Source organism: Crinia signifera, chromosome 7 (assembly GCF_055691185.1).
Source record: "Crinia signifera chromosome 7, ASM5569118v1, whole genome shotgun sequence".
Classification (NCBI taxonomy): domain Eukaryota; kingdom Metazoa; phylum Chordata; class Amphibia; order Anura; family Myobatrachidae; genus Crinia; species Crinia signifera.
Window position 1 is genome coordinate 141,293,644 of NC_139223.1, and position 144,179 is coordinate 141,437,822.

The window sequence follows — 144,179 nt, forward strand, 5'->3', positions numbered from 1 at the left end:
GCATTGCCATACTCGGGAGAAATTGGGGCACAGATTTTGGGGTGCTTTGTCTCCTTCATTCCTTGTGAAAATGAAAAATTTTGAGCCAGAACTGCATTTTTGTGTAAAAAATGTAATTTTTCATTTGCACAGCCCAGTTGTATCAAAATTGGTGAAACCCCTGGGGGTTTGAAATGTACACTATACCCCTAGATGAATTCCCTGAGGGGTGTAGTTTGCAAAATGGGGTCACTTGTGGGGGGGTTCCACTGTATTGGTGCTTCGGGGGTCTTGCTAATGCAACATAGCACCCACCAACATTCCACTAGAATCTGAGCTGCAAAATCCCAAAATCACTCCTTCCCTTCTGAGTCCTGCCATGCACCCAAATGGTATTTTTTGGTCACATGTGAGGCATTGCCGTACTCGGGAGAAATTGGGGCACAGATTTTGGGGTGCTTTGTCTCCTTCATTCCTTGTGAAAATGAAAAATTTGGAGCCAGAACTGCATTTTTGTGTAAAAAAATTAATTTTTCATTTTCACTGCCCAGTTGTACCACAATTGGTGAAACCCCTGGGGGTTTGAAATGTACACTATACCCCTAGATGAATTCCCTGAGGGGTGTAGTTTGCAAAATGGGGTCACTTGTGGGGGGGTTCCTAACTTTTAGCATCTTATGGTGCCTAGAAACCTACATGGTGCCTAAAAAATAATCTCATAAAAAGGAGGCTCCAAAATCAAGTAGGTGCTCCCTCTATTATGAAGCCTGTGGTTTGGTCAACGTGCACACTAGGGCCACATATAGGATATTTATGAAAACAAAAGAATTGGGGGAATCAATTTTTAGTCACATTTCTCTAGTAAAATCTACTGTGTTCCTTAGAAAAATGTATTAAAATTGCAAATCTGCAAAAAAAATTAAATTTTGAAATTTCACCTACACATTGTTTTAATTCCTGTGAAACACCTAAAGGGTTAACAAACTTCCAAAATGCTGTTTTGAATACTGTGAGGGGTGCAGTTTTTGAAATGGCATCATTTATGGGGGTGTCTCACATACAAGTCCCTCAAAGTCACATCAGAACTGAACTGGTCCCTAAAAAAAAGAGTGTTTGAAATTTTCTTGAAAATTTGAGAATTTGCTATTCATATTGTAAGCCTCCTAGTGTCCAAAAAAATTAAAAGGAAGTTGAAATAATGATGGAAACATAAAGTAGACATATGGTCTATGTTAGTTATTAACTATTTTGAGTGGTATGATTATTTGTCTCACAAGCAGAAAATTTAACATTTTGCAAATTGCTAAATTTTCCATTTTTTTACGTCATTTTTGTATTTTTCACAAAAAACCACAGACTGTATCGACCCAAATTTACCACTAATTTGAAGTACAATGTGTCACGAGAAAACAATCTCAAAATCACTGGAATAAGTAAAAGCAAAAAAAAGTTATCCCCATTTAAGTGATACATGTCAGATTTGAAAAAAGGGCTCTGTCAGGAAGGCAAAAACATGCTGTGTCAGGAAGGGGTTAATATTTCCACCAGCCAGTAGTAGTAACCAGCCTGATATCTACATCATGAAGTCCATCAGGGACAGTAGTCCAGATCAAGCTACAGTACACCCACCAGGGTGCTATCCAGCTGCAGGACGTCACCTGGGCATGATCAAGGTTTTTTCTATGAGAAATAAAAAAAAAGAGTTGGGGCCAGATGCACTAAGCTTCAAAAGTGATAAAATGGAGAGTGATAAACAACCAACCAATCAGCTCCTGCCTGACATTTTTCAAACACAGCCTTTGACATGGCAGGTAGGAGCTGATTGGCTGGCTGTTTATCACCTTCTATTTTATCACTTTTGAAGCTTAGAGCATCTGGCCCAGAGTGATTATCTTTTGCATTGCATATCTTTCATCATACTACGTTTGATAGACATACTTGGACCTTTTTGGCCTATGTATTCTATATCTATGTGCATGTTCCTGTGGTAATGTTTATACGTGTTTTTCTCCTGAGGTCACTCCCATGAAGTATCTGATGGGTGGAGATAAAGTGCCAACCAATCAGCTCCTGTCATTTTCAAACCCAGCCTGTCACATGACAGAAGCTGATTAGCTCTTATACAGTACACTTTATCTTTCTCCAAGGCTTAGTACATATATCACATAATATTCTGATCGGTGCGGCCGGATCCGATTATGCGGCCAGGACCGTGCGTGCGAAACCCCGCCTTCCATACGGATCGCCAACTCCGTCCGAACGCGGTAAGAAGCTGGCCGAATGGACCGCACGTGTATTTTTCACGGAATACGCCTCCTCCATCTCAGGGAACCTCCCCCATCATTCATCGAATGCAGGACCGAGTGGTCCACTAGCTCCCGCAACCTCAGACCACACAGACTTATTTCCGTGCAGCTGACATCCGGCGATGTCATAAGTCCGCCCCCTTCACGTGTGTCACGACTGCATTACCATACATACGCCCAGCGTTTGCATGGGAACGCCCATGAAACGCGGGGCGTATGCATATGGTAATGAGCCCAAATAGCCCTTCACGCCCCTCTCCACCCCCTGTTCGGAGTGTTCACATTTCATGCGGGATTTGGCCGTACGCCCCGCTCGCACATGCGCAGAGACGCCTCTGCACATGCGCAGGCACAAAACATCGGCGGCACGAACGCACACGGATATTACCGCACTGATCAGAATAAGGGCCATTGTGATGTTACAAAGCTCCAGTATGATTTTATGTATTTTTGGATTTGATTTTAACCGAACTGCATAAATATACATCAATCAAACTATTCGCTAATCTCAAAATATCTCTTATTCTGTATTCTGTACAAGAAACGAGTCTCTCATCTACACACATTGGCCCTTATTTAGACCTGCTTGCTAGGCAGTGTACACTCACTGCCTAGTAAGCGAGTAAGAGCCGCCCTGTCAAATTCGATTCCTTCCAGTCAAACTTGAATTAGGGCCATTATCTGCTCCCATTAATGGTTACAGTACTTTTTTGGGGGCTGCATCCACTCTGTGCACTTCCTTTCCACACACTTTAAGAATCTCTTTTAGTCTCCACACCATCAAGCATAAATCTTATGTGCAGCCTGGAGCCGGGCAGGGGGACGCTGGGAGCCGGGCAGGGGGGATAAAGAGTGGCGGGTGGGGGACTCACAGAGGCGGTGAGTGGATGCAGGTGGGGAAAGCCAGACAGCAGTGTTCTTTGAGAGCCAGGCAGTGGAGCAGGGAGATGAGGTTCAAAACAAAAAAATATCCATACAAATGAATAGGAGGCCGCTGATTGGCCGATCTCAGCATATTAATTGGTATGGGTATTTTTTTTCTGCAGCTCATCTCCCGGCTCCCCTGCCTGGCTCTCTGAGAATACTGCCATCCGGCTCCCCCCCCCCACATCCACTGTGAGTCCCAGGCCAACCATTCTTCATCCCCTCTGAAGCTCCCAGTGTCCCCCGGCCAGGCTCCCCTCTGCTGTCCAGAGCCCCGGGAGTTGCATGTGATAAAGCGAATGAGATTTATCACATGCAAAACTTGGCACATCAAGTGCCAAATCGTATCAGTGTCATTCCAGGGAGCTGCCGGGGAAATAAGGGGACCTTAAGCCCATAACTCCCAACTGTCCCGCTAAACCCGGGAATGTCCCGGGTTTTGGGGATGTTCCTGCATCCCTCCCGCGGCCGGCAGTGTCCCGCTGCGGGGGGGGGGTGGGGAAGTTGGGAGACCCCCCCAATCTGACAGAAGAGACGCTGTGCGCAACGGGGCATGACCTAATTTGCATAAGCCGTGTCCTCATTTGAATATGCCACACCCCCTTTTTGGGCGCTCGTGTGCCTATCTTCAATTGAAAAAGTTGGGAGGTATGTAAGCCTAGTGATTACAGAAGCTTCCTATTGCAAGCACTATCTGCTAATCATATGCTGGACTGTGATCTGCAGATACAGCTTCCAATAGGCAGCCTTTCTGTCAGTTCAGCTCTGCTTCTGGGGCTGAAGACTATGCCGTCACTAGAAGCCGCAGGGAAGACCGGGGCGTTATTGCTCATGTGCAATTCCCTCTCTGACAGCTGTAATGGTCTTCAATAAGCTGCATAGGATGCAGCCTTTAGAAGCCAGTGAGCACGTGTGTCACCGATGTCAGGGTGGAGCAGCAGAAGCTAATGGCAACCCCCTGAAGAATACGGGTAGGAGTCACCACTGCTATTAATCATAAAATATGTGGACATATATAGAAGCGAATACTGTCCCACATCACATAACTGAACCAAAGGATGACATAAATCCAAGTTTAATAAATATATATACCATAATAGTGTCTAAACTAATGTTATGCTCCATAGTATTGCCATAGTTTACATTATGTCACATTGTAGGGTTGCCAGTACACATTATGCAACGCAGTAACCACAATTCACATTATGACATACAGTTCCTCTTCTTCATATCATGCCACATTACAGTGTCCCAGTTCATATAATGCTTTTCAATTTATTTTATACCAGACTAAACAAAGAAAAATAATCGGGTGCAAATATTAGCCAAATAGTTATAAATTGGTTTTAAATTAGAATTAATGATCAATTTATAATGATTGGATGAAAACTAATGGTAGCTGCTCCCAATGGCAAACTGGAAGTTGCTCAGTAAACACTACAAGGACAAATTAGATATAAATGCACAGAGATTTTACCTCTATGCATATACCTCAGAGAGCGCCACACAATTGGATGTATAATTAGTATAAAATGTATTAATTAACTTGTGTAAGCAATATACATTTCCTAAAGACAATGCACATACATTAAGATAAATTAAATTAAAATATAAACATACAAATTTATACAAATTGTGGTTATAAGCCTGCAGTGGGGTCCGGCCAGGGGCCCCCATGCAGCGGGGATCCGGGCAGCAGCGGCTGGGAGCTTGTAGCGCTATTTGTCGGGCGGCAGACGGGAAGCGCTGCTGAATTTGAAAAGACTGTCCGGACGCTGATTGGCTGAATTATCTCAATCAATCAGTGTGTACTACCCAGCTGAAAAGTGTATGAAACATGTAGTGAAGATGGGTCCCTCTCAGCTCTGGAGCAGTCCCTGCACCCATGGTATCTATGTCATTGCTGACAGGTATGCTGTAGCTGTATTTGATCAAGTGTCTGTTTTCCTAAGTGGAGTTACAGTCTAAAGTACATTAATTAGCCCACATTTAGGCAAATTTCATCAGTATAAGGCTAAACAGTATAGCACCACACAGTATATTAATATGTATTGGCACGCTGTAGACCTCTAATAATGCAAGATCTGAAAGTGACAGAAAGGTACACTCCCGTGTCTCCTCATTTCCAGCTTTCCCTTACAGGGTATATGGACAAATTTGAATCTGCCAACACTGTTAACATTAATTGGATGATCTCTCAGAACAGCATTACAATGATAGAATCTGCACTGCTAGCTTTACAGCCTCCAAATACTTTCATCATCGTCACTTTGAACCCAGGAGATTCAACTTTATTGATGTCCATGAAACCTATATGACTTCCTGGGACTGACCAGCTGCCTCTGCAGATGTGAATTGAGCGGGCTTTATAATGACCTCACAACATATGGTAGGAAAGTGGCAAAACAGCCTAAGCTGGTCCTATGCATACTGTACCAAGGGCTCAGACAATGTGTGGCTCTACAGCTGTTGTGGAACTACTAGATTCACATTACCCATCCCTACCGTATAACAACATACTAGTTAAGGACCAGAGGGGATTGTTTTTTAATAGTTAATACATAATTATATAGTTAATAAACATTTACTTATATCAATATACAATTTGTAAGATTATCAAGGCAACATTTACTCTAACATGGAACTTCTGTCCTGCCAGGGGTTTTATAAAATAAAAATATAAAACATTATATATATATATATATTTTTTTTTTTTTCCATGCTATATCGCACAACGCTTTCCAAATCAATATTGTCCACGCCCCGTCATTTTTGATAGATATGTTGCCATCCACAAAGAAATAGAATCATTTTAGGAAGAACCAGCACAAGACGGTAATCCAATTATAAATTATGTGTCCATATTAAAATGTCATCTTTCCATGAGCAATAGCATTAAATAGCATTAAACGTCATAGCAATGTATGGGACTAGCTGTGTCCCCACCCTAAGGCATAATAGTACAATATATGTTACTTAGAGGGGTTCCATTGGCACTGTGTCCCTGATGTCCCATTTCGGTGCCCTCTGCACCTTTCTCAAAGGGAAAAGAAAATGCCCCAAATATTTATATATCATATATATATATATATATATATATATATATATATATATATATATATATATATAAAGAAAAGGGAACAGAGTGCGCTTATAGGTGAAGGTACACAACTTATTCCTCACTTTTTAAAAAAATGTATTCAATAAAAGCCTTAACAATTCGGCTCATATAAAATACACAAATGCATATAGTCATTTTGAAGATAACCATTAACGTAATGTACAATTATTCCAATACAACAGCTGGCCCAACGCGTTTCGTCAACTACGTGACTTCATCAGGGGCATTGGATGACTTGGTTGACAAAGGTACAATTGCACTTTATGCAGTATCTCAAAATGAATGGGTACAGAAAACTGTTTTTTTGCAGGAATATATATTTCACCAATTAACAGCGCTCTTGTTATGGCTGGCCCATACAAATAAACAAAGTTTTTGTCCCAATTGTACTGAGTACACCCACTCAGTGGCAGATATCACCATCCAGGTCAAATAATGCTGTGTGACCAGGAAGTAACCTCTAGTGTATTCAATGGCAGTCACTGTGAAGGCATTGAATTCGCCTTTGGCAGGAGTGTCAGAGCGTACAGAATACGGCCAAAGGGATTGTCAGCGCCCAAACTCTTCCTCCACATAAATTCTTCAAGGTACGACTCCAAGTGTTGCCTGGAGGTTCCTCTGTGCGAATTGTTCGTCCATTTGCAGGCCCCCCACAGCTGCTCTATCTATGATTGACCCTTGCATGTTCATACCCTGCCTGCTGTAGTTGGTCTGTATTGTATGCCCTCCAGCAATCAGAGTATATGACAGATCCGGGAGCGACATGTGAGTTGATCGCAGCCATCAGCGTAGTGGCCTCTCTCCTTTCCACTGCAATCAGAAAGCAGGCGCCTGTCTCCCTGCATATCCCGCTGAAAACCCATTGCTGAGGCAGCAAACCCATGGCACATGCCTCTCTCATCAAACTGTTGTACTGCACAGTTGTTTTTATGGACATGTGCAGTTCCCTTTCGCAGTACAGTACACTGGTCATCTCCTCTGCCCACAGTTATATGAACCAGGCCAGGGTCACAAAGGGTCGAAGACTGACCTTTTTCCTGCATGACTTTATGTGGCAGCGCCACCTGCTTTCCTTCATGGAATGCCGCATTGGATGGGCGTTCACGCAGTTCTGCGTAACGGGCAGCAACTGGTGTCGCTGAAAAGACACCACAGCATCCTCCTCAGAATTAGGCAAGGTGAACATGGTCAGTTGTTGCCCTGCCACGCCTGTCACATTCTGAGCACTGACTGAAGCAGCCATCACTGTCAGCTAATCACCTCAGAATGATTCTGACAGTGACCGAGAACACTTACGCAAGTTCTGACTGACTACGCTATTTCCGTAGCTTAAGCTTACTCTGAAAGCACAGCTGCGGTAACTGACAAACGTCCATCCATACTCCATCCATATAAACTACTGAGATCGCATCGCATTACATGGATCGCACGGCACTAAAAGGGACATGCGATGCGATTTCCTTGCGCAAGCGTACGTATGTTAATTGGGCGTCCGGGTACTACATAAGTACCTATAAATTAACACTGAAAATAATTTATTGCTGCAAAAAAAATTATAGTTTATGAAGCCTCGTTGCTACAAACAATAATTAGACCTTTCAGTGGGTGATGTATCAAACTCTGGATTGAGATAAAGTACAGAGAGATAATGTACCGGCCAATCATCTCCTAACTGATATTACAGGCTGGGTTTGGAAAATGTCAGTAGCTGATTGTTGGTACTTTATCTCTCACTCCACTATATTTCATACTTGCCGACTTTAGGCTGCTCCCAGTAGGAGGTTGCCAAGTCGGCTCAACAGGGGCTGGGTATTTGGCATAGATGGGTTGTGCATGGGCGTAGAGGAGTGATTGCATCATTGGGGCCCCACTCCTGCACAATACAAAGATTACAAGCACAAAATACTAAATGCTATGCTAGTCACACACAGCATATAGGCATGTCACATATTTTAATCAGCATAAGCTGCTTGTGCGTGCCATTCACATCATTTTGCGAATAAGACACATTTGTAATGGAAATAAGAAAATTAACCCCAGTGTTACATGTGATCACATGTGTATGCTATTGCTATAAAATGTTAATAAATAAATGTAATGACAGGGACATACTACAAATGGCATAATGTACCATGCTGGGGATTCTAATCCATAAAAACCTGTTCTATATACAACTAGGAATAGGGAGCCAGACGGGTACAGGTGAAAACGAACACATTTAAAATGATTCAATTTTTTATAGAAAATACAACTTATTCTGATTCTTCTGCAAGTATTTTTTTTTTACTCACAATTTTTTTTCCCATGTGCGCTATATTTATTGCCTGAAAATCTGAATACCGCGAGTTTTTATTTAAAAATAATAATGTATTTTTATATAGTTTTTTTTTCTTTTAACTTTGTATTAGCCCCTTTCAGCATTAAAGCACAATGACAATAGGAGTTCAGTTTGTTTTGTTCCCGGTACAGAGCCCTTGTTCCTCTGCATTCTTAATGTTTGGTCAGAGGGAGGTGGGGAGACCGCTGCACCATATCAAATAGGATTGTAGAAAGGGGCCATTAAGTTGACTGCAAAGAGACCGAACATGATATAACTCTATCGGTTTTCTATAATAGCCCTCTGAAAGGAAGGCCTCACCAACTGCTCGAATATCCGGCTTTCAATGTGGCATGCTGTATACTAATGGATAAATATACTGGAAAATGTATACAACTACATACCTTGGATTGTCCAGGAAACTCATATATTTGTGTTCTGAATCATTGGCGTAGCAAGAACTCATACATGTCTCACATCTGTCCTCTTTGGGGGACGTTAATGAAAAAACTCAGCAAATAACATCCAACAGTATTAACAGTATTATATTTACAATTGCCTTTTTTCCATCAAAAAGTACTTTACAATATTTTCATTTTTACACTACACACAATCTCCAGTAATTGGTAACTCATTGTTAAAAGTATAACCTGCTCTTTTACTGTTACCCATAATTACCAAAGGAAAATATGTTCGCATTTATTTTTATGAAGAACATGCTTTCAATTGGGGCCTATTTTCAGTATTAACAATAACAGTGATTTTTACCCCAGCATTAACTAGCCTAAAGGTAAGGGTTAACTTTCCACATTACTGTTCCAGTCTTCGGGGAGCTGTTTAGTTAATATTGGTGGACCTAAAAGCTGAGACTTAAGCTGGTCATACGTCAGGATGACCTGCATACGACCAGGTCGAATGCAGGTCGTGAAGCGGTGTATGTGCTTAAAAAGAACATACGATCTGCTCATGGCCGCAATGAGGGCCGACAGTTAAGACATGCAGCAAGTCTGATCTGAGGGCCGACCTGATGACACGTGGGACCGTGCATCATGTGATCATGTGCATAAGATGGACGTTCGGGTCCAATGTCGTTCCGGTGTATGGGGGCCTTTAGAATGTCAGTTCCAATGAAAAGAAAAAAGCTATAGCATAGATTACGGACAGTACTCAATAGATATGCCTGCCTTGTAAAACTATAGCCCAGATCTGAAACTCATAGGTAATTGACTACACAGTATTTCATATAAGTAGTTATAAATTCTAAATTAAGGCAGGAAATTACTGTGAACGTTACTTGGTTGGTGACCTTTATTGTGTCTTTTGGGGGTGTGGTGGAATTAGACCTGGTTGCATCATGCTTATAATTACTATTAGGCTGCCTAGCCAAGGCTGCTCAGATTCAAAGAGTTATTACAATTTTTACATTGAAGTTGGAGTTTTTCAGGAGTTAAACAGGAGGGAAACATAAGGAGAACAATGGAGAACAATCTATCAGGCAACTCTATACTAAGGACTCCTTTGATCTAACTTTTTACTCTGGATCTCCTCCCAATGTTATCCTCCATCCATGGTACTGGGCCACCTTGCTCCCATACTCTGGGGAATATCATCTATTGCATGAAATCAAATTACATTACTTTTATGGTGAGCTCACCTCTATTTTACTACTGCCTTTTATTCCCAATGTGTGTTTTTGTTCTTATATTTTCGTCCTGTAAGCCCCCACTGTGATCTATACACCCTGCCAGCAGCAACCTACGTGGTGCACATGAGATGGCTGTTTCTCCAGTGGCGTAACAATAGCCCCGCAGACCCCGCAGTTGTGGGGAGGCACTGGATAAATGTGGGTGCCGGGGGGTCTGTAGGGGCTAATGCTGCTGCTGGGACCTGCCTTAACCCTCCGCTTGCCGCCGCTGGGACCTTCAGACCTACTTGTCTGCGCCAGCGCTCCTTCTGGCTCCTTCAGCAGTGCTGCTTACGAAAGATGACCTTCACAAAAGGTCCACCCCCTTACAGCAGACAGTTTTTGAGGATGCTAGAGGAGGCGACGGTCTCCTCTAGCATCCTTAAAAATGGTCTGCTGTTGGGGGCAGCCATTTCGTGAAGGTCATCTTTTGTTGGTCTGCAGTCCCGGCCACAGACTCAAAAGTGGTGGCGGCAAGCAAGGCAGAGTGGAGTGTTTTTGTACTTTACTGGGGGGGGGGGGTTGTTGTTACGCCACTGTGTTTCTCCATGCGCAAATTGCGCTACATGTTTACCTATTTATATAGAGCATGCTCTCCTGGCCTCAGTCCTCAGGGTGCAGGGGTTTTTGGTATCCAGGCTTCAGAGCAGATGGATAAATCAGAATAACCCAGGTACTAATTGAGTCATCTGTGCTCAGGCATGGATAGCATTGGGGCATGGGCTGTGTGCCCTGAGGACTGAGTTTGGGAATGCCTGATATAGAGTATATCATATTGCACACGTGTCAGTTTTCCTATACGTGACTTGGGTCCTTGTATGCCACAGTATAACCTTTGTAGTGCATTCACCATGGCTGCCTTACCTGGTGAATGGGATAAAAAATACATGGGCCTGACTTCTGTATTAGGACCCTACTACGAGCATTAAGACACTGCAACCATCACATTTTGTGTAATCTACTCTAGGTGCGACCTATTCCATCCAGGGTAATCCAACATAGTGCGCCCAAGACGGCTGCCTCACCTGGTAATGTTCATGGGTGGAATATACAACACGTGAAAGTTATTACCCAAAATGTCTGCAAGTAGTCCCGGGGGCCCCACGCACAGGGAGTCCCCCACAGGTAATCTCACACTACAATTGGGGGCAGCACGGATGGTGTAATGGTTAGCATTACTGCCTCACAGCGTTGAGGTCATGGGTTCAATTCCCACGATGGTTCTAACTGTGCGGCATTTGTATATTCTCCCCGTGCTTGCGTGGGTTTACTTCGGGTACCCTGGTTTCCTCCCACAATCCAAAAATATACTGGTAGGTTAATTAGCTTCCAACAAAAATTAACCCTAGAATGTCTGTGTGTGTGTGTGTGTACATGTGGTAGGGAATATAGATTGTAAGCTCCACTGGGGCAGGGACTGATGTGAATGTTTAAATATTCTCTGTACAGTGCTGCTGAATATGTGTGCGCTATATAAGAAACTGTTATTAATAATAATAAATAAATAAATAAATAATTGGGACAGTGCTTTTTTTTTGGTTGGGGGAGAAAAGTGCTTTGAGTCCTGCTGGAGTAAGAGCTATATAAAAAAAATCTATTATTATCATTATAAAACTATTATTATTTTATATTTTTGTGTATATATACATCACACACACATACACACACACACACACACAGAGACATATATATGCGCACAAACACAGACACGGTAAAAGAACAGAGTAAAAAAAGGATGGCTTTCTGACCACACTGTTGTGTATAATGTTTACACACTGCTTAAATAAAACTACATTTTATGGTTAGGATTTACAGTAAATAGATACAAATATGTTATTCCTTCTTCATTTGGAGTCTTTTTTTCTGCATCAATTTTCTCTTGTTTTAAAACTTTATGTTTAATCATTCTCTATCGCTACACAAAACATTTTAACAGTCAAATATTGGTCAACTACTTGGTCATATCACTTGTCCACTTGAAAGATCTATGGAGCTGTTCATTCATTTGACTTTGAAACACAAATTTGGATGACATTTGAAAGGTTCATTTTGTATTCTGGTGGAACACAAAACCTGAAACACAGTGGGGGGAAATTTACTAAGATGCGTATTCTACTTCACATGTGATGTTGCTATGGGCAACCAATCAGATCCTGTCTACTATCTTCTAGAGGACACTAAATAAATAAGAAGTAGATTCTGATTGGTTGCCCATAGCAAAATCACATGTGAAGTAGAATACACATCTTAGTAAATTTCCCCCAGTATGTTGTATGTGGTTACTGGTTAATATAGTTTTTCCATTTGAGTTGCAGTTATTTTGTACAAGATGGGAACAGCAAGAGACTACCGTCTGCTGCCTCGTAACAAAGTCAACACCTTTCATGTTATTGTTTTTTTGAAGCTCCAGTAGAGTTTGTGTTATTGGGGATGGGGGGAAAGAAAAACGGGCAGAGGAAAAGCACTTTTTAAGGGTAAGCTCTGATTTGACATGGTTTAAACAATCAACACACAGATGTGAATTGCTCCCCTCCACCCACCCATTGTAACCTGTGAACAAACTGAGACTAAATCAACGTTTGGGACAGCTCACAATGAAGTGCTGATTTGGTTGGGGAATTGGAGGGAAAATTTCCCAAAACAAAAGGTATTCTTCAGCTTTATCAGGTAATGTGGAACTATTTGTCAAAGAAAAATATTGAAGAAGAATCTTCAGACATCTAGAAGTATCATTTGAGTACATCATTATTGCATGCAGATCTGAAAAGTTTTATCTATTAGCAGCAACAAATGGTCAGTTATATTGCTGTGGCTCATTAATATCATAAGCCCCATACACACTAGACAATATATCGTTAATGATATGAACAATAATAATGTTGTTAGCTATATATAATTTATAGAGACCAGTGTGTACACAAAATATTAACGATGCGCGCTCTACTGTGGGTCATTAATAATATCTACTGTCGTCTGTACATGCAGGTCAATGTTGACTAAATTGTTAATAAAGGTATTTGCAAACGAGGGCCGGGTGACATCACTAAACGGTATGCATTAAATTGTTTGCCCGGGAGCTCTGCCGATATTGGTATTGCTCTACCACAGAGATTGGATTGATTTCCAATTATAATAATTTGTAAAATAAAATATTATTAAAGCAGCATATCTTAAGAAAAATCACAAGGCTATGGGGGTATTCGATCCCCGCCGCTATTTACGGGAAAATAGCAGTGGGCCGCCTAGTCATTGCTATCGTTCCCAACAGCATTAAAGAAGCAGCTCAACAGAACAGACCCTAATTTAAAAGCAGTCGGGCCTGATTTGCTGAAAACGACCATGGATTGTGGAGATCACAGCTGGATCTCGACAATCCACGGACGGTATCACAGACAAGCCCCATTTTTGCCGATCGGCAGGTGGACAGTGAATCCTGGGTGCCGATAAACAGGCGAACGGACCGAAAATGGGCCAGGGTCCTGACTGTCGGATCTGACAGTGAGGAACCGGGATTAAATACCCCCCTATGTCTCAGATTCTATTGCATGGCTAATTTGGGCATTCTGTATACTACATACTCTGTGTGCATAGGTTTATATTACCTCTGGGCATCATTACATGGAAATGACATAGTATCTATTCATATCACTGAACAACTGAAAGATTAAAGTTTGTGATGTACCGTCATTTTATTTACAACTTCAAAGTTTCGGAGAACTCTGAGAGGGTGAAAGATCGCCGTGCGGTCACAGCATGAGGCCTTTAACATACAGTAAATGTGCAGTGAATCATGTTTTTCCCAGTAATTTGTTTATGAGTAATTTATTGGTATCCCGAGAACCTCTAGCATCACCCTCTGAAGCCTGCATCCAGTGATAATCGGATGCCTTGTACACTACTCTCAGATTTTTCCATCTGCTGGTGGAATGTTAATGATTTTTTCATATGATGGTAGAATGGCATTAAAATCAGTGCTTTTTTCTGAGGAGCAGAGTTGAGTTACATAATAAGATACTACTGTTTGTTGAACAATTACAGTACGGTGGCAATAGTTCAAATATTTTACAGAAACACAGTAATTGCAGATTATTTCTGAGACTTATAAATAAACCTTAAGCCAATCTGCCACTAAAACCCGGGTTACCCGAGTGTCAGCAAATACACAAAATAAACTATGTAGAAAGAAATATGGTTTCCTGGGTTCAGATGCTCGCAAAATAACATGCTATGGGGTTTATTCAGAGCAGATCATTGTTGTGCAATTTCACAAGGCGATCAAAAATCGAATGACTGTGGATGCATATGGATCGTATGCGCAAGGCCAAACAACTACAAAAATCAGCGGATACTCTATTCGCAAGCCCCTCGCTGCTTGACTGACATGAAGCCGGCGTTTGGGGATGGTCAAGCGTTTCAAGGGAAGGCATCAGTAGTAGGGAAATTAATGGAAACACTATTAAAAGAAAGAATAGTGGAATATCTTAAATTAAACAATTTACAGGATCCAAAACAGCATGGTTTTACTGCAGGGAGATCATGCCAAACAAGTCTCATTGACTTTTTTGACTCCGTGACCAAAATACTAGATGAAGGGGGGGCTGTAGATGTGGCATATCTAGACTTTAGTAAGGCATTTGACACTGTCCCACATCGCAGACTGCTAAATAAACTTGAAAGTGTGGGATTGGATTATAAAACAATTAAATGGATAAGCACCTGGTTGCAGGATAGGAAACAGACAGTTGTAGTAAATGGAGTGCATTGTATGGAGGGACATGTTACCAGTGGAGTACCCCAGGGATCTGTACTTGGACCAGTGCTCTTTAATATCTTTGTTAGTGACATTGCAAATGGTATTGAAGGGAAAGTATGCCTTTTTGCAGATGACACAAAGATATGCAACAGAGTAGACTCACCAGGAGGGGTAAATCAAATGACTTATGATCTAGGTAAACTTGAGAATTGGTTAAAAGCATGACAACTTCAGTTTAATGCTAAAAAATGCAAAATTATGCACTTAGGACTCAAAAACCCAAAGGCTCAATATAGTATCAAGGGTACTATAATGGAAACTACTGAGGAGGAAAGAGATCTAGGAGTCACTATTCCAAGTGACTTAAAGGCAGGAAAGCAATGTGGCAAAGCAATGAGGAAGGCTAGTCAGATGCTTGGTTGCATAGGGAGAGGAATCAGTAGCAGAAAAAAAAGACGTAATAATGCCACCTTATAGGTCATTGGTACGACCTCATCTGGAATACTGTGTCCAGTTCTGGAGACCATATCTTCAGAAGGATATAAATACATTGGAGAGTGTACAAAGAAGGGCAACTAAAATGGTTCATGGCCTACATCACAAAACTTACCTGGATAGACTAAAAGATCTTAACATGTATAGTTTGGAGCAGAGAAGGGAAAGGGGGGACATGATAGAAATCTTCAAATATATCAAGAGTTTTAACATAGTACAGGAGGGAAATTTTCTTCAAAGGAAAAGAAGTAATAAAACACGAGGACATGCACTGAAACTGGAGGGAGGTAGGTTCAGGGGAAATGTTAGAAAGAATTACTTCACAGAAAGGGTAGTGGATAAGTGGAATAGCCTCCCATCTGAGGTGGTAGAGGCTAAGACAGTAGAACAATTTAAACATGCTTGGGATAGGAATATGAATATCCTTACAAAGAAATAAGGATTAAAAAGGGTTGAGCTTACACGAAGGATAAAAAAAGGGGCAGACTAGAGGGGCCAAATGGTTCTTATCTGCCATCAAATTCTATGTTTCTATGTAAGGAGTTGTGGATGGGTCAGGGTTAAGCATAGACTGCATTCCCTGTAAAATTCATTTGATGGTGAATGAGTTGCTTTTGGATTGGCAGCTGTACGACGATCGGAGATATTTTTGCAAGCTATTCTCAGACTTGCACAGGGCAGGATTTTACTCTGTCTGGGCGTTGACTAATTGCAGGACTGTGCAAAAATGCACAGCAGCAATCAATTCTGAATATCCCTCTATATCTTCTTATATGTGCAGAACACCACCTTTTATACAAACAATCACATGCTATTTTTACCAATGTTTCTGTTTTTGTTTTTTCTTCAGGTGATCCAATTACATTTCCTGGAAATCTGTGTATTCGGCTACTTTTGGGGATTTGGATTCACATGCTGTAGGCAGATGAAACAAAATCCCACTAATCCGGCACGAGCTCCAGTTTAATGGGACTAATTGGATAGCCTCCAGCGATGCAATGATTTTCCATCAATGATGACGGGTAGTTGTAAGTTGACAAAAAGAAAAGAACAATTTTCTTTTTCCTGGGGCACTCTTTTATGAAGATTCCAATTAGTAATCAGTTGATCATGGTATAGTGAGGTTTAGGTGTAATGAAAATCTGAGGTGGGGTACATTCAAACAAACTTGGTTGGAGCCTGTCCATTAGGGCCACTCCTGGGTTTGAATCTGAAATAGTGGTTGAATGCTAGTAGCACAAAGTTGTGGGGAAGAGTATTCCCTGAGTATATGAAAAGTTTAAAATATAACTTTTAATAATTAATTTAAACATAGGTACTAGACAGACGTTTTTAGACATTGACACACATACGGACAAACAATGATAACATATATACACTTATGCTGTAGGGTACACTATGTAGTCTGTGAGCAGTATCAAGATTTACTTGGTCCCCAATGGGACAAGGACAGGGATACAGCTTTGTTTCCAATACAGTTATCGCTCAGCTTGTGGGAAAAAGAAACTTTATATCTGAACAAAATAGTTGGTGTGCAATGTATCAGACTGCTCACTGCAGTCATAGGGTACACTATATCATCTCTTGACGTCAATTTAAAGTAAATACAGTTCAGCCTCAATAAGACAAAGGCAGAGATGATGCTTTGTTTCAGATTCAGTTATCACTTGGCTTGCGAAAGAGGAAGCTTAGTATCTATACAAGATAGTTATGCTGGACACACATCAAACTAACTTTCCTCCAACCATCCAACTAGTTGCTTGGATGGAATACAAATATGGTACTGGATGAGAGCAAAGGACAATCAGAAATGTGCTCACAAACTCAGTAAAATAGACAAAAACATTCATTCTAATTGTTTAAATCAAACAGGTTCAACTACAGTACCGTGTCTGAGCTACCGTTTTTGTCCTTTTCCAGATTTTGGGAGCAAATTTCTGAAGTAAATATTACATTGCTCCCATTCAGTACCATATTTTTATTCCACCCAAGCAACTAGTTGGATGGTTGGAGGAAAGTTGGTCTGATGTGTGGCCAGCATTAGTATACAATGTGTCAGACTGCTGACTGCAGTAAGTTTTGACACTCCTTAGGGTAATATAATCTTGTAAAAAAAAATTCAAAATAAGATACCGTATATACTCGAGTATAAGTCGACTCGATTATAAGCCGAGGCGCCTAATTTTACAACAAAAAACTGGGAAAACATATTGACTCAAGTGGGACCCTCACTCGAGTATAAGCCGAGGGGGGCTTTTTCAGCATAATAAATGTTCTGAAAAAGTAGGCTTATACTCGAGTATATATGGTATATGAAAAAATAGTAAGCAGTGCCCTGTATTTGCGAAGTAGCTTTCTACAAGCATGCAGCTCTCCTCAGACATCTACGTGATTGGCTACACAATAGCTCCATTTACACTAATACCCTAGTAGACCAAAGTTTTTTGGGTAACATCAGCCTGATTGGCTTTTTGCACCAACATGACCAGGAAATATCAGAAAGTATAAAAAATAACCCCCTCTTATGGTCAGCTAGAAAGATATGGCATATCGACATGGGTTTTTCACTGTTTTTTGAGCCGACATGTGCCGACAGGCAGTATTTCATGCCCTACCATCCACTAGGGCGTTGTTGGAGAATAAAATAGTGTGCCGAGCGCAGCGAGGCACCGTGCCCGAAGCGTTGCAAGTGTAGCGAGCGATGCGAGGGGCTGCGGGTCACCTGTGTCGACATTCGGGTAAAAAAACAGTAAAAAACTCATGTAGACCTAACAACTGTCGACCTAAACCCATGTCGACCTAAACCCATGTCGACCTTGACCCATGTCGACCTACAACCCCGTCGACCTTCCCCCCTGTCGACCCAACGTGGTCGACCTAATGACTGTCGACCTAAGTGTGGTCTGTTAGATGATCCACACCCCTTGTTCTTATATAAAGTTTCTTTTTCCCACAAGCTGAGCGATAACTGTATTGGAAACAAAGCTGTATCCCTGTCCTTGTCCCATTGGGGACCAAGGAAATCTTGATACTGCTCACAAACTACATAGTGTACCCTACAGCATAATTGTATATGTGTTATCATTGTTTGTCTGTATGTGTGTCAATGGGCGGTATTCAATGAGCCAGAATCGCCAAGTTTTATGGCGATTCTGTGTTTTTTTCGTGTCTGACGGTGATTTTTGGAGCTCCTAATGCGAATCACCCTATTCAATGACCTATAATCGCCGATAAGGACCGGTGAATGAAGCACCAATCGCCAAATGTTATTCTCTACAAATCGCCGTTTTTAGTCTATAGGATTTTGCATGGGGAATCAACGGTAGTCGAGGGGAATCGCCAAAAGTGTATTCAATGAGAAGTTGGCGATTCCTTTTTCTTGTTACATATCGCCGTTCCTCACCGAGTGTCCCTCGTCATCTTTTTCTGGTGAACTTTTATAGGAACATGTCAAATAATTGGTTTTAAGTGTTCTATTTAACTGTGCAAGTGTAATGTATTATTATTTGCTGCCCTTGTGTGATGTGATGGTCGTAGAAGTGCTATACAAATATATATTTAATTTTTTGAGGTATTTTTTTTTTCTCCCACAAAGCACTGTTCTTACCCATGGTGCACCTCACTTACCCATGATTCTCCTCCCCACCTCACTCCTTCGTTTGGCCTTTGTGCAGATTACCCAGATTTTGCCGTCTGCTGTATTGGAAGCGTTTATTCAGGGTAATTTGCATTTTTCTTGCATTTCACTGCAATTTTTTAAACACTGACGACATTAATGAAGCTGTTTAGGGAAACGCAGGGTTGGCTGAGAATCGCCGTTAGGGCCGGCGATTCTCAGCCACGTTGAATAGGGTGACTCGGCGACTCCCCACGAATCCCCATGCATGGCGATTGGCAGCAAAAAACCGGCGATTGGCTGGCGAATGAAAAAACTGAATCGCTGTGACCAACGATTCAGCTCATTGAATACCGCCCAATGTGTAAAAACGTCTGTCTAGTATGTTTAAATTAATTATTAAAAGTTATATTTTAAACTTTTCATATACTCAGGGAATACTCTTCCCCACAACTTTGTGCTACTAGCATTCAACCACTATTACAGATTCAAACTTAGGAGTGGCCCTAACGGAGAGGCTCCAACCAAGTTTGAAGGTACCCCACCTCAGATTTTCATTACACCTAAACCTCACTATACCATGATCAACTGATTACTAATTGTAATCTTCATAAAAGAGTGCACCAGGAAAAAGAGTCTTTATTTTCTTTTTGTCAACTATGCAGTTTACTCTCAAGGGTGCACCTCCACGTCAAAATTTAGAGAGACTATGGCCCTTATTCTGATCGTGCGGCCGGATCCGAATATGCGGCCAGGACGTGCGTGCAAAACCCCGCCTTCCATACGGATAGCCAACTCCGTCCGTACGCGGTAAGAAGCTGGCCGAACGGACCGCACGTGTATTTTTCACGGAATACGCCTCCTCCATCTCTGGGAACCTCCCCCATCATTCGATGGTCGCAGACCATCGAATGCAGGACCGAGTGGTCCACAAGCTCCCGCAACCTCAGACCACATGGACATTTTTCCGTGTAAAAGCAGGGATCTGGGCGGGCAGCTGACATCCGGCGATGTCATATGTCCGCCCCCTACACATGCGTCACGACTGCATTACCATACGTACGCCCAGCGTTTGCATGGGAACGCCCATGAAACGCGGGGCGTATGCATATGGTAATGAGCCCAAATAGCCCTTCACGCCCCTCTCCACCCCCTGTTCGGAGTGTTCACGTTTCATGCGGGATTTGGCCGTACGCCCCGCTCGCACATGCGCAGAGATGCCTCTGCACATGCGCAGACACAAAACATCGGCGGCACGAACGCACGCGGATATTACCTCACCAACCAGAATAAGGACCTATGTTTCCTCTCTTGTGATAGACCTATTGTGGATTTAATACTGTTCTTTATTTAAACCTGTGCACTGGTCTACGTCCCCCTTTCTCTCCAAATTAAGGGTAGTTGTAAGTGCCTGGACCTAGGAAACCATATTTCTTTTTTGCATCATTATACCAGATGCCCCTATAATGATATAGAATGGCGACATCCTGAGTCAGTATGCCCGCTGACATTTCTGGGGAAGGTAGCGTTTGAATGCAGTGATTTTTTTTCTTAATGGGTTATTCAATCTTATACTAATTTTTGTGATGGCTGATTTACATGAACAACGTGCTTCTGAGAATTTTTTTTTTCATTTTGGGGAAAAATGTGGCGGAAATGTTTGTTATGCTAAAAACAGCTTACAAGAAAGCTGCCGCGAGTAAAGTGCAAGTTTACGAATAGTTCTCCCGTTTCTAATGAGTGAAATGTCAATGTCATTACAGAAGTCCTTCAATCGCCCCAAATAGGGAAATCGAGATGCAGTTTTCTCAAGCCGTTCTGGAAGATCGCAGTTGGACCATTGATGAATTCATGCAGGGTCAACCAAAGTTTTTATTTGGACATTTTGAAAATGTTGCAACACGATTTGAGGAAAAAACGTCCTGATTTGTGGCAAACAGGTGAATGGTTCATCGATACAATGCTCCTGCCCATACAGTGGTCACTGTTAAGTATTCTGTAAAAAACAACATGACACCTTTGCCTCACCCACTGTATTCACATGAACTCACTTCGTGCAATTTTCTTTATTTCCTCAATTGAAAAGGGACCTTAGGAAAATGTTTTGCGAATATTAAAGAAGTGAAACAAAAACGTAAAAAGTACTAAAAGACATCAAAGATGATGAGTTAATAAAATGTTTTGAGAACCAATGTTTTTGGACAAATGTATCAATTCAAGTAGAGAGTACTTTAAAGGTAACTGGTTTTAAAAATGTACAAACAATTACACAATTTTTTTTTATAAATGAGTTCCTTTTCATTTTGGGTATCCTCTTGTACTTGTGCCTGGTTTAGTTTAGCAGAGAGCAACAGCAAACTGTATGTGCCTGGTGTAGTCCAGGAGAGTAGTACATGGATACATACAGATGAACAGTGGTCAATGATGACTCCTGGTCACAGATGTCACCAGGAGTCAAATGAGTATACGTACATTTCGTGCCCCACCCATTTTTGCAGCTTAACCCTAACTACTCCTCCACCCCTCATCCTGACTCTATGCCTCCCCAATAGTGCCTCAACTTAACCCACCACCACGCACGCGCCTGGCGACAGTCAGGATGGTGGCGTCGGGATACTGACCACCAGTATCCTGACCACCAGTATCCTGACCACCAGGATGCAGACTACATCCTGTAGTATATGCCTGGTTTAGTCCAGGACAGAACAATAGTATATATGCCTGGTTTAGTCCAGGAGAGAACAGTAGTATGAATCTGGCTTAGTTCAAGGGGTAAATTTACTTAGTGAAGATGTGATGTCGGCCATAGCTACCAATCAGATTTTATCTATAGCTTCTAGAACAGGGGTAGCCAACTGCAGTCCTCGAGAGCTACCAACAGTTAACATTTTCCTTATCTCCTCACAGAATCACAAGTGAAGTAATTAGCTCCACCTGTGGATCTTCAAAATGTGTCAGTCAGTAATGAGTGCACCTGTGTACCTGTGAGATGAGCTGGAAAACGTGAACTGTTGGTAGCTCTCGAGGACTGTAGTTGGCTACCCCAGGTCTAGTAGATGCTAAATAAATAATCAGAATTTGATAAGTTGCTATGGGAAACATCCCATCTTTAACAGAACTTCCATCTTAGTAAATTTACCCCCAGGAAAGAGCAGTAGTAAATGTGCCTGGTTTATTCCAGGAGAGAACAGTAGTCTATGTGCTTGGATTCGGCTCCAATTCAGCATGGATTGCTAGTAAGTGAAAACGCAAATAAAGCCAACTTCTGAGCAATATTGTTCATTATATTGCCCAGTGTGTATACTCTGCCTGATGATCAATGTACACACCCATGGGTCATTAACAACTCCCTCCATTGTCTGTGCATGTAGAAATTGGAGAGCGGATCGTTAACAAGGGTCATGCTGCAGAATGTACGCTGGCATTGGCAAATGCGTATGCACTTCCCAATGCCGGCACCCCGCCGGTCCCTGCAGCTGTCAATATCAACAGTGGCGGGAATTGGCAAGTGTGTATGGACCTTTAAGCCCCAGGTACACACTAACCGATTTTTTAAAGCAATATCGGTACTTGTTTCCTAGCACGGCGCCCACGATTTTCAATCGTATGGCATCTTATGCATTGTATCGCATAGCATGCCATATAGCCGCATGCGATGCGATTTTGGCCCCCCTATACGATTTTTAATTGTATAAGCACCCTAATGGGTGCTTACAATGTTAAATGCACCCCCACACCACCCCCACTATGAATGCCAACCCGTAGAGTGGCGAGCGCAGCGAGCCCGCGAGGGGCGGTGGTACGCGTTCTCCGACCTTTTCATACCCACACTATCCACATCGGCGTGGAGTTGATTTTAGATAGTGTGGCGAGCGCAGCGAGCCACCGAGCCCAAAGCGTGGCGAGGGGACACGTATTACCTTACATATTTTCTCTGTGGATCGATGCACTCGCCACACTATCTAAAATCAACTCCATGCCGACGTGGATAGTGGGGGTATGAAAAGGTCGGAGGACGCGTACCGCTGCGCTCGCCACGCTTCGGGTTGGCGTTAATACTGGGGGTGGCGTGGGGGTGCTTTTAACATTGTAAGCACCAATTACGGTGCTTATACAATTAATAATCTTATGGGGGGCCATTTAACATTGAAAACACCCATTAGGGTGCTTATACAATTTAAAATCGTATACCATTGTATATGGCGTACAATGGCATACAATGCGATGGTATACGATTTTAAATTGTATAACATCGGGTGCCATGGCATAACATCGCATACCATTGTAAGCAGTGTTCCCTCTAAGCTGTGCGCACGTGCGCGCGCACACAACTTGACGAGTGTGCGCACAGACATTACAACAGAGCGCACAAAGCAGCAGTGGTCCCTTTTTGCAGTTGTTGACTCAATTAATGTGTGTTTCACTCATTAACTACATTGTGTGCTGTGTTTTGAATGTTTAAATGTTTAATATTATTTTGAAGTAAAGTTAACACAAATGGTGAACGTCATTTTCCAGTTATATATGTGACGCACAAAATTTTTAATTTCCTTCCAAAGTTGCACAGCCAAAATCTTTTGGCGCACACAGTCTTCGAAAAATTTGAGGGAACATTGATTGTAAGGCTTATGGTATACGATGCAATGGGCACCGTGCTAGGAAACAAGTACCGCAATATCTTTTTTTTTAAATGGATAGTGTATTTTTTGCTCAATATCCTTAATGATGCTTGCTCCTGTGCATTGCTAATGACCCCCCTCCCCCTGTTGCATACCTCCCAACTTCTGTGTTGGGGAAATAGGGCGCGAGCGCCCGTAAAGGGGGCGGGGCGTATGCAAATGAGGCTGCGGCTTATGCTAATTAGCCGCAACCTCATTTTCATACGAGAATAGACGCTGTGCGCATGCGCACAGTGTCTATTCTATTAGATTGGGGGGTCTCCCAACTGCCACCCCCGCAGCAGGACAATGCCTGCCGCGGGTGGGACAGCGGGACAGGACCCGAAAATCGGGACTGTCCCGCTGTAATCGTGACAGTTGGGAGGTATGCTGTTGCCTGAACATACAGGTCAATTTTGGCTCTGTGGCCAATGACTCGCATATTCACCGACCACATAAGCAGGTGATGGCAATCGTCCATTATCGGGAAAGTCCAGAAACAGAGTATTTTCTCCCTGAAGGAGAGGGTCAGGAAGGCAACCATGTTGTAAGCTCCACTGGGGCAGGGACGGATGTTAATGTTAAAATAATTCTCTGTAAAGCGCTGTGGAATATGTGTGCGCTATATAAGAAACTGTTAATAAATAATAAATAAAGGCAGGAGTCCAAGCAGGAGGTGCAGGTGCAGTAAAGGGAAGATGGTCTACAGGATTATGGTCGACAGTCATTAGGTCAACATGGGAAAAGGTCGACATGGTAAAAGATGACCATTCGACCTAGAACCATGTTGACCTTTTCCCATGTCGACCTAATGGTGTCAACCTAATGACTGTCGACCATAATGCTGTAGACCAAATGATCCCAACCCGCAGTAAAGTTGGTAAGCAAAATATATAAGTAATTAATAAATACAGGAGGGCAGCCAGAGAGAGGGCCCTGCTCAGTCCCAGTACACAGGCTGCCACATTCTCTGCAGCTCTATGCCAAGCGGAACCTTATCTTCCCGGAACTGAAGTTCTCTGCCAAACCGCTCTGTACCATCGGCTTCAGTGTGTCACATCGAATACCTTCCCCCTGTCCAGTCTGCACGTTGCTGACGGAAGCCGGTTTTGAGGTTCGCTCGGGACGGTCTTATCCCATCTGTCTGCCTGCGCCATGACCAAGGAGGACAACACGGGGTAAGGAGGGTGTTCTGACCGGTGCGACAAGGGTTACACTCAAGCTGTCAAGCGGAACCACAAGTCCCAGTCAGCCCTAGCAGCTGGCAGGCTCTAATAGTTACACAAACTAATTCCCCTACCTGCCACCGTCACCCAGTCACATAGTACTTACTAATATCCCGTGCCAGGAGCTGAGTGCTAGACTGTGCCCCCCGGGGAGCAGCCTACTCCCCACAGTACAGATCGTATTACTGTATGTAGCATGTTACTGCATGTGTAATAGATGGTATGTACATACACTGAGAGATGAATCGAGATATCTACATTGGATGTTTTGTACTGTGCCTAGGAAGACTCCCTATGTCCTTGCTGAGTATTGCATCATGCTGGCCTGCTGCTGCTGCAGGGTCATACTGACTGTCACTGTACACTATGACAGGGGCGCCGATTTTCGTGTTTTTTTTCCGGTGGGTGCTTAAGGGGGCGTGCTCCCACAGACCCCCCCCCCCCCCGCAACGGAATCTGCTGCGCTACATAAGAAACTATAAATAAATACGGTACAAGCATACAGATGGTATGCACTAAGCTACGTGTATACAGGTTCTACACACACTATCAATTTTGTGTATACAGATGGTACGCATTATAAGTGACGTGTGTACAGACTCTAATGCTGTGTACACACGGGGGAGATATATTGCTCAGCCATATATGGCTGAGCAATATATTGCTCAGTTTCTACTTTACATCAGCGACCAGAGATGGTCGCTGATGAAAAAGAAACTGCCGGGGGAGCCCGGCAGTGGTAATCAGCTGGTCGCCGGAGCCTGTTGCTGCGACCAGCGATCACCACAGGGGCAAAAACGGGAGCGCGCACCCGGCGATATATCGCCGATGCACACTCCCATTGCGGGCAATATGGTCGCTCAGCGACCATATTTCCCGCGATTTTGCACAAAATCGCCCCTGTGTGTACGCACCTTAAGCTAGGGGTGGGCAATTATTTCAGCTGGGGGGCCACTTAATACTTCCAGCAGATATTCGAGGGCCACACTCCAGAAATAAGGGGTGTGGTCACTCAAAAAGGGAGTGTGTCTTTTAATGTATTGTAGCACACCATATACCCCTTTTACACATCATGCAACACAAATACTTGCCCCTTACATTAGTAATTCCACACACCAGCTCTCCCTTAGTAATTCCACACACCTGCCCCCATTATTAATGCCACACATGCCCCCTCACATTTCCACACACCAGCTCCCCGTTAGTTATTCTACACACCTGCCCCCATTAGTAATGCCACACACCTGCCCCTCTTTAGATATTCCAAACACCTGTGCGCAAGCCTTGAAAAATGGTGTAGATTGCAACCCCCATGCAGTCACAGTGACTCCCCTAACCTTGGCGTCTGCACTGCGGCTGTAGTGACATACAGGGGTCAGGCAGCTAGGCGCAGCTGTGTGTGCGGTGTAGTCCTGCGGCCTTTCGCGCATGCGCAAGGCCGAGCCTGGCACCTGCTGAGTGTCGAATACACAGGACTACACTGCGGCGGGCCAGTGAGGAACTTTTTACAGGCTGCCTGTTGTCCACCCCTGCACTAAGCATTATAAGGTGCAATTTATGTAGTGATAACTGCATGCGTATGCACAACAGCGTCACTTCATGATCCTCATTGCTGCACTTCTGAAACCAGGTTTTTTTACACAGCCTTTTGAAGTGGAGGACAAGTGGGTCTCATCCCTTCATAGTCTTGTGATGCATACACACGGTGCGATATGAACTACCGATATGGACCATATAGTCCATATTTGTAGAGAATATTGTACATATCTCACTGCGTGTATACAGCTTGTGATGCTCGCTGTCGCAGGGTAGGTATCGCAAGAAGAAATTAGATTATAATGTTATTTAACTGTTGTGTTTAAACATTTTAGTACTATCATGTGTTTATAGGGTAAATTTGGTGCACTTAATTATGATGGGAATAAACTGACAACTTTTCACTGGAAACCTAGTAACACAGAGGGGGGTATTCAATTAAGGACCCTGCAGGGTCGTAAAAAACGTGACTCACTGATCCATGTGTTTTTGTCAAAATTGCATCCATTTTAGACTTTAAATAAAAAGTGAAAATGCATCAGCGAAACATAAAATAAAAATCCATCCAAAATTGGCTAAATTTTATGGGGTTTTTTCCAGGTATCTAAAAAAACTGGACTTAATTGAATGCCCCCCGAGTGATATAATTATGACCAGCAGTTTGATTAATTGACACCATGTGTGAGAGATACAGAAACTGAGAGATTTGGTAAGAAATCTCCAGGTTTTTTAAAGCGGCAATCATTTACACTTGATTAATTTACACAGTGTAAATGATTGCCGCTTTTAAAACAAATTTAGATTTCTTACCAATTCTATCCTATTAAATTTCCCCCATACATGTTACTGAAGTTATCCCAAAGTAGCTGAGAAAATGGCAAACTACTGTATGTTTGTAAAGTTTTGGTTTGCAAAATAACTCCAGTAACAAGAAGTATTGTGACAGTAAAATCTGTGTACGTGGTGCAGACTTCTTGCAGTTGATTGATGTACACACATGCTGCCTTATTTGTCCCTGGTGCAGTATACTCACACTGAGCTATAGTGCTCCATTCAGATTATCATTTGAAATCCAGTTCATTAGTCATGTGTGATTGACAGACATCTGTGGGGGATGTTCTTGCATTGCTATAAGTGCCCTATGTGGATTTATGCTTTTAAAATGTAATCTACAGACAGCAACAGCCAGAATACCCAGGGGTGAGAATTGGGTGCTGTCAAATATAACAGGTGCCGCGCTTCTAGTAGTGCGTTACAGCTCAGAAGATTTATGTCTATGTATGCTGTTACACTGAGCTATAATTAGCAGGAAAGTTCCCAGGTTTTATGTCTGTGAAGACCACAGACATAAGGGACCAATCATCAAGGTTGCAATAAGATTATAAAAAGTGTCTGTTGTGATGCATTATGATTTGTACCAGTTTTCAACCTGATTTTTCTTTACTTAACAAAAACTTGCTTACTCAGGATTATTTTGAAATGTTTATTTTAACAGTCTGTCCCATATTTTTAATAAGAAAGAAAATACCCTCTTTGGAGTATTGTAAGATGCAGATTACGGTACTATTTTTCGTTTTAGAAGAATCAGGACAATCCTCTTCCTCTTTTCTGTTTTCATTCCTCTCCTCTTGAGTCAGCTCTGTATCAGTAGAGAGGTCATCATGGAAGATTAAGTTACAGCCACACTTTAAAATCTTTGATTGCTGTATATACGAGTGAGAGACTAATGTATACCTCACATTATAAAGACCTTTCTGTCCATATAGTAAAGCACCCATCACCTGCACAGTGCCTATAAATTCAGTAAGAATTTGTGGCATCGCTGAGGCCCTCTGTGAATTGTTGGACTGCATTCTTGGTAACTGTAAAGTAGATTGCTTCTGCTCTACCGAAGCAATGGTATTTTACAGTCCAAAATAATAAATATAGTTAATAATGATATTTAAAAAGCACTTTTCTCCCACTAGGACTCTAAAGTCTCATACACACTATACCAGGGCTGGGCAACACCGGCCCTCCAGATGTTAATGAACTACACATCCCAGGATGCTTTGCATTAGTTTTGCTATGTGGCCATGCTGAAACTGATGCAAGGCATGCTGGGATGTGTAGTTCATCAACATCTGGAGGGCCGGTGTTTCCCAGCCCTGCACTATACGATATGCGGCACCGTCGATATCGTTAAAATATCGGCAGTACCTCAAAAGTAATCATCCGCGGGTCAAACGCTGAACAATGTCGTTAAAGATATTGTTCAGGGCCCCGCTGAACATGCAGTCAATAACAATATCGTCAGATTGGACAGCATGTTCAGACAATCGTGGTTATTGTGAACAATCTGCGGGAGCTGATCTGAACGATATGGGTACACATGGAATGGGATGAGCGATGATATTGTTATTTATATCCTTATTGTGCATATCGTTCATAAAGATCAGAAAGTGTGTACCCAGCTTCAGTGCTTTACCTTTACAACACAGAATAAAATCAGTTTAACAGGGGACATTAGTGAATTGCTTCAGTAAACTGGTAGAGGTGGGTACACACTGGCCCAATATATCAATGCACCATCGGCCAGTGTGCATGAACAACATACAGCCGATGCCTGAAATATGTCTAAAGATATATCGGAGCATCATGCTGTGTATACAGATGAACCATCAACCGCCCATACAGCGTCAGTGATTGACAGTTCAGTGCCCATTTGGGCTGTCAGACCCAACGGATCGGGCAGCGTTTATGGAGAACACGCTGTCTGATCCATCTGTAGATATATCTGCATATATATATATATATATATATATATATATCTACTAGTGTGTACCCAGTGGCTATTACGGGTATGGATCATTGGGTCTCCACCACTTATTTATTTATTAGCAGTTTCTTATATAGCGCAGCATATTCCCTTGCACTTTACAAAAAGAGACAATGATACAACAAACAGGGTATTTACAGACAGTCAAAAGGTAGGAGGGCCCTGCTCTCAAGCTTACAATCTATAGGGAGTCAACAGGCATTGGGTAGACACCATTAGGTCGACATGGCATTAAGTTGACATGGGCAAGGTCGACAGTCAAAAGGTCAACATGTTTTTTTTTTTTTTATACCTGAATGTCAACACAGTCGACATGGACACTGAAACATAGCACTGCTATGCGCGGCACACTATTTTATTCTACCACCACGCCCTAGTGGATTATAGGGCATGAAATCCCACCTGATGTCGGCACATGTCAGCTCAGAGACCAGTGATAAAACCCATGTCGACTTTTTGACTGTTGACCTAGCCCATGTCGACCTAATGCTTGTGTCAACCTAATGTCATGTCAACCTAGACCCATGTCAACCTTTCTGCATGTCGACCTAATGGTGTCTACCCAATGCATGTCGACCTAATGACTGTATATCGCTGTTACACACTAGAAGATATATCTGCAAATATCTATGGACGGATCATGTGTATTGTGTATACACACTTCATGATCTGTTGTGACTACGCTGTTTATAGACATATCATTGGTACACATTGGACAATCACAAATGATGTGTCAGCCGATCAACTGATTGGCCAACATAGAGTAGAGTCATCTCGAACTGTGCAAGTTCCATAGTCAGAACTGCAAACCTAAAACCCTTCACCCCCATATGAATTTAGGGATGTTACAACTAGTATTCTGTCAGTTTACTAATCTGACCTATATTGTACACTACTGCATATGATATGAGCTAATAGGCCAGAGACCTAACCAGAAAGACTGATATATTGATAGTTTGACTGAACGGACGTTATATCAATGGAACATCTGCATTTGTGAGTCAGTAAAACATCTGTGAACAGCGTCGTTCACAGATATATAGCATCGGCTGTGCAACATAACCGATACCTGATATATTGTTGCATCTTGCTGTGTGTACATGTAGCTGTCGGTGGTTGACAGCTCAACTAGGCGGGCGCATGTAAGTGCTTCCACCCAGTTGTGACGTCACACAGGACGGATCGGGCACTGTGTATGGAGACCATGCTGCCCAATCCGGCAAGATATACATCTCCTACATACTTGCCTACCTGACCCTCTCCATGAGGGAGATAATGCTCTGTTCCTGGCCTTCCCTGGTAATGAATGATTGCCATCACCTGTGGTGAGCTAGGTAATTGATAAGAAAGGTGTTTCACCACAGGTGATGGCAATAATACATTACAAGGGAAGTCCAGGAACAGAGCATTTTCTCCCTCATGGAGAGGGTCAGGTAGGCAAGTATAATCTACTATTGTGTACCCAGCTTTAAATTGCCCTCACTATTCCAAGTGTGAGACAGCTGTGACAGTTCTGTTATCAGGATTGCAGATTGAGAAGCTGTGGTTAAGTGTAGGTTTGTGAGCCAGATGCTCACTATAGACCCCCTCCCATCGCCCCCTCTCTGTTGTCTTTTGTTGTGTATTCTCTGACGTCATGTCGCACACCTGTATCGCCTGCTCTCAGGGGGCTTCATGTGAGCCTGCACTGCTCTTCTGTTGTAATCAGTGCAATCACCCGACTGCATGCAGCTTCCTCCATCCCTTGTGCTCACTGTGGTTTACCCAGACTCTCACTTCTGAAGCCTTATCGCCAGCATTTACGTTTCATAGTTTTTTTTGTTTATTTATTGTTTAGTTTATGTGTTTGTGGAGTATTCAGCACAGAGATACTCGAATCCATGTATACATCACATTATACAAATCAATGTGCTTAGCAATTAAAGTGCACTGTTCATCCTCCAATAATGTCAGCTATGTTTTGGGCTGTAGCAGTATTCATTTGTATTGACTTTACTGAGGCATGACAGAGGTGTTTTATATATCAGTTTATTTAAACAAAACCAGACAGACCTGACAAGATGAGGAACATAAAACAATATAATGCATGTCGTAATAGGCATACACATGTATACTGGAATATTATTTATTTTATTAACAGTTTCTTATAGCGCGCACACATATTCCGCAGCGCTTAACAGAGAATATTTGCACATTCACATCAGTCCCTGCACCAGTGGAACTTACAATCTATATTCCCTACCACATGTACACGCGCACACAGACATTCTAGGGTTAATTTTTTTTGGGAGCCATTTAGCCTACCAGCATATTTTTGGATTGTGGGAGGAAACCGGAGTACCCGGAAGAAACCCACGCAAGCACGGGGAGAATATACAAACTCCGCACAGTTAGAACCATGATGGGAATCGAACCCATGTCCTCAGTGCTGTGAGGCAGTAATGCTAACCATTACACCATCCATACTGCCCTATACCATTGGAATGTTAAAGGTGCCCATATACTTCTACAATATGGCCCTTTTTCACACGATTTAGCCTTACAGAGCTGATAAATAGTGTGAAAACTGCCAATATTGTATACGTTTTACCTCCGGCCAACTCTATGGCTGCCGTAAGTAGTTGTCGGATCCTGTTGCAGTTAGTGTTGTCGCATACATCTTACGCAAAAGGTGCGCAAGCGCTGTACAGTTTGCAATCCTGCTACCCGGCGAGGTATCACATACTCATGCGATACATTGCAGTAGGTTATGGGGGCCTTCAACCTTAGAAAATGGCACAAGAAGACAGAGATTGGAGGACCGGCTTTTGTGATGTCGCCTCCAAGGTGACTCATATTCTTTAATACAGTTTAGTCTATTCTCATCATCCACCCTCCCCATGTCCTTTTCCCAGCTGATCTTCATTTATAGAGTATGATGAGGAACTTTGGTGGATTTCTAGATGGTAATTTTCAAATACTACTTAGCAGTTGCCAGTCACATCAGGTGGATATATATATATATATATATAATATATTTTTTTTTTTTGGGTGGGGGGTGCTAAAAATCTATGTGTCTGATGGTCCTCTTTTATTTTAACTGTCTAACTACATTCCAGATTTACATTACTAGTTAATATCCAGCCACAGTCATTGTTAGAAAATTTCATTTCTCAAAAAAATATAGTCTGAGACGTTTGTGAGCCCCTATAAATGAGAGCTCTTTGTAAAACAATGTATTAATCATCATGTGTCTCAGAGGCGGCTGTTATGATGTTAAAAGGGGCAGTGAAAATCCATGAAGACTACGGGCGCATTGTTTTAGTAGTCTTATTAACACAAAGTCATCTGTACATTTAATAGATTGTCTGTTAACACAAGGACATCTGTACATTTCATTCTTTGTGTGATGAGGCAGATATGACATTGACCCCGTCTACATTCCTGACTGCTCGTATTTAGGGACAATAGAGTTGGGCATATTGGGTTCTCGGTCGGCGGGGGCACAGTCTGAGTTTCCATCAGGAGGTTAAAGATCAAAATTGTCTGGTATATTAGCAAAATGGGATTAGTCGGAGCAAGTGTGGTCACTCTTAATAATATCTCCACTGCCGGACAACAGTGCGCGGCTGTGACCATCGCTCCTATTTGTGGTTACAGTTCTGTCATGTTCCAGCATGTTCTTAATGTTTACATGCGGTCCCTTGTCTACAGTTGCTGAATACATCCCTTTCAGCTCTGTATAGGGTTCAGAACAAGAGCCGCCAACACAATCTATGCGTCTTCTGAAAATGGTACCCTGCACCATCAGTCAGTCTGTTTTTGTTCTGTGATTCTGGATGTTCACAGACTATGTGGAGAATGACATTGTGTTCCAGGATGTGGTGGGTTTTCTGTTTACATGTAATGTTCTGAACTGTGAAAATCAGCTGAAGTGTGTCGCTGCGATGTCTCACCTGTAGCTCTGTTATACGGAATTTTCCGCATAGTTGAAACCATTTTACCTCCTTGCCCATTATATAAAGTATGTCAGCATCAACTGTTGTGCTACATATGAACCCTGCTAAAAATGATTAAAGTGATGCTATTGGGTAATACATCCTGGATGAACGATGATCCCTTTAATGAAAAAAAAAAAAATTAAACTGGAGGAAAATATATTTATGTGTCTGGCACAGTCTAAAGCAGTGGTTCCTAAACTAGTGTTCATTCTAGCACCCTGCCCCTTATAAAGCCCGTGCAGTTCCTTTTTCCTGCTTGGGGGTCACTGTCCGCTGTGGTGTTTCTAGCAGTCTGGTCTGTATCTCAATACAGACCAGACTTGAGTAGAATCACCACAGCAGACAGCGACACCCAATGTAGGAAAGAGGAACTGCATGGATTTTGAAAGGTGCAGGGTGCTAGCATGAACACTACCTAAACTCTGTGCCTAGGCGCCCTGGGGTGACAATATGTTCACAGAAGCTTGATGACCTCGTGTTGCCGATGCTGTCATTTCTTTCTTTGCGTCATGATACATAAAGAGGGGCCAATGGCAATAATACAGAAGGGGTAGAAGTGTTTTGCTACTGAACAGTGAGGTGAATGGGTTCTAGGCAGGACAATATGTGAACTCTGTCAGATGTGACAACTTTTCACTTCTAGAAGCAATAATCTGTGGTAGAATATTATGGAGTAGATGTGTAAAATTAGTAAGTGTGTGTGTGTGTTATGTGCTACAGTTACCGCATCCCTGCATGTAATCATGAATGGACGTGATCATGACAATGCGATAGTGGTTTGCACCAAGTTATGAACTGTTCTTCAAAAAAGCCGCGTGCGCCTGATTCACTGAAAGCGTTGGTCAACTTATTTTGCATTTCATATCCATATTATTATTTATATAGCTTGCGCACATGTTGTTTATTTATTATATATGGTTATTTTTGTTAGAAGCCAATTAGCCTACCAGTATATCTTTGGATTGTGGGAGGAAACCAGAGTGCCCGGAGGAAACCCACTCAAGCACAGGGAGAATATACAAACTCTGCACAGTTAGAGCCATGGTGGGAATCGAACCCATGACCTCAGCGCTGTGAGGCAGTAATGCTAACCACTACACTCCGTGCTGCCATATTTTATTTTATTGATGCTCCTTCATGTGACTACAGTTTCCCAACACTGTGTTATTTCAGGAAAATGACTGGCCAATTGCAGGTTTCCACGTTGTCATATTGAGTATATTGGGCAATGCAGCCTAAACACTGGGGCATAATCAGTATCCTTTTCAATTCAGCTCTAAAACTTTAATGGATTAACTATTTGGGACTGCAAAGCATGTACTAGTGAAAAAACAAATGTAGTTATTGATGCAAGGATATACAAATATAGCTATTGTAACAGAAAAAGAATAATACCATTTCCCACACTCAGGAGTACAGCTATAGTGTACTTACGGAACGTTGCGTACATTGGGCCTTATTCTGGTTCACTCTCAAATGGACAAAACCATGTGCACTGCAATCTAATTCTACCTTCACATGTTATATCTGCCCCACCTGCAGTGCACATGGTTTTGTCCATTTGAGAAGGAATTTGCCTCTGAGAGTGAACCAGAATAAGGCCCATTGTACTTGCCCTTTTTTTTTTTTTTTTACTTCTAAGCTCTCTTGAATTACTGACAATGTATATGGGAGAATGATCCATTAATACATTGTGCACTTGTGCCTAGTGGCTGCCATGGAAACCTGCCATATTCTTAAGTTTTTTTTTTCTATAAATATTAATCAATTTGCATATGTGAAAGGCTCTTTCTGGGTGCACAAGGCCTGTATCTCCCGTAGTACGGTGTGTAGACAGTTGGGTTTACCAGGCGCTTCGAGCATCGTGTACACTAATGGGCCCTACACACATAGCGATGTGTGTAGGGCGACCTAGCTATGCTAGGTCGGGCTGTGCTGCGCCGCTATCGCATAGCACACAGAGCTGACAGCCCACACACAGAGCGAGCTGTCAGCTCTGTGTGCTAAGTGAGCAGACAGCCCCAGTGTTCTCTGGTGGGAGAACCCTGCCGATGCCGAGATTGATGGACACTGTCCATCAATCTCGGCCAGCGATAAAGACGCGCGGGGACGCGCATTGCTGCCGATATAGTCCCCACACACACACCGAGGTGAGGGCATTTTCTAAGCGACTTTGCCAAACTAAGCAAAATCGCGTAGAAAATGCCTTAATATCGGCATGTGTGTAGGCCGTATAAGGCTTATTTCATTTGCTCAAATCTACCTGCTTTGAATGTTCCCCTTGTGGCAGAGCTTATCTGGTGTGTTTTGGTACTGCTCAAACTCTGCATTTCAATTACATGTACACCTATGGCTGAGTAGTAAGGGGGGGGGGGTGTCTCTAATTTAGGCAGAGTTTAGATGCTTGAGCTACTGCCCGCAGTGCAGCATTGGATGGAAGCATAAGTTCTGCTGTTTCCAAGTTGTGTGGTACAGGGGTCCGACAGTCGAGATCCTGACTGGCCGGACCCAGACAGCATGGTGAGCGCAACTAAGCCCCTTGCAGGCTCGCTGCACTCGCCACGCTGCGGGGATGGTGGCTTGCTATGTGAGCCACCTCTTTTATTCTCCCTCTATGGGGGTCGTGGACCCCCATGAGGGAAAATAGCCGACAGCCGTCAGGAGCCCGGCTGTCGGTGTTTTGACAGTCGGGATCCCGTCCGGCACCCGTTTCCAAGTGTATACCATGTACCAAATACAGGTTGGTTCAAGTGCATGCTAATGATGACTAATGCAAACCAAGTAAATAGTTAAGTTGTGAGTGTGATCTGTTTGGGAAGTTGGCGCCACACAGGAAGTAAAAGACTGGCACCGTGAGTCTGCTGTCTTCTGCACATGTATCATCAGAAAGATGGTGCCCCAGTGACCAGATATTTGGGCAGTTTATGTGCAAGTCTTAAAATACCCCCAAAACCGCATGGCCTGTTAGTTAGCCGCAAGTCCTTCAGAACTTCTTGCATAATAAAATTATTATTAGGCATACATCAGAACAAGGGTAAGCAACACGTGCCAATGGTGGCATTTATGGATGTTTTCAGTGACACCCAAGAGGTCCGTTCCGCTCTTACTCGGTTTGCTGCACTTATTCTCCTACCTTTCTGTCTCACTAGTCATTTCCAAATGGAAGTGCCCAGTTGGGGCCAGCATATCCCACAAAGCCTTGGCATCTGGAGATGAATCTGCAATATTATGCTGTGTATACACTGAGCGATATGTGCAGGATACCAATATCGTTAAATATCACACACACATTGTCTAGTGCAGGGGTCGCCGGACTTTTGTGACCTGGAAACTAGTTTTAGTTCATGTAATTAGCAGAGATCTACCATTGTCAATGGGCCTGTTTCAGCGGTGGCCCATATACTGATATTTACTCATTTGAGAAATGTTGTATTGCTATTCCACATGCATGAAAGTGCTGAAAATACTTATGGGGACAACACACGCCGCTATTTTAGCCATTTTTTAAGCAAGCTGACCAGATATATAAACATGCATGGGATAGGCATATGCATATCCTTACTAGAACTAAGGATCAATTAAGGTTAAGGGGACCTAAACAATAAAAAAATGTGGTAGCTTACATGGGCCAAGTGGTCTGCCATAAAATTCCATGTTTCACCTATACCCCTTTTACACCGCCGCAAAAACCCGGGTTTTTCCCTCGTGGTTAACCCATGTCCCTTTTACACTGGACTTCTACCCAGGTCCTGACCAGGGTAGAACAGAACCTGGGTAGAGGGCAGTGCAAACGGGTACACCGTGTCTAACAAGGTGATTCTCGATTTAACAGCGCTAATTTGACCGCTGCTGGGTCGCTAACCAGGAGCACCACTCCTATAGATACAGACAAAAAAACAAAATAGGGTAGCTTCCCAGCGCTGGTCTATTCTTCAAGATGATATCCTCCCATTAATTCAGGGTTATTTCTGGGGTGTGTTGCTAATAGGACCACACTGACCTTGGTGTTGGTCCCTATATGCAAAACAAGGTTTCTTTAAAATGCTCCTCATACCAAATCCTTCTATCTTAAATGGACACGGGGGAGAATGGTGAACCAATATGACTAACCTGATGACTGTTCCCTATGTGCACATCATGGTATCTTTTATGGCTCCAAACTTCTGTTATACACACTCAATATGTTTGGAAAATCGTACTGACCTGGCACCAGAGCCCTATGCGATGCGTCCCAGCTCTTGAAAAGATTTCCAACATCAAACGCCAAGATCTCCTGATTACCGGAGGGATCGCGGGATGATCAGGCTCCCTCTGACCCGGCTCCCGTTTACAGCTATGGGGGAAGCCCAACCTCCGCACCACAGCTGCCTACGGTTAACATGGAGGTTGGGCGGGGGTGTACACACAGCCTCCGCTGCTGTCTGCTGTACTCTGCAGACAGCAGCTGGGGCAGGGAGGATGTGAATAAATGCCAGTGTGCGGCATCCATTCACCTCACGGATGGGGGCAGCTTACCTTGGTGCAGGGCTTGCCCCCAGTGCGATGAATGGCGTCCCAGTGGGGCGATCGGCGGTCCCGGCACTCATCTCCAAGCACCACCCCAGTTTACCCTGCGGGTAGGAACCGCAGTGCAAATCCTGAATCCGCCCTGGCTTGGAACCGTGTTCCAAATATCGGGTCGGATCAGGGATTTGGTTGTAAAAGGGGTATTACATTGTTAGCACAGTGTATTACTTTTGTAAATGTCTGTATATATTGTGACTAGTTAAAAGCCCATTACAATAACTGTTTCTGCAGTGTACTTTCACTTTGAGCTGTGACCGTTTTTACTTTCACTTTGAGCTGTGGCAGTTTTTAGCACACAAACTCTCCCCCACACCCCCAGACTCTATCTGCTTCTACCTCCAATTTCTGTCTTCACAGCTCCCTCTCTCCAAATCATCCAGCAAGTTTGAAACAGGCCCTGCAAAAATTGCTTTCACTAGTAAAGGAGTAATTTGGTCTGTCAAGTAGCCTCTAGTGGTCAGTTGTGGTACTTTACCTCATAGAGGTGAGGAGTAATTTGCCATTTATATGTGTGCATGTGTGTATAGATAGATAGATGTGTGTATGTATTTATGTGGTGGTGGTGGTGGTGGTGGTGGTGGCATTCCAGAATCTTTTTCGGCTTGTAATGTTGAATCTCTGTTACCCAAAGAGAGAACATTGCCTATCCCTGCTTGAGAACATGGATGTAGTATTCATACGTTCTGTGGCTTTTGTGAGAATTGCTTGGTTTATTACAAGTAATTAACGATTAGAAAAGTCCACTATGAAATAAATGCAATTAGTTAATTGAACTTCTTATTCATTTTCAGGAGCTTTTCTGCCAATTTACTGTATATAATCGGTATGAATGACAAAGGCGGATTATTTTGCATATCGGCGTTGCAAGCATTAAAATACTTAATTGGTTGATTCTCCCTGAAACGCCATTTCAGATTGTGATGTTAATGGGATGTAAATCTGTTCAAACAAGGGAGGTAGACATTGTGCACAATGCATAGCCTTCCAGTGGCGGCTCCAGCTTTTGTTGCACAACACATCAATCATTCAGCTGTGCCATTGTGCAGCCGCTTCCATTTAGCCACACGCAGCTTGGAAGACACCCACTTACAGAAAATGCATTCATTTTATGGCACTTCCAATTAATATGCCCGTCAGTGGTACACACTCATGGCCACACCGTATTTTTTTGAGTTAAACAAAAACATATATTTTTTTTCTATCCATTAAGAGACCCACGTCCATATTGAGACTCACGTTCTCTAGTGAGTGGTTTCTGTGAGCTTTTGGCACGACCGTGGACTCTTACAGCATTTACTGCCATTAATTCAACACTGTGACAAACATTGCATAGTATTGCAAACCAACCAACTAAAGGACTGGTCTGAAGAAATACTAATCAGTGTATTGACCTGACTGATAATCGATCATGGCATCAAAACGGTCTTGCCTTGATTTCCAAACCAATCTGGTACACATTGTGCAGTGCATGGAGGCGCACCAGTTATTTGGCAGTCAGCATCTACCCTGCACCTATCGGTTTAACTGCACTGCCTAAAGTCTAACGCCCCATTCACACTGTGATCCTTACAGACACTGATATCTGTTGCAATGGGGACCCGGTGGGGTGCCAGCAATGGCAGGCACATACACACTTGGCGATGTTGGGGAGGGGCATGGTTCTTGTTAACGATGCACTCCCTCATCTGTACATGAACAGACGACAAGGCGGCTTCTTAAGAACCCACAGGAGTGTCATTAGAGGCGTACATACTGGGGGATATGAAGGACGATGACACTCAGAAGTGACAAAATATTGCTCAATATATCGCCTACTGTGTACGGGCTTTAGGTTACACACTTCTCAGGTTGAAGGCTCTGATTTAATCATTGACACAGTGGTTGGTTGTGTTAATTGCAGTAGCAGATACAAGAAAGACAATCCAATCCATAGACCAGTGGTTCCCAAACTGTGCGCCTAGGCTCCTTGGGGTGCCTTAGGTTGGTGGTCCAGAACCAATTCAAATTATTTATGGACAATGAAATAGGCTCAGTGCTTGTGGCTTCCAATTAAGAATATGTGGGTAAACAGAAGTGAATCATGTTCCTCACCACATAACTGGACCTAAGGAAAACATATAAATCACAACTTTTTTTCGTGAAATTAGTAACCAACTTTTGGCCTAGGGGAGCCGCAAAAAATATTCTGATACTTAAGGGCGCCGTGATTCAAAAAGTTTGGGAACCACTGCCATAGACCATATATTTTTGTATAAATGAAAAATAACTGTTGATCTAACAGCATATAGTCTTTATGGCATGAAGCTGCTGAGAGCCCTGTCTCGAAAGGAAATCAGACTACTTGCTATATTTTCCTCCTACCATCTCTTCAAAATGTACTTTATATGTTTGTTCTGTTGCCAGCAGTCAGAAAACCATAATACTCATACTTGTTTTCATTCATTTTCAATAGTAGGTTTTCTGGAGACAGATGCCCAGCTGAAAAAAGACGTTAATCTTTGATTAGTCTTTCCTTTTATAGTTGTTTATGCGCAATGCTGTTGTTAATGTCCCCCATGTATAAACCTAATCAGAGATTCACACATTAGCAGAAACGCCACCTCATCCTTCAGGCGCCCAGATCATTCTCCAAGGAATTAGTGCAATCAGAAGTGAAGTGCAGATGGGAATTTTCTCACTATGCAGATGGTGAACTGTTGACAGCTGAATATATGACTTCAATCAATTAAGTAATTTGCCCCAATATAGAGTCCAGGAATCCAAGGTAATCCAGAAGAAAGCACCAAGGCCGAGGTCCGGGGAGTAAAATATGGCTGCTGAGTGACGGGCGCATTCATGTTGAGTTCCGTACATTCCTCCTAGTCCATTCTCACCGCACGCCCACAGCTGAGCCCTGAGCTTTCTTTTGGGGAGGGGGAGTTTGTAGTGATTGGCTGTTAATTATGAATTTCAGTGTACAAGCACAGTCTGACTGGCAGCAGCCATTGTTTGATTGACTTTCTGAAGGTCAACGGGTCCAGTAGATTCTCTGACACTATAAAGGGGCAGCATGTGGAATGTGTAGCACAGAGACAGAACATCTCGCATTGTGTTTTCAGTGCATGTTCTCAGGGCCCTGAGGTTGTCATCTGAATTTAAAGGATAACCTCTCCAGTTAAATAAGTATGACATAAATACAGCATATTACATGAAACGGAGTCAATAAATAAAAACACTTGTAATTTTATTGCAGCATCAATAAACACAGCGGTAGTGGTGCTATTAATGTCTCTGAAGAGTGTTTGAGTTCCTTCGTGACTAATCTGTTTTGTTGTTTTGCCATCCAGATGTTATGTAAAAGGATGCTAGACTGGCATGACTAGCTGTGAGTCAGAGAATAGTGACCAGCATCAGGCAGGTGCAGTGCACAAGTCAGATCTGTTATTGTGCTGTTTTCCTGGCTGCTGGGATGGTGACTCCGCAGCTATTCTCAGGACTGCATCCTCTCTGAGGCGTCCGTGTTGTATACTCCTAGTGTGCCTTAAGTGTTTGCTCTGGGATTGTGCTCTTTCACCTCTGGCTTTAGTAACTGACAAACTTTGTTTATATAGTCACAGTGTGTTCTTTCTGTCTTGGTAAAATTGTTTTGGAAACAAAAACCAAATAATGGACTGTAATGGCAGAATTTGGTAAACTGTGCTCTAAGGGAAGGGTTTAACAGTGTAGAGCAGTAATTCCCAAACTTTGTGCGTTAGCACACAGGGGTGCCTTGGAACACTTGCCTTGGATTGGAGGTCCAGGACCAATTCAAATTATCACTGGTCGATGGAATAGGCAAAAACAATGCTGATGACTGGCAATTATATGAAATGTGGACAAACAGAAGCAAATCTTGACCCTTACCACATATTCAAACCTAATGTGACATATAAAAACAAATTACGTATTGTAATTGTTTATTTTTTTCACAATTTCTGCATAAGGAACTTTTGGCCTAGGGGTACTGTGAAAAGAATTCTCATACTCTAGGGCGCCGTGATTCAAATTAGTTTGGGAACCACTGGTGTAGACTCGAGGGATGTGGATTGAAAGATAGACCGTGTCTAGGTCAACAGGTCGACCACTATCAGTTGACGCATGAAAAAGGCTGACATTAAAATGGCCGACACAGGAAAAGGTTGGCACGAGGTTTCCACTTTTTTTTGTGTACCTCAAATTAGTGTAACACTTACCCTCACCATACTTCAGCACTTTGCCGTTCTCACTAGTAGTTGACCTGGCCTGTGAAGTATGAACAATTCGAGAAAAAAAAAAATCATGTCAAACTCACGTTGACCTTTTCATGTGTCAACCTAATAGTGGTCAACCTGTTGACTCTACAGTTGACCTAGAGGGATGTGGCCTGGCGGTTGACACTCAGTAGGTTGAACACTATTAGTCGACATACGGCAAAGCTCGACGTGGTCAAAAGTTTGACTCATGCAATAGGTCGACATGAAAAAGGTTGACTTGAGTTTTTCCACACTTTTTTGTTTTACCAAAAAAAGGTGTTTTTTCATATGTTATTATCCATGTGGACATAGAGGGAGAATCTAATGGTGTTCCTGAAGCATGGCGAGCGAGGCGGTACACTTACACGGGGTCCATGTCGAGGTAATTCCACATAGACAACTAGAAAATGTGATAAACTGTCAACCTTTAATTGTGTCGCTCTTTCGACCCTTTCAACTTAAGCCTGGTCAACCTTTTTACTGTGTCAACCTTCTTAATGTCAACCCTATAACCCATACCCGACCTATCAATCTGTTACATTGTCCCGCCTGTGCAGGATTATAGTTTTTTGCTAATACTTTTTATTTCACAATGAAAGATTCCAAAGCACCTGTATTATTACCTCCAGATCTCATCAATGGTGACAAACTAGGGTCACCGTGTCCCGCAGGTTCACATAACGCACCGCCATTGTCAGCATCCTAATTGGAAGAGGATACTTCTCCTTGTTATGTATGAAATACATGTTAAAAGAAATATCCCATGCTTGTTATTTCCAAACACTTGCTTCCCCAGAAATTTCCTGTTTTTATTTTGTGGAAGAGGGAAAAAAAATAATGTATTGAATGAAGAAAAGCCGAACAAGTCATTCTGCCAAACAAAGGGATTAAGTGAACCCCTGTGTCGCTATGAATGGGACCCGAGTTTCCCATTGACTAAAAACTTCCTCCAGGAAGTGGAATAAATAGCATATGGAAGAGGCAAGGTCACCTTTTAATATCATACTCTCCGCTGCGCGCTGGGCTCACTCTCTTTTTTTTTTCCGCTTTTGTGTTTTGTAGTTCGGCCGAGGACCAGGCTCAGTCCAAGAAAGCCCAGAAAAAACAACAGAAGGAAGCTGAGAAAGCAGCAAAGAAAGCAGAGAAGCAGGCCAAGTTGGTCAGTGTCGGAGTTTGCTTATGTCTTAACAGTGACACACACATTCATGTATAAGTTAATCTGCATGTTAGGTTTATTGCAATTTCAAATGCACAGTAGAGCAGACATGGCAGTGTAATCAAATAATGGCCAAATGTGAGCTCATTCTAGTGTTAAAATATATAATTTCCCCAGAATCCCTTGCAAAAAAGTATAATATAGTATCTGCTAGATTAAAGGACTATTAAAATGAAAGTATTTTAGTGTAAGGAATTTTAGAACTTGGGTAAGCTTTATGCTTCACCTCTCCTTGCTTCCTCTACACTAGCCAATGACACTGAGACAACTGCGTTCTGATAATAGATGATATTCAGTGCCCATCTAATTGGGAAGTTAGGCCCTTATTCTGTTCCACACGCAACACTGCAAATTTCGTAGCGTTGCATGTGGACTAAACACCGCCCATAGCAGGACACTATGGAAAGCTGTCCACTCCCTCGTTCATCTGCTGGTAATATAGAGTTCTATGTATTAATCCTTGGAGAGAGATAAAGTCGACAGAGATAAAGTACCAGTCCAATCAGCTCCCAACTGTCATGTTACAGGCTGTGTTTAAAAAATGACAGATAGGAGCTAGTTGGCTGGTACTTTATAGCGACACATTTTATCGCTAAGCCAAGTACATAGACCCAATAATATGTTCCCCACTCAATAAATCATTCTACTCATCTATATATATGTCTAGTGTCTGTGAGCCCCTGAAACACTGCCGTCTACTGGCAGAGAGTGAAACTACATCTCTTACTCACTCATGCACAAACACAGAAGGTAGCAGACTAGCTTTCAAAGCTTTTGCTTTGAGCGGGCTTACTAGTTGTGGAAATAAGTGACAATTGGCATTCCATGAAATCCACACACATCCTAAACTTAATTTTAGAAATGTTACATTTGCTCAATTTGCTTAAATATATTCTCTTTCCTTACTTTAGGTATCTGAACAGCAGGCAGAGGAGGGAGAGGTAAGTGTTTGTACGACAGAGAGTAGAGTTGTCAGTTTGTGGGTATTATTCATCTAGCCTTAGTATGCCACACAGCTGAAGATGAGTGGCGCGAGTGAGCTGACAGTATCTTATTTGCAACATGATGTGGATAGGACACATGAAGAGATTGTGCTGATTCATTTGATATGATCCACTTCTATATCTGTGTGGGTCACACACTTGTTATGGGAAAAAGCTGCAGCTGCCACATTGTAGCACTTCAAATGAAGATTTAAAGACTCACTCGCACACAACGGTCAAAATGGTTGCATATCAGGTTAATCAGCACAGTCTCCTTGTGCATTCTATTTGTGACTAATGGGGGTACACACGCTTCGATTCAGGGTAATTTTCAATTTGATTTTGCTCCCTCCTTCCTGTTCAATTCAGGCAACTCGCCAGCTCACGGCGGCCGTTGACATTTGAATCCGTGTCAAGTCACCTGTACGCCCATTAAGATGCATTTTTAGCAAAGAAAGGTGCCCAATGCTAGCAGAGTGTAACAGGACCTGGTGCCAAGTGTGGCAGTTTTTTTTGTTGTTATATTATTAAACTGTAAATGTTCTGAAGTAATTATGTTGACACCAGATTGTTGACATTCACAATGTGAATGTAGCATTGTAAATGTAGGCAGTCAGGTTATGGTTAGGGCTAAAATTAGTTTAAGACGACATGTCCAGATGTTGACTGTTGACATTTACAATGGACACATCCTGGCAATGTTGGCATTTAGATGTGTCGGCATTCTAAATAACATTTTTGCACCTCTCGCGCTGTAATTAGCTGGCAGTACTACCTGTGATGCTTAATTTTACACTGACTGCTCCTGTGTCCATGCAGCATAGTTACTCCAACTTCTTTGCATTTGTTGTCAGTCAGGGAAGGATGTCCAGAAATCTATGGTCTGTTTTAATTGAAATGTTCATTATAGAGAATTGAAATTCCTCTTTATATAATAGATCTCAGACATCTAAGTTTAAAGACATGTTCTGCACTTAGTAAATAATCTAGAGTTTCCCTAAAATATTTCCAGTTCATACTAAAACTGCTCTTTTTGAAGGGGAATTCCATCTTTGCTGACATCTGTTGTTCATACAGCTTATTTTCATGGTTACAACAACATATCTAATGTCTTTAAACAATAGTTTCCAGTGCATAGACCATAGGTTATCTGTTCAGGTTGATTTCTTCCTTCAATTAATCTTTGTAATTAACAGTTTATACGTAATTTAATTGGCTAATTTATCCCGTTATCCCTGATACCCAGCACTATGGAGGATTTTGTTTCACCTGCCGGGAAGCTGGAGAAACAAATGACCTCCATGCACTCTTCAACATATACCTGCAATGAGTTGTACATAATGGCAAAAAAATCTATTAGAGAGTGTATCTGTTCCATCCATCATAAAGGAGTTCCCCTAATGTAAATAGGCGACAGATACACTTTATTGCCAGGAATAAACAAATTGGGCAATAGTAATACTGTGCCAGGTACAGAATAAGGGCAATGCTGTTTGTTAACTTGGCCTTTTCAATGAAAGTGTCAGAGTAAGAACCTATTCTCTGTACTTTAGGGGCTAGGGTGACTGCAGTAATACTGATCTAGGTATAGATGACAGAAGACCTTCATGCTTTTATATTGCTGGTCCTGTACAGGGAACTACTACTAGGTCTACTTTTCAGGCCCAGTTGCGCTAAGCTTCAAAAAGTGATAAAATAGAGGGTGCTAAACTACCAGCCAATCAGATTCTGTCATTTTAAAAAAAAAAAGCCATAGCAGGTATGAGCCGATTGGCTGGTGCATTGTTGCCTTCCACTTGATCACTTTTTGAAGCTTAGTACATTTGGCTCAGTATGAGATCTGTTCCTCAGATTTATCTGCTGTGAGATAGTAATTCATTTTCTTTCTTTGCACAGTTGAATTAATGACTCTTTTCATGTAGGACTTTGCTAAGGACAAATATGGGGTACCCACCATGATACAGTCTCAAGAGAAAATAGGTTTGTATACAGCGAAAGCTATTAAACTCAGTTGACCCCTGTGATATTGTTATTATCTGAATTATTTTATGCTAATTATACAGTATATAGTGTGTTGTTCAATCCCGTCCGGACCTTCACCATTTCAGTATTCAATCATGGGCATTTTCGCCCATTTTTTTTTTTCTTTTACATTTTCGGCCATGGCGGCGAAATGGCATTGGTGAAAACGACTGCAAATTCGCCAAAACCATGTGAATTGGGGGCAATTTCGCAGATAAATGCAGTTTTCGGCAATACTGGATTTTTCATCCTGGTGAAAAATCAGCAGCAGGGTTGAATAGGCGAATCAAATTCGTTCCCTTAAAAAAAATGTGTTTGCTTTAATTGTCTAACTTGCATGTGATGTGTGATACTGAGTGTTTGAGTGCTTGCTATGTTTTAGTATTATACCTTATGCAGCTTCTGTAGTTGTATGCCTTTAACCTAATGAGTTTGAGCTGAGCAGAACATGGCTAACAGCGGTGGCAGCTATGTGCAGGTGCCCGCTATCTGGCTAAACTGATCAAATAACAGGCGCCTTATGGGAGGAGTCATATTACTGGAACAGGAAGCATAAGAGAAAACTTACATGGAAATACCCTTTATAATGTGTTTATTTATGGCAGCAATAATTGTTAGTCTCTCAGTTTCAGCTTTCAGCATGCCAGGTGCTGTTTATTTTTTATAAATGTTTATTTTCTCCAGCCTTTGTGCATAGTGATTAATATTATATGTCAGAGTAGCAAGTTGTATACAGAGGGGAAGGTAGATGCCGATTACATAAAGACAGGTTCAAATGTTCCCTACCTTCCATCAAAGTCTCCATGCGTACAGTGGATGGACCCATTGTAGCTGCACTATCTTATACCCCTTTTACACCAGCAAGCCGGGTCGCTTGTGAACCCTTTTACGGCATAATGCCAGGTGGCTGAAATCACCGGAGCATCTCCCAGCATCGGCTTTTCCGTTGCAGTGAACGGGTACCGGGTCGCTGCAAAACTAGCTGTATTGCTGGGTCTCACGACCTGGGTAATTTCAAATAGGTGCATTTACACCGCCTGCTAACCCTGTTAACCTTGGTTTTTGCACGCCCGGGTTATATAGGCTGGTGTAATAGAGAATGCAACTTATCCGTCACTAGGAAATAAAGTGCCTCATGATCAGCTAGAGAATAAGTGTGCTGCATTATTATAATTTATTTATATGGAGCCACAAGTGTTCTGCAGTGCCTAACAATGCATAAATGAGCAAAAACAAGAAAACTATGACTTACTGTACTGTACAAGGTAATTTCAGACAAGTACATAGTAAATAAAGACCGTTGCATCATGGGACAGGGCACTGAAGTAATTATTAGAGTGGCAAAGACCTAGGGTTAGGTGCCATTAAATGGATTAAGGAGCAAAAGATACATTTTTATAAATATGTATTCTAGTAAAAGCACTTGAGGAGAGAGGGTCCTGCTCGTAATAGCTTACGTTCTAAAGGGAAGGCATAATGAGTACATATCCGAAATGGCTTAACCCACTGTGTATATGCGATCAGTGCAGCTTTCTTGATCACTTTTAATGCCTTTAAACCATATGAGAGCCAGATAAAACTGGATACATCCTCGTGCTGGAATGATCTTTTGTAATTCTACATTGTGTGCTGGAATTGTATCATGTCAGTGATTCATAACTGTAACTGTAAATGGAGCATTTGGCCGTTGATGTCGGTGTAGAATGATTTTATATATATATTATTTGATCTGGCATTCATAATAGCCAGGAGCTAACAGGGAAATTCCACCAACCGTTTATCCTCTGTCTTGGGTTTTATTACTTTGCATGTTCTTACAGGAAGTATGTTAAAGATTCCTATCGTATGTCCAGGTGTGTGGATAGAATAGAATGAAATTGATGGAGAACTCAAGACACAAATATAATTACTATATTTGCTGTATTCTGATTACTCAGAAAATAAGTGATTTTGGACCTGTCATTTTCTGGGTCACTGCTGTTGTGGTCAGCTGAGTCTTCATATTACTCTCTTACCCATATGTCTCCCCATTGTCTCTTACACTTTCTCTCCCTCTTGTATCCCGTGTCTTTATTACCTTACATTACCACCTTCTCCATCTCTCCCACCACTTTCTCTCCTCCCCATGTCCTTACCAGTCTCTCTCTATCCTCTGTGTATTTGCTCCTTTTTTCCCTGCATTAATATCTGCTTACCCATCCTTTTATTTGTCTCCTACTCCACAATCTCTCACACCTTCCCAGGTAGCAGGATCACATGCATTCCTAGCCATGCCGGCTGAAATCAGAAGCAATCCAAGAGATTGCTTCTGCAGCAGGGGCGAGTCGGAGAGTTCGGTGTGATGCTCAAGGGACGGCTCATTGCATTGGACCCGCTGTCAGTCACCAGCAATGTGGGTTCTTTTCCTGTGATTTATTGCTGCTCTTATGATTGATGGCAAAAAATGTATCACTCTCTGGGGAAAAGTTACTTAATGTTTTTAAAACCGGTAAATGTTTTGACTCTTGAGTCTCAAATGGCAGACTTTCACACTGGCATCTAATATGGAAGGTCCATTTTGCAAGAATAATGTCCAATTTGTTGGATTACCCGAAAAGGCAAACTGTTCCAATCCAGAGGCAATTCTGAAGAACTAGCCAGTGGATATATTTGGTTGGATTGACTTTACTGCCCTGTTTGTGATAGAAATGGGATATTCCTCCTGGTGCTCCCCCTCACACTATCCTTGTTATAATCCTTCATATCAATAACAAAGATGCAATCACTCACCTGGTTTCACTGCGTGGCTCTTTAGAATATAATGGCAATTGGGTGGACATGTTCCCAGGCTTTGCTGTGGACGTCCAGATATGTAAGCCGCACTTAGTTAAGGTTAAACGTTGTCTCCGTGATTGTGGCCTCTTCTATGCCATGTTGTTTTCTGCCCGACTGCACGTGGTACTTTATCATAGAATGCATTTATTTTGATTTGATTCTATCCTTCCCATATTTTCCACCTGATATTTACCTGAGCAGATAAATGGCCTTATGGGACCTACACACAGCGATCTGTGCCAGCGATTTTAGCATGGGAGATTTCCTTGGCACTTTCTGAGCTATCTAGATTCAGGGAAGCTCAATCGATGTGCACCAGTGATTAAGCATGGGAGATTTAAGTTACACAAGGTAACGCTGATCACTATTGGCCACTACACATAACACGGGCGATGCGCAGTCTCTTGCTAAGCGATCTGACTAGATTTATGGTACATACTCATTCTTCATCTACCAACGATAGCGGTGTGTGGGGCCATGTATCGCTATGGGCTCTACACACACAGTGATATATGCTTACTTTCTAAGCCATCTAGAGAAATCACTTAAAATGGCTTATTATCACTATGTGAGTAGGCCCCATTAGATTAAGATGCAGACGTTATGTAAGCCATGAGTATTGGGTGGCGTGATAGTCCTGATTCCCTGCATCTATATTACATGGCCTCTCCGCTAGCCCGTCTGTGGCAGTGGGTTTTGAGTGAGGAGATCCAGGATCTTGAGTAGGCCTGGGTTTGTGTGATAATATAAAGTGTGTTTACTTTTACTGTTTGTTCTCTATTTTGGATAGTTTTTATAAACAAAAAAAAAGTGATGGAGTTGCCCATAGCAACCAATCCAATTCCAGTTATTTTCTAGAATTCAGTACTTAAGCAGTAGAGAACTGATACCTAGAAATTGGTTGCTGTGGGCAACACCACCTCTTCACTGTTTTAGAACCCTTAGGGCTAGATGTATGAAGCTTTGAAAAAAGTGATAAAGGATAGAGTGATAAACAACCAGCCAATCAGCTCCTACCTTTAATTTTTGAAACCCAGCCTGTAACTTGGCAGTTATTAGCTGATTGGCTGGTTGTTTATTACTCTCCATTTTATCATTTTTTGATGCTTGATACTAACTGAATTTATTAGACATGGTTTCACAAGTACAGTGATTCTCAGCCCCGATGTTGGCTGTAATGTAACCTGAGTGCAGGATTTATACACCATTCCATGAAGTAATATAGAGGTTTGCAGTACACCTCTGTGGCACTGAATGCTGCAAAGCACCTCCTGGCATAGTGCAGGAACAAATGTCCCCAGGCAAGATGTACTGCACGCAGAGACCACAGAATCTCAACTGCACACAACAGTGTGGGAGATCAAAGTAGGGAAACAGTGAAGACTTGAGTACCTCAAAGCATTCTGTGTATTCACTCTGCAAAACTTGCAATGACGATCTGTTACTGTAAACCTGACTGACTTATATTATTTTTGTAAATCAGTCTTGGTTTTCACAGCTACATTCTGAAACCAGCCCCGTTACCTATATATACAATATATTTTATTCTTATGTATTTCTTTAATATTACAAACACTCCTAAAAGACCTGCAGATGTACTCATTCTAAGTACCTAGTATACTATAAGCAAAGTAATATGTAATATATTGAGGAAAAAGTACACCATACAGGTTATACAGGGGAAAGACGAGTTACCCTCACTATGCGTCATCATGCTTTATCGCTAACTTTATATCAATCCTTCACCCCCCCCCCAAAAAAAAAAAAAGATTGGGAGTTGACTAAAAAGTTCCAAAATGAATAAAAAATGATGCAGTTTGGGAATTGTAACAGGGTCTTCTACCATATGGTGCTAAGAGATACGGTTATGATTTGTATACGTGCTATACATATTGTCTCCCAACGTTCTGTTTGATTTCCTCCATAGATGAGTTAATCTGCTCTACTGGCATCCAACATTATCTCTATATGGATAACGCTCAGATCTACCTCTCCTCACCTGACCTCTATCCTCTCTCGCATCTATTACTATACCTATTTTAATAAACTGTCTGACCATCTTTCCCATCCTCCTGAACAACCTCCCCTTCCACAATTTCATTATCTAGTAATAGCGTTCCTATCTATTTTAGCACACAAGTGCTCTGTCTGAGTTATCCATGACTCCTGTCTTTTCTTCAAACCATACATGTCCAGGATCAGACCCTTTCTCACGTCATCCATTCGCTGGTCATCTTCAGATTGGATAACTAACCTTTTTCCTATCTGTCATCCTGCCTCCCACCTCTCTCTACACCAGTCAGTCCTCAATGCTGCCTCTCTTAGAGGTAGATTTATGAAGCAGTGATAAGGGAGGAGAAGTGATACAGTGCCTGGTAATTTATCACCAGCCAATCCGCTCCTATTTAAACCCAGCCTGTTACTTACCAGTCAAAAGCTGATTGGCCGGTGATAAAGCACCAGGCACTTTATCACTTCTCTTCCCTTATCACTGCTTCATAAATCTACCCCTAAAGCCCCGTACACATGGGGGAGATATATTGCTCAGCCATATATTGCTAGCAATATATGGCTGAGCAATATGTTGCCCAGTGTCTCATTTGCATCAGCGACCAGAGATGGTCGCTGATGAAAAGGAACCTCTGCTGGCGGTGCCGCAGAGGTAATTAGCTGGTCGCAGGAGCAAGCTCCTGCGACCAGCGATTAGAAAGGGCCTGTAAACGGGAGCGCGCACCTGGCGATTTATCGCCGGGGCACACTCCCAATCACTGGCAATATGGTCGCCAGCGACCATATTCCCAGCGATTATAGCCCCTATCGCCCCCGTGTGTACACAGCATTAGTGTACTATTTACCCTCTCCTACTGGTTCTCTTCCCCTTTTTAGAAGCCATTTGAATCTCACAGATCCCTCACCCATTTTATTACATATCTAAACTTATCTCCCTTTACACTCCCCCATTCCTCTCCTGCCCACTTCTAACCACAAATGAATGCCACCTCTCCTCCCAACAAATTACTTTCTTCCACCCCTGTCTCCCAAGAATTTGTCTGTGGTGCTCTTTACCTATGGAACGTTCTCCGTCTCCCCATCAGATTATTTACCTGTAACCATATTTTAAATTGGAACTCCGGACTCACTAGACGTTCATCATCTGTGGATCCACTTTGTCAATATCTTCACTGGTTACCTGCATCCTACCGTATTTAATAAAAAAAAAAAACCTTTACTTACACACAAATCCATAAACCAAACTACACCAACTTACATCTCTTTGCTTATCTCAACATAGCGCCCAACATGACCTCTTTGCACCTGTCATTCACACGCAATATTCGCTCCCATCACACATGCAGGACTTTCGACTTTCTTCAGGCTGCGTCCCCACTCTGTGGAAGTTTCTAAACCTTTGCTATCCAATTACATCCCCACTGTACAGTCCCACCTTTGTAAACTGGTGGACCATTGTGCTATAGGTAACAAATATAATTGTGTATGAACTCCTATGTCCCTTGATTGTAAGCAGGGCATTGCTGTACCACTATGTCTGTTTGTTATTACTCAGTTGTGTATTATCACTGTTTCGAATTGTAAAGCTTGAAGAAATTGGCTGGGTTGCAGAAGAAGATATAAATAAATAATAGAACACCGAAGCATCTGATGTTCACTGATGTTTGCATGTATTTATGTTCTTGTTTTACATGTTACCCCTTTGAAATACTGCTATGTGAGCTTTTTGGCTGATATTTAAAGTACCCATTGCCTACACACAGCGGAGGCAGCCATAGTGCTGTGTGAAACCATATTCATGCAGTTATTTCTCTTTTATTCCCCCAGAGAGGGCACTTGTGAGAGTGAAAGACCTGACTCTGCAGAAGGCCGATGATGTTGTATGGGTCCGGGCTCGTGTCCATACCAGCCGAGCAAAGGGTAAGAAACGCCTTTCTTATGGCACAGTATGATCTGATCACTGGCATCTGTACTGTAGATTTCGGTATTAATTCCAGCAGTTTTCCTGGAATGAAAGTTTCCATCTCTTATCAAGGTCTTATTTATTCATTGTCCCCTTATAAATCGTTAGCAGAAATAGGGAACATGTAAGAAAGATCCAGTCCTACAAAAATGCCTCTGGGGATTAATAGATTTAAAATTTTCCTTGAATATGGAACGGATTTGAAGCCTTTGTTAACCTCTTCATGACTCGTGGACATTTTCGAGGTTCTTGACCAGACCACATTTTCTAGTTTTGCTATGCTTTGGTTAAACTGAGAGTAATCTTTAATCTACATTATGTTATTAGTAACTTTTTATTGTTAGCATAGTGAATTAAAGCATAATCTCCTACGTTTGGATCCTGGAGATGTGGTGGGGATGTTTGCTTCATTGTACACCCCCACCCCCTTCTGTGTTTGCACAGTGCTGAATTTTGGGTTTTATGCGGGAGGGTGGGAAGATGATCAGTTCAGTCCTAGACATTTTAAGTCTAAAAAAGCGCTGGATCATCCAAGACAGTGGAAGTGCAGGAGAGGTGGAGGCATTAGAGGAACAGCTGGGCATTTTCAAGCCTGACAGTGCAAATACAAGCATTAACGGTTACATTGAATGTTCTTGCTGATCACCAAAAAGGTGATGTTATTATGAAAGAATATCCAGATTATGCAGGCAGGAGTTGTATGGTGTGTGGATAAAGTGAACTCACTCAAAGTAGTCCTTTGTGGTCTACATGTGGTCAGCACTTACAGATTTAATTCACGAAGTCCTCATTGCAACACATACTTGCCTACTTATTAAATCTCCTCTCCAGTAGAAGTCTAGAGAAGAGACTCTCTGCACCATTTCCGGGGGCGGAATTTGGCATCATTAAACCATGCCTATATTACAGTAGATGCCTCGATTCGCGGAGCTTTGCAGAGGGGTCAGAGCTAAAATGATGCATGCAATTTGCCTTCCTGAACCCCTACATGAAGAGCTGCAAATGCTGCTGTTTGACCGGCAGAGGAGGGGGCTGTGGGGTTCCGGGTTTATACAGGACGCTTGCCCACTCTTCCAGGGGCCCAATTTTAAGGAGCCTCCCGGCCATTCTGAGAGTATAGGGAAATATGTTGCAACATCGCTAGACTGATTTAGGTTACTCTATAGAATAGCACAGCGTGCCCATTTTAAACAGTAATGATTATGGTCATGTCCGAACTACCTCAATGGAACCTGACACTGCAAACTCTATTGAAAATGCCATTTCTTTGGATATTTCCAACATAAGTGGTACGATTCCATGGATGACACAGTTTTATTACATGAAACACACCACAATATATCATGTTGTCATATGACACATTGTATAGCATGTATGGTGATGTAATACATAGTTACATGACATCGCTGTTCAGGTGCATACCCAGCTTTTAGCCAAGTAGAGGAATTCAAATTCACTTCTCATCTTCATTATTTTGAATATAATTATTCTTTTAAAACTTCTTTTCCACCTGGTAATATTCAGAGATCCACTATTTTAAAAGCAGGCAATAATTGTAACAGATTGCCTGAAAAAAATATGGCCAGCATTGTCATAGTGTATTGAATGGATTAATTGAATTAGTGTTGATTTAGACATCATGAGTAATGACAGCCAATGATAGAAGATGTGAAACAATGCCACACATCCTAGTCCGCAGTAGCAGCTGTACAGTAACGCTACCAGTGCTTGGCCCCACAGACTGTACCATGCAGGCGTGGTGCACTTTTCCCAAATGTCATGTTATTTTAGTCTTGCAAAATAAACATTCCTAGACTTTACCAGCCCAGAAATCCATTGTCATAGAAAAGGGTATATGCCATTAGTGATTGTCAGCCATGCTGAGTGACGGAAGACAAACACCGGCTACTGAAATAGCAGCGCCACCAGTCTGCTCCTGCACTAGAAAAGAGCACAGATATTCTAGGTTCCTATTTATCTGTTCTGCAGCTAAGGTGCAGGGATACTGAATATTGGTGAGACCGTTTACTTAGGGCAGTGGTGTCAAACTCATGGCCCTCCAGCTGTTATGGAAATACACATCCCAGCATGCCCGGCCACAGGTTTTATATAATGGATTGCTAAAATTGTGGCAGGGCATGCTGGGACATGTATTTCCACAACAGCTGGAGGGCCATGAGTTTAACACCACTGACTTAGGGGGACTAGATTTTTTAAAAAAATTTATTGTAGCATTTTGGTGTTTAGGTTTTAAATTACTATATAGTTCAGCCTGAACACTTTGGGTAGTATTCAATGCGGCCGATGAGGCGGTTAAACAGTGAGGATTGCAGAAAACCAGCGATCCTCGCTGTTTAACCCCCTCGCCAGCCGCTCGCCCTATTCAACGTTCTGGGGAAATCCTTGCCGTCACAGGACGGCGAGAATTCCGCAAAACAGCTAGACCCGCGGCTAATGCAGAAAACCCGCTGTATTTAGCCGCGAGTCTCGCTGCTGCTGGAGCCGCATACGCCAATTCCCCCTTGCTCAAAAAACGGAGCGAGGGGAAATTGGCGTATGAGGGGGGTGAGTTGAATACTGACAGGGTGAGTGGTGACAGCGAGCAGGAAGCCCTGCTCGCTGTCACCGACTGCCCACGGCATTGAATACACCCCTTTGTCTAAAATAGGGCTACCACCACCTTTCCTGAGAGCTTTTATGCCATATTAACCCTATGGGCAGTGTTAAATGTGGGGGGCGAGTGTGGATTGTATGGCGAGGATTGCTTTTTTTTTTGTGAGGAAAAGCCATCCTCGCCAGCCTCTTGCTGTATTCGATGTTTCGGGAAAAACAGCGAGGATTCCCGGAACAGCCGGGGGCCTGCGGCATATAGCGGGGAGCCTCGCCATTTTGACGGCCGCGCTCGCCGTTTCCACCTCACCTCCGGGAGCAGTCGAGGTGGAAACTGTGAGTGTGGGGGGAGCGTTAAATAAGGACAGCGGGCTATCGGTGCTGCTCACCGTCAACCGCTCACCCCCCACATTGAATATACCCCTTTGAGTGTCAATGCGTTGCTCACATATGTTATATAAATTAAAATTAAAGATGTGTAATAAAAAGATTATATTTCCTATATACAGTAAAGGTAAACATTTATAGGTTTGTAAGGTTTGCGTGGCAATTTTTACACTGCTTTTGCGTTATAATCAATAGTGTAGATCTGTTTAAGCACTGCAGTGCTTGGACTAGTCCATGTGCTCATAGTCTCGTTGGTGCACTTCCATGTTTCCCGGGTAATTTCTTCAGATAGAATCAAACGGTTCAGTGTTTGGAAAGTACTGTACTATTGAGTATTAACAATCGTCCTTGTGATTAGGGGTGTAACACATAAACATGGTGATTTGGCACTAACTGTAATATGTAAATCAGGCTATGTATAGAAACTGCCATGTTTTCCGCAAATCACTCAGAAGGAGATTAATCAGTTAATAGGCCGTTAGTTATCTACTCTCCTTGCTGAATCCCTGCCAGCCCGGCTGCATGCAGCCAAGGGAAGCCGTTTTTTTTTTGTTACACTAACCACTAATAGGTTTGTAGTCAATAAACAGTGAGCGGTAATCCTAAATCAGTATATGAGCTAAAAGTTTGTTTCCTATGAACTCCCGGTCAAACAACATCGTGTGTACACACTGTGCAATTTTCCAAGCAACCAACAATATAAAGTCAGTGGCCACATCCAGGAGTATTCTATCGTTAATGTAGCGTTCATTCTAGCTCCCTGCAGCTTTCAAAACCTGTGCTGTTCCTCTTCCTTGCCTGGGGTGTCCCCCTCTGCTGCGGTGCTTCTAGCACAATGTGGTCTGTATTTCAGCACTGATATGCAGACCACATAGATCAGCAGCATGTATGAGGACAAAGGATGTTATAGCCAACCCGTGGGAGTACACATATACTGCGTACACACTATATGCGATCTGAACAATTTTTATAATTTTTATAATTAATTTGTTCATAATATCGCATAGTGGGCTTAATTCAGACCTGATCCCAGGACAAATTTGGGTACTAGTGTATTATCTGGGCGCCCGATATATCGCATCGCATGCCACTACTTAACACATGCGATCCGATATCAGGGGTTTGAAAACCCGACTGTTCAATTTTTATATTGCATCGCATCGCATGCCATTATAATGGCATGTGATGCGACGCGATCATGCCCGATTTGGGCTTATTCCAATGTCAAATGCCCCCCCCGACCCGATTTTTGATTGTACACCCACCCTGATGGGTAATGACTATGTTAAATACTTGGTTTTTCAATATATATATATATATATATATACACACACAAATATGTATGTTATGTATGTAAATGCATAACATGAACTTTAAAGCACCTGTATCAATAATATACTGTAAAATTATATATATATATATATATATATATATATGTATATATATATGTATATGTAAGCCCGCTCAAAGCAAAAGCTTAGAAAGCTAGTTTGCTACCTTCTGTGTTTGTGCATGTGTGAGAAAGAGATGTAGCTTTACTCTCTGCCAGCAGATGGGAGTGTTGCAGAGGCTCACGGACACTAGACATATATATATTATTATTATTATTTATTTATGATTTTTACCACATTTTACAGTATTGGTACAGGTGCTCCAATGTTCATTTTGGTATGCATTTATGGTGGTGTTGGGGGTGGGGTGGGGGGTGCTTAATAAATTAACTTGTCCACATAACTATATTGTTTTTGGGTTTATCACATAGAAGAAGTTGGAAAATAAAATAGAACCGTATTCTGTTCGAGGCTCTATAGCTGAAGGTATAAAAGACACAGCAAGGTCCACAGGAATCTTCTTATAATAATTATACAGTTGCTGAAAGTTTGCATCTTTTGGAGGGGGATTTTCATCAACCCCTTCCCTTACCCCTGGTATGGGAGCTGCTGTTTGCGAGCTGTAGGAGCAAAGTAACCCAACCCGTAGTTTAATGTGACGGACAATCAGTAGCTTACTCAATTTTCCCATATTAGTATTGGATCTTGTGGACTTGCGCTAGAGGGAACCTTAATTATGTAACCACTGTTGGGAGGCAGGCTACACATCTTTAATATTTGTATAAATTGCATGTTTCTGAAACTGCTTTATATTCTGCAAAAGGTACAACTTTCTGACCATTCAAAGCAGTTATTAAAAAGAAATGTCTTCCAGTCATTTTTCACGCTTTTAGAGGTTGTGCCTGTTGTGTTACTGTACTTTATTTAACAAGTGCATGGTGCACCTGTATTTTGTTTCCTCTCCTCAGGAAAGCAGTGTTTTCTGGTCCTACGTCAGCAACAGTTCAACGTCCAGGCTCTGGTGGCTGTGGGAGACTGTGCGAGCAAGCAGATGGTTAAGTTCTCTGCCAAGTAAGTAAGCAATTATATCCTGTTGTCACCGTAAACAATGGTGGGAACCCAGTCTGTGAGGGTAGGGACCATTTTCACACATTCTCCTCAAAGCTCCATTTGTTTAAGAAGGATAAGAAAGGGGGGGGGCTGCACTTGTTTAAAATCGTCACTTCACTATTGCGCTGAATACATTATGCTCACAATGGATTCCAGACCTGAAATTCATTGGAACCCAATGAAGCGGCAGTCAATCCAGTAACTGGCCACATTACTTTAAGGCCCAATAACAAAAGCTCTGACTCTCTTCAAGGCTGGGGGGGGGCCACAGGGTTTTGTGCATATGTAGATTTGCTAAGTTTTTATAACTTCCCCGTAACTTCTTACACAGAGTTCAGGCTGGACAGGAAAGGAGTTCTAAATAATTGGGACTTTAAGTATATGCACCAAGGCATTTATTTTCATTAGCCTCTCTTTGTGTTGGGGACAGAGATTTATTTGTATATAAATATACATTATATTGTGAATTACAAGATAAAGGCAAAGAAAAGGGTGTACAAGTTGCATATACAGTAAATTCCACAGTTTGATTCGTATGCATGAGAGACAAATGACCACGTTCTGGTTCGTTATGTTTCGGAATGTTTGCTTTTGGCCCTCGCAAAGAAATAATACAAATTTTTAGCATTAGAAGCAAATGCTGCTTAACACAGGCATGGCTAAGGGTTGTACATTGTCTGTGTCATTATGCTAATGGAAAATTTCTTGAAAACTGGGAAGTGTATTAGCAGATTATTTAACCGTTGCAAATCTGGGGATTATTCTGGTTCCTTCGGAAAGGCACAATCACTCTCTAATGGACAACACCATATGCACTGCAGGTGGGGCTGATGTAACATGTGCAGAGAGAGTTAGATTTCGGTGTGGGGGGGGGGGGGGGGGGGTGTACTTCAAACTGATACCAGGACTGGTGTTCAGCGGTTGTATGCCTTTAGACAAGGCCACTGTCAGCATATGCCTTGCCACCTTCTGTTAACTCCCAGTAATGCCCATTATAATTCACACCTACTTTCAAATTCATTCTGCCCCTCTGCACAGAACTATCAGGAAGCATGCGCTGTGAGATTTGGATGCATGCACAAAACTGAAACAACTGGCCAGCTGCACTGCCATCAGCATAGCGTGTGACACAAACACACAAGAGTTAATGTTTGTGCGCTCAGTATTTTCCCTGCATGCAAAATGCACTAACACACTGGACTGCTTTATTTTGACACTAGATGACTTACAGTTGAAATAGGGTTTTTCAAACTCTGTTTCACCTCCCTGCAACACTATATGGTTCAGCCAAAGAGCTAAATTGCCCCTTCTAGCTGGATTACTCCCACCACTAAATGACCCATCATGAATCCATTTGCTGTGAATGTAGAGACACCGCACTCAGTGACACTCAAACAGTAGCAATAAATGCATTTAGGAAAACGAAACAAGACCAGAATATGTACAGTAGCTGTGGTGAACAGACAAGTCGTTTGACCTGGAATTTCCCTGTTTAATACCCTTTTAGCATTTACTCTGTTTCCTGAGCAAGTAATCATCGTTTACAGAGAATGCGCAATGAGAGTGTTTTGAGTGATTTCTTCATTAGATCATTATGACGATTCCATTATGAATTCCTTGATTATTGACCAAACAGAATGTACTTTTTAAAACCTTTTTAAATGCTTTCTCTTTATTAATGTGCTGTATTTTGGCACCATTGCTAAGTAGATTGTATGTCCAGTTGTACAGTTTGGTCCATATATTTTTACCAGTGCAAGGAAGATGCATTTGCTTAATGTACTGTATTTAGGCAAAGTCTCAGAGGTGACAAAAGACTAATGACACTGAATACACAGAGAGGATATTAATCTGATTAATATAAGTTTAAATAATGAATCCTGACAATGTGATACTGCATATACTAAGCCGACGGGGTTGAAAGGTCAACACGAGCATTGGTTCAACAATGGCTTGGTCGACATGATTTTTCACATTTTTTCAAGCCAACAGGGGTTATTTCCTGCCCTACCAACTACTAGGGCATGGAGGAAGAATAGAATATTGTGCCGTGTGTAATGAGGGTAATGCTGGGTACACACCAAAACGATTTGGATTGGATGCAAATCGGATCGCACGATTTGCATACGATTTGCATACAATTTGCATACGATCAGATCCCCACTGTATTCAGATGAATGGATCTTTTACAGATCCTACCTGTAGCAGGTAGGATCGGATTTGGATCCAATTCGGATCCAACCAAACGATTTTGACCAAATCTGCATCCAATCAGTCTGAATTGGATCCAGATTGACGGGATTGTGCCAAAATCGTTTTGGTGTGTACCCAGCATAAGCGTTACACTTTGGCGGTTTCCATGTCAACCATGTCGACATTCGCGACAAAAAAAAAAAAGCCACATCGACCTTTTTACTGTTGACCTTCCAACCCTGTCGAACTTAGCCATGTTGACCAATTTCATGTGTTGAACTAAGCCATGTTGACCTTCAGTGGTCGACCCAATGCATGTCGACTTAATATTGGTCAAGCCTATGACCCACACCCATAGGCGGTCATAGGCGCTCTCAAAAAAACACCAAAGTAATTTATCGGAGGACTTCTCCATGGTAAATAGAAGCTTCTTGACATCTGGTGAATGCTCATTGTAAGATGAGTATTTGGCAGATCTGCATGGGAGGCATCCTCTGGTTACACGTATGCTCTGCGGGGAGGTGGATACTCTTTTACTCGCCTCATTGTGTTCTCAAAAATTGGTCATATTAGCCCAAAATCTCTACTTGTATTAATATCCATTGAAGATGAACTAAAATGCTTATCCAATTTAATGTATGGAGGACTGGATTGGTTGCTGACATCTGTAACAACTGCATACTTCATATGTAATTTATAGAGTGCGATCATGTTACCCAGCACTCTATGCACAGGGTATATTTACTCCTTCACATGAGTCACTGTGGAGCTTGTCCTCTACATTTCCTAACGCATGGAAACACATACTAGGGTTCAGCTTTATCAGAAGTCTGTTTGTTTTTGGACTTTGGGAGCAGAGATCACACAAACATTGATAGAACAGATAGACTCCGCAAATACAGGGACATGGTCAGAGAGCTGGCCGTCCCTACCTATGTGCTGTTGGGCTATCTCTGGATTTCTTGGTATGTTTTAAATGTAAGCGGCATGTCTGAAACCTTATGTAATGTTTTGAGTAAATTGAGATAATATTACCCAGTCATTTTTTATTATTATTTTCTAAAATATGCTGAATATACTTGTATAAGGATTACTGGTACTTGTGTATTATCTGGGCGCTCGATTTAATGTAAATCGATATCGCATACGATTTTTGGGCCGATTTACGTCCGATTTTCAGCTGATTCGATACGCAATGTGATTTAGCTGCCGCTTTTTTGGCCGATTCTCGGCCATTTCCTGCCGATTTGCAGGCTTTTCCATCCTTGCACACCCCCAGGTACTTGTTTCCTAGCACGGCGCCCATCGCATACCATGGCATAACATATGCCATGGTATGCGATTTTTGGGAAAATGCCCCTGATTGTACAATTAAATATCCCATAGCATCGCATGACAGCAAGTGGCATGTGATGCGATTCGATTTTTAATTGTACAAGCTCGCTGATGGGTGCTTACAATGCTAAATGCACCCCCATTGTCAACGCCACCCCCACTATCAATGACAACCCGAAGTGTGGCGAGCGCAGCAGTACGTGTCCTCTGACCTTTTCATGCCCCCACTATCCACGTCGGCGTGGAGTTGATTTTAGATAGTGTGGCGAGCGCAGCGAGCCACCAAGCCCGAAGCGTGGCGAGCGCACACGGATTACTTTATATGTATTCCGCAACCCCTCGTGGGGCTCGCTCTGCTCGCCACCCTTCGGGCTCGGCGGCTCGCTGCGCTCGCCACACTATCTAAAATCAACTTCATGCCGACGTGTATAGTGGGGGTATGAAAATTTCGGAGGACGCGATACCGCTGCACTCGCCACGCTTCGGGTTGCCGTTGACAATGGGGGTGCATTTAACATTGTAACCACCCATCAGGGTGCTTGTACAATTAAAAATCGCATCGCATGCCGCTATATTGCAGGCAATGCGATGCGATTCACTACAATGGAAATCGGGGGCGCCATGCTAGGAAACAAGTACCCACCCCCATCAGCCACGCTTCGGGATCGTTTTACGCATCCCCTCGCAGGGCTCGGTGGCTCGCTGCGCTTTATAAAGTTAACCCCACGCCAGCGTGGATAGTGGGGGTATGAACCAGTCGGGAGGATGCGTACCGCGTCCGCTCGCCACGCATCGGGCTGACTTGGATAGTGGGGGTGTGCAATGATGGAATAGCATGCAAATCGGCCAGAAAACACGGAAAATCGGCCACTAAATCGCATCCGATTTTTGCATACGATTTGTGGCCGATTTTCGGCCGATTTCGTGGGTGCCTGATAATACACAAGTACCGAATTACTAGATCGAATGATTTTCATAAATGTTCCCTGTTAGACCTCAGTGTGCACTCCGCGAGAGTTAATGGGGCCTACATACCTAGCGATTTAGGGGCATTTTTTAAGTGATCTGAGTGATCACGCTCTGTGTGTAGGGGCATATCTGCGCATCGCTATCATCATTTAATACCCAGCATGCTGGATAAATCTAGTGATATTTCTGGGGGTCAGGGCCAGTGTTTTCACCGGATAACACTGGCCCTGACTGAACGCTCAGCACACAGCGCTGACACATCGCTGTGTGCTGAGCAATCTTGCTGAGTGATCTAGCATCGCTCCTCATCTCCCCTTTACACTGATGTTGTTATAAGGCTACAGTCCACAGTCCACATATTACATGCAAGAAGCACATGCACAATTTCACATTAGCCCAACCTGCAGTGCTTATCATGCAGCAAGGCAGAAGGTAACAGACAATGGTACTCAAGTGGACAGGATGAAGGTAGACATGATCACATTAGGATAGTGGGATGAGAGCTCATTCAGCCAAGTGGATCACCTTGTGTTGTGACTACAGGATTATTCATTATACTATATCACTGTAATGATTTTCTTTATAATAAACAAGCATGATGTTGTTGTAACAATGTTTTTGTTGGCACTGCCTTAAATACTTCCATTTCCTTAGTTGTTTTACATCCAGTCAAAGGTAGAGGAAAGGCCAGTAATAGATGTTTCGTCTTCAGATGTCTATGTTTAGGATGACATCTGTCACATGTGTGTAGTGGGAGAATGACTGTCACAAACAATAAGCGTTATCTGCCTAGATGTAGACTTGTGACATCACTTCCCGGACCTGGAGAATTCGTGATGGAAGTTTTACACAAACTTTATTACCATATAATTAGTGCCTTGTGAGCCATTATAATAATTTTTTTGTAAACGTTCCATTATTATGTATTGGTGTGGAGGACCCCACTCCCCAGACAGCAATACACAAATTAGCCTATTCTTTGAATACCCCTGAAGCCCCTTCTTATACAGCGTGGTCCCTCATCTGATCCCTCACTGAGGCAGTGATAGAGAATTGTTTTACTATTTGCATTACAACTCGTCATTCACATGAAGCCATTGCAGTCTCACAGTATGCATCTGGCTTCACTTAGGCAGAGAACAGTGACCGAATTTACCTTGAGGGTTTGCACCAAAAAAAAAAAAACGTTGACCTTGTCTCAAAGTAGACCTATTCCATGTCACCCTTTTATCAATGTCAACATTTGATGTCGACCTGTCATCCATATACCATTTGGCGGTATCTGTTTCTTTGTGAGCCCTAACCCGGTGGTAATGGGAAACCCCAAAAGCGCCATCTTAAACGTTTTCTGACACCAGATTTCTTTTCTCAGCAAGGCTTTAATGTGGCTTTTTGGTGACAGTTTTCATGTCACTTGGAAGCATCACTGTGAAGGATTAGTGTCCTGTCCCACAAAGCTGCACTTTCACATCCTTTCTACGGCATCTGTCGTTTACACTGAAATATTCATTTTCATAGCTGTGTAAATGTGTCATTTACAATAAAGAGGGATGGATACCACTGGAAGACAGAACAAGCGTTGTTTCTCAGAAGTGTGATTCACACCATGACATTCCTTCTTAGGTGTGACAGGAGCCGCACATTACCATCCCTGTCTTGTGCTGTTGTAGACCCTGCTCCTTACACATCTAACACACAGTCTATGGCTGCCTGATCACCTCGCGTCACATCCAGCTCACGCTTCACCAACACAACCATACGAGTGGACGGGACACTGCCTCACGCTCTTCCTGACTCCTCTCCTGCTGCTGTGACCACTGATTTGCTAGTGATAGGGAGAGTAGCCATAAGCGCATGCTAGAGATTGCATACCATAAGTCTCACACACATTACATTTAAATGCAGAGAATCTGGAAATACTATTTAATTTCCCCATTATGTATATGAACTGAATCATTGTAAGAGAGAAATTGGCAAGTTGTAGATCTTTATTTAGTTCTGTTTGTTAAAGTGAAACTGTCATTGTTTTCTTTTTGTTCATTTCTTATTTATAAATGTTCTTTACATCAAATAATGAAGATGTTGTACATTATCTTTTTTATATTATAGGTATAGATCCGGCTCCCTGAAGGGTGTCCTGGACATACAAAGACTAGTATACGCTGTATTCGGCATCAGTAGTTATTTAGGTTTTAATCTGTATTGCTTAGTAGCAAAGTGTGAAAAACACAAGGATAGCTCTGGTTTATTATGTACTGGTTCATTCAAGAGCTCCCAGGGCCATCTTAACACACAGTATAGGCACACTAGGCAGCTGCCCAGGGTCCTACACTTCTAGAGGCCATTGAGCAGAGGCGGGTGGTGGTCATATGATCAGAGCAGCAAGGCAGAAGCCTCTACCCGCCTCCCAGCCTGCACACAGACAGTGAATGGCTATCATCATGCTGATTGGTAAACGGCTGGAGGTATCCACCAGTCAGTGCTGACAACCATTCACTGTATAGAAGCAGATGGGCTAGGACCGCAGGAGGGACATGTTATAGATTTTGTTTAGGGCACCAGGGCATTGCTTTGCCGGGGCGTACAATGCTGATAAAGTGCTCCCTCTTCCTGCTATGGCTGGTTAACAAGCCACCCAATCTCCAGGTACCGCCATTATTAAACAAGTTTGCAGATAAAGCCAAACCAGCGGAATTTTACTTTTTATGGAGATAGAAATGAGTTGCCATTTTGCAGAAGATTAGACTTTGCATTTAACAGGATTTTTGTTTACAGACCTTCTTAATCAACCCCTGTTATAGATTTGCTCTAAAAAGTATTTTGTAGCATTGCGCCAGTAGATTTCCTCCTTTGTGGACAGCAAAATGTAAGCAACCTACTGCATTATTATTATCGCAGAGATACATTAGTGCAAGCTTGTACATACTGATGTTTTTATTACACTGCAATATTTGTGATTTCAGTGTTCCCCTAAATAATTATAAATGTAAATAAAAATGCAAAAGTTATTGCTATATTGCAATTTTTTTTTTTATTACCCGATTGGCATCCTTTGTCCTCCACCCCCCGTTCTTCCACATCTGTAAAATGTTAGCGACAGAACAAAACTAGAATCTAATTAATACTCTAGTATGCCAAATTTGTCATGTATATTGTCACCTTCTTCAAGGCAGTCATTAATTCTTGATTAACGACGTTTCTGACACTATACATGACAAAGGGGCCAGTGAAAGCGTCAGGGCGAGCTTCCCCTGAGGGCTTGAGATGCTGGAACACCCAGCAGACACTGCATTGATTGGAAGAGTGATGTTCTTCTATCATTACTGCTGACTGTTCTCTACGCTCCTCTCCAGCCTCTCTGTTTTCTCCCCCCCTCGCATTGAACTGGTTTGCAGAATGGCTCCTTTTAATTGGGGACAGGACTGCAAATTGCCGAGGCTGCTTTGATCAGCGCCGGAGTGCTTATCTTCAGTCATACTAATTAGCCTGACGAGTTTTCTGTGGCCTTGTTAATTTCCTGCAATCACAAGCCTATGTCACGCTTAATGCATTGAAAACAGCGGTATCCCTGCAGGCACCAGGCCTGTGGTTTAACCAGTGGACAATGTGTGAATTGAGGCACTTTCAGTAGAAGTATGGATGTGAGGTGGGCTTAATAGCACATCTTCAGGTCCTTTATATGACTCCTGTAGATTTGCATCTGAGGTCACTTCTTCCTTCAGTTCATCTTACCCAGCTGTCTTGTTTCCTATTCTCTTAATTTTCCTTTACACCCACAATGCACTATTCTTGTACTAGTATACTTAGAATTAGTTTTATTTTACATTTACACTTTGTGGTGAAGGGCTTCAGTAACCAGCATTGAAGGGGGATCACACTCACTAAAAAGTAAGTCTGTGCTCATTTAATGCATGATCCAAAATCATGTAAATCTATCAAGACGTCTCCCGGGTCAGGACTGTTGATCCGTCCCGACAGCCGTGACCCTGGCCCATTTTCGTTTTGCCCAACAGCATATCACCAGGCGGGATTCAATGTCACGCTTGCCAAAAATGGGGCATGTCCTCATAAACGGCCGTGGATTGTCGAGATATCGACCGTGATTGTGACAATTCAGGGGCGTTATCGACAAAACGGGCCCAACAGCTTTTAAAGTAGGGCCCTTTCTGTCGCTCTGCCTCTTCAATGCTGTCAGGCAAGAAAGCATTGTATAGGCGCCCGCCACTATTTCCATCGGAATACCCCGCTTAATCTACAAATACAATCTGTGCTGCAGAGCTCTTTAGATCAGGGCTGATTGCTTTGGCCTTTCTGTCCTCCCTGAGCTTGCCAGATGTTATGACGTGACGGCTAATGCCATTTTGGCAAATCATGCTGAGGCTTGTAAGCTTCACAGCACCTGGAGAGTCACAGGTTGTCCAAGGCTGATTTACATTATGTTGAAGCTTTTATTTTAAAAGCATATAGTTGGCACTAAACTACACTGCAGGACTTAATGGAAATAAAATCCTGCTGTGTTCCCCCTCTGTGGGGCTGATGCAGTTTGCTGCAATTGGGACCCATATCTCGGACAGGAATTGTACCAAGGTAGTACGCCCCCATATGGCCTATTTAAATGGAACAAACATATGCAAAAGCTGCAACTATTGCTGGTATATTGCGGGATTACTTTATTAGCATTAGTTTTGATTGCAAAATACACATTCGCTATTAGTCCTCGACATAGGTGCATATGGATATAACCACTTATCCATGCTGTGCAGAGCATTTTTACTCAAGACATGCTAGCCTGAAGAGCTTGTTCTGCATCAGTCCCCAGCCTGAAGAGCTTGTTCTGCATCAGTCCCCAGCCTGAAGAGCTTGTTCTGCATCAGTCCCCAGCCTGAAGAGCTTGTTCTGCATCAGTCCCCAGCCTGAAGAGCTTGTTCTGCATCAGTCCCCAGCCTGAAGAGCTTGTTCTGCATCAGTCCCCAGCATGAAGAGCTTGTTCTGCATCAGTCCCCAGCATGAAGAGCTTGTTCTGCATCAGTCCCCAGCCTGAAGAGCTTGTTCTGCATCAGTCCCCAGCCTGAAGAGCTTGTTCTGCATCAGTCCCCAGCCTGAAGAGCTTGTCCTGCATCAGTCCCCAGCATGAAGAGCTTGTCCTGCATCAGTCCCCAGCCTGAAGAGCTTCTTCTGCATCAGTCCCCAGCCTGAAGAGCTTGTCCTGCATCAGTCCCCAGCCTGAAGAGCTTGTCCTGCATCAGTCCCTATGTGTAAAAATCTTTGAATAAAGCATCCAGATTATCATAAACCATGTATAAATACAATAAGCAGTAGCATACTAAAAAGTGGATTGCCTCATTTATTTCTAACAAGACCGATGTGAGCTCTACAGTTCTATTTGCAGTTGTAAGTTTATAAACAACCCCCTTTAAAACAAATTCAGACTTTTATAAGTAGCCCTTTAAGGCCGGTATCCAATTAGCTAATTACTGCCAATGGGGCTGTCCAACAAGGCCTGTTGCTGGTGCTTATCAAGGGGTTTGTTTTGCCTGCCAATCCCTGGAACGTATTTTAGCAAAATATTGGCAACATTTTTGGAGTAAAAGTTTCTCCTCCCCAATTTAATTCTGTTGGAAGTACAATAGCATCAGTCTGCTAGTAAGAGCGATGGCACAGCTCCTTCCATAATAACACAAACTGTATATTGAGGGCTTGTGCTATGCAAATATATCTTTCTGTTCCTACATGTGTGCACTCTTCCCCCTGCTCCTCCTAAACCTTTGGAGTCACAGAGTCTATTACCCAGCACATATGGTAGAGCAACTTGAACAATATTTCTTAAGGTGCCCATACACGTTACAATTATTGAATACAATATTGTATACAATATCGCATCTCGGTTTTGCGATGAGATGAGATCTAGTACAAAAAGTATGTGCAGCACATACTTTTTGTACTAGATTTCATCTCATCGCAAAACCGAGATGCGATGAGATGCGATATTGTATACAATATTGTATACAATAATTGTAACGTGTATGGGCACCTTAACAAAGATTAGTCTAACCAGGTGAATGACCATGGCCGCGACATGTAGCTTTTTTTCCCAACAATTTTTAGTTTTTTAATAAAGTGAGAACATCACATAAAAAAACAATAATAAAATCGGTACAAACACTATAATCTGCATTCAGATGGAGGTAGTAATGGGGATAAAAGTGCATACATTATTAAATAAAAGAATGGAATGATCGGAAGTCCAGTATCAAATGTAGCTGTTACAACTGGTAAAATCTCCTAAATTAATTATTCTTCCCAACAGTAATTTAAATAAGTTAGACTATTGGGAAATGTAAATCCAGGGACAATAATTTATAAAGAAAAAAACTACAGTGACAACAAATCCACCCCAATCAAGACTGGACACGGCAAATCTATTATGTTGAAGACCAAATGTAAAAATCATTAAGTACCTTCAGATAGCTTAATCCTTTGAGTGCCAACATCTCTGTGAGCGATGTGCAAAATATCTGTTAAAAGTGCATGCGTCGCTCACATTTGTTATATAAATTCAGATAAAAAAATGTTGTGTAAAAAAAAGATATTTCCTATATAAGGTAAAAATGACAGATTATTTATAATGAATAAAAAAAATTATTTGGCAATTTTCACCATTATTTAGACAAATTCACTTGGAAGTCAAATGGTTTTATATATGAGTTTGTGTAACAGGATCTAGAGATAATATTTACTCCCCATTTTTTATGAAATCGGAGATAATGTCGCCCGTCTATCTAAATACAGTATAACAATTACAATAGAGCTGTCTGAATTATAAGAATGGGGGAGAAGAAGTAGTCCAGCCAGGGGCGTAACTAATGTCTTCTGGGCCCCATAGCAAAATTTTTGAAAGGCCCCCCCCCCCCCCCCCCCCCCCCCCCAGGTGTAGGGGAGAGTGCAGGGGAGAGATATGGGGGGGGAGAGGTGGAGGGAGGAGAGAGAGGGGGTCTAGGGAAGAAGAGAGAGAGCAGGGAAGAGAATAGAAGAGGTGGGGTGGCGACGGAGAGCAAGGGTTAAAGCCCCAATCCGATCCTCTCCCCTCCCCTCCACGACCACACTACAGGCTGCCCTTTGTTTCCCCCACACACCCCCCTTAATTATACATGGTGCTATATACCTGCAGCTTTGCAGGCGGTTCCACTCCCCTCGTCAGCGCTGGGACTTTCTGTCGTCAGCATCGGGTTTCACACGCTGCAGACTGTTTCCAGCTCTGCTACAGAAATCATCTTCTGTAGGCAGTTCTTGCTCCCGCGCACAGCATTGGCATGGCAACAGTGGCGCAAGTCCTGCGTCGCTGGTTTAACGCTGGGGCTGGTCACTTGATAGTGACGTTTGTTGAGCCCCCCGGCAAGCGGCAGCATCATAGAGGGGAGGGGGTGAAGGATGGAGGCTGGATCCGCTGGACCACCTCCCCCTTCATTAAGCAAATCATCGGCATGGACGGGGGAGGAGGGAGGGGGCATGGTGGGACGGCACAGCAGACACTGCTGTACAGACGAAGGGGAACTAACCCTTCCCGTTCAGCGCTACGTAAATAGAAATAAAGGGTGCAGGGGATTGCCTGCTGGGTCCTCGGGCCCCCCAAGGGCCCGGGCCCCATAGCAGCTGCACCCCCTGCACCCTCCATCGTTACGCCACTGAGTCCAGCAACATAAAATAACCTTAGCAACTGTACCTACCGTAGTAGTCAGAAAGAGGGCTAGTTCAGTTTTATGCCCCTTGCAAAATTACAGTTGAAAAAGTTTGTGCACAGCATAGCTAATGGGCCTTTAACCAAATGGAATTTGCACACCTCATTAATAAAAAGCATTACCTTATCCCAGGACTGTCTCATTTTGCCTCAGTCTCACATATTATGAAATAAGAAAGAAGATTGGAGACTTTTTAACACTTCAGGCATGCACCTGTCTATGACTTGTTGCTTATGCACAACAACCGACTGGCGTCCAGACTTGCACAGCAGAGTTTTACAGTCCCCATTACCCAGCCCTTTAGGCTCATTAGTGGAACTTTTACTTTCTGTCCGCTTTGGTTATATGCAATTAGTAAAGCTCCATTGACCAGTCTGAGCCAGGATGTGACCTTTTGTTTCCTATGAGATAGATATCTGTGTTCTTTTTTTTTTTTTTTTTTTCTTGTTTGTCCGTTCTGGCTAATGAAGTTATTTTGATGCCATCTTTCCTGGATGTATTTACACTGGCTTTGATGCAAAAAGGAGTTGATCTGCACAGAACACACATTTTTCACCTGCAACATAAAGCGCCACTGATGCTATTAATAGTCAGATATTTTTGCACAGTTACAAGAGAGGAAAGTAAATAAACAGGGTAGTAATCAGTTATCCGTATATTTTCTGTAGCAAGAGCTTTAGAACGGACCAAAGGCTTGTCTCTGTTGTATTGTTGTCTGGTTTAAAAATAAAGATATTGCGGGAAATTTACAAAGATGTGTATTCTACTTCACATGTGATGTTGCTATGGGCAACAAATCAGTTCCTGTCTACTATCTTCTAGAGGGAGCTAAATAAATAAGTAGATTGTGATGGTTGCCCATAGCAATATCACATGTGAAGTATAATACACTTCTTAGTAAATTTACCCTGTTGTCTATCTGTCTAGACAATAATTACTGTCTCTGCTATAACTGTCGGAGGGGGCGAGATGGTCGGAGGGGGCGATAGGAGGCTGGAGAAAAGAGCACGCTAGCTCCGCCCTCCAGACGGACGTGGCAAGCGGCGCTGGTGGGCCCCCGGCACAAAGGGGGAGCACCATCGGCTGGGGGACCCCCAACGGAGACCACCAGGTATGCCCCGGCCGGAAGGAGGACCCCCGGCCACAACTGAAAGACCTGGCAAGGCTACAGAGACAGCAGGGATTCCCAGCCTGCAGGCCCCAGCTGAGGAGGAGAATAAAACACAAAAAAATTGTATTTGGTTGCCTGTGCCTTCAAACTGCTGCCTGGGCCAAGGAGGACTGCTGGAGCCCACCCTCCCTAGTGCAATGCAGGAGGAGTGCTGGAGCTCTCCAGGCTGCCCAGGTGAACTTAGCGGCGGCACCTCGCTATATTGTTACCCACCTGGCTGCTGCAACAACCAGTGGCACCTCTGATGGCTGCCTAGGCGCTGTGCAGCTCGGCGGGTATGTGTTCACTGTGTGATAACTGTACCATCTCTGCCTATATTGTTACCCACCTGGCTGCTGCCTAGGCGCTGTGCAGCTTGGCGGGTATGTGTTCCCTGTGTGATAACTGTACCATCTCTGCCTATATTGTTACCCACCTGGCTGCTGCAACGACCAGTGGCACCGCTGATGGCTGCCTAGGCGCTGTGCTGCACAGCAAATTTATGTTCCCTTCATCTATAACCCCCAGGGTACATCTAGCCCACACCTGTATGTGTTATGTATATCTGTGTTGTCACTGTTTAACTGTACCTAACTGGCTGTTGCACAGCAATCCAAACCAAATTCCTAGTATGCGCAAGTATACCTGGCCAATAAAGTTGATTCTGATTGTAAGTTCTTGTAACTTTCAGCATGGCCACTTAGTACTCTCTCAATGGCAAGGAACTTTTGTTATTTTCTGTCTCCCTATAGCTTCTATGTTGGGGCTTTTGGCCCCTAAGTGGGATAATATCCTTCAGACAACCCTGTATTTTTTTGTCTCTGGAGTGTCAAGATTAGCCATCACTGGTGTAAAGGGCCCCTTACATCTATAGGGGTGTACACACAATTGTGATGTACTTTCTATTCAATCCCGATTTGATTCCGATCGAATCGCTCAGTGCTGTGTGCACATTCGATTTTAGACTATACAGTACAGGTCAAAAAAACAGGACACACACACATATGATTAAATAAGTTGTGGTGCAAAAATCTGAAATGAATAAAATAAATATAACCATAATGCACTCTCTTAGAAAAGTGTAAAAATTATCCTTGCAGCGGTCAAAGAGTGTGCTTTAGGCTACTGCACTGCTATAGAGGACTCTGCTATATCTTCCAATATACTGGCAAGACCTTAACATTCTGGAGAGTCTTATGGCCAGTGTAGACTACATAAGGATTGTCACCGATGTCCTAGAAATTATTTACTGCACCATTCTATCAATTGCCAAGTGTCATTCTTTTTCTTTTGCAGCATCACCAAGGAAAGTATTGTAGACGTGGAGGGTGTTGTGCGGAAAGTTGACCAGAAAATTGAGAGTTGCACTCAGCAAGACGTCGAGCTTCACATTTCTAGGGTGAATATACTCTGCTACCCAACACATTTCTCACTGTTTATTAGCTTATTTTATTTAATGGAGAGTACAATTTTATTATTTATTTTGAAAGTATGGCTGCTGATTCTAAAGGTAAAAAATATGTAATTCTTGACAAAATACTAGTTTGGCTTTTACGTTACAGTTAGAATGCAACCCTCATAAGTGAAATCATCTGCAGTATTCAATGCTCCAGATTCACAGTTTTTTTAGGAGAATCAGGCTGTTTTCACTCCTTGTGGTGAATCTTTTTCACTGAAAATCTCATTCACCCCATTCAATGTTCACTGTTTGCCGAAAGCTGCAATTCGCTGGTGTATTTCAATGGGGTTTTCACTGGGATTCGTCAAAAGAGTGTATTCAATGCTAGGATGGAGAACTGCTTTCAGCATGATTTTCGCCATGATTCACCGTTTTGCATTCAAATGAGTCTAATGTTTGTCTGTTTTAGACTTTTGTGATCTGAATTCAAGTTCCTATACTCTTAACCCTTTGAGGGCCAACATCTCGGTTAGAGAGGTTAAAAATATCTGTTTAAAATGCTAGCGTCGCTCACCTTTGTTATATAGATTCAGATAAAAAATGTTTTAGAAAAAAATATATATACTCTGCTCAAAAAAATAAATGGAACACTAACATAACACATCCTAGATCTGAATGAATGAAATATTCTTATTAAATACTTTGTTTTTTACATAGTTGAATGTGCTGACAACAAAATCACACAAATTATCAATGGAAATCAAATTTATTAACCCATGGAGGTCTGGATTTGGAGTCACGCTCAAAATTAAAGTGGAAAAACCACTACAGGCTGATCCAACTTTGATGTAATGTCCTTAAAACAAGTCAAAATTAGGCTCCGTAGTGTGTGTGTGGCCTCCACGTGCCTGTATGACATCCCTACAACACCTGCGCATGCTCCGAATGAGGTGGCGGATAGTCTCCTGAGGGATCTAGCATCCGCCAACTCCTGGACAGTCTGTGGTGCAACGTGGCGTTGGTTGATGGAGCAAGACATTATATCCCAAATGTGCTCAATTGGATTCAGGTCTGGTGAACGGGCGGGCCAGTTCATAGCATCAATACCTTCGTCTTGCAGGAACTTGAGCCACCAAAGTGAAGCACAAACAAAAAGCAAAGCAGCGCTATTAGGTTTGACACAAATACATGGGATTGCCTGTATAATACATAAAATGTATTAACACAGATAAAATTGATAAACAATTATTAAAACATTTGAGAATGACCCTCTCCTGCTATATGACTGAATTGGCAGTTAACTGGCTATTAGTATGTCCCTTCCAAGTTGGCTAGGATATTGAGGCAATCAGCTGTATATATGTTCATAGCATCTCACCATCTGATGGTATGTGGGTTTTCCGGCTGGGGTCCAAAGTCCTCGCTATGTTGCAGTTGTGCACAGATGGTAAATGGCCGCTGGAGAATTTTTGGGGACCTTTCGGGGCTTCCCAAGAGTTGCCAATTTTGTCCTTTATTGAAGGAAAACAATGTTGATCGCTCCTTTTGCCAAGGTAGTAGTAGACTTGAAGGAAATGCAGTGTTGCCAGGATAACTATCAAGATGTGGGTCAGGCAGGGGGTCCATGTAAATAAACTCCGACGCGTTTCGCTTTTCAAGGTGATATTACTAGCTTGGTTACCTGGGGTTTATATACCTATAGTTGATTGGTAACCTCCCACGTCTGTGCAGGCAATCCCATTAATTAACAAAGCTAATACAAAAAAACACATTTATAAGCACAATATCAAATGCAGAAGACAAACCTGAAGAAACTAGGAAAAAGAATAAAAAACCCCAACACTTGAGCACCTTAACCCTTCCACATGTGCATACACAAATAAGAAACTTATCTTATTCCACTTTACAGTGAAGTATGTCAATCCTTGTTCCAAATTTAACCAATATGCATCATGCAAACAGAGAATATAAAACATCTATAGCTTAATCAAGCTTTAATACGGCATAAAAAACACAAAATAAAATCGAGATCCTTTCAGGTACAAGAAAAGGTAAAACACAATTGGCACATGGCTTTGAGAACTTATTTGTAGTAAGTTCTCTAATGAGCATAACAAGTAGAAAGTGGTCCACCCCAAACAACAGACAAGGGAGAGAATCCGCAATTACCAGGTGTTGTGGAGAACTAAAGATGGACTTAAGCAGCCCATACACGCTGCAATGCGGGCTGTGCGTTCTGTGCTTTGAAGTGCGCGCTCCCGCGGCACCTCATCCCACAGTACAAAAAGTATGTGCTTGCACATACTTTTTGTACTTAGTTTTCATCAGGCACAGGCAATGCAATGCAATGTGATCCGTGCTAGTTAAGCACGGAAAGCACGCCCGTATCGCAGCGTGTATGGCCAGCATTAGTTCTCAGACAGGCATCTGAAAGTTGCGGCAGTTCGCGGTTCCTGGACCTCTGCAGTCATGTGGTAAGTGTGTTTTACCTTTTATTGTACCTGAAAGGATCTCCTTCTGATTTTATTTTGTGTGTTTTTTATGCTGTATTAAAACTTGATTACCCTATGGATGTTTTATATTCTCTTTTTGCATGATGCATATTGGTTAAATTTGGAACAAGGATTGACATACTTCACTGCAAAGTGGAATAAGATAAGTTTTTTATTTGTGTATGCACATGTGGAAGGGTTAAGGTGCTCAAGTGTTGGGGGTTTTTATTCTCTTTTTCCTATTGTACTTATCACGAAGGGATTGTGGAAGAACCTCCTGAATTTCCACTAAACACACCTGCTGCCTACCCGTGAGCGCACTATATGTGAGTCGAAACCCATTATGGGTAACTTGGAGTTACATTGTGTTGTTTAAGTGTTCCCTTTATTTTTTTGAGCAGTGTATTCCCTGTATATAAGGTTCACATTACAGGTCATTTTGATGAATAAAAATGTTTGCTTTCAATTTTCACACCTATGTTGACAAATTCAGTTGGCACTCAAATGATTAAGGGGCATACACACAGGGAGATGTACTGAGCTTTCCGAGCGATACTAGATCACCCATAATGCGCAGCAAAATTGCTCAGCACACATTGATGTGTCAGCACTGTCATAGCCAGTGTTGTCCGGTCAGAACACTGTCCCTGACCAAGTAATATCCAGCAATTAATATCGATGTACAGGCATTTCACTAAATCGCTTAGAAAATGCCTCTAAATTGCTACGTGTGTAGGACACATTATACATTTGATTTGAATTTTGCTCATATGAATGAATCTAGATTTCAAGCTAATCTTTGTTTTTGATAAATAGGGTGGTATTCAATCCCTGGTCACAGCTGTCCAACCTGCCCGACAGTTGTGACCCATTCTTGGCCCGCTCAACTGCAATTCGGCAAGTGGGATTCAATGTCCCTCCTGCCGAATGGCCCTTCTCGGCAGAGCGGGCCCGACTGCTTTTAAAGTCGTGTCCGTTCTGCCAAGATGCCTGTTCAATGCTGTCAGGAAAGACGGCATTGAATAGGAACCCCGACGCTATTTCCTCCGTTGGAAATAGCACCAGGGGATTGAATACCCCCCATCCCCCCCATAATCTACCCCTTAAAATTTATCATAGCGGTCTCAGAAGGGCATTTGATAGTGTTTTCAGGTTCCTTTAATCGGTCATTTATCCTAGCAATCTGTATTCCTGCTAAACCTGTTTCCTTACTGACTTTTAGATCTATGTAATCAGTGCAGCTGAGCCCCGTCTGCCACTACAGCTGGAAGATGCAATGCGGCCCGAAGGCGAGGGTGAAGAGGTGAGGGACCTTTTATTTCAATTGAGTCTTTGTATGAACTAACCTTTTATTTTACCAATTGACATACACGGGATAACCACATCTAACAAACGGTGTTAATGTTTTCTAAACTATTCGAGTGCGTGCCTTTTATATGGCCAACATGCAAAGATACAGTATGTTTGCTAATAATAACATCCCGTGGTGCTTCTTATGCTGCCCATACACTTATGCGATGGATTCGGTGCGACATCGAAGCACGATGTCCATCGAATCTGATTTTTGGGTGCAAAGCTCCAGCACCCGATGTCGCATGCCATCTTCTGATGGCACATCAGTTGCTGGAAGAGGGTGGGCAGGGGGCGGTGGAGTAGTGTAGCACTAGCAGTAGCACTTGCGGGTGACCGGGGGTCAGCGGTGGCAGCAGATTTGAGCTCTCTTAACCAATCACTGTGTTTTAAACAATTCTCCGCTGACCCCCGCCGCTCGCTGATCCTGGACGGGGACTGAAGCTACCAGCCGGTACGCCACTAGCGGTCCCTCCAGCCCCCTCTCCCCAAACCCCACGCTGCTGAATGTGTCCCCTCCGCCCCCCCATTCGCGGATTGTATTCAAACGATCGCATGAAACCACATTCGATTTGCTCCTACAATTTCATAGACATTATGTGCAGCACATAAGATCTATCGACGCGTCATTCTACGGCGTGCCCGCGAATCACGTCAAAATGTCCCTTGAATCGAATGATTGTATGCATTTTTATCGGCCAGATGTGGTCGAAATCAAATGATTGTATACAATATCTCACAAGTGTATGGGCAGTATAACAATCCTGCAGGAACCTCACACTTATTTAAATCTTCCCCAAAGTCCTCAAAATATGTCAATTTACCACCTTTCTATGTTTTGGGATTTTTAGTGTTAAGAATCACGTATTATACCTCAATAGCATCTATGGAGGGCTGTGTGCTTGTAGTCTTTAAGGAAATGTTAATAATCCGGAGTCCAGCACTCCTGCACTGCCCCACAGGGATGGACCCTCCTGTCTGTTGTATTGACGTCAGGCAAGTTGAACGGAAGTCATTATGCTGCATAGTTCTACAGCCTGTGCATCTCCTGTTTACATGGACCTATTCACAATATAGAGAAACATTTTTCCTTCTCCACAGGAGAGGCTCCCTCGTAAACATGTCTCTGACTTTGCCTCCACAGTCGATTTCTGGCACTATTTTTAGACATTGTGTCGTTTTGTTGCAACTTTAGGTCTATGCCTATTGAACCAAACATCTGCTCTAGCCAGTGAAGGTTCTTAAATATGTTCTTGAGTAAATATGTTAAACATTACATTTTTCTGAAATCATATTGCATATCTCTTTGCCCTTCAGTCAGCGGGTTCTCAGGATGGTTTAAGGGTTTTTCATGCATTTACAAATGCATCAAATCTGCATTTCGTTAACTTGCATCTGTGACAAAGGAAGTTTTTATTTTATGTAATTACATGTACACAAAAAATTGGTATGATTTTTATGTGTAAATCCATTTATATTCACTTATAAATGAAATATAATGCCGCAGTTAACATGCATAAGGAATGTAATGCATTCTAATTCTCATGCGGGGTCAGCTGGCTTTGCGGATGTAACTGGCCACGTGTATGCAAATTTGATGTGTTATTTAGAAGTCAGCAAATGACATTAATTGGCCGGTCAACTCTGAAAAAAAGAGATGCACAGAGCAACCAAATGAATGTTATCTTGGCAAGTGAATGGCCAAATCATTGCACACTTACAGTATGATGATTGTACTCACAAGTCCATCCATTACTGAATGAAGCATGATTCTTATCTGTTTCTGACAGCTATAATTATCTTATAGGGGCAGCATTAATTACCCACAGTGTTAACTCCAAAATAAAAAAAAAAAAATTTTCCCCACGCGGAAAAACTGCAAGTTATGCAAGTTAACCCGTAACTTCATAGATGGTGAGGGAGAGCTCATTGTAACCCATAGGTTATGTTCTCGAATCTGTGAGTTACCCTGCACATTAATTCCCAGGGGGTGCATTAAACATAGGTTCTTTCTGCAAGGAAAACTCTGCATTAAGTGCCCCCTCTGGGGCTTAACGATCAGATTAGTAACCATTAATTGAACCACTCAGGGCCATTTTTAGGTCGAATTTAGATTCCATTTATTTAATCAAAGTGCCCTTTTTTTGGACTAGTCCAGGGGTTCCCAAACTTTTTTGAATCACGTCTCTAATCGAAAGTTAGAAGAAATAAACATTAAATTAAGTAAATAGTTTTTATATGTGATCATTCGGGTCAGTTATGTGGTAAGGGACTAGATCTACTTCTGTTTTACACATTTTATGACTGGAAGCCACAAGCACTGGCTTTGCCTATTACATTGACCATAAATAATTGTAATAAATCCCGGACCACCAATCCAGGGCAGCCCTGCAAGTATCCCGAGGCACCCCTGGGAGTCACGGCACACAGTTTAGGAGCCACTGGACTAGTCCTAAAAGCAACGCGGTCTAAAAACATGTGGATCGCGAATCACTCGTTGATCCATGTGTGTTGGTGAAATTGTGGGTGTTTTCACCATTTTTTGTCACCTTTTCCCGATGCCAATTTGACAAAAAAGAAAAGAGAATCGGCATTGGTGAAAAACAGTAAAGAATTGCCGTAAATGAACACTAAAGCCCAAAAAAGTACTTAATTGTTTACTCTCCTAAGTGTGAAAGACCAAGTATATCATTTCTAAAGTTCCCTTTTGGTTCTCTATTCATAAAGAATTTTGGGGCAGATGTATTAAAGGGTAAATATATGAAGCAGTGATAAGGGAGGATAAGATGAGGGATAAGGGAGCCAGATGAGAAGTGGCCCATGGCAACCAATCAGCACTGAAGTAACATATATCATTTGTAACTATGGGATCTTTACCATAACCATAAAATGATGGTTATTGATTTGCTGCATGTACTCACACTTTATACAGCAAAAGGAAGATATTGCAACAGTTTTAATGGATTATTTATCATAAGTTTTTTCTTCATTGATAAGAGAGCATTCCTGTTTATTACTATTATTATTATTACAATATGCTGTGGGGGACCATAGGCACATTAATTCTGTACTGTATGTTACTCAGCAGGATAGTGCGACCAGTCACTATTGGCTACATTCTGTATGTATTATGTTACTTTGCGTGATGTTTTGTGTATGTTTTCTTTGTTTTGTTTTCCTGCATTAGGAAGGAAGAGCTACTGTAAACCAGGATACTCGACTGGACAATAGAGTCATTGATTTAAGGGTAAGGATTGAATTCCAGTGCAAGTCCTATTTCATTGTACATTTATTCTGACAAACAAACTTCCACCACAGTAGTTAGTTACCTCAGGACAGCCCTGCATATCATGTCCCCTGCACTAGGAACACGGACGTTGCTCAAAGTGCCTCAAAGATGCCATTAGCATGTAGTGATAAGAGAGGTTCGGCCAACAACATGGCTGCAGCCACTGTGTGTGTGTAGACACCAGTGTACGTTAATTGAGTCTGGAACATGCACTAGAGGCACTTTAGGTGCAGTGTGTGCTGCCACTGTCTGGTAAGTAACATTTAGCAAACTCACAGACTAGCTGATTTTATTGTGCCAATAGGACAAACAGCATGAAGAGATAGGATCTTTCATTGCTGCTTGGCAAATATTAAGAGCTTTGTCTGTGGTCACAGACTGATCTAAAGTAACACTAGAAGACAGGCTGGCTACTCGGCCAAATGTCCTCATCATGAGACCCTTGCTCACTCATCCGCGCAGTAATTGTGTAATCTTCACTCAATAATCCTTTTGTTTCTCCTGCACAACATAAGATAATAAAAAAAATAAGCGTGTTCTGTAGAAGTAGGCCAAAATGAGTGATATATTAGTACTTTAAAACAAAAATAAAAATTAAGAAAAGTAACTGGATAACAGATTAAGAAAATTCTTTTGAAAATAATACATTACGGTCATATATTTATTTGTTGGAACTGGAGTAGAACCCAAGGCCTGGTTTCATGCATAAAATAAGCGTTGTTTTTTCTACTGTGCACAAAAACACATACTGTTGTGCCCATTGTGACGTTTCTTGCCAAATCACTTGACTTGTGCCTTGTTGTTTTTAAAAGACTGAAATTGGCAGGGGTGTGGAAAACATGCATTACAGTAATTGCGTGTGGGTGTCTTGTGTTTGAGTGCTTGGAATTGCTCTCTATATAGATGTGGATGCAGCCACAAATACATTTATCAGGAGGCATGTCTGTCCTTAAGATTAATGCTGATGGTGATCATCATCTGTAGAGACCTTCGCATTATTTAAAATTTGCTGTTAAATAAGATCCTCCCTTAAAAGTGATGTCCTTTTATAAGGTTTCTGTTTTATTTAAAAGTTTAGTTTTTTGTTAATGGATGTTTACAGCTCTAGAATCCTTATTAAAGTTAAATGAGGGGTGGGTCTCTTTCTAATGGTGGAGGACAGTTTATTATGTGTAATAATCTGTTCTGTCCACTCGACTCGCAGTAAGTAAACCAGTGATTTTTAACCTTTTTCCACTGACTGCACACGGACCAAAATTGTCAAGACACACCGTCATTCCCCCCAGGGTGAAAAACACACAATGGGTCCCACAGGGAAAAAAGACCCTTTGCTGCTTACAGACTGAAGGGGTAAATACATAGACAGACTGCTGGCTTAGTGCACCAAGTGATTTTGATAGGCCAAATACATAGAGACATGTGGCTAGTCAAAATTGCCATGCCTGCTCTGTTTATATCGCCGGGCGATAGTGGCGCCATGGGACCGAACATTGCTATCACTGGCAGTTTACACACTGCAATTTTGGTTAACCTTCTAGACCAGGCATCTCCAACGTTGGCCCTCCAGATGTTTTGAAACTACACATCCCAGCATGCTTTGCAATAGTTTTAGCATTCTCTAATAGCAAAACTGTGGCAAAGCATGCTGGGATGTGTAGTTTCACAACATCTGGAGGGCCAACGTTGGACATGCCTGTTCTAGACAAATTTATCTAGTCAAAATCATCTGGCCAAATCACACTGTGTGTACATGGCTTTAGTTCATTTCAAAGTAAGCATCACGACACATTTTCAATTCTTTCAATTCTAGAAGGTATACTGTACATTAATATATGAAAGGTTTTGCAGCTTAATAAAGGCCAGGAATAACTTTAAGGCTTGTTGATTTATCTGAAATAACATAACACCTGCACAGCTGTGAGTAACACAAGCCTTTGATCTCCTCGCTGTGAGACTGAGTCAGTGGCACGCTGTAAACAGGAAGAAAAAACACTTGCTATTATTTGCACGTGCTTCAAAATAAATGTATATTTTGCCTTAGCGCAAGCTCCTTTGAAATATTGTTCTGCTCCAGTGAATACATCTGCCAGGAGACCGCTTCTGCAGTCTGCTCACTCTTACAGTAGCTGGAACCCGACACAGAGGAAACTGTTGTGCACACATCTCCCTGGGTTTCATGTGGTTATTATCTGTGTTTAAACAAAGTCATATATTCTGGCCTCACAGTGTGTATAGAAAGTGTCTCCTCAGTAGTTTCCTCCACATACTGTGTTCGGGGGATACCAAATAATCATGCTACGCTCCGTTGAAGCGGGTCTTTCCTCTCATTGTGAGCAAGGGTCAAACAATAACGGCAAAAAATGTTTATTTACTCAGGGAATGGGATAAAATATTCACAGGCTTTTGTACAAAGAATATCGAAATAGATGTGTTAAATGACAAGAGGTCCAAACTTCAAAATTTGGGATATAGGAGTACAACAATGACAGAGGCAGAGTTGGCTGTAGTAGACTGCAAGCAGACCAATGGGTCCTTTTTTACCGTTTTATTCATCTCTTGTCTATATACAGTACAGGCTGCAAATTTGTGGGCTGAACCAATGGGGTTATTCAGATTCAATCGGTCCCCCGTGCGTTCGCTGTGCCTCACAGCACTGAGCTCAGGGGTTTAATTCCCACTATGGCTCCGTGCTTGGGTGGGTTTCCTCCCACAATCCAAAAATATATACTGGTATGCTCCTAACAGCAAACAAAGTGCGTACATGTGTTTAGGGCAGTCTGGGTGGACCACGATGTTCTGGTTTACATAAAATTTGGTGCAATTTATTAAGGGTAGTGGAGTTTCTCCTGCCTACGATGCCATCAAGAAAACTTCAAATACCCAAACAGCCTTCTGCCTCCATGACCAGTCCGTTAGCCCATATTTATGCATAAATAGACCACTGTTGTTATATCATTTGTTTTAATGAATTCCCCCATATACAGTAATTATGGACTTTGTAATGTAGAGTGTTTGGGGGGGGGGTTCTCATATAATTTGGAGCACCAGGTACTATATGGTCAAACTCACATACTCACTATGCAGCAACCGATACTGGTTCGATCTTGATACACATCCCTGTGTCATCAGAATCAAATGTAGAAATAGTCTCGTCCCTCCCTCCCTGCCAGCATATGTCAGCACCACGCCGGGTGGTCACCAATATCGAATCGAGATCGGCGGCCTCCAGAACGGCCCTGTGTATACACACCTTTTTAGTTACAATACAACAATAGTCCAATACGCGCTAACAACATAAAATGTGATTTAGTATGTATTTATAGCAGCCAAAACACTAGATTTCCCTGAAGGATGAGAAAAAGACAATGTATACAACAGTAGTATAACACCTTTAGTTATGTTTAACTGTGATTACAGTCCTTTCACGTCAATCTCCGCTATTACCCTGCTTATTATATGATCAGTGCTCCTCACAGTGACCGAAGGAGGGAGCGCTTAGTGTTTGATATGAATAGAAATAGCTTACTTTACAATTTGGAACAGGGTGCTTCTGTATGAGGTGCAAAATGCTACAATATCTTGTTCACACGGTGGAAATTTATTTTCAGTTGGCTCTCTCTATATTTGTCTGCATCTGTTTAGATGATGGTTTTTCATGTGTAGGAGGTAAATATTAAGCACCTGCAGTTTCCCGTTACCACCAGTTACAGATCGCTGCAGTAACTACTGCTTTCACTTAATGGTTTTTTAGAAGTGGGTTGAAAGTCGATTTATTGAATCATTTTGCAGTCTGATAAACCACAACAAGTGACTTTCTATAGTCTCCCCTTATTCATTTTCAGTGTGGTAGGTTAACTAAAATCGCACCTTCAACAATTTTTCTGCTTATGTCATATGTATAAACATAGTAGCTGGCTTGGGAGACTAGTTCTGTTGGGCTGGGAAGCCTGCAAGCACCCTGCCAATAAGACAACATGTAGATACTAACTCAGCGGGTAATTATTACTTAATCACTGTCCGCTGTCTATTCCCCCATTCTAATACATTCTCTTTGTATTTAAATGAGAAAATTACCAGAAAACATGCCGTGCTTTCGCAGCTTACAGTCCCCAAGAGTACACATATGCAAACACCCCTGGCTATTATTTCTTGGTGTCTAATTGTTTAACACCTTTCATAGAGGTTGAGAGGAGCATTCAATGGAAAACTAAATCATTATGGATTTGCATACATTTAAATGAGGGCGCACATCTATTAGAGGACCATAAGATCAGTTAACACATTAATTTATGCATTAGACTGGGTTCCTTTTCGTTCCCACGGCAGTATGTTAGCAAAGTCTCCTCATCTCTGCTTATCTGTCCTAATTACAATCATTTTCCCCAAATAAGGCTTCACTGCTGTTCCAATAATGGAACTCTGATGAGGTTCTCTGCTATTCCGAGAAAAGCAAGTTAATCTGGTCATCTTGTCAACATATTGATGTAAAGAGATAAACTAGCAAAAGCAATGCTTTGCCTGCTTAGAAATCCCAAATATAGGAACTTATGTGCTATGTCTCGGAGAGCGGTAAAAGTGGAAATAGACCAGCCAATCGGCTCCTAACTGCCATATTACAGGCTGTGTTCGAAAAATGACAGGGGCTTGGCGGTGGGTACTTTGGAGGCGATTAAGGATCGCTCCTATTGATCTGAATTCGGCCCCATCCCCGATGTCCCGGTTTACGCATGTACAAACTCCAGCATTGAGCGGCTTTGTCGAGTTACACACTGGCCGAGCCGTTCATTGTGAGGAGGTAAGGCCAGGTGCACAAAAGGTGGTGGAGCAGGGTAACGCCCAGCGTTTTATGGGCATCCCCGTGTAAACGCTGGGTGTTCCCCTGGGAACACAGTCAGGCTGATGCCTGGTGGGGGGGAGATCAGGCGGCGGACTCCGACGGAAATAAGTCAGTTTAGATTGACTTTTACTTCCGATGGGGAGAGAAATCATTCGATGGTTGGCGACCATCTCCCAGTCGGGGGAGGGGGGGCATTTGACCTAGCGGTGGGTGGCATGAAGCTGCTTAATAAGCCGCGAACAACCTCTGCTTAGCAAGCGGTACTGAATTAGGCCCTTTTGTCTCTCTCCAAGGCATGGTACATAGGCCTTATAATACAGTATTTTCATAAACTTTTATACCATGGTCATTTTGATCAATAACTGAATTACTAATACGTTTCTAATGCAGCACTAGGTGTCTACAAGTCCCATCTTGCTGGACAAGCAGCGGTTGCCTATTATTGATTTGTGAATAATGTGTTATTTTCCTCTCGCTTGCGGTTTCTGTGTTGACTCTGTTTTGAACAGACTCTTCTGATCTGAGATCAGGAGATTACGTCAGTCATGTAACTGAGACAGCTTGTGTGTAGCAAAAGTTCAACCGATGTTAACCTCAATTATAAATAGGGAAGTGTAAAACTTTCTGACGTGTATGAAAAGAAGTAAATAAGGTTTAAGCGTGTTCTGCGTGACTATCTGGTGGTGTGGGAAGTTTATCAGCAGTCTTGTGGTCATGGTCTGTCTATCCAAAAGAGAAGATGAGGTGAAAGTCTTCTTACGGTGTATAAAGATTAGTGTGTTACGTGGCATGTCATCTCAATGACATCACTCAGTTTTGCTAATTGAATATCTCAGTGGAGGTGTGGCTAGCATCCACACTGCACGATCTTCTATTCCCACAATATCTTCTGAAGAACTCTGTCCTGAAATAACGAACAGACTAGAATTCATGTTCTCAAGAGGTTTAACTTCTGAGTAACCATGCTTTGTTTAACTTCTGAGTAACCATGCCCCCCCCCCCCCCCCCCCCCTCGTGTGTCAGGGGTTTGGCCTTTCGGGACCCACCAGTTACGTCAGGAGACTCTGGCTGCACTGCCGATTCCTCTTCAATGAGAGGAGCCAGCATTTTTGTGTCACTCCCTGGAAGAGTGACACCGGGTGCTGGCCGAATCCTGGTGTCACCTCTTATTGTTAAAAAATAGAATGATTTTCGGTTTTCCATTAGTGTGGCTGCATGAGTTTGACAGAGCTGCTTGCTGTGTAATTATGTCTGATCGCTGCTTCTATTCATTTTACAGACATCCACGAGTCATGCTGTGTTCTCCCTGCAGTCTGGTGTATGTCAGCTATTCCGCGAGACTCTAAGCAGAAAAGGATTTGTGGAAATACAGACTCCCAAAATTATATCTGGTGCGTAATAATCTAACCGAATGTGTAATGCAGAGTCACAGCTGCTCTATTTAAGAAACTAATAATAATAAGTGTAGGTATTCTATAAGATGAAAGGCTGGAAAGGACGATAGCCCGTCTGTCTTAAAATAAAGTAATTCCATGCAAATAATTTCTAAATTGGGCAAAATCTCAACTGACACTGAATTTTCCACACATGGATAGAACCGCGTCAGAAGAGGCATTACTGATTTATGTCAGTCATCAATACCCATTTAGTCCTTAACAGAGTAAATGGGGACAACCAAAGTAAAATGCTTCTCCTAAAGCTTCCAATAAAGACATTGTTATATGGACGATTTACCGGTATACTGATTAGATAGTGTATTTCATGGCATTCACCAAGAATGGATTAAATTGTAGCGATGTTCCTCAAACTTTGATTGTTTTGTTTTTCTTTATCTACACCCAAAGTACAAGTAACCACATTGAGTATATTGTTAGAGACCAGTTTGGATTCAGAAGAATTGTGCCAAGCAGTAAAAAAAAAATAAAGTAATGGTTGAAATCATTTATGACTTCTTGGGATCTCAATTTGGTAATAAGTCTTATAAATTGTGTGAAGTTTCTGTGAGGTGGATAAGAAGCGTAAGGTCCATACACACTTGGCGATTATGCCCAGCGTGTATGGACAGCGATGATCACTATCATCGCTGTAAGGAAAGCCGCTCAGTGCATACACACTGAGCGGCTTTCCCTCTGCCCGGCTCCTTTAGGGAGGGGGGGTGCAGCTTTGCAGAGCGCAGCGCTCTGCAAAGCTGTCCTCAAAGCCGCTCGTCTGCTGGTATTACCAGCAGATGAATGGCTTTCCTGGCGACGATGCGGGAGTGCACAGCAGTACTCACCGCCGGGCCATACACACTGGCCGACTTTTAGCTGAAAGCCGCTCAAACTGGGTGTATTGGGCAGCTTTCAGCTCAAAGTCACCCGTGTGTATGGGCTATGACAGTGGTTCCCAAACTTTGTGCCTAGGCACCCTGGGGTGCCTTGGGTTGATGGTCCAAGACCAATTCATATAATTTATATTCAATGTAACAGACAAAATCAGTGCTTGTGTCCATCAATGTGTAAAAATAGAAGAAAATCCTGTTCCTTACCACATAACTGACCAAAAGGATGACATATAAACACGATTTACTTAATTTAATATTTGTTTATGTATTTTGCAATAAGAAACATTTGGCCTAGGGGTGCCTTAAAAAAATGTTGATGCTCTAGGGTGCCGGGAGAAAAAAAATTTGGGAACCACTGGGCTAAAATGTTCTTGGTGGGGAACCTTTCTTGAATATAGCTCAGGATAAAGTAACCTTAAGAGCCAGTCCATCATTTCCTGAAGTTGGTACAATCTCTTCATATCCATCAGGAGAGTGTATTCACAATCAGTGAATAAAACAGAAAATGAATGTTCTCTAGATCTTGTAAGAGCAATCCCAATCTATGTACCACAACACAGTCCCCTTAGGATTGGGACAGTTCTCTGTTCTTCTGAAGGAACCATGGGAAGTTCATGCCCTTTAAAAGCAGACTCTTTACAGATGGATTACAGAAGTAACCATAGATACTTACTAGAACAGTGGTGTGAAACTCATGGCCCTCCAGCCGTTTTAGAACTACACGTCCCATCATGCCCTGCCACAGATTTTATATAACAGATTGCACAGACTGTGGCAGGGCAGGCTTGGGCATATTGTTCCACAACAGCTGGAGGGCCATCAGTTTGACACTACTGTACTAGAATAACAGACCAGAGTAACCAATAGTACTTCGAGCATGCTCTACCAGGGCACTGGCTACTGCGTAGGAGATCTGCATCCATCCATAGCGTTTCTAGTCATTATCAGTTAGATATTCGGTACAGGCTCTCCTTTTGGGAGTTTCTACACCGACTTAACATAAAACATTTAATATGCAGCACATCATTTATGCGTCTTAGTATTTTTGTTTCTCCCCCTGAGGGTTTAGTTCAGTGGTTCTCAACCTTGGTCCTCTAAAACCCCCAACAGTTCACATTTTTCAGGTCACCCAGCAGGTGCACATGTGTACTCATTACTCACTGACACATTTTAAATGATCCACAGGTGGAGCTAATTAAAATCACTGGAGATCTGGAAAACGTGCACTGTTGGGGGTCCTTAAGGACCGAGGTTGAGAGCCACTGGTTTAGTTGACCCATCCCTTTACAATAGCTGCCATGGTTATTAAAGAAGAATATGGTGGAATATGCTCACCGGATAACTACTTATAAATATCACAGCACGCGGTATTCCCATACAGTATATACCACCTGTTTTGGAAAAAGTTTGTGTCTACCTATCTGGTATGGACCGGAACCCATAGGTTCCTAAACTTGGCCTCCAATTCACCCTAACAGTCCAGTTTTTAAGGACATACATGCTTGAGCACAGGTGAATTAATAAGTAACTCAGCCAATTTGATTTAACAATCGATATCCTTAAACTGTCCTTAAATTACTTGAGGACTGAGTTTAGGAACCGCTGCCATGTAGTAGGTAGCAAATCTACTTGCACAGATGTGTCACCGTTGTGTTTACCAACGTACGGCTTTCCCATATGCTTGCAGCACTTATAGTTTTAATTACAGTATAACTGCAGGAATAAGGGAATTTCCCACAAGAGACGTCCCTGCTGGTATTGCTTTGGGAATAAACCCGTGATTCAGTCTACATGCCTTCTCCTGTTGCATGAAAGTATCCATAACTCATCTTGTCAAGCATTAAGTTCCCTTTATTAGTTTTCATTTCTATTCCACGGCTTTATAAAATGACTAGGTAAACAAGATCCCACGGGCTCATACTATCTAAAACATAAACTTAACTGCCCTTTGAGAAATGTATGGAGAAGATAAATGATGCTAGAAAGAATCAGGAAAACACTCCTAGATAAAGTTTTAAGTTCGGTTATCCATAACATGAGTCTCATTGTGCATTTATTTTGCTCTTCCAGCTGCCAGTGAAGGAGGAGCCAATGTGTTTACGGTGTCCTACTTTAAAACCAGCGCCTATCTAGCCCAGTCACCACAGCTCTACAAGCAAATGTGTATCTGTGCCGATTTTGAGAAGGTGTTTTGTATTGGGCCAGGTAAGAGTTAAACAGCACTGTCCGTCAAATTCACCTTGAAATATTTCAAATTCCAGTGAAAGATGAGGAATATTATTACACTGTCGTCAGACATAATCATATAGTGATATAAGAATTAAATGACAATATGCTGAACATTTGTATTCCGTGTAATCCTAAACTCTGCGCATTATTAGCAATACTAGCTCACAGGAATAACTCTAAAGTTAAATATTTGCAGCTGTTCTGCAGCAATGAAAAAGAGGATTGCTTGGGCCATGAAGCACCGCCAGTGGACTACTTAAGATGGAGTATAGGGCTCATTGACCAATGAATCATATTTTGAAATGTTTGGTTCATTACACCGGGTCATGGAAGGCAATCAGGTAGTGGAAAGAATGGTTCCTCAGTGTATGGGATTTATTTGCAAGCCACTACTTCACTTCATGTGTAAGCCTGAACTTGATAAGGACAATGCTTCCTGCAACACTGTTAAGCTGGGTACACATATATACAATTGTCGGGCCGTTCTTCCGTTCTGGGTCGGACAGCCGTTCAATTGTATATGTGTGTACGCTGTCCCGTACGAGCGATAAACGGCAAAAAACTGTCTTGACCGTCCATACTCGGTCGGTCGATGGTTCTTTGCAGTTTAATTTTCATCCGACAGGACGGCCTCATATCGGAACAAAAGTGCAGTGTGTACGCACGTTCGATCGATATGCTGCCGTCCTTGCGACTATACTGCTAAAGCTGGAACGCCCATGTGGGCGTTCCATAGCTGCATAATCTCTCCTACAGATATAGTTACAAAATAATAAGTACATTGCATTCAGAACGCACACATGAATAAATCATGTGTGGAGGTGACAGGGTTAATGTAGTTCACGGAGCAGCGGCTCCGCTGCTCATGATATATCAGGCTGTCACAACATAAAGGAATTTGAGAGGCACAAGCAGACCGACAATAGCCCTTAAAATGAAGGATAATACAAGGCACAGTTGCTAATATTTCAATATGCATTACATAATGTGACACACGGAGCACCAAACTTCTATAAAGCCGGGTATGCGAGTATAGTCAGTTTACGGTAGTCACCCTGTAGTCGCAAACTTCTATAAAGCCGGGTATGCGAGTATAGTCAGTTTGCGGTAGTCACCCTGCCAAACTTCTATAAAGCCGGGTATGGGAGTATAGTCAGTTTGCGGTAGTCACCCTGTAGTCGCATACCCGGCTTTATAGCAGTTTGGCAGGGTGACTACCGCAAACTGACAAGTCGCATACCCGGCTTTATAGAAATAATGAACTACAATATTTCAAATGGGGATTAGTGCAGCGCTCTGCTCCTAGGTGTATGTGTGTGGGAATAAGTTGAGTGGTACAGTGTTGTTTAAAACTTTTACTTCAAAAATAATTCAGATACAATACAGTGTAGATACAAAGTATAACATATACAAAATTCATACAAATTAACGTTTCTGTGGGGATTGTAGTAAGCAAGAAGTAGCAGAATGAAAATGTCTGTCTGTCACAGAAGGCTGCGACACAGTGCTTCCTTGCTTCCTTGCTCTCTTACTACTGGGATTTCTGGGGGGCACTTTATGGGTTGGTGCTGGGTGGGTTGGGGTATCAGGGTGACAGAGTCCAGTAACGGTGCACGGTGGCGGCGTCCCGCTCGTCCGTGATAATTAGTGCGGTCCTATGCGCTTGATGGTTGACAGCGGTAACGGCAGAACATCAGCACCGGCCGAGATGCGACCAACAACAATCTGAATTATTTTTGAAGTAAAAGTTTTAAACAACACTGTACCACTCAACTTATTCCCACACACATACACCTAGGAGCAGAACGCTGCACTAATCCCCATTTGAAATATTGTAGTTCATTATTTCTATAAAGCCGGGTATGCGACTTGTCAGTTTGCGGTAGTCACCCTGCCAAACTGCTATAAAGCCGGGTATGCGACTACAGGGTGACTACCGCAAACTGACTATACTCCCATACCCGGCTTTATAGAAGTTTGGCAGGGTGACTACCGCAAACTGACTATACTCGCATACCCGGCTTTATAGAAGTTTGCGACTACAGGGTGACTACCGTAAACTGACTATACTCGCATACCCGGCTTTATAGAAGTTTGGCAGGGTGACTACCGCAAACTGACTAGTCGCATACCCGGCTTTATAGAAGTTTGGTGCTCCGTGTGTGTCACATTATGTAATGCATATTGAAATATTAGCAACTGTGCCTTGTATTATCCTTCATTTTAAGGGCTATTGTCTGTCTGCTTGTGCCTCTCAAATTTAACTGCGGGACCAGACCGGCATTTCTATACTGAAGTTTAGTAGACGCGTACCCCGTCACTTTTGTTTAGGTTCTGTACTCACGCCTCTTTGTTTTGGTATGCCCTTAACCCAGCCCATTATGATAATTTTGTTCATATATATCGTGTCAAAAGCCCAAATCGAGAGAGTGTGTACGGTGGTACAATCTTTTTCTTGCGACTGTTTGGACGGGAGTACATCGGACGTCGCAAGTAAAATTGTACAGGTGTGTACGCGCGTGATCGGCTGTTGTTTGTGGACGGTCCGACGGGAGTACAGTCGGCCAAACGGTTGGATTGTATATATGTGTACCCAGCTTTAGGAAGAACTTGCTGAACAATGGGCCTAATTTCGCAAGAGTAGCAGATCCCCCCCTAATGCTAATTTGTGCATGCGTGGGCTCTTAGACTGCAATCACCTCTTTCCAAAAGCAACCGCAGTTTAAGGGCAAATGCATCACAGGGGAGCGACCCGGTGTGTGGGAAAAAACCCTCCCCCCCCCCCCCCTGCTTGTTACTGCTGCGTACTGAATTAGGCCCAATATCTGATTTCTATTTTAGGAAGAAATACCACTAATGTGTTTAGTGGTTATATCTGCAATAGATGGCTACTTTGAGAAGTCAAAAAATCACATTTAATTTTGTTAAAGTGATTTTGTGTTTTTACGATTTCTGTATCGTCGACTGTTTTTGTTCTTTACTTTAATTTCAAAGTAGATTAAGACATTAAACGCCATAAATTTCAATAAAAATCACAAAAAATGTGAGTGAGCTGAAATTGGTCACCTTTAACTTGTATGTATAGTATAGTATACAAGAAGAGTTTAAATCTCTGTTAAACTAGTAGTCTGTGTCTCCTGCATTTGTTTAGGCTGAAGAGACACAAGAGTTTCAAAGTAGGACAGATGGAAGTTCATGGACTGTGGTGCATGCAATATATCACATACAGAAGGGCCGCATGGAATACGGTGGATGGCCATACACTGTTGCAACTTCTCGCAGTACTGTATGGCCACGTTAACAGATTAAAAATTGTTTGGGTACTTGTTTCCTAGAACGGCGCCCAAGATTTTGATCTTAGGCATCGCAAGGAAAAAAATTGCGTCGGTCGCATCGCATGCGGCCAAAAAAATCACATGCGATGCAACCGCCGCGATTACCGCGATTTTACATAGGGAACAATGTTAAATGGCCCAATTGACCCGATTTTACATAGGGAACAATGTTAAATGGCCCACAGACCCCAAATACCCACCCTGAAGTGTGAAATGACCCCCCCAATTGTTAACGCCACCCCACGATCAACGTCAACCCGAAGCGTGGCGAGCGCAGCGGTACGCGTCCTCCGACCTTTTCATACCCCCACTATCCACGTCGGCCTGGAGTTGAGAATAGAAAGTGAGCGGACGCGGAACACGCTCCCGAAGCGTGGCGAGTGCACACGGATTACTTAACATGTATTCCGCGGGGCTCGCTGCGCTCGCCATGCTTCGGGCTCGTATTCCGCGTACCCTCGCTGCGCTCGCCACACTTTCTATTCTCAACTCCATGGATAGTGGGGGTATGAAAAGGTCGGAGGACGCGTACCGCCGCCCCTCGCGGGCTCGCTGCGCTCACCACGCTTCGGCTTCACGTTGATCGTGGGGTGGCGTTAACAATTGGGGGGGGCCATTTCACACTTCAGGGTGGCTATTTGGGGTCTGCGGGCCATTTAACATTGTTCCCTATGTAAAATCGGGTCAATTGGGCCATTTAACATTGTTCCCTATGTAAAATCGGTAATCGCATCGCATGCGATTTTTTTGGCCGCATGCGATGCGACCGACGCGATTTACATTTTACCATGCATTTCTATGTAAAATCGCGGACATCGCATCGGTCGCATCGCATGCCACAATGGCATGCGATGTACATGCGATGCCTGCGATGGGCGCCGTTCTAGGAAACAAGTACCATTGTTTGTATAGCCTGATGCTTTGCCTTTTATTGGCACTGCTCATAGTGGAGCAGAAGAGCTAACTTAGTCCGCCGGGCATTCTATATATAGCAATGGGACAAAACAGATAAACTTGCATAACGTTAATGTGTGGAATGGCTAAAATATAAATACACTTGTCCCACACATACACAATAGGTCCCTTATGGGATGCGGCATTCTGTATACCAGCATGGAGTCCCGACTGCTAAACAGTAAGCATATGGGCAGCGCTAGTGTGCCCCCGGGAAAGGGTGTGGGGTTTGGTTTAGCCACTATTGGGGGCTTAGGCTGTAGGTGGGGGTAAGGGTTAGTCACTTAAAAGGGAGGGGTAGGATGCAGAGTGGGTGAGAATAAGGTTTAGATGGTGGGGTATGGGTGCTAGGTTTAGGCACTGGGGTAGGGTTAGGGTCAGGCTGCTGGAGGAAAGGGTAAGGTTTTTTTTTTTGGGGGTGGGGGGGGGGATTGGGGTGAGTATACTTACTTGATCCATGTCAAGGTTTCCCTCCTTTGAGATGTTGGCATTGGTATTCTGACCACCATTCGTCAGTATGTATCCCATCCATTATATATGTCCTAAGCTCCCCTATCAGGGTTATATGATATTACCCCTTTGACATAAGCTTTGGGGGTCTTTTGGCCAGGTGTAAATAGATCGTCACACTGGTATACTAAAGCATTACGCAAAAGTTGTTATACCTACATGGAACATATACCTTATAGCTGTCATTTAGAATTGTTTTAACTGTTCTTGTGTCGAAAATATTAGAGAGGGACTTGGCGCCCTCTCATGGACTCTCTTTGTTACTGCAAAAGTCCATTTTATCTTTGATATGTGCTTATACCATCTGACTGTCTGTCCCCAGACTAAATTTCAGTCTGGGGATTTTGTCGCCTATGGACTGACTATACTGTAAGTGTGCAGCTTTTGTCTCAGTCACAAGTTAATGGGTCTAAAATAGCAATAGTTTTGTAATCCTATGTTGGGCGTATTGAGCTTATTTATAACCTCATCAAAAGGAATATTTAATGCCGTATTACACAGAGAGTACAAGTTAATTTGTTATTAGTAAGGGTCTCTACTTTATAATTAATTGCACAGAAAGGAAGTTTTATATACATTTTTTATTATCATGAAAGGGCATCCGATTTTTCCAACAAACGGCATTATTAAATGCAGTTTCTGCCTACTAGTCATTCCTGCATGAGTGCCTGGGCTTCATATGAACTGCCTTTTCCTGGTGACTGACCGAATATCTGTCTGTTCTGCAGTATTCCGTGCTGAAGATTCTAACACCCATCGGCATCTGACGGAGTTTGTCGGTCTGGATATTGAGATGGCATTTAATTATCACTATCATGAAGTTGTGGATGTGATCGCAGACACACTGGTGCAGATATTTAAGGGATTGCAGGAAAGGTAATAAAATTTAATCCGCGGTCAATAATGCAATTTTACACTAAAATCCCGGATCTGACCCGGTATTTGGAACCCCCCCCCCCCCCCCCCCCCCCCCCCTGACACTGCGGTCAGGCGGTTGAGCACTTCCCATTGGTCTAAACTGGAGCCAGGTTGGATGACCTGTCATACCAGATTACACCGCCGCACCGACTTGGGTAGGATTCACAGGGTTTTTGCCTCGGTGTAAAAGGGGTACAGAGGAAATAATAGTGGTGACATAGCATCCAGTTCTGTCCACTATGTTCGTGCGTCTAAGCCTTAATATGTTACTGTACCTGACACATACTAAATTATTATAAAGAACCATGTTTTGGGGGGGGGGGGGGTTTGCATGCAGGGCGAATACTGGCTGCTTTTGCATGTAACCCACACATGCTGAACAGGTTTTTATTTTACACTGCAATTTTGATTTGCAAGGAGTGCAATTTTTCATTATTTTTTTGCACCTACTCACCCGTAACTCTCTGCACATCTTACATATGTCCCACCTGCAGTGCAAAATGGTTTTACCCCATGTACAATGTTATTTGCTATTTTTCACTTTAACCTTTTGAGTGCCAAGTGAATTTGTCAAAATAGGTGTGAAAATTGACAAGCAATCATTTTTTTATTAATCATAATCACCTGTAATGTTTACCTTTATATAGGAAATATAATCTTTTTTTACACATCAATTTTTTATTTGAAAAAATAAATAAATAAATAAATATATATATATGTTTCAAAAAATAAGACACCAGAGCATGTGACTATTTTAATAATGCATGAGAGTGATAAGTGTTGAGAAAAATTTTCACAAAAGACTTTTACAAATATAACTTTTTCACGGCTTTTCTTATGCAGTATACAAAAAAAATAAAATTATTATACAGCCTAGAGTGTGGCAGCCCAATTCTCTATGTGCGGACTTGGTTGATCGGATAGAGATTTTTTTTTTTATTTTTTTTGGGGGGATAGGATGGGGGAACACTAGGTTGAAAGACAAGGGTTCAATTAATATACAAATTATTTAAAAAGTGTCACAAAGGTTAAGAAACTGTTTTGAGGTACTTAGCTCGCTATATGATTTTTTTAGCTCAAAAAAGTCCTTTCTGGGATCTGAACTGAAGAACAGGGTCTCAGCTTGGCGGCTTGGAGAATTTGTGTGGGGTCCCAACGCGTTTCGTCCAAATGTGGACTTCTTCAAGGGGTGATAGTAGGGATATATATATATATATATATATATATATATATATATAACAAATGTGAGCGAAGCTGGCAGTTTTTGCAGATATTTTGAACATCTCTCAGATGTTGGCACTCAAAGGGTTAAATCCCACCTCCGAATCCGTTTAATTATGTCACTTTACCAAGGACTTGCCGTAATATTTTCCTGTAAAAAGTTTACAGCAGTGCAGTTTTCCTGGCACCCTAAAGCTGTGTACACACGGTGCAATATATTGCTCAGCAATGCTCCTGTGACCATTAGGGGGCTGAACATGGGACCGCGCATCCAGCGATTTATTGCCGCAGCACAAACAAATCACTGACAAAATGGTCGATCAGCGACCATATTGCCAGCGATATTGCGCCATGTGTACACAGCTTTACAGTCCAGGTTTCAAGGATATCCATGCTTGTGTACAGGTTAGCCAATTAGGACCTCAGTCCAATTAATTATTTGTGCTCATCCACGGATGGATATTCTTAAAACTTGGACTGTAAGGGTGCCTTAAGGACAGAGTTTGGGAACCACTGATGTACGGGCAAACGAGGGGTGCTGGTACCAAGCAGAAGAAAAAGGGAAGGAGCCATGACCAAACACCCTTACTTTAAGAGTAAGAGATACTACAATGCTGTGACTTGTAGTGCCATTCTAAAAAAAGAAAATACAGGTTCACTTTGTAAGCATTAAGAACGCTGATATTCAGAACAAATATAGTAAACTCTGTAGTAGTATCCTCACATGCATGGGACCATTAATGCTTTGGCACCTGATTTCGCTCTGTTTAAATTTAAGTTTAGCCGGTAACAGAATACTGGATGATAATACAAAGATTAACGTTCATGTGTGTTTAAACTGCATTCTTTCACATAACATTCAAATATCAAAAACTAGTGGTTCCCAAACTGTATGCATTGGCACCCTGGGGTGCCCTTTTATACTTGAAGATTTCCTGTGACTTGGAAGCCCAAATGGTCAATGTAATAGGCAAAACAAGTGCTTGTAGCTGCTAATCATAAAATATGTCCAGAAGTAAATCCTGTCTCTCAACATATAACTGAGTCTAAGGATGGCCCTAGTCAATATTTTTTTTCTAATATTCTCAATAAGAAACATTTGGCCTAGGGATGCCGTGAAAAGAATTCCAGTTCTGTAGAGCGTTGTGGCACAAAATAGCCGTGGAACCACTGTTTACCATTACCACATCGCCCTCTAGTGAGCTAAGCCTATATTGCGAGTTAAGGCTACACAGCATAGAAGGAATTAATGTTTGTAGGCCTATGGGCCCACGCCTTTTAGGAGCCTCATTACAACAGATAACATTAATATAGATTTGATCCTGAAAGAAAATTGCATTCAAACTTCCCTACATTTTTTTCCGGAAAATAGAAATAAATTAATCAACCCAAAGAATAAATGAAAACTTTACATTAAAGACTTTATAGAGAAAATACTGTGTTAATGTAATGTACCCATTAAGAGATAAATTAAAGACATCAGATTCTCATTAAAGTTTCCAGATCGTAAACTGTTGATTGGTAAAATTAAAAACGTATTAGGAGATCATTTGTGCAGAGATTTCAGTTTCCTAGCTTCCTCCACTTGGTTTCATCCAGCACTGGTCAGCAGCATCAGACAGTGGTCTCATATAAGAGCTGGATATTAATACAGGTTGAACATCCCTTATCCAAAATGCTCGGGACCACGACCGGACAAGGGATTATTCCGGATTTCGGAATATATATTTGGTACTTGTGTATTATCACGGCGCCCACTACAGCATTTGCGTAATGGGCTATTCAGGGTAGTGAAATCGCATCGCATCACATGCCATTATTGTATGGCATGCGATGAGATACGATGCGATTTTCCTAGGTAATGTATTCAGTGCTCTCTGTCAATGAATACATTACAAAAATCGGGTCCGATAAAAAATTGCATCGCATGCCATTATTATATGGCATGCGATCAGATATCGGTTCCGATTGCACATATAATAATGGCATTTAATGTGCTATACAATAAATTACATATATTGTAATTTATTTAGGCCCCCCACTATCCACGTCATCCCGAAGCGTGGCAAGTGCAGCGGTACGCATCCACCTGACCTTTTCATACCCCCACTATCCACGTCGGCGTGGAGTTGATTTTATATAGTGCACTCGCCACCGAGCCCGAAGTGTGGCGAGCGGGCGTGCAATACATGTAACATAAATACGCGGGTCTCGCTGCGCTGGCCACGCTTCAGGCTCGGTGGCTCGCTGCGCTCGCAACACTATATAAAATCAACTTCACGCCGACGTGGATATTGGGGGTATGAAAATGTCGGGCAGACGCGTACCGCCGCCCCTCGCGGGGCTCACCATGCTTCGGGATAACGTGGATACTGGGGGGGGGGGGGGGTGCGTAAATTAATGACATTATATGTCATTTAATGGTATAGTACATTAAATGCCAATATAACAGGTAAAATCGCATCTCATCGCATGCCATACAATAATGGCATGCGATGCGATTTCACTACATTTGCGTACGTAGTAAAATCGGGCGCCGTGATAATACACAAGTACTATATATTTTTTTACATACTTACCTGGTTCCCCGGCGAACATCCGGATCCGTCTTCAGCGGCATCACCGGTCCCAAGGATGCATTGCACGGTAGCGACGGTGACGTCATTGGCGCACCAGCGCAATGCATCCTTGGGACCAGGGATGCCGCTGAAGATGATTCGGATAGCTGCCGTGGACACCGTGGGAAAAGGCGAGAAATATGTTGTTAAATTCAAATTTGATTATTCCTGACATTTAATAAATTATCTGTAATCTATGGCTTAAGCCTAAGCAGCTTTTTGTGCAAGAGACATGGGTCTAATAACTATAATTGTTCTGTAGATTTCAGACCGAAATCCAGACAGTGTCCAAGCAGTTTCCTTGTGAGCCATTCAAGTTCCTGGAACCCACCCTTCGATTGGAGTACCGTGAGGGCGTTGCCATGCTTCGGGAGGCTGGAGTGGAAATGGGGGATGAAGAAGACCTCAGGTGACGACACTTAATTGCTAGTCACGTTTATTAGTAGATGGTTCTCTTTAAGCAGAAACCATAAAAGAATGTTTGGTTTCTAATCATGTCAGGTTTGTTTTCTCATGCACGAATGTTTGATGAACATTACCCCTGCCCCCCCTAAATGAAGGGGAGCTGTGTTAACACATTTTGTAACATTTTTTCATAATGGTATTTTAATACTCCTTTTAAACCACTCCAGTCGGTGATCATCAGCGACATCTTCTCCTCTAACATTGCTTCACTGAGACATGGGCATCCTTCTCCGATATAGCCAGTGAACTAAGGTTGTCTTAAGGTTCATACACACCTGTGATCCCCGCAGCCACCGATATTTGCGCCGGTGAGATGCCGGCATCGGTGGCAGTGGGGCTGGACCAGGGCGCCATGCTGCATTCTGCATGGCCCTCGTTAATGACCCGTGGGGGCCCGCAATAGTCATCGGGTGCAGCATGCACACAAAATGAACGATATCACTCAGAAGGGCTAAAATGAGCGATACCTGCTATTTTATCAGACCGTGTGTATGCACCTTTATCTGATGGAGAAGATTGATTACTATTCATGTACTCCCTGTGCTAGAACACCAGAATAAAGGTTGCATAATGACTTGTAAACTCATTTGTCTTGCAGCACTCCTAATGAGAAACTCCTTGGACGACTGGTCAAAGAGAAGGTAATTTGAAATGTATTTGCAGTAATCTTAAATTGCGTTTGATTTGCTCAAAATGCATTAGTGGCACTTGGATTGGTGACACCCGGTGCAGCCACTAGCATGTTTGTGTTTTGTGTGTCATCGTCCCCGCACCTGAAAAGTGGGGGTGGCTTTCTGATCAGGGGGCATGGCCTCACAGAAAAACTCAGTTTGTGTCCCTATGGGGACTTGCAGGAAGTCCTCCCAGTTAAATTGCTCTGGGGGTGTTCATAGCATATCATAGGGCCATGAGCCGGGCACTGCAGGATAATGTCACGTGTCTATAACCTATAGAAGTCTTCATAGCTCTTAGGCAATCCTAGTGTTCCTCAAATATAAAGCTGGTCACCAACAGTATAGTATGTTTCTACTTACTTTTATTTTGGTCCTTTGGACTACCACATTTTATATTTGCTACGTCCCTACTCCATTAGATCACAATAGATCAGGATGCAAACGACTATAATTTGAATAATGAATATAATACTCACTTTAGTCCATCTCTCCTGCGATGGAATCCTGTGTAATATGACCAACACATAATACTTTGGTCATTAAATACCGCAGGACCAGCTCCCGCTCCCCCTCTCCTTGGGCTGTATAGACTGGAGGACAGGTTAGCGTTGCCGGCCCTTTCACATTCCATTCACTAAAGCTTCCAAAAATGACGTGGCGTTGTTGCCCATCGTACAAAAATCCGACTTTAGATAACTGTTCTATGTTGCATCCTAGGAAATGATAGAATCTGACTGGTTGATTTGGCAACATGGCCACTTTAGTATACGGGGCTATGTGCGGCTTGGGGAAATATGTGTCTATTTGTTGTTACTGAGGGAGTTTGGAGGTTTTGGGGTAAATTTTCTAAAGCTTTTTAAAATGAAAGGAGGTGATGTTGCCAAATGCATGGTAGGATTTACTGGTCCTTTAAATATCCAGATTGCTCTTAATTTTTTAATTTTTTTTTTGCAATATTCAATGACATCTGTTAAACAAGTTGTGATTTGGTGTTTGTACTGTAGAATAGATGGTATGCTGTAAGTGCTGTATTAGTTTACTTTTGTGGTATTAAGTGACTAACACTGTTACATCTTATTCATTTTTTAGTATGATACAGATTTTTACATCCTTGATAAATACCCCTTGGCCGTGAGACCCTTTTACACAATGCCGGACCCCCAGGACCCAGTGAGTATTGTGTATGGTTTAATATCACTGAAACTTCACAATAAACATCTATAAATAATTCCTTTTATCCATATAAAAGTCCTGTCTAAGTAACTCAATGCGCATACACTATTACAACACTGTATTGTCACCTGCTGTACTTCTCTTACAGACACTGCTCCTATTTCCATGTTTCCTCTCCCTAGTTACCTACTACACACTATCGTCCATGTTTTCATGAACTCCCTACTTCTCTCACAATTTACCTAATCTTATATCTTACACATCCTCCTCCTACACCCCATCCTCTTATCTTCCATCCACTCCCCTGCTTCCCTTCCCGTACTCTCATCCACATCTGCCCAATGGTCCAACTACCACTCCACTCACCAGTTTACTCCCTCCTTTCCCTGTCATCCCACCTTATTTGTATCCTCTCACATTGAACTCCCTCCTTGCCTATCTCCTACAGTTTCTCATTCTAGCTCAGATACTTATCACTACCTCATCATCTTGGCCCTCCAAGTTCATCTTACCTCAATGCTACAACCCAGATAATCTCACCCACATCTCAAAAATTATCTTCCTCTCTCCTTTGTCTTCTGGAGTGCCAGATCTGTCTGTAACAAATGAGGTCCCAACCATGACCTCTTCATTTCCAACACCCTTAATATCATGGCAATTACAGAAACCTGGATTTATCTCCTGATGCTCTCTTGGTTGTGGGCCTCACACACACACGCACCCTGGCCTTCAAAGCTCATGAGCGCATTGTCAACAACTGCCTTAGTACCTTTCTTTCCTCCCACTCCCTGCTTGATCCATTCCAGTCTGGCTTCTGTCAACTCCACTGAAACTGCCCTCACAAAAGTCTGCAATGAGCACCAAGTGGCCAAATCTAAGGGCTACTAGTCTCTGCTTATTATTTTTGACCTCTCTGTTGCCTTGGACACCTCCTTCTTCCCCAAATCTTTCACTCTTGGTTTGCATGATACTGCTCTCTCCTGGCTATCTTTTTACCTCCCTAACTGCAACTTCTGTCTCCTCTCATGACTCCACCTGATCCCACTTCTTATGGGCCCCATACATCAGCAATCACAATTTATGGATTTCCAGATACAGGGATTTTTTGGCCAGATAAATGGATTTTACAATCTATCTGACTTTGCCCACACATTACAGATTTATTTCAGTGATCGGCAGATTTTTCCATCTAAAGATTGCATCTTCATATCTGGAAATTGCCCCCAATCGATTGTAATTTCAGCTGTTCATAATGTAAATAGATGAAGAAGACGAATTGGGAACGCCCACACATATAAAAAAGATCTGCAGATAATACCAGATTATTAAACATGTTTAAAAACCTGATTAAGCAATCGATTGGCGATTTTGATTGGGATTGCCAAAAGGGGGAGCCCACACATCTAAATTAATTGTGGCAATCATCTCCATATCTGAAAATTGTCACAATTAATTGCTGATGTATGGGGCCCTTAAGAACTGTAGATGTCCTCCTAAAGCTCTGTTCTCAGGCCTGTCCTCTCCTTTTATCTCTCTATACTTCCTCTCTAGGTGAGCTCATTCAGCTTCCAATATCACCTCTATGCTAATGATATTAAAATCTACCTCTCCTCACTCGTATTTCAAAATGTGTCTTCACTATTCTTGGATGCCCCACCACATTCTCAAACTTAACATGTATAAGACTGAGCTGATCATCCCCGGCATAACCTCATCTCCCACAATTTTACTATGCATTGATGGTGTAACTATCTCCCCAAGCCCCCAAGTACACTGCCTTGGCGTTGTTCTTGATTTGATTCCTCCCTCTCCTTTAACACATTTTCAGCACATCTTACAGTCCTGCTGTTTCCACCTCAAACGATTTCGAGGATCAGATCCTTTCTCACCAGGATGCTAAAAAGCCCCTCATCTACCCTCTAATCATCTCCAGATTGTCAGATGTCATCCTAGTCACTGTCCGCCATTAGTGGTCTACCGGTCTACTGTTGAACTAGCCCAGTGGTAGCCAACTCCAGTCCTTGAGAGCTACCAACAGTTCACGTTTTCTAGCTCACTTTGCAGGCACACAGGTGCACTCATTACTCACTACCACATTTTAAAAGATCCACACGTGGAGCTAATTACTTCACTTGTGATTCTGTGAGGAGACCTGGTAAACATGCACTGTTGGTAGCTCTCGAGGACTGCAGTTGTTTTACTGTTCTGGTTACTGTACTATTTACCCTGTGCGGTGTAATTGTTTGTCTCGTGCTGAAGGCCACTTGTAGGACCCTATAAATTATAGTGTAATAATAGGATAGTGTTAGGATAGACTGTCACAGGTTTTATATATATATATATATATATATATATATATATATATATGCGTGTGTGTGTGTGTGTGTGTGTGTGTGTGTGTGTGTGTGTATATGTACAGTTGTACACCTGAAGTAGACATTGCTGAGCTTTAAGTTGCCTCAATATAAAATTGCTATATATTGAAATAAGCATTCCTTAAGAGACATATTACTCATATGAGGGTGAAATACATCCTGCACTAAATGAGGCTCATTATCATTGATTAGCCTTGTGCACTCATGAGTGTGTAATTATGTAATATTTGATGAGACCTAATGTGATTGAAATAGCTCTTATTTTAGCATTTCATTCACCAATATATGATTACATTTTATTTTTACCTAGAAATATTCCAATTCCTATGACATGTTTATGAGAGGTGAAGAGATCTTGTCCGGGGCTCAGAGAGTGCACGATGCTCAACTGCTGACGGAGAGAGCGCAACATCACGGGATTGGTGAGAACAAGCTGTCTGCCATTGTCTGTATCTCTGCTACTAGTGCTGATGTCACATGTGTATACAGGCCAGACAAGGAGCATAATATAATCATTGTAGCTGTGGTACATGGGATTCTTTACATAGAATCATTCCCTGGCAATGAAGGCACATTCATGTCTGTTGTCCGTCATCTTACTGCACATTGAGATCATCTCCAGTGCTCACAAGGGCAGCTACTGATCTTTGTCCAAGCCAAGTCATCACGGTAAATTCACTAAGGGCCAGGTGTATCAATCTTCAAGAAGTGATAACATGGAGAGTGATAAACAACCAGCCAATCAGCTCCTACCTGTCATTTTTCAAACCCACCATGTAACATGGCAGGTAGGAGCTGACTGGCTGGATGTTTATAACTCTCCATTTTATCACTTTTGAACGTTGATACATCTGGACCTAGATGTTCTAAAAATGTGATGTTGTTTATAGCAACCAATCCGATTATGTCTGTTGTTTTCTAGAATGCAATATTTTTAGAACCTTTGATAAATTTATCCCATCATTTATTTGTAAAAAGTGTAAATACTAATCTGAAGCTATAGATGAGCCATTATGTTTTTCCACTTTAAACTTTGATCGCTTCCATGCACTGTCCTGCGGTAGCGTTAGACAGGAAGTGTGGTGTGCATGCAAAAAATACTTCCCTAACATCTTTCACCTTTCCAAAATACCTGCATTTCTGAATTTGTTTGTGAAAGTTGCTACTAGTTTAGTGCCATCTACTTAGTAGTATCAACTTTCATTTGTATCTTGAATAGAGACTTATGTATTATTTCACTCTATGGAGAACACTGGCCCTGGAAGATTGCTCAGCGCACAGTACTGGCACATTGCTGTGTGCTGAGAGTTCTGAGCAATCTAGCATGGCTCAGCATGGTCACTACATGTGTTGGGCCCATATGCTCTTTGACTCTCTGTTATCATGTAGTATTCACATCTTATTGCTAGGGGACTTCTTTACATGTACTCTGATAGGTTGTGTAGCTTTGAAATGTTTGCGTTTTTTCTATATGCAATAATAACAGTAATTGTTTTTTCTTTCTTTTTTTACCTTAAGACTTAGAAAAGATCAAGTCATACATTGACTCCTTCCGGTATGGTGCTCCACCTCACGCTGGCGGTGGCATTGGTAAATGTTTAATTCCCTAATAACATTCTAGTAGAATATTTTTTATTTTGGCTACAAAATCTGTTAACATGTTTTACATTTTGGTACCTCAGTCCTTCCCCGCATTCTGTAAGGTATTAGTAGTGTACCTAATATACACTCCGCCGCCGATTCACTACTACAGTCCACAGCGCAGCCTCCTTCCACCCCGTCTTCAAATTATTTACATTTTGTTGAAGGTTTTATTCAGTAGTTTATACCTCTGAATACAGAAAACACATTTAATTGTCAAATAGAAAAAAACAAATGTTAAGCTAAGTTAGTAGTCATTACAGAAATCAGAATTAAATGACTGGGAGTCCTTATGTTTACAAATGGTCTTTCAGTTGATTTGATATGAAATACCTACTTCTTTTTGAGAAGTTCCACATTAGCAGGATAGTGAATTTCCCAACAAGAACATATCATCAGGGGTAATCGTATACCCCCATTGAAAGAAAATTTGACTCATGGTTATTTGTGAACTCTGAATAGCGGAAAGATATTTGAAGATTAGAAACACATTGACTGGTATCTAGAAGTGGTCATCCTCCATAACTGAACATCCAGGCAAGGGCACTTGTTAGAAAGTATTGTGTCTCGTGCATACACACTGTGTGATTTTGGCTATGTATGATATTGTCTATGCCAGAGCTCAGTACTATGCACTCTAGACCAGTGGTAGCCAACCCTAGCCCTCGAGAGCTACCAACAGTAGCATTTTCCAGACAACCTAGCTGCTGCACATTTTCCAGACAACCTAGCTGCTGCACTCCTTAATCACTGACACATTTTAAAAGATACACAGATGGAGCTAATTAGCTCACTTGTGGTTCTGTGGGGAGACCTGAAAAACATGCACTGTTGGTAGCTCTCGAGGACTAGGGTTGGCTACCCCAGCTCTAGACTATATTTTTGAGATTTTGACTATGGCTGATTTTGACTATTCTAAAACACTAGACTGTATAGAATATAGTCAAAATTGGCCTTCCTGCTGATCCTACAGGGGTTCATCAGCGTCACAAGCAGAATACACATTGTACAATTTGTACTAACTTTTCTTCTGACTTTGACCCTATAGTCAAAATCGTAAGCTGAAATCACACAGTGTATGCACCTTCACAGTCTTCCATAGCAGATATGGGAAGACCGTGAGAGGGGAAACTTTCCAAGGCTCATAACATTCTGAGGGAAAAAAATAAACCAATGCTTGCAAAAAAAATAAATAAATAAACATCTTGGTTGGGGTTTGCAGAACACACATGGTGGTCTCTTTATACCAAATGGATGAAAACTCTGCCGTGTGATGAACCAGGGCAGTAGAAAGCCTGACTGGGCCCGGGTACTTTTCAGGGGGTGTGGCCTTATCACGGGAGGCGTAGCCATACAGCCTTAGACTAAAATACAGAAAAAATAGCACTGTAAGCACCTCCCTGTCCACACTACAGCCCAGCTCACCTACTGGCACCTACCTACCAGACCTGGGCCCTGGTAACTAGTTACGCCTCCCTCCCCCTCTCTCTGCGCCACTGGTGATGAAATGTAGAGAGACCCTTTTTTGTCTATACAGAAGCAGATTTATTATAATACAGGCCAAAGTGGATGGAGAAAGATTTAAAAAAATCCTGGAGGAAACATGCTACATGTGACATTTATATACATCTGGACTGTGACCCAAACCAATCAGCCATAGACACTATGAAATACAAGATAAAACAACCTCCAAGAACTGCTCAGACTTGTATCATTTGGATACATATAAATGGGATAATAGAAAACAGTGGTCCCTCTCCATTCTGACCGTGCGAAGAAGAGTGTCTACAGCGCTTCTAGATTAGAAGCTATAATTATAGAAATCACTTTGGGGTGGCCAGTGGTATGATCTCCTGAAAAAAATCTATATTGACTCAACTCTAATTAATATATCCCCAAATACCTTTTCTGCACTCTTGCCCTCCTTTCCGATAACTCTGTTTCGTTTTTTTGTATTACAGGTCTGGAACGTGTCACCATGCTGTTCCTAGGGTTGCACAATGTCCGACAAACCTCCATGTTCCCTCGTGACCCCAAGAGACTCACCCCCTAAGAACACCATATTCTGAAGTCACCTGCTAATACCCGCCATATTGTAGACCATAAGCTGCACAAGTAATGTCTCAGCAACGGACCGCAGACCTGTCCTTCTTAAGTCTGTAATTCTGACAGTTTGTTTCTGTAGATGATATGTAATGGGCCCATTAATACAGTGAACACAACCTGTGGTGTTTCCTTGGGTCCAGAAGCCAGCAAGCTCATAGGATAACAGCTCTGCAAACTAATACATTTTGTATTAAAAAGAAAAATATTAAAACTACTGTCAGACTTTAACATGTTTTAAAATTACAAGTGTGTCATTTTTTGTAAAGACGATTTGAAAGATACTGTAAGGTGCAGATCACTGTAATAACATAGCAAGTGATTTCTCAAAGTGCAAATATTAAACTATTAAATAATTTCAAGGTCAGATTTGTTTTCTTGGTTCAGGGGGTGTTGGGTGGGTCTGTACTATCAGTTATACCCCTTTTACACCAAAAATCCTGGATCCGACCCGGCATTTGGAACAAGGATCCAAGCCGGGATTTACCCCATTTACACTGCAGTGCCTACCCGCAGTGTAGACGGAGGAGGCGCTTGGAGATTACTTCATCTCCAAGCACCGGGACAGGGGTCATCCCCGCCGGGACCACTTTGATTGCCGTGCTGGGGACAGCCCAGCACCAAGGTAAGCTGCTGGGCTGCCCCCGTGCACCCCCCCCCCCCCCCCCCAGTCGTCTGCGAGGTGAATGGATGCTGCACACAGGCCGCTGCTGTCTGCAGGGTATAGCTGTATTAATATACATCGCCGCCCTTCGCCACGGCATCGCAATGCGGTGACCGAGACCTCCCGCGATATCTGTACTGTGGTGTGCGGGGGTCTCCATCACCTCCCAGCCGCCTACTGCTCCCCTTCAGTCAGGACAGCTTAGTGTGGCTGTCCCCGGCGCCGCCTCCTCCCCTCTGCAGCCGGAAGGTAGTCCGGATGCCTTGCTAGGGGGAGGAAGGGCTTACCTTCCGGGGTCCAGGAGGAACTGCAAGACGGTAAGTTGGAGGGAGGGGGAGATGGATCAGCAAGGCGGCGGGCGGCGAAAAGAAGCCCATAGGCTTCTATAGGGTATCGGTGCGGCCAGGTTTTAATACATAGGAAAATGCGTTAAAACTAGGGTTTCACCTACATGCAGCAGGAGCCACTGCAGTCATTACATGTGGGGATAGAGTAGGTGTACTGGAGGAGTGGCACTTTAAGAAAACTTTACTGCTGCTGGCTCCTCCCTCCTCTATCCCCACCCAGACCCCAGTCTTAGAAAAAGTGCCCGGAGGAGTAGGTTCTCTGGGCCTATTCTCCTCAGGGAGTTAGGTCTTTTTTACTTTTATTTTTACTTTTTCTTTTGAAAATATTTTTATTTTTTGACTGCTGATCACAGGCAGACCCCTCCGCAGGGTCTGCCTGCTCCGAGGGACCTGGAGGGGTGCTGGTCGCCACTGCCCGCAGTGCGCCTTCTATGCACCCGGCCACCGGTGCCACCGCATCGGGGACCCGCCGCAGCTGCACGCGGCTCGCGTTACGGGTCCAAGGCCTGGCCACTGCTCCAGGGATGAAGGCAGCATCGCTGCAGGTAAGCGGCGCTGTGCGCCGAAATGTGGCCTGAGACGGGCGGGCGCACCCGTTCTCAATGATTCAGCAGCCTGTAGTCTGACGGCCGCCATTTTGGGGAGCGTCAGTGGGGACAGCATCAGAGCGGAGGCTGTACACAGCGCTCCGCTCTAGTAAAACTACGCGCCGGAGGGAGAGGGAGGGCTTAGGTGACGTCAGCAAGAGACGCCCTTTCTTTCTCTCCTCTCTCCCTGCTGCCGGCGCCATTGCTGTACCTCCGCAAGGCTGATCTGAGGACATCGTGTACAGCGCTCCAGCGCACGCACTGCAGTCCAGCGCCCCCCTTACCCACTACAGAGCAGGTCTGTAAGTTACTGGGGGATTATTTTTTGTGCACAGTTTACAGAGATTGTGCATAATCTCTGATACAAGGGCGGAAGGCTCCCCCTCCCTATCCTAGCTCAGCTCCGCTGTTTTAGGAATAGTATCTGTTGCTTTACAAGTCTGTGCATTCTTGTATATTGTGTCTGTGTGTGTGTGTGTGATTTTATAACTAATCTCATACACTGACAGTATGGCAGGAAAAGCTGCCTCCAAGGCTGCCCTTAAGGTTTTTACATGCAAGTCCTGTAAGGAGCAGTTCACCCAGCATATAAAGGGTGTCTCTTTGTGTGAATCTTGTTATCAGGCAAAGCACACACAGGAAGTGGAGCCTCAGACACAGGCTTCTCAGTCAGAATCTTCTGAGCCTTTACTACAGAATGTGTTGGCTGGATTGGCTGCAGAATTAGCTGCTTCCAGGAAGGACAGGGAGAGATTTCATGCTCACCTGTCCATTATGGGTTCTACTGAACCAGCCTGGGTTAAGACGCTTATGCAATCTGTGGCCTCTGGGTCCAACCCTGTAGCTGGGCCTTCACGGCCTTCACAAAAGCGTCCCAGATCTCCCATAGGTCTATTACAGGATGATAATGATACTGATGGGGAGGACGATGTGGATTTGCTTCAGGTAGATGAACCTGAATTCATTCAGGATGAGGCGCTACAGCGTGATGATCCTCAGGGGGTAGAGGGCCTGATTCAGGCTGTTCGCACCACACTTAATTTGGTGGAGGACGATACTCCGGTTCCTTTGTCCTTATTTGGGCGGACACAAAAACAGCAGGTTACCTTCCCTGATTCGGCTGAATTAGACAGACCTCTCCTAAATGTATGGAAAACGCCAGACAGAAAATTCCAATTGTCTAGGCGCATGAAGTTACTTTACCCTTTTTCTCAAGAATCTAGAGAAAAATGGGAGACTCCGCCTCCAGCTGATGTCTCGCTGTCCAGGCTCTCCAAGCGGACCACGCTTCCAGTTCCGGTGGCAGTGGCTCTAAAGGAGGCCCCTGACCGCCGTCTTGAGACAACGGTAAAAACTATTTATACAACGGCAGGGGTCTTACTCAGACCAGCCTTAGCTTCAGCCTGGGTCAGTAAGGCCATGGAGAAATGGGCTGAAGAGCTTGCGTTGGGTTTACAGAGCGGTAGGCCCCGTGACGAACTGCTACAGCTGGCTCTGTATGTTAAAGATGCAGCTGTCTATACAGGAGAAGCTGCTTCAGACGTAGCTGAGTTGGGTGCTAAAATCTCAGCTTCAGCGGTATTGGCCAGACGTACTATCTGGTTAAGATCTTGGCAGGCGGAGGCCGACATAAAAAAGGCAGTAGAAGCTTTGCCTTATGCGGGAGATATGTTGTTTGGGCCTGAGCTTGACAAGCTCATTGCTCAAGCTACCGGAGGTAAGTCTACCTTCCTCCCTTCGGCCACTCCCCCACCGAAGAGACAATTTACACCGTCCTTTCGGGCTTTTAGAGGGGGCGCCTCATTCAGAGGACGTGCCAGGGGAGGTTTTTCGTCCTTTCGAGGACGCAGAGGCAGAGGTGGCAGAGGAGCCACAACCGCAGTTACCTCTACCCGTCGTGCAGAAACCAAGGTTGCAGACAAACCTGTGGCATGACGGGCTTCCCGCCCATTTGGGGGATCCCAAGGTGGGCGCAAGGTTATCCCTCTTCGAGAACGTCTGGAGGTCTCACTGTCGAGACAGTTGGGTGCTTCAGATTGTGGAACACGGGTACAAACTGGAGTTTGTTCAGGCTCCGCCGAACAGGTTTTTTACAACAGGCCTACCTGCTTTAGTAACAACACAAGCAGCTTTGGTCAACTCCATTCAAAGTTTTTTACAAGCAGGGGTCATTATACCTGTCCCCAAAGCTCAGGAAAAGCTGGGTTATTACTCAAGTCTTTTTCTAGTACCGAAGCCGGACGGTTCGGTAAGGCCCATTCTCAATCTGAAGCACCTCAACGATTACATTGTGTACCACAGGTTCAAGATGGAATCTATAAGGTCAGTCATTGCAAGCCTGGAGCCAAGGGAGTTTCTCTTATCACTGGACATAAAGGATGCCTATTTGCATATTCCGATCTGGGAACCACACCATCGGTTCCTCAGGTTTGCGATTCGCAATCAGCATTACCAGTTCAGAGCACTCCCTTTCGGTCTTTCATCAGCTCCAAGAACCTTCACAAAGGTTATGGCTTGCATGATATCAGCCCTTCGGATTCAGGGGATAACGATTGTGCCCTATCTGGACGATCTTCTCCTGAAAGCATCCTCTCCACAAAAACTACAACAGGATGCCCGGACTACCTGCGACTTCCTGGTTCAGAATGGTTGGATCCTGAATTTCAAAAAGTCTCAGCTGGAACCAACACAGAAGATATTGTTTCTGGGTCTGTTGTTCGACACTGTCCAGGAAAGGGTTTTTCTGCCATTATCCAAGGTCACAGTCATCCAGCAGAGGGTTCGTCAGGTCCTGACGCCTCGCAGAGTATCGGTGCATTTGTGCACCAAGCTGTTAGGCCTGATGGTGGCAGCCTTCGAGGCCCTATCTTACGGAAGGTTTCATTCCAGGACCTTTCAAGGCAATCTTCTAGCTCAATGGTCGGGATCCCATCTTCAAATCCACAAGACCATTGTTCTGTCCAAGGAAGCTTGACTCTCTCTTCAGTGGTGGCTGAATACATCCAACCTTACCAAGGGTCGCTCCTTCCAGTCTCAGGTCTGGACTATGGTGACCACAGATGCCAGCCTTCGGGGTTGGGGTGCGGTCACGCTGGGTCGCACCTTCCAGGGTCTTTGGACCAGCCAGGAAGCCCGCTTACCCATAAACATCTTGGAGTTACGGGCTATCAGGTTGGCACTGGCACAGGCCCACCCCCTTCTTGTCGGTTTGCCGGTAAGGATACAGTCGGACAACATCACGGCAGTATCCTATATCAACCGACAAGGGGGCACCAGGAGCAGGACAGCCATGCGGGAAGTCCGCCCGATTCTGTCCTGGGCAGAAACATACACCACCGGTTTCTCCGCAGTCTTTATTCCAGGAGTGGAAAATTGGGAGGCGGATTACCTCAGCAGGCAGGACCTCCACCCGGGAGAGTGGGGTCTTCATCCGGAGGTTTTCCAACAGCTGGTTCAGAGATGGGGGATGCCACAGATAGATCTCATGGCATCCAGACTGAATCACAAACTTCCCCAGTATTGTGCAAGGGCTCAGGATCCAGCGGCTGCGGCAGTGGATGCCCTCTCCATTCCCTGGGACTTCGACCTGGTATATCTCTTCCCTCCTATTCCGTTACTTCAAAAGGTACTCAAACGGATAAAGAGGGGAGCAGCAGAAGTCATCTTAATCGCTCCAGATTGGCCCAGGCGTCCGTGGTACTCCGACCTCAGGGACCTGATGGTGGAGGAACCTTGGCGCCTGCCGCTGCGAGAAGACCTGCTGCAGCAAGGTCCATTCGTCTACCAAAACTTGCCTCGTCTACGTTTGACGGCGTGGCGGTTGAGGCCGAACTTTTGAAGAGAAGAGGTATACCAGGAACGGTCATTCCTACAATGATTAAGGCAAGGAAGGATGTAACAGCGTCTCACTACCATAGAATATGGAAGTCATACATCCGCTGGTGCAAGGCTAGGAAGGTGCCTAAGGCAATCTTTTCTCTGGCTAGACTTCTTGAATTCCTGCAGGCGGGACTTGCATCAGGTTTGAAGCTTGCTTCTCTCAAGGTCCAGGTTTCAGCCCTCTCAGTATTCTTCCATCGCAGGATAGCGCTGATTCCTGAGGTACAAACCTTTTTTAAAGGAGTACTTCGACTTCAACCACCGTTCACTGCTCCTACGGAACCATGGAATTTAGTGGTGGTTCTAGAGTTTTTGAAGTCAGATGTTTTTGAGCCACTGGACACCTCGGATCTCAAATTTCTGACTTGGAAGACGGTGATGCTGCTGGCTTTGGCCTCAGCACGTAGGGTTTCTGAATTAGGAGCCCTATCGTGTAAGTCTCCTTTCCTTACCTTTTACAGGGACAGGGCTGAACTACGTACTAGCAGGAATTTCCTTCCTAAGGTGGTTTCTGCATTTCATGTAAACCAGCCTATTGTTGTACCAGTTCTTCAGGGTGAAGATGCTTCTCTGGATGTAGTCAGAGCCTTACAGGTTTATGTTAGGCGAACCCAACATCTAAGGAAATCTGACAGCCTTTTTGTGCTCTACGATGCACTTAAGAGAGGTTGGCCTGCGACAAAAAGGACTTTGGCAAGATGGATTTGCTGTACAATTAGGGAAGCCTACTTGTATGCACAAAAGAAGGTACCATCGGGAGTGTCAGCGCACTCCACGAGGTCAGTAAGTACTTCTTGGGCCATGGCGAGAGGTGTCTCCTTGACACAAGTGTGCAAAGCGGCTACCTGGTCGGGATCTAGCACGTTTGCAAAGTTTTATCGGTTTGATACCTTCGCCAGCTCGGCTACGGCTTTTAGTAGGGCAGTGTTACAGGAGCCCCAGAGCTCTCCCGCCCGGACTTAAAAGCTTGGGTATGTATCCCCACATGTAATGACTGCAGTGGCTCCTGCTGCATGTAGGTGAAATAAGGAATTTGGTACTTACCGATAATTCCCTTTCACCGAATCAGCAGGAGACACTGCACGCCCACCCAGCACTGGTTCTCCTGCCATGATGTTAGTGTGGTTTGTGTGTGTGAAAGATACGTTCTTTCTATTGTTGCAATGTTTGTTGCATAGTTATTATTAGTACATAGGGATCTTTTCAAAAATCCTATGTGTTATGTTTTGTTAGTATGTTCACGTTATGTGCATTGTCTACTAACTCTGTTTATGTTTTAGCTCCGTTCCCTACCGGGCAGGCCCTGGTCTCTCTTCTCCTCTCGGACACAGTTTTTCTAAGACTGGGGTCTGGGTGGGGATAGAGGAGGGAGGAGCCAGCAGCAGTAAAGTTTTCTTAAAGTGCCACTCCTCCAGTACACCTACTCTATCCCCACATGTAATGACTGCAGTGTCTCCTGCTGATTCGGTGAAAGGGAATTATCGGTAAGTACCAAATTCCTTATTTTACCGCATTTTCTCCTTATTACATCCCGCCCTTGATCTTTTATTGCTTTACTCCCAACTAACATACACAATGAGACAAATGTTAGTTAGTTATGGAGGATGGATGGATGATTGTTAAAATTAATGCCTAGGATCTATGTAAGGGGTACACTGGGTGGGAATGTCAGGTCTTAGAATACTGACACCAGTAGATGGAGGGAATTCCAACAGGGATCAGGTAAGTATACTTACCTTCCTAATATCTATAATAGCTAGTGTATTATTCCACATACAAGGACTTGTATCCATCCTGCTATTTCAGTGACACATTTGAACCGGTAATGGAGGTCAATCATAATTATTACTTATTGATCCAAGTCATTGATTTTGGGAAGCCGGTAGCATTACAGAAATATTTGTATCTAGCAAGTAAGATATAGTACCCGCAACATGGCTGCATCATCTGGCAACTTTTGTGTTGGACCATATAAGCCAGGCATGTCCAAACTGTGGCCCTCCAGCTGTTGTAAAACTACACATCCCAGCATGCCTTGCCATAGTTTTTCTACTTGATGTAATATTTAATCCTTTGAAAATTTTGACAAATTCACTTGGCACTCAATCAAACATGTTTTTCATCATATTGACCTGTAATGTTTTCCTAAGGGAAATATCTTTTTTTTTTGTCCACAAAATTTTTTAATTGAATTTATATAAAAAATGTGAGCGACACTGGCAGATATTTGGAACAGATTACATTGATGTTGGCACTCAAAGGGTTAATGTATACATATTGCACAGTTATACATAAAATATGTATTGATGTTTGTAAAGCGCCTGAAGTCCTCTGGGAGAAAGCACTATATTAATAAAGTTATTATCACAGTTATTACATTATTATTTCCTCAGGATTTCAGTGGAAAGGGGTATGGAACATTGCTTGGATCCTGCACTGTCAGATTGCTGCATCCTTAATATACTACTGGTGAAATCCTGCCTCATGATGCCAGCTAAATGAGTTTGTGTCAGATTGGTCACACACAAGTGGTTATTTTGGATGTGATTTGGTTGCTGTTGTGTGTTGGGGTGTGGTATAGGGTTCCGACAGTCGGGAATCCGACTGTCGGTACCGCGTCCGGCACCGGTGTGTTGAACACACAGATCCTGCATATGCCCTGTGTTTACCAACATAGGCGAATCTAGAATTATGGTAATGGGTGGTCCCAGATCTAGACACTATAGCAGAGGGACCTTTGCGCGGCGTAGCCGCGCTGCAAAAAGGGGGTGTGGCCTCATGGGAAGGAGGCGTGGCATCACAAAAAGGGGTGTGGTATTACACTTTAGACCATAAAGAGTAATGCCCATTACACATTTTAGCAAACTCCGTAATACCCATTACACATAAAGCCACACACCGGAATGCCAATTACACATAAGGCCACACACCATAATGCCCATTACACATTGTGCCACATATCATGATGCCCATTACATACTATATAACAAACCATAATGCCCATTACATATTTGCCACATAAGTGCTGCTTACCTACGTGCTCATTGCTAGGGGGTTCTTGCTTGATGGCACCATAGTACCCATTACACATGATGCCGCACACCATAGTACCCATTACACATGATGCCGCACACCATAGTACCCATTACACAAGATGCCGCACACCATAGTACCTATTACACATGATGCTGCACACATAATGTCCCTTACACATGATGCTGCACACATAATGTCCCTTATACATGATGCTGCACACATAATGCCGCTTACACATGATGCTGCACACCATAATGCCCCTTACACATTAAGCGACACATTATGCGTAATTGCCCCCACATACCGCCACTTATAGCGTCTCTTAAGCAATGCCACCAAAAGTGCCACTTACTGTAAATTTTTATATGAGCCTTCGCTGCTGCTGCGATGGAGAGTGGTGCAGCTGCTTCTATGGGGAGAGGAGCAGAGCGCAGCACAGAGCAAGCTTCCACTCCCCTCCTGGTGTCCCCTCTAGCCGAGTGGACATTTTAAATATTGTGCGCGCTGTTGTTGTGCGTGACGTCGGGGGAGCACGCCGGGCGCCGGCACCACATGATTGTGGGGGGCGGGCTGAGGTGAAAGCAGGGAGAAGAATTGGAGCGGAAGCTGCAGGGGTGACAGTCATTGACAGCTGGGCAGAGAGCAGAGAGCAGGGGGCTGCCCGGCTGTATTCAGAGCACTGCAGGTCATGGCTGTTTAAAATAATACCCCTTTCACAACAGAAAATGCAGGGATTTACCCGGGAATATGGTCCCAGGATCATGCAGTGACATTCCCAGGCTGACCCCTTATACACCAGCCTAGTCCCTGCATTTTCTGGTGTGAGGGGGAGAGACAACCACTCCCCTCTCCCTACCCCCCTTTAACCAACCAGCTATATCTTCGGAACCAACTGACCCATTTACATGAGTAATATCATATTGAAGAACTTTTGAGTTGGCTTCGAATGATTTTGGTCCCGTGAAACTGGGCTGTTTGGTTCCAGATAAATCTGACCTCAAACAACATAAACAGTCATGAAATTACAATTAAGAAATGAAAAAAAAAAAACAGTTTAACCTCAATATCCCTGGAACCAATTAACCCATATGGATCCAGCCTGGTATCAGATTAAAGGCCCAGCGATTTGGGTTCGACTGAGATTAACCTCAAGCTTCAGTGATGCCGAAGGGGGAACTGGCAGCCGTTGAACTGGGTGGGGGTCGGAATTAGCAGGTCCCATTTTATCCTATAGGGAAAACGTTCCAGCTTTGCCTGGCCGTATCTCTGGTTTCCAGGGGGCTAGAGACACGGGGCTGGGCTCATTGGAAAGCCCCATCCCTCAGCTACAAAATGGGCTAATGGGTGGTCCTGTGCACCCCCGGACCACCCCCTAGATTCGCCTATGTTTACCAAGCCTATCTGTTTTACTCTTATTAGAATTAGGCAGTACAGAATATGTAATGGTTAACATTACTGCCTCACAGCACTGAGGTCACAGGTTTGATTCTCATCATGGCCCTAAATGTGTGGAGTTTGTATATTCTCCCCGTGCTTGCATTGGTTTCCTCTGGGTACTCTGGTTTCCTCCCTCAATCCAAAACATTTAAATGCCATTATGGTATTTTCAGCAGTATTGCAGCATACATGGCTAGTACAGCACTTTCTAACCAATGCCTTCACCATACAAATCAATACCAAACACTAATGTTCTAGTTATAGTTCTGTATTTTGAAAAACAAGAAATTACTGAGACATCACATTAAAAAACATTCAGTATATTAATAGAACTTTAACCTCTTGAGTGGTAGGATTTGCTGGGACACGACAAACCTAAAAGGACAGGTTTGTCCTGCACCAGCAATGCTCACCACTCAAGGGCAGCAGCCAGTCCTGACTACCCCCTCCTGTCAAGCTCCCCCCCTGTAATTTTACGCCGGACCTCCCTGCCGTTATTCGCACTGCATCAGTGACCAGGTGGCAGGCCACTCTCGGGAAGGTTTGGGGAGACTTGGGTGCCCGAACTCCCAAGCTGCCCCGAACCTCCACGCGCAGGGCCTGCCACCTAGTCACTGATGCAGTGCTAATGGTGGCGCGAGAGCTCCGGCATACAATCGCCGGAGCGTGGAGGTCGGGGGGGGGTGCCGCTATGGGTGGTGCATCAGTGTACCTACCTGCTGGTGGTATGCCCGGAATTTTTCCGGGACATCTCGTTGTGGCAGCACAACACTGCTGTTCAGCCTGCAGCACAACATCAATATGGCTGCCAGCAATTGGTCTGACCCTGAAGTCAAGTAGCTGCTGCTCATTAGGGCAAAGGAGGAAATCAAGCGGCAGTTGACTAGTACCATAAAAGACGCAGTTGTGTACCAGAATATCTCCCAGATGCTGGTGTCTAGGGGGATACACCGCTCTCACCAGCAAGTGCTTAACAAATTAAAAGCACTAAAGAGGCAGTTCACCAAGGTCTCTGAGCAGAACAGGGAAAAAAGCCGTGGGTCCATTACAATCTGCTGCAGTGCATTTGGCAACACAGTAATCTCATTAACCCTGTGGCACTAATCCTCGTTGGCCAGACAGACAGAGAGTAGCCAGAAGCCACCTGACACACAGACCTCCATGGCAATGTCGCCGTGCTGCCGAACTTCTCCGCTTCGATTTCTGATTATGGTGTTGAAAAGTGCAGTGGACTTGATAGGTCTCTCTTGTTCGACACCACACAGTCCATGGTGGAGGTAAGAGTCCGAGGCAACAACAGAGCCGCCGACCCGAAGACGAACCCCACAATTGCGATCAAATAGTAAGTAATAAAATCTAAAATGCAACAAACCTTTTTCCTAGTAATCGAAGGTATATGTTGCACAGTACTGCTAGTGTGCAGGTGGGATTGGGCCACAAGCACATGTATGCAAACACCTATTTTATCTATTCTTTTTATTAATAGTGTATTTTGTTTGTCCCACTTGCAGTTTACAACGTGCCCCCAAGGAAGAAAAAAACAAAGCTGTCCCGAACAAGCAGCAAGAGCTTTCTCATCCCTAGTAATAGAACAGCTACAGAAAATGGACTCCGACATGCAGGCCGAGGAGGATGCTTGGGTAGAGAAGTTCTTAGAGTATGAAAGACAACTGCAGCATTCTGTTTTTGATCAATTAAAGGACATGCAGGACAGACAATTGAAACGGATATTTGGTTGTGGGTATACGCCACATCCTCATTATCCACTTTATCCGCCACAGGCCACAGCATACCCAGGTGCATGGAGATGGCATGGAGATGGCCAATTCAGTAAAGGACCAACTCACTATGCCACTAGCACTTCGTCTGAGCACCAGCCACAGCAAGAGCATACACAATATAGAGGACCTACTAGCTACGCCCCACCACTAGTGCTAGCTACGCCCCAAGCACTTCCACTACTGGCACCCCCTCCACTGGTGCCAGCTAGGCCCCAAGCACTATCAATTCCACTATCTATGCTTCCAGCACTGCTACCAGTGCCCCACTAAACCCAGAAGCCATGGAGTATAGTGGGCCAAACACACCTAACCATGACGACATGCCTACGACACTGCTACGAAACCTAGACTCCCCTGAAATACCTGTTTATTTCTTTGGTGTCCAATTTTTTATGCCATTGCTTCACTTATGTTTTCATAATTGATGTATGCACTTTAGGGTGTATGCAACTGGTTCCCAAGTGGTGTCCACAGGGCTGCTGAACCAGGGGCGGGCTGGGCCGGGGGGCAGAGTGCCATATGCCCCCCGGGCCGCTTACCCACCCACTGGCTGCGGGCCGTGCTGCGGCTGGATCAGCTTCTCCAGCTCTCCTGCACTGGCCGCGGCTTACAGAACACGGCCGCGGCTACAGGAAAATGGCCGCCGGCCCCCTGCACTGAGGACATGTTCTCAGTGCAGGAGGCCGGCGGCCATTTTCCTGTAGCCGCGGCCGTGTTCTGGAAGCCGCGGCCAGCGCAGGAGGGCTGGAGAAGCTGATCCAGCCGCAGCACGGCCCGCAGCTAGCGAGTGGGTAAGCGCTCTCCCCCCCCCCCCCCTCCCTCACCCCAGCATATGTGTTTCTGTCACTGTGGGGGCATATCTGGCACTGTGTGGGGGCATATCTGGCACTGTGTGGGGGCATATCTGGCACTGTGTGGGGGCATATCTGGCACTGTGTGGGGGCATATGTGTATCTGGCACTGTGGGGGGCATATCTGGCACTGTGGGGGCATATATGTATTTGGCACTGTGGGGACATATGTGTATCTGGCACAGTGGGGCATATGTGTATTTGGCACTGTGGGGTCATATGTGTATCTGGCACTGTGGGGGCATATGTGTATTTGGCACTGTGGGGGCATATGTGTATCTGGCACTGTGGGGCATATGTGTATTTGGCACTGTGGGGGCATATCTGGCACTGTGGGGGCATATGTGTATCTGGCACTGTGGGGGCATATGTGTATCTGGCACTGTGGGGACATATGTGTATCTGGCACTGTGGGGGCATATGTGTCTGGCACTGTGGGGGCATATGTGTATTTGGCACTGTGGGGGCATATGTGTCTCTGGCACTGTGGGGGCATATGTGTCTCTGGCACTGTGGGGGCATATCTGGCACTGTGGGGGCATATGTGTCTTTGGCACTGTGGGGGAATATGTGTCTCTGGCACTGAGGGGGCATATGTGTCTCTGGCACTGTGGGGGCATATGTGTCTCTGGCACTGTGGGGGCATATCTGGCACTGTGGGGGAATATGTGTCTCTGGCACTGTGGGGGCATATGTGTCTCTGGCACTGTGGGGGCATATGTGTCTCTGGCACTCTGGGGGCATATCTGGCACTGTGGAGGAATATGCGTATTTGGCACTGTGGCAGAATATCTGGCACTGTGGCGGCATTTGTGTCTGGCACTGTGGGGGCATATGTGTATTTGGTACTGTGGCGGAATATCTTGCACTGTGGGGGCATATCTGGCACTGTGGACATCACATTGTGCGGTGTAATGGGCATCATGGTATGGGGCGTAATGGACATTACGGTGTGGGGAGCATTGGGTAATTGCCATCACAGTATGGGGTGTAATGGGCATCAAGGTGTGCAGCATAATGTGTAATTAGCATCACAGTGTGCGGTGTATTTAGTAATTAGCATCGCAGTGTTGGGCGTAATGTGTAACTGGCATCATGGTGTTCAGCATAATGTGTAATTGGCATTACGGCATGTGGCTTTATGTGTAATGGGTATTACAAGGTTCGCTAAAATGTGCAATCTGCAGGTACACAATACAATCATGGTACAGGCAACGCCCCTTATGATAGGCCACGCCCCTAATTTTTCGGCGCGCCTACGACGCGCAAAAGCATTCCTTCCGACGGTGACTTGGCTGATTATGGGCCAGTGCTCTGGACTTGCCCCCTAGGCTAAAAGTTGCCAGCCAGCCCCTGTGCTGAACAGACCAGGTAGGATAGGTAGCTGGTATATCTTGATCACCTGTTTTCCAGTGTAATAGTGTCCGAATTCATCAGCAGTATGCCGGAGTTTTCAAGGAACGGGGCAACCATTTACAAGGCCAAACCATGCCTTGTACTTGACTGCCCCTTTCCAAAAATGTTCAACTTCGGCCTGCATCCCACATGGCTGATGAACTCTGGTTTGGTTAACTCTACAACTTGCACTTTTTACAATTTTATGGGCACTTGTTCAGTGCAAAATCTATATGTGCATTTTCTTCATGATTATGTACACCAAAGGCTCAGGTACACCGCAAACAGTTTACCGAAAAGTTTTACATGTCTTTCGTGAAGACAATATTGAAAGTTTTCAGGTTTAATTTTTGGGCTTAAAATAAAAATAAATAAAAACAATGATTTTTTCAACAAAAAAAAAATAAGTGTGGTGTCTTCTTTAAAATGGGAATGTTTTTTTTTTTTTTTTTTAAATGGTGGCCCTTTTGTGACCTCCTCCTTGGTAAAGCCCTTTAAAAGGGCCTTTTCTTACAGATGGAGCCACGCTTATCCATTGCGCCCGCACGCCTAGGCGAGGGTTTTGGAGGGCCACTTTTGTAGTGGACGTAGATGCACTGAGGTGCGTCTAGGCACGCCGTTACTTGTGTATTATCACGGCGCCCACGATATTCAGTCGTATGGCGTATATGGCATACAATGCAATGAGATGCGATTTTAAATTGTATGTACAATCTTTAATTGTATAAGCACCTTAATAGGTGCTTACAATGTTAAATGCACCCCCACGCCACTGCCACTATCAACGCCAACCCTAAGCGTTGCGAGCACAGCAGTACGCGTCCTACGACCTTTTCATACCCCCACTATCCACGTCGGCGTGGAGTTGATTTCATATAGTGTAGCGAGCGCACCGAGCCATGCTTCGGGCTCAGTGGCTCGCTGCGCTCGCCACACTATATAAAGTTAACTCCATGCCGACGTGGATAGTGGGGGAATGAAAAGGTCGGAGGACGCATACCGCCGCCCTAGTGACCGTATACCTCCTCTGTTATATATAGTGTGTTAATGTGGTTTATATATAGGCAGATTACCCACCATGGCTTTATCATACATATGTTATGTGATACTGCATTCTCAGGATTATGGCATTTTCTGGTACATTATGCTGTATGAACCATCAGTTTATGTATATTATTATACTGTAAATCAGACATGTCCAAACTGTGGCCCTCCAGCTGTTGTAAAACTACACATCCCAGCATGCCTTGCCATAGTTTTAGCAATTCCTTATACCAAACCTGCGGCAAGGCACGATGGGAATTGTAGTTTCATAACAGCTGGAGGGCCATAGTTTGGACATGCCTGCTGTAAATAATGACTGTGATAGCCATATTGTCTGTATTTTCTACCCTTTGTGTATATATATATTATAAATGGGCCCAGACAATGCACTGAGCTATCCATATTGTCTGTATTTTATATCCTCTGTAAGAGGTAGTTGGCCGCACCCATTGCATATGAGCCCCAACCACTATATTACCCTAGTGGACCCTTCATGCGCCAGGCCCATATTGAGTAACGTGACATGTGCTTTGTGGTTGTGTTGCATTATTCTGCTGGAAGTAGTCATTCAAAGAAGGGAGGACTGTAGTCCTGATAGGTCGCGTTTAGTCAGCTGTGGCTCATTTGGTATTAGGTGGCTTAATTGTGTGGTGTTATGCTATTGTACGGTTCAATGTACTATGCATTTGTAGATGCTCTTCTGCATTCCACCATTGCAAAGCTAGGCCATTCTTTTTTTACCTCTCTCATTAACCAGATATTTTTTTTGCATAGACCTGACGCTCACTGTATTTCTGTGCACTATTTGTATTCACTTCTAGATAGTGCAAACCTATCCACAGTTTCTGAAATACTTCAACCATTCCAAATAGAACCAGCATTCATTCTATGGTCAACGTCACTTAGCTAACACGTCCTCTCTTGGTGGTGTCCTAGGCAACAACTGAACCTCTTGACTATGTTGCCTCATTTTTTGCACATGATTGGCTGATTTGTATTTCACGTTAGATGTAGAGGTGTAAATCATGATGGGGCCTCGCTAATTGTGCGTACACACTGGCCGATATATATATCGATGCACCATCGGCCAGTGTGTACGAGCAAAATATCTGTGAACGCTGTATTCACAGATGTATCGCATCGGCTCTGCAATCATGCTGTGTGTACAGACGATCTGCCGACCGCCTGTACAGCCGCGCCGGGAGCCGCCGGTGACTGACAGCTTCATTGGACGGGCGCATCAAAATACACCCGTCCACTTGTGATTTCAATTCCGACGGATTGGGCAGTGTGAATGGAGAACGCGCTGGCTGATCCATCTGTAGATCTATTAGTATGTTCCCAGTTTCAGTGTAAAGTCTCATTGCTGTCTAGTTAAATAACTATGGAGGTAGAATAAAGGGGCCATCTAACAGGAGGAATACAGATATATTAAGATGGCGTCTGACTTATCTATCTGTCCTGCATTACATCTGCATATTCTAGGTTGTTGGGTTGTGCTTACTGAGTATGTCCAAGTTAGAAAAGTACTAATAACAAGTTGGAGGTTTTAGTTCTGTTTATACCCTAATAGGGGGCATTATACCTGTTGTTGTTGTGTTGTGATATAAATATTGTGAGCAGGTGCGACTCGGGGGCCTAATTCCTGGATTCACACTCACTTTAGAGGTGCCAGGTCTGATTTGACCATGTCCAGCTTCCGATATGAAAACGAGGTTCCTGGACATTGATTGCTGATTCATCATTTGCAGCTAAGTAACTAATTAAACATGTATTCTTTTTACATAGGTAATGTGTGGTCTTCACTTTATTAACCTCCTGAGCCTTGAAACCACTTAACTTTTAAAAGCAAATATTTACCAATGTGCTTCTCTATACTGGTACGTTTGGTAATCGCCTCAAGGATTGCTCTGGCTTTTGAACATTGTTTTATGACAAATCTACAACAAGATGTTTGATATGTAGAATATCATAGAAAAAAAGAATACAGTAATATATTTAAGCCTCTGAAACTGTAAGCTGTTGGTAGTTAATGTCTTATTTCCTGACACATATAATGCTTCAGTGAAAGCCAGCTCATTTATAGGAAGTCTTTCTACAGGCATGCAGCACCCAGATAACTCCGATTTATGAGTTGCTTCTCAATGTCATCGAGCCAAAGTAAACCTTTTATCTTCTTGTCTTTGCCCTCCGCGTGTCTTGTGTCCTACTAAATAGAGAAGCTTGGTTGATTGGTAGAAAGAAAACTTTTTTTTAATAAGAAGAAAGTAATATTTCTTTTCAATTCATTGCTCTGGCAGTTCTTTCCAGAAAGGCGTTGTATAACTCCTTCCAGTTTTGGATGGAGTGTGGTAAGTTAAAGCCTGTCTCCATAGTCAACGAACTTGGGGAAAATAGAAACCATAACATTTAACCCTACAGTTGTAGATGTATTAATGAAACACATTGATCCGCTGGATAAATACTTACCTCCAGTGGCATAACAGTAGCCCCGCAGACCCTGCAGTCATAGGGAGGTGCTGAGTAAGTGTGGGCACCGGTATCGATGCACTGCACTGCTGCCAAGACCAGTCTGCCTTACCCTTCTGCTTGCTGCCGCCGGGACTCGCAGGTCTACTTGTCTGCAGTCCCGGCGCTCCTCCTGGCTCCTGCTAATGAAAAATAGCCCACACAAAATCTCCGCTCCCTTACAGCAGACACTTTTTGAGGATGCTAGGATGCTAGAGGAGGTGACGTCTGTAAGTGGTCCCGCCTTGATGGGGAGGAAGCCAAAACATGGGGGGGGGGGGGAGAAATACAATGTATAATCATATTAGAAATACAATTAACTATAATATTAGAGTTATGCAGTCACAATGTATTGTCATATTAGTGCTATCGCTGCTTCCATGTAAGCAGCAGTGATGGCACCTCTAACCTCTAGCACCCAAGCTCCTTTTTTTTTTTTTTTAAGAGGGACCTTGGGTGCTAGAGGTTAGAGGTGCTTACATGGAAGCAGCAATTGCACGACTATGATAATACATTGTATTTCTGCAATTTTTGCAGTAACCCCACTCTCTACCCCATAAGCACCACCCCTGTGAGGTTGCAAATGTCCCATTGTTATCACCGCTTCCCCTGAAATCTGCTCAATACCAAATCATTATAGCCTGCAACATACTAATTCATTGCATATGATTTATTTTATCTGGAAATTGCACCTTAAGGTAATTGATGTTAAAATGTGCTCTAACGATGAAACTCAGGATGTGCATTAGATTAATGCCAAGAAGGAAGACCGTAACTTATATTTATAGACATGTCTAAAATTAATATTGTGGCAACAATAAGATTGCCAAACAATACCTCCCAATTGTACTGATTACAGCGCTGGGCAGGCCCATAAAACGATGCAAATGGGGGTCATGGCATGATGTTTTGCCATACCCCCTCTGCACGAGGCTTTTTTGGGCATGTCATCGGTCCAGCTTGTTCCGGTCCCCCCCACTGCTGACCGCACTGGTCAGGGGGAAAGCTGGTCAGTGTGTATGCACTGAGAGGCTTTCTCCCCAGTGATGACAGCGGTCATCACTGTCCATACACGCTGGGCATAATTGCCCAGTGTGTATGACCCTTAAAAATGATCACTACCTTCGAGTCCTCTACTAAAAAGCCATTCAATGTATAGGAGAGCCTGTCATGTGATACAGTAGGAGCAGCCTACATGATGGGAGTGGCCATGTGGTAGTATGCTCAATGCCCCATGAGGAAGGTGCACCTATGCACCAAAACAGGCTGGAGGGCTTATAGTATATATGCAAATAGTACATCCTTAATACATTAGAATTCACTTTTATTAACATGCAATTGAATAATCATTGAGTGATGGATTTTGTTGCCCATGAATGCATTCAGTAGCTGGTCATCTGCCGTACTCTGCCCAGACTTGGCCCCCTGCAACTTCTTTGTGTTCCTACTAATCAAGTCCAAGATGCGCAGGAAGAAAAAAGCAAAGGTGTGGAGCGCTAAAAATGGTTGGATCAATATGGTATGAAATAACAATCTATTTATTATATATTATAAGTGGACTATCCACTAAAACAGGTACAGTGTACACAGTAACAAATAAAAATAGTCAAATTACATATAATAACATTTAAAAGTTTAAATGAAATTGGGTATGATACTTATGGGCTGGATTCTTGATGAATTGTCCTTATTGGAGGTATTTATTGTACGGTCTGTAGTTGTTTGAGGAAAGGGTCCATATACCTTGCCGGATAAGTGACGCTGGAGGAAGAATATTAGCTCACTGGGATTGTGGGTATCCTCAACGAGATGCGCCCCTACGATCCTTATTTTGCAGGTGGTGGTGTCCCAAATTAGGTGGCACCATCTGGTTCCAGAACATTTGACCATCAACTGTACCTAACTCTGTTGGAACTCACCCTCATCAGAAATTTCTTCTTGTTTGACGGATCCTTCTACCTCCAGCGGCGTGGGTGTGCCATGGGGTCATCCGTAGCACCCACGTACGCGAACGTCTACATGTTCATGGTAGAACAGGACATGTTCTTCTCTGATCCCGATGTATCTCGTAACATTATTATGTATACGAGATACATCGATGACATCTTCATGTTGTGGTCCGGGGGAGTACAGTCATTCACTAAACTCATGGCTGACCTTAATGATAGGGATTTTCCTATTAAATTCACTTTCACATATGATGTGGCTCGAGCAAATTTCCTTGATGTATCGATTTTGCTGGAGACAGGCAAATTTCAAACGTGTGTGCACAGTAAGGAGACTGACCGAAACACACTACTTAGGGCCACCAGCCACCATCCCCCAGCCTTAAAACGAGGCCTCCCTCTATCACAGATGATGAGGGTGGCACGCATTACTAACCGTGAGGAACTCATTCCTGAAGAGCTGGATAAGATGGTTGTGAAGTTTGAGGCCCGGGGTTATGACACTGAGCTCCTTCTTAAACAAAAAGCCACCGTTCTCTCTAAAAACAGACAGGAACTTTTTGCCACCAAAATTAAACAGCCAAGTAAAACCATCCCCTTCGTTAGTGATTTCACTACGGCTAGCCCTATCTTAGGCCGTGCCATGAAAGCATTGTGGCCCATTGTAGGCACTGATCGGGACTTGCCTTCCCTAGCAGGTGTCAGACCTCTTCTGGCTTACAGGAGGGGTAGGAACCTGAGGGATCGTCTTGTCCATGCTGACGTGACCAACAACAATGTGTGCCTACCCAATGTGACTAGAAAACCCCCCGGCTGCTATAAATGTCTTTGTGTTACCTGCAAATTCCTTATAGCAGGAAGAACATTTAAACATCCCCACCTAGACAAAACATACGACATCCGTCAGGTCCTTAATTGTAATTCAACTCATGTCGTGTATGTGGTTACATGTCCGTGCCACATATACTACGTGGGTCAAACAATTAGGAAATTTAAAGAAAGGATGGGGGCACACAGGTCCTCTATCAGTATGATTCTAAGAGGGAAGGACATAGACCAGCCTGTCCCCAGACATTTTAGGGACGCTGGCCATGTGCTTGAGGATCTGAAGTACTTTATGATAGATCAAATCCCTGTCTCTAATCGTGGAGGAGACAGAGCGAAGGCTTTACTTGTACGAGAGTCCCAATGGATCTTGCGCTTGGGGACCACCAAGCCAGGTGGCCTCAATGACAAGATAAATTGGAACAGTCTTGTATAAATTTATCTGTATTACTGGCAATTAACCAGTGGCAGTGGTTGATTTTTTGTAATTGTTTTATTTATGTCATTTTTTCACGTTATTTTTCACGTTTTTTTATGTTTTTTTGTTTTTTTGCCTTTTCTTTCATTATATTATATGCTGTTTTTCAATGTATCAAATGATACTGTTGTATGTTGTGTTGCACCTTAGATCACCTGCATGGCATGCTGACCCCCGCAGAGTGCGTGGTTACCAAACCCTGCCCAGCCTGTCTCGGCTGTCTAAGGCGGTGGAACGCACAGTTGGAAGCTGGTGGAAAGCAAGCTTGCTGCTACCATGGCAACGCTGTTGCGGAGACCGGAAGTGCAGCTGAGAAGACTTCCGGGAGACGGTGCACGCTGCGGGAGACGCTGCTGACAGGTAAGATCTGGGGGGTATATATGTGCAATGTTTGTTCTATGTAATTGCTGTAGGAGGTTCTGAGGAAGGCAGTACGCTGCCGAAAGTACTTAACCACTTCAATACAGTTGTATTGTATTTACACAGTCTCCGAGTGCTTTCTCTATTGGAAATATATGAATTGTTTTGGACCCAGCACCGGAGCAGTTGCTGAATCAGAGTGCCGGCATAAGAAAATATATATATATATATATATATATATATATAGGGGTTTGACGCCCCCTAGAGGAGCTGCTTGACAAACCACCCTATTAGGCGCCTGTTCACTACTGGCCTCGGCTACTAGTTATCCTCCTATACAAGATGCGCAGGAATTGTTTTAAGTTGCTGAAAGCTGCAGTGGAGACCTGCAACCAGCACACAGAAGGGATTTAGTATTGAATCCCGGCAGTCGGGATCCCGGCATTCAGAATCCCGATGCCGGAATCCCGACAGCCGAAATGCCGACAAGGGGGGGACGTGGATCGCCCCCCCTTGCGGACTCGCTGCGCTAGCCACGCAGCGGGCCCGGTGCCTCGCTACGCTCGACACACTGATTTATTTTCCCTCCAGGGGTGTCGTGGACACCCCCGGAGAGAGAATGTGTCGGCATTTCGGCGGTTGGGATTCTGAACGCCGGGATTGTAACTGCATCCCCACAGAAGACATACCTGCTGGACTAATGCAGCTGCTTTACCAAGTGGTTTAAGCACAAGCAACTTTGCATAGACTCCTCTAGCATATACTTTAGAAAATGTATTTATCACTGTGTTTGTAAACATAATACTATCTGTACATCTGGTAAACACATATGGTGTGTTAAGGGGCCCATTCACTGAGACGATTTCGGACAATTCCGACAAATCGGGCCATGAAATCGGCTCAGTTTGATGCCCCCTCGGGTCCGATGCGCAGTCCGTGCGCATCGGACATGAGGCGGTGGTCAGATCTGCTGGCTGTCCAACCACCCAACCTCAGACCTCCCTCCCAGTGGCAGGGTCAACTGGATGGATCGCATGCATCCCTGCTGCCTGGGAAGGTCCCAGACGGCTTGCGGGGAATCGGATGGCCGTACACTGCTGCGAGACATCATAGCAGTATATGGCCACCTTTAGATTTATTATGTTATATTTATAGTGCTTTTTATCATCCAAATACTTAAAAATAAAGCCCTTTTTTGTAATACACGTTAGTGTTTTTTTTTTTTTCAATTATAGAAGTAAGAAAATGAATTAAAACACCCCACTCATTACCGAAGAGGGTATTATTTCACTATCCGCATACCTCCCAACTCTTGAGTTTTGCACAACAGTCACAGTTTTTTGTGTCCCACTGGGGGAAATTTACTAAAGGAAATTTGTAAAAAATAGGTGTATTTGTATCCAGAAATACACTTATTTTTGACATTTACTATCCCGAAAATATGGCAATTCCTAGTCGTATTGATAGCACATCAATACGACTACGAATAGCCATATTTTCGGGATAGTAAATGTCAAAAATAAGTGTATTTCTGGATACAAATACACCTATTTTTTTACAAATTTCCTTTAGTAGATTTCCCCCACTGACACACATGCCAAGTCGACGTTTCGGTCCCCCGGGGGACGTTTTTCAAGACCACCCTTAGAAGCAGGAGCTGTGTGTGTATATGTATATATACCTGCAGAAAAGTGGGGTCCCGTGAAGGGGGCTGCAGGCTTAAATGCATTGATCAATTCATGAACCAAATCTCCACTATTTATTATCAGTTAATTTAGTGTGTGCAGAGCCCCTACAATGTGTGTGTATATATATATATATATATATATATACCAGCATGGTGGAGCAGCACATCCTCAACGACTGCAAAAGTGTAGGTGCCTTCCAAATCCCCTCGGGGATATATAGAACAGTCCAGGTGGTGGCACTCTTCAGTCAATACACAGAGAGGCAGGAGTACTCTACGTTTCGAACTTTATTAGTTCTTCATCAGGAGATAACAAACAACAATAATGCAAACAGTATTTATACATACCCCAGTCCCCGTGCAGCAAATCAGTGTCTCCGTGTTCTCCCGCCGCTGCCAGCAGCCCAGTGACGTCAGTGCGCCCGGCGCGCACAGTACGCGTCAGCACGCTGCATCACCTGACTGTGGTGCACGCTAGGGGAGGCCTGGGTTGTCATGGAGACCGGGAAGCCGGAACTGGACGGCAGGCGATCACCGGCAACTGACAGCGCAGCTGACAGCGCTGTGATCACGAGCCGCATCCCGTCACTTACCGCCTTACACATGACTTCTCAAGGCTGACAGAGTCTGCATATATAATTACACCCCAAAACATAAGTGTCAGAAAAAGCGAGTTTAAAAACAATACATATAAGGCAAATACAGAACAGCGTTTACATGTAAAAATACATAATATGTAAATCCAATGCAGATAGTACAGTACAAAGATTCATATTAGAAATACTGTGGCAAGTAATCATCTGGTGAGGCAGGGAATCCACGAATCCAGAGATATAAGTACAAGGAGGGAATGAAAAAATATATAGGATACAGGATTATAATACGGGGTATAGTTTATTAAAGAAAACAATGTAAACCCCTAAACTCATTCAAGCCCCTCGGGGCAATGGTATTTAAACGCTGTATCCATTTAGCTTCACACTTAAGTAGATCTAGAGAGCGATTCCCACCTCTAATAGAGGCAGGTATATGATCAATGATCATGTAGCGGAGCATAGGGATAGTGTGACGAGCCTCAAGGAAATGCCTGGCTACTGGCTAGTCACGATTACCCTTTTCAAGGGCCTGTTTAATCGAATGGCGATGGCCAGCTATCCGTTCCCTAAGTGTCCGGTCAGTCTTCCCAATATAGTGAAGGGAGCAAGGGCACGATATCATATAGACAATGTACTTAGTGGTACACGTAACCCTATGTCGTATATGGTACCGGATCCCACTGAGAGGATGACAGAAAGATGAACCCGTGATCAGAGCCCTGCAAGTAGTGCAATTGAGGCACCTGAAACACCCTGGGTGCTTGCCCAAGAATTGCACACTACCAGATTCGCACAGTTGGGAGACATCCGACTTGACAACAATGTCACGTACACTCCTGCCACGAGTATAACATGGCATTATTGATGTGTCGCTAAGGTGCAAGGCACTGTCCATCTGGACAAGTGGCCATAATTTTTTGGTGGTCCTGCTGATATTAGGACTGATGACATTATAATGGTTCACCCACGGCATCCTATTGTGGGCCTAATCCTGTTTGGACTGATATAACAACAAAGATTCTCGATCCTTAGACATAGCTTTTAGTTTAGTATTTTCAAGAAGCTCAATGTCATATCCTCTAGCAAGAAATTTATTTAGCATTACATCAATTTGTTGACTCACCAGAGTGTCAGTGCTGCATATACGTCGGGCCAGAAGAAACTGAGAATAAGGTAAGCTAAACTTACTAGATTTGGGATGACAACTAGTGGCATGTAAAAAGGTGTTACGGTCAGTGGGCTTCGTAAAAATGGAGGTCACCACTCTACCGTCAACTACATTTAAAGCAACATCCAAAAATTTAACCGACTACAGTATAAGTCAGTTTAACAGGGCCAGGAACAGCATTATGGTCTTCAATCAGATCGATAAACTCAGACCTGGTGCCAGTCCAGATCATGAACAGGTCATCGATATATCGCGTGTAGAAAAAAATACATTGCGATATATCGGACCTCATGAAAAAAATATCACGATCCACATCCATCATGAACGCGTTGGCGTACGATGGGGCAAAATTACTCCCCATCGCACAGCCAACGAGCTGTAGATGGAATACATTGTAATAAAGAAAAAAGTTGTGTGTGAGCACAAATTCAAGCAAAGTGAGAACAAAATCAATGTCAGGGCCCACATAATGGGGATTATTGGAGAGCAACCTACGTACCGATGCCAAACCTGCAGCATTCGGAATCACCGTGTAAAGGCTAGTGACATCGATGCTGCATAGCAGGGCACCATCAGGAATGCGCTCCAATTTGTTAATCGAATTTAAAAATGCAGTAGTATCCATGAGATGTCCAGGGGATGCCCTTATACATGGTTGCAGCCACGCGTCAATGTAGGTCAGTGATTTTCAACCTTTTTACCTTGCGGCACACTAAATAAGATTTCAAAATTGCCAAGGCACACCATGAGATCGCCATAGGGCAAAACACATTGGCCCCCACAGGAAAAAACAAACTTATTGGTCCCCATATAAAAAACAATCACACTGGTCCCCACAGGTAACAAAAATATAATACATTGGCCCTTTACATGAAAAGAAGAGACCAGTAAATAACAGTTGAACTGGTGGTGTCTGTAAACTGGTTTGGGTATCTCTAGATCTGGGGGCACACTTGAGAACAGCTCAAGGCACACTAGTGTGCCACGGCACAGTGGTTGAAAAACACTGATGTAGGTGGATACATTCTGGAATAGTGAGCCGCGTGCTGCTATAATGGGTCTTCTGGGAGGGGCCTGTAGCCTCTTGTGGATCTTGGGTAACGTATAAAGTAAAGGAACAATGGGATTGGTAACCAAAAGAGCCGAGGCCACCTCAGTAGTGATGGTTCCATCGGCAACAGCAGTATTGAGAATATCCTTCAGAAGACTGGAAAACTCAATGGTAGGATCCTTAACAAGCGGCCTATAAACAGTTGAATCAGACAATTGTCTGGAAATCTCCTGCTTATAGTCACACAAGTCTTGGATAACCACGGCTCCGCCTTTGTCGGCGGGCCGGATGACAATGTTGGTGTAATTCCCAAGATCCCGCAAGGCCACAAGCTCCTCCCTAGACAGATTAGCATTAGAAGTGATATTATTAGCATGACGGGGCAACACATCACTGGATACCGTATGTTCTAGTGCATGCATGAATGTTTTAATGGTGGCGTTGTTGGACATAGGTTCAAACACAGATTTAGGCTGTAATCTAGCCAATTGCAAGGGTATGTCAGGTACAGTAATATCATCAACAGCAGGTACAATTTTGGAAGGAGTAATGTTCTTACCAAAGTGCTCCTTAAGTTTCAACAACCGGTTCAATTTGTACCTTTCTATGTCCCACTGCATCTGGTCAAATTTTACAGACGGTACAAACGGGAGACCTTTATTTAGAACACTATGCTCTGCATCTGACAGAACATGTGTTGAAAGATTGAATACTATGTCCTCAGTGGGGGTCCTTCTCTTTTCCCGCGACCTCTGACATTGGCCACCTCTTTGCGTCCTATACCTTCGCCGCGGGATATAATCTGCCTGGTGCGAACCCCTAAAGGGGGAAGTTGCTTCTTAGGTCGTCGCTTGGGTTTTGTACCACCATCAGAGTCACTGGTAGTGTAAGTCTCTAATGAAGAATCAGTGCCAGTCATATCAGTGCCAGTTCTCCCAAAGCGCCCCTGGCGTCTACCTTGCCGGCCATGGTAACGAGGACCAGCAGGATTATTGGCACCCTGGATCCATGAGTAAACAGAGTTTTGTTCATAGTCCAGATTAACCCTGTTCAGTTTTTGTTTTTTGAACTGAATCAGGTCACGTTTGAAATTGACCACTTGCTTGTTGAGCCAATCAGTCGCTGTATCTGTAGAGAAGGAAGTTTTGTGCAGATCCTTAAACTTTTTTAGGCGATCGCGTACCAGTGCAAGCTCGCGTCCGGACTCCTCAATCACTAATAAGATTAAGTCCAGACTGCACTTATTGAGGACTGCTATCCATTTCTTACAAAACGCAACATTAAAACGTCCAATTGTGGGGGCATTATGCACCCGAAAGCCCCTGGGGATACGCTTGGTCTTGTAATAATCGCTCAGGGTGATTCCGTGGTACATGTAATCGATTTCTCGTTGTTTGAGCTTAAGCCAATCCTTGTACAGATATTCAAGGGGTCGAGGCTCCTCTGCCTCATCATCCACAGCAGTACCAGCAATAATGACTTCTGCTTCTGACTCGGAGAAAGACAGCACATTCCCCTGGGTCAGTAAAGCCAAATTGATGTTATCAACACAGTCTGTATTGCCTGGAACACCACCCTCAGCCATGTTAGCAGGTGGTGAAAGCAGTGCACAAAGCCTGATGTAGGTATCCAATACAGTAGAAAAACGGGGTGCTATTGCTCCAAAACCCCAAAGCGCCTGCAAGCAATAGGGGTAATACAGACCAGCATGGTGGAGCAGCACATCCTCAACGACTGCAAAAGTGTAGATGCCTTCCAAATCCCCTTGGGGATATATAGAACAGTCCAGGTGGCGGCACTCTTCAGTCAATACACAGAGAGGCAGGAGTACTCTACGTTTCGTACTTTATTAGTTCTTCTCACGCATCAGACCATTCCTCTCCACTGACGCGACCAAAATTCTCATTCACTCTCTTGTCATCTCCCGCCTTGACTACTGCAACATCCTTCTCTCCGGGCTACCTCTCACCCGCCTCGCACCTCTCCAATCCATTCTTAACGCTGCTGCTAGGCTCATCTTCCTCTCCCGCCGCTCTACCTCCGCCTCCCCCCTCTGTCTATCTCTTCACTGGCTCCCCATTCCTTTCCGAGTTCTCTTTAAACTCCTCACCACCACCTACAAAGCTCTCTCCTCCTCCACCGCTCCTTACCTCTCTTCACTGATCTCTATCCACACTCCCTCCCGTCCTCTTCGCTCCATCACTGACCGCCGACTGACCTCTCACCTAATCACCTCCTCCCACTCCCGTGTCCAAGACTTCTCTCGCGCTGCCCCCCTGCACTGGAACAACCTCCCGCCACCCATCAGGCTTTCTGATTCCCTTACCTCCTTCAAGCGCTCCCTCAAAACCCACTCTTTTCGACTAGCCTATCCCTCCTCCTAACCTCTTTTGATCCTCTTATCCTGCCTCCGTTCCCCTCCGTTCCTACTCATCCTATTGTTTTTCGTTCGTCCACCCACCTATTTTTAGTATGTTAACTCTTATGAGTAGGGCCCTCCTTCCTCACGTACTCACCCTACCTCTTTACCTCACCTGTGCTCCTGTCCTGTTCTTCCCTTCCTCTACTTCATCTTTAGTCTCCTTGACAATTTTGACACCTACTTCTGAACTGATGCTGATTTTAGTTCTACCAGCTATACCCCCATTTATACTGTATTTTTCAACACACCCTGTACGTTACCTCGTCATTTTTTTTGTTTGCTATGTACGGCGCTGCGGACACTTTGCGGCGCCATATAAATAAACGTACTACTACTACTACTACTTCTTCATCAGGAGATAACAAACAACAATAATGCAAACAGTATTTATACATACCCCAGTCCCCGTGCAGCAAATCAGTGTCTCCGTGTTCTCCCGCCGCTGTCAGCAGCCCAGTGACGTCAGTGCGCCCGGCGCACACAGTACGCGTCAGCACGCTGCATCACCTGACTGTGGTGCACGCTAGGGGAGGCCTGGGTTGTCATGGAGACCGGGAAGCCGGAACTGGACGGCAGGCGATCACCGGCAACTGACAGCGCTGTGATCACGCGCCGCATCCCGTCACTTTCCGCCTTACACATGACTTCTCAAGGCTGACAGAGTCTGCATATATAATTACACCCCAAAACATAAGTGTCAGAAAAAGCGAGTTTAAAAACAATACATATAAGGCAAATACAGAACAGCGTTTACATGTAAAAATACATAATATGTAAATCCAATGCAGATAGTACAGTACAAAGATTCATATTAGAAATACTGTGGCAAGTAATCATCTGGTGAGGCAGGGAATCCACGAATCCAGAAATATAAGTACAAGGAGGGAATGAAAAAATATATAGGATACAGGATTATAATACGGGGTATAGTTTATTAAAGAAAACAATGTAAACCCCTAAACTCATTCAAGCCCCTAGGGGCAATGGTATTTAAACGCTGTATCCATTTAGCTTCACACTTAAGTAGATCTAGAGAGCGATTCCCACCTCTAATAGAGGCAGGTATATGATCAATGATCATGTAGCGGAGCATAGGGATAGTGTGACGAGCCTCAAGGAAATGCCTGGCTACTGGCTGGTCACTATTACCCTTTTCAAGGGCCTGTTTAATCGAATGGCGATGGCCAGCCATCCGTTCCCTAAGTGTCCGGTCAGTCTTCCCAATATAGTGAAGGGAGCAAGGGCACGATATCATATAGACAATGTACTTAGTGGTACACGTAACCCTATGTCGTATATGGTACCGGATCCCACTGTGAGGCGGTAAGTGACGAAATGCGGCTCGTGATCACAGCGCTGTCAGCTGCGCTGTCAGTTGCCGGTGATCGCCTGCCGTCCAGTTCCGGCTTCCCGGTCTCCATGACAACCCAGGCCTCCCCTAGCGTGCACCACAGTCAGGTGATGCAGCGTGCTGATGCGTACTGTGTGCGCCGGGCGCACTGACGTCACTGGGCTGCTGGCAGCGGCGGGAGAACACGGAGACACTGATTTGCTGCACGGGGACTGGGGTATGTATAAATACTGTTTGCATTATTGTTGTTTGTTATCTCCTGATGAAGAACTAATAAAGTTCGAAACGTAGAGTACTCCTGCCTCTCTGTGTATTGACTGAAGAGTGCCGCCACCTGGACTGTTATATATATATATATATATAATTTTTATGTAAAGTCTGCACTCTAGTAGGTATCCAATTGATTGGGGGGTGCTCCCACAGATGACTAAACATCACAGTATACATTTGGAGGAAAAGGGCACTTACCACTTTGATAAAATTCAAACAGATTTTATTCCATAATCACAGGTAAATGCTGACATACCGACGTAACGTGACGTTTCGTTCCAAACTGGACCATCATCAGGATATAATGCAGCCAAATAAAGTTCCATCAGACAACCAACCTGGCATCCATCCTCAAGAGGAGATACACCTGTACTGCCTCGCCAGGCCAACTTATATACCTGTCTGCAGGAAGTGACCTCATCACCCACTGCCAGATTGCTCAAACCAAGTGCATTCTTATTACCAAAGTTTAATAGGTTGCTCTTAGTAGTGATAAATATCCTACAGCTCCGGAATCGCTATATATAAAAACAAGGGATGAATAAGCATAACATAAAGGCACCAACCTGTACAGTTTGCACGCCGGGTCTGGGTTACCTTAACCGGAAGCCCGCTGAACCGGAAACGCGTCATGCGTTCCACAGCTTGCGTTACGGCTGTCCCCGTATCCCGGAAGTGCGGCTGTATTAATGTACATCTTAATGCTGTGTTGCGCGGAGTGTAGTACTCAGAGCAATCTTGAAATTATCGATGGATGACATAACCACAATCACCAATGTCAGATTGGGGTATAACTAGCATGAAGTTATGTACATAATTAGATCATCGCCCGGATATGCTAATAACATATGCATGTCACCAAAACCCGGAACTGTGTCAGGCATGCGTTCCATATAGGTTGAGCACAGGGTTTGAGCCAGTATACAAGTCAGCCCGGACGGCAGCACTAATATTGGCCCCAAGCAGCTTACCAAATAATAATACAAGTAATCTAAAGTGTTAACAAAGATAAATGTGAACATACTGTGTATATAATCGTTACCAAAATGTTAAATCACCTAAGAGGTGTATACCTATTTTTGTAGAATATTTTTATAGAAATTATTTCTGTTTTTATGTATTTAAATTTATGTTAATACACCGAATTACAAAAACATACACAAAACAAAACAAAAACACAAAATAATATACATAGGATCTTGCTCTTAATGGCTCTCGCACCTCATGAGGTGCCAAAGAGTTTTATGCTTAACCGCTAGAGAGACATCTGTCCACATAATGATATATCATTGGGTATATTGTGCCAGACCTTGGAACACACAAATCTCAGTATCCTATCCAATATTTTTAAAGAGTAGCAATTTGAAACATACATCAATCCACAAAATATATACAAAATATATACAAACAAACAAAAAGAAAAAGAACAGCCCAGAGACACCCACCCTAACTTCAAAAAGAAAAAAATCCAAACGGAAACAATGAAAAAATGAATCATAAAACGTAAAAAAAGGGAAAAGGGGAATGACATCTTAGTGGCGGTGTTGTACTCATCTCAGAAAGATCGAGAGGGGATTATACTCGTTAAATCCTCGAGGGGATAGTGTATCTAGATCGAAAAATCCATCGTGCCTCTCTTATTTTGAGCATTAGGTATCGATCAACATAGTACAGGAGGGAAATTTTCTTCAAAGGAAAATAAGTAATAAAACACGAGAACATGCACTGAAACTGGAGGGAGGTAGGTTCAGGGGAAATGTTAGAAAGAATTACTTCACAGAAAGGGTAGTGGATAAGTGGAATAGCCTCCCATCAGAGGTGGTAGAGGCTAAGACAGTAGAACAATTTAAACATGTTTGGGATAGGCATATGAATATCCTTACAAAGAAATAAGGATTAAAAAAGGTTGAGTTTACCTGAAGGGTAAAAAAGGGGCAGACTAGATGGGCCAAATGGTTCTTATCTGCCGTCAAATTCTATGTTTCTATGATCACCACCTCTAACCGGTTTGGGAACAAAGTCAATGATCATGCACTGAAGGCTAGCCACACTGTGGCACATTGTCAGAAAATGATTAGCAACCGGCTTGTCCGATGTTTTAGACTCCAGTGCTGCTCGGATCGATGTGCGATGATTCTCCATTCTCTCGCGGAAGCTCCTCTTCGTCAGGCCAACATAGTAGAGCCCACATGGGCATACAAGGATATATATTACATGATCCATGCGACAATGCAAGCGGTATTTGATGCATATCTTTTTCCCACTGTGTGGGTGTGTAAAGGTGGGTCCAGTACTAATCGATCTGCAGGTTGTGCAGTCGCTGTATTTATAGCAGCCTAACTTGGCAGATGGTAGCCAGGTGTCTGATGTCTTAGTAGGCTGTAGTAATGGCCGCATCAATAGATCCTTCAAGTTCCGTCCATGTCGGTAGGCACACATTGGTGGTATTGGACTAATGTTGGTAAGTGCTTTATCAGTTGCTATACTAGGCCAATGTTTAGTCAACTTCCTCTTTCTAGTGTGCGCCTCTGTATCAAACGTATTGGTATATATCATCCTTGGACGTGTATCGGCAACTGAAGGACTAGTACCAATTGAAATTTTTTGTCTTGCTTTGGTGAGGCATCGCATAAGGATGTTAGCTGAATATCCTCGATCCAAGAACCTGGAGTGCATCTCACTAAGTTGTTTTTCAGTGGTGATAGGGGAGGTATTGTTCCTCAAAACCCTAAGAAACTGCGATATTGGAAGATTCTCTTTTAGATGGGGTGGGTGGTAGCTTGTTGCATGTAATAAAGAGTTTCTGTCCGTGTCCTTACGATATAATCTTGAACCCAGTCCGTGTGATTCACGGAATAGCGTGACATCCAAAAAATTAATATCAACATAACTAAAAGAAAAGGTGAAGCGAATGGGTGTCTCTAGGCTGTTCAACGAAAAAAGCATGTCCTTAAGGTCCCCCTCGGTGCCTAACCAGATAAGAAATACATCATCGATGTAGCGACGATAATAAAATATTTTTGAAGAGTAATCTGGAAAGATGTACTGATGTTCATATTTAGACATATAAAGATTGGCATAGGCTGGGGCCAAATTGGACCCCATAGCCAGACCGGTAGCTTGTAGAAAGAACTTGTCTTTGTAAAGAAAATTATTTTTAGTTAACACAAGGGAAGTTAGTTCTACCAAGAACTCAGTGGGTGGACCTATCAGATTGGGATCACTCAGCGTCTGTCTCACCACCTCCAAACCCTCGGTATGGGGAATAACCGTATAGAGCGAGGCTACGTCCATTGTAGCCAAGATCACATTCGGTGGAATCGGGGGGAGGTTCTTAAGGCTATCCAACAGATCACTGGTGTCCCTTAAGTAGCTTGAAGTACGCAATACATATGGCTGTAAATGATGATCTACATACTGGGCGAGTGGCTGCAGGATGGATCCCCTGGCTGATATAATCGGTCGGCCAGGGGGATCCGTCATGCTCTTGTGGATTTTTGGCATGGTATATATAATTGGACAGATACCATCCACCTTGAGAAAACCATGTTCGTTATCATCTATCCATCCAGCTACCTGTGCCAAATCCAAAATTTTATCAACCTCACATTTGATTTTAGTGCCAGGATCCCCTGGAAGAGTATGGTAATCCAGAGTATCACTAAACTGGCGTACAATTTCTCGGTCATAGTCCACCCAATCCTGGATGACCAATGCTCCCCCTTTGTCGGCCTGACGAAAGACCAGGGAGTCATTGGCTATCAGGGACTTCAGGGCTTCACGTTCAGACACTTGTAAATTATGATACTTGGGTTCTATAAAAATATACTACAAAAATAGGTATACAGTACACCTCTTAGGTGATTTAACGTTTAGGTAACGATTATATACACAGTATGTTCACATTTATCTTTGTTAACACTTTAGATTACTTGTATTATTATTTGGTAAGCTGCTTGGGGCCAATATTAGTGCTGCCGTCCGGGCTGACTTGTATACTGGCTCAAACCCTGTGCTCAACCTATATGGAACGCATGCCTGAAACAGTTCCGGGTTTTGGTGACACGCATATGTTATTAGCATATCCGGGCGATGATCTAATTATGTACATAACTTCATGCTAGTTATACCCTAATCTGACATTGGTGATTGGGGTTATGTCATCCATCGATAATCTCAAGATTGCTCTGAGTACTACACTCCGCGCAACACAGCATTCAGATGTACAGCTATTTTTGCAGCCCCTCCATTATATTTTTAGCTTATTTTTGTGCCCTGTTATATTTTTAGCTTATTTTTGTGCACCCTGTTATGTTTTAAGATGTTCCTCTGCAGCCCCCCCCCTCTGAATTAACTTACCTAGTCTGGCAGCCTGGCGGGTGCTCTCTGTGTCTTTCGCTTGCTCCTTGAGTCCTCTCCATGCTCAGTAGGGATGGCCATCTACAGTTTGAAATCATTGGTGGTTTATGGCCGATGTTGAATACTTTTGCCATTGGTGTGGGAGAACCAGATGGTTTCCCCTACATCGATGGCAAAGGAGAACCAATGTTTCTTTGTTTCTATTTTTCCTTTAAGGTGCCAGGACACAGAGCATAGCTCTGCCCCTGACACTCGGAAGCCCCATCCCTGAGTTCTGATAGGCCCACGGGCCATTCAGTCAAAAATAATGGATGACCATTAATCGCTAAAACTATCGATGGTTATCCATCAAATAGTTTAATACTATCGATGGCTGGTTGCAGAATCACCATCGATGGCAACTGCACCGATGGCCATCCCAGTGCTCGGCCTCAGAGCAGGCAGGATTCACTTCCTGTCCAACTCTGTCCTACTTAAGTTTGGCTGCCTGTTGCTATGGATGCAGACACTGCTGCCACTGCATCCATCCATCCACCGTCCGGCATGCTGTCCCTGCCAGGCCCGGTTGCCACATACCGCCGCCCGATGTGCCACACAATAAAAAAAAAGTTGTCTGAGCGGCGCCGCTTCTCGAAACTGCTGTAAGGCTATTACGAGAAGCTAAGCCAGTTGGTCCGATTGTCACTGCACACTGCAGGGGGGCAGTGGGCCAGTCTGTATCGGTTCCTGGGCCACATGTTGCCCACCATAGGTGTGCGCACATTGAGTGTTAGGGTGCACAGGCACCCCCTAATGCTGTGCCCGCCCTTATGAACACCTCTGCCGCTAGCAATACTAGCAAAAGACTACTTTTAGAACTGTATTCCATTAAAAGAAGCACCTATCAATCAATAATGTGTGTTTGCATTGTTAATTGTACTAGACCATTGCCATATCACTACATACCTGCGTAATCCATATATGTTTATTTGCATGTACTGTTACACAGAGTAATTAGATTAAAACTGAAATAGGCAGATTATAGCGTGGCTGAGATATATTGTAGATATATTGTAGCCAGTGCCATTCGATGATGGTAGACATGTCCAATTGATGGTGTTAGACACGCCCACTGGTGGATTTAGGGGGGGGGGGGGCACCCAGGCACGTGCGCCCCCCCCCTGTCATTTCTTTAACTTTAAATGCCACAAAGATTTAACAGCCGGGTAGATCGTCCTGCTGCCCAGCTGTATACAGTGTGCGCGTCAGGCTCAGCTGTGCAGCAGTCCCTAGGTCCCGGGTGGCTCCCGAGTCCTGGCTATTTTAAAGCGTATCTCGCGCTGCCGCTTGCCGGGACCCCGAGCCAATCAGAGCTTGCTCGCGGTCCAGCAGCCAATCAGGAGCCACCACTCCTGATTGCCTGCTGGACCGCGAGCTAGCTCTGAAGCTTTAAAATAGCCGGGAGCCGCACGGGACCTAGGGGCTGCTGCAGAGCTAAGCCTGACGCGTACACTGTATACAGCCGAGCAGTAGTACGCTCTGCCCGGCTGTTAATTCTTTCAGGCCGCGTCGGGCGGCATTTAAATTGAAAAAAAAATGTCCTAGGGGGCTGGCTGCTGCAATGAGCTCTGTGACGAAAATTGTATACAGCCGGGCAGCTGGATGCTCTGCCTGGCTGTGAATTCTTTCAGGCGGCGGCGGGCGGCATTTCAATTGTAAAAAAAAAAAAATGTCCTAGGGGGCTGGCTGCTGCAGTGAGTGCTGTGACAGACATAGTATACAGCATGGCATCCCACATGACAACAAGCATGGAACCCCTGGCAATGAGCATGTAGGTAAGCAGCACTTATGTAGCATAATTTGTAATAGGCATTACGGTGTTTGGCATAATACATAATGGACATTATGGTCTGTGGCTTAACTTGTAATGGGCATTATGGTGAACATTTTTGAAGCGCAATGTCCATTTTTGTGGAGCCTTTTGTGAATTTTGCCATAATCTGTGTAGTATTATGTGAATTTTGGCGCAATCCATGTGGCATTATGTGAATTTTGGCTCAATTAGTTTGGCATAATGTGTAAGGGGCAAGTATAATGGGGGTCTACTATTTTGTTGCATAATGTGTAGATGTGGTATATGGTGTGGTACACAACACTCAAGGCCACACCCCCTTTTCTGCCTTCGGCGTGCGCA

At 43.4% G+C, this 144,179-nt stretch overlaps 1 protein-coding gene across 1 annotated transcript; it reads left to right on the forward strand.

Annotated features, from left to right (window-relative positions):
* The first annotated feature begins 24,851 nt into the window (after nucleotides 1-24,851).
* DARS1 (aspartyl-tRNA synthetase 1) lies at nucleotides 24,852-108,331 on the forward strand. The gene is made up of 18 exons (XM_083153881.1): nucleotides 24,852-25,031; nucleotides 43,292-43,388; nucleotides 44,357-44,386; nucleotides 46,351-46,408; nucleotides 53,102-53,194; nucleotides 58,534-58,636; nucleotides 73,355-73,457; nucleotides 77,172-77,252; nucleotides 80,487-80,546; nucleotides 86,705-86,816; nucleotides 89,819-89,953; nucleotides 95,505-95,652; nucleotides 99,796-99,942; nucleotides 100,597-100,639; nucleotides 101,762-101,842; nucleotides 104,531-104,642; nucleotides 105,739-105,810; nucleotides 107,823-108,331. Exons 1-18 carry the CDS (start codon nucleotides 25,009-25,011, stop codon nucleotides 107,912-107,914), a joined length of 1,590 nt encoding a protein of 529 aa, XP_083010007.1. The 5' UTR covers nucleotides 24,852-25,008; the 3' UTR covers nucleotides 107,915-108,331.
* The last annotated feature ends 35,848 nt before the right edge of the window (nucleotides 108,332-144,179 follow it).

Coding starts and splice junctions, on each gene's coding strand:
- DARS1 (XM_083153881.1), top strand. CDS start 25,009: ATGACCAAGGAGGACAACACGGG. Junction 25,032..43,291: donor ACCAAGGAGGACAACACGGG/GTAAGGAGGGTG, acceptor TGTGTTTTGTAG/TTCGGCCGAGGACCAGGCTC. Junction 101,843..104,530: donor TGCCGGACCCCCAGGACCCA/GTGAGTATTGTG, acceptor ATTTTTACCTAG/AAATATTCCAATTCCTATGA.